At 46.2% G+C, this 125,355-nt stretch overlaps 7 protein-coding genes and 2 long non-coding RNA genes across 16 annotated transcripts; 6 read left to right on the forward strand and 3 right to left on the reverse strand.

Annotated features, from left to right (window-relative positions):
• Window positions 1-18,857: 18,857 nt before the first annotated feature.
• Window positions 18,858-21,541, reverse strand: LOC149913354 (uncharacterized). Its single transcript, XR_016461296.1, has 2 exons — window positions 21,071-21,541; window positions 18,858-19,440 (listed from the first exon to the last, which is right to left on the reverse strand). It is a non-coding gene; the product is annotated as an uncharacterized LOC149913354 (long non-coding RNA).
• Window positions 21,542-41,269: 19,728 nt separating this feature from the next.
• LOC149913355 (zinc finger CCCH domain-containing protein 11A-like) lies at window positions 41,270-46,957 on the forward strand. 3 transcript variants are annotated; one of them, XM_090129888.1, is made up of 8 exons: window positions 41,272-42,560; window positions 42,902-43,109; window positions 43,751-43,874; window positions 44,352-44,414; window positions 44,666-44,752; window positions 45,042-45,380; window positions 45,687-45,763; window positions 45,885-46,957. In XM_090129888.1, the coding sequence occupies exons 2-8, from the start codon at window positions 43,056-43,058 to the stop codon at window positions 45,939-45,941; spliced, it is 801 nt and encodes a 266-aa protein (XP_089986014.1). In that variant the 5' UTR covers window positions 41,272-42,560; window positions 42,902-43,055; the 3' UTR covers window positions 45,942-46,957. The 3 variants fall into 3 exon arrangements, with proteins under 3 accessions (XP_089986012.1, XP_089986013.1, XP_089986014.1); XM_090129886.1 differs by having other exon boundaries at window positions 41,270-42,560; window positions 42,902-43,874; XM_090129887.1 differs by having other exon boundaries at window positions 41,270-42,560; window positions 42,938-43,874.
• Window positions 46,958-49,204: 2,247 nt separating this feature from the next.
• On the forward strand, window positions 49,205-52,234 carry LOC149913356 (uncharacterized). The gene is made up of 3 exons (XM_090129864.1): window positions 49,205-49,259; window positions 49,400-49,826; window positions 51,861-52,234. Exons 1-3 carry the CDS (start codon window positions 49,205-49,207, stop codon window positions 52,129-52,131), a joined length of 753 nt encoding a protein of 250 aa, XP_089985990.1. The 3' UTR covers window positions 52,132-52,234.
• Window positions 52,235-52,653: 419 nt separating this feature from the next.
• Window positions 52,654-58,138, forward strand: LOC149913357 (uncharacterized). The gene is made up of 4 exons (XM_090129865.1): window positions 52,654-52,674; window positions 53,328-54,143; window positions 54,901-56,409; window positions 56,706-58,138. Exons 1-3 carry the CDS (start codon window positions 52,654-52,656, stop codon window positions 55,012-55,014), a joined length of 951 nt encoding a protein of 316 aa, XP_089985991.1. The 3' UTR covers window positions 55,015-56,409; window positions 56,706-58,138.
• Window positions 58,139-66,933: 8,795 nt separating this feature from the next.
• LOC149913358 (zinc finger CCCH domain-containing protein 11A-like) lies at window positions 66,934-72,733 on the reverse strand. 2 transcript variants are annotated; one of them, XM_090129996.1, is made up of 8 exons: window positions 71,452-72,733; window positions 70,903-71,074; window positions 70,138-70,261; window positions 69,598-69,660; window positions 69,260-69,346; window positions 68,632-68,970; window positions 68,249-68,325; window positions 66,934-68,127 (listed from the first exon to the last, which is right to left on the reverse strand). In XM_090129996.1, the coding sequence occupies exons 2-8, from the start codon at window positions 70,954-70,956 to the stop codon at window positions 68,071-68,073; spliced, it is 801 nt and encodes a 266-aa protein (XP_089986122.1). In that variant the 5' UTR covers window positions 70,957-71,074; window positions 71,452-72,733; the 3' UTR covers window positions 66,934-68,070. The 2 variants fall into 2 exon arrangements, with proteins under 2 accessions (XP_089986122.1, XP_089986121.1); XM_090129995.1 differs by having other exon boundaries at window positions 70,903-71,110.
• A 2,975-nt stretch (window positions 72,734-75,708) lies between these two features.
• Window positions 75,709-83,423, forward strand: LOC149913359 (annexin A4-like). Of its 4 annotated transcripts, none has more exons than XM_090129940.1 (4): window positions 75,709-77,693; window positions 77,860-77,973; window positions 78,119-78,209; window positions 78,896-83,423. In XM_090129940.1, the coding sequence occupies exons 1-4, from the start codon at window positions 77,628-77,630 to the stop codon at window positions 78,907-78,909; spliced, it is 285 nt and encodes a 94-aa protein (XP_089986066.1). In that variant the 5' UTR covers window positions 75,709-77,627; the 3' UTR covers window positions 78,910-83,423. The 4 variants fall into 4 exon arrangements, 2 of the variants coding, with proteins under 2 accessions (XP_089986066.1, XP_089986065.1); XR_016461295.1 differs by having other exon boundaries at window positions 75,714-76,423; window positions 77,229-77,693; window positions 78,119-83,423; XM_090129939.1 differs by having other exon boundaries at window positions 78,119-83,423.
• A 13,580-nt stretch (window positions 83,424-97,003) lies between these two features.
• Window positions 97,004-100,026, reverse strand: LOC149913360 (uncharacterized). Its single transcript, XR_016461287.1, has 3 exons — window positions 99,567-100,026; window positions 97,187-97,865; window positions 97,004-97,083 (listed from the first exon to the last, which is right to left on the reverse strand). It is a non-coding gene; the product is annotated as an uncharacterized LOC149913360 (long non-coding RNA).
• A 5,008-nt stretch (window positions 100,027-105,034) lies between these two features.
• LOC149913361 (uncharacterized) lies at window positions 105,035-106,627 on the forward strand. Of its 2 annotated transcripts, XM_090129917.1 has the most exons (4): window positions 105,035-105,780; window positions 105,864-105,973; window positions 106,194-106,343; window positions 106,492-106,627. In XM_090129917.1, the coding sequence occupies exons 1-4, from the start codon at window positions 105,483-105,485 to the stop codon at window positions 106,609-106,611; spliced, it is 678 nt and encodes a 225-aa protein (XP_089986043.1). In that variant the 5' UTR covers window positions 105,035-105,482; the 3' UTR covers window positions 106,612-106,627. The 2 variants fall into 2 exon arrangements, with proteins under 2 accessions (XP_089986043.1, XP_089986044.1); XM_090129918.1 differs by having other exon boundaries at window positions 105,035-105,973.
• Window positions 106,628-106,761: 134 nt separating this feature from the next.
• Window positions 106,762-110,750, forward strand: LOC149913362 (maestro heat-like repeat-containing protein family member 6). The gene is given in 12 exon segments (XM_090129866.1): window positions 106,762-106,824; window positions 107,050-107,285; window positions 107,369-107,506; window positions 107,669-107,783; window positions 107,938-108,075; window positions 108,304-108,480; window positions 109,102-109,257; window positions 109,439-109,540; window positions 109,620-109,692; window positions 109,695-109,727; window positions 109,820-109,879; window positions 110,015-110,750. Coding segments are annotated over 12 exon segments (1,464 nt in total). The 3' UTR covers window positions 110,188-110,750.
• Window positions 110,751-125,355: the final 14,605 nt, after the last annotated feature.

A 125,355-nucleotide genomic window follows, 5' to 3' on the forward strand; every position in this document is an offset into this window, starting at 1 on the left:
CCGAGAAAGACAGACATCAGCCGAATGCTTTTCTCGGACGAGCGGCTTCTTCTGCGCACATCGCAAAGGAGCGGTTATGACTTCTTGTGTCCATGCATTCTGCACTACGCTTCTCTCTCATTCTTAATCCTTGATTTCTAGCGACATTTCGTTTTCGTGTGTTTATCCGATGGTACACTTCAGCATTCTGTGACGAACAGAGTAGAAGGGAAAAGCCCGTCGAATAAGGCAGCTAGAAGTTCCAGGAGACACACGTTGTGCTTTCAGAGAGGACGTTGCAGAAAGTGGAGAGATGTGGATTCTTTCCTCCGGAGAAAAAAACCCTTGTTTTCAGGAAATGCAGTATTTTGAATTCGCAAGTTCTCTGCATAGCAATTTCGATATTTCGCTCTCGTGGGTTGAAAGCAGCACTGTCGCTAAACCTCTACGGAGAGTTTGCAGTTGCTGGCCGGGAAATCGCGGTTCTCCCCGAATGCCGCTTTCTGCCTTCAGCAGCGGTCTCGTCTCTCGCATGCCGAGAAAGGGCGACTTCAGCCGGATGCTTTTCATCAAGAAGCGGCTTCATCTGCGCACATCGCATAGGAGCGGTTCTGTCTTTGCCTTGTGTCCATGCATTCTGCACTACGCTTCTCTCATCATGTCTTTCCCTTGATTCCCAGCGTCATTTCGTTTTTCTCTGTTAATCCGATGCTACACTTCAGCATTCCTTGACGAAACGAGTAGAATTAGTGAAACTGCGATGCCGAGAACGTGCGAATTCAGCATACTGCATTTCCTGATAACGGGTTTTTTTCTCAGGAGGAAAAAATCCACATTTCTCCACTTTCTGCAACGTGCTCCCTGAAAGCACAACGTGTGTCTCCTGCAACTTCTAGCTGCCTTATTCGACGGGCTTTTCCCTTCTACTCTGTTCGTCACAGAATGCTGAAGTGTACCATCGGATAAACACACGAAAACGAAATGTAGCTAGAAATCAAGGATTAAGAATGAGAGAGAAGCGTAGTGCAGAATGCATGGACACAAGAAGTCATAACCGCTCCTTTGCGATGTGCGCAGAAGAAGCCGCTTCTTGATGAAAAGCATCCGGCTGAAGTCGCCCTTTCTCGGCATGCGATAGAGACGAGACCGCTGCTGAAGGCAGAAAGCGGCATTCGGGGAGAACCGCAATTTCCCGGCCAGCAACTGCAAACTCTCCGTAGTGGTTAACAGAGAGTGGCGTTGTCGACCCACGAGAGCGAAATAGCGAAATTGCTATGCCGAGAACGTGCGAATTCAGCATACTGCTTTGCCTGAAAACCGGGGTTTTTTTCTCCGGAGGAAAGAATCCACATCTCTCCACTTTCTGTAACGTCCTCTCTGAAAGCACAACGTGTGTGGCTCCTGGAACTTTTAGCTGCCTTATTCGACGGGCTTTTCCCTTCTACTCTGTTCGTCACAGAATGCTGAAGTGTATCATCGGATAAACACACAAAAACGAAATGTCGCTAGGAAACAAGGGTTAAGAATGAGAGAGAAGCGTAGTGCAGAATGCATGGACACAAGGAGAAGTCAGAACCGCTCCTTTGCGATGTGCGCAGAAGAAGCCGCTCGTCCGAGAAAAGCATTCGGCTGATGTCTGTCTTTCTCGGCATGCGAGAGAGACGAGACCGCTGCTGAAGGCTGAAAGCTGTATTCGGGGAGAAAAGCGATTTCTCGGCCAGCAACTGCAAACTCTCCGTAGAGATAATGTCATTGGATTGGAGAAATGTGGTATTTCGGGGAGATAACGTCCTAATTTGGGGAGAAGATGCCGTTCTGTGAGGGGGAAGCATGCATTTCTGAGCGAAAATCTCCTATTTAGGGTGAAAGTGTCATCTTGCTAACCAACTTCATGGAGAAATTATGAGGTATTTTTATGAAACCTGGTATTCCCTGGAAAGAGTATATCTGTGATCAAATGCCATATTTCTGGGAGAGAACATCTGCTGTGGGGGGGAGAAGGTCACGTATGTGTGAGAAAGCTGGTGTTTCTTGGAGAAAATGCCAGGTATTGGTGAGGAAACAGATGCTAGAGAGGGAAAAGGCCATACCTTTGGGAGAGAAGTGGTATTTCTGGGAGAAAATGCCCCAAATCGGGGAGTAAGTGTCATCCTGAGGCGTGTGATGGAGTAGATTTGGGAGGAAATGGAGGTGTTTCTAAGAGTAGCGGTACTTCTGGGAGAAAATGTCCTCAGTGGGAAAGACAGTGTCCTCTTGAGGGAAGAAAACAGGTCTTTCTTACAGCAAATGTCATCCAATTGGGAGAAAATCTCCTCTCTTGGGGAGAAAAGTGGTCTTTCTGAGAGAAGGTGTCCTCTTCTTGGCTGCAAGTGTCCCATTTGGCATTGTCATGGAGGCTTTTTGGGGAGAAAGCGTGTGGCAGTTGTAAGAGAAGGGGTATTTCTGGGAGCAAATCTCCTCTTTTTGGAAGAGAAGGTGAAATTTCCAAGGGAAAAGTGGCATTTCTGGGAGGAAATGACATCGTTGAGGGAGAAAAGTGGGAATCGGTGGGAAAGAATATCTTGTACTGGAGAGCAACGGCGGTCTTTTTGGTGTGCCAAGTGGTCTCTTGGGGAGAAAACGTGGTAAATAGGGGAGACAATGTCCTCTGGAGGAGTGTCAAGTAGTATTTGGGAGAGCAAACGTCAGGTATTTCTCGGAAACCGGCTGTTTCTGGGAGATAGTAGCAGACTTGGTTGGAAAATGACATGTGTTTGTCAGAAAGCTGTTTTTTTTTTGGGAAAAAGTCCGTATTTTGAAGCATACGCAGGAATTTCTGGGTGAATGTATGCCATCTTTGGGAGAAACCTGGTCTATGTAGGAGTAAATGTGGTGTATTTTGGAGAAACCTGGTGTATGTGGGAGAAAAGGCCATTGTGATGGGAGTAAGTGTGATCTTGAGGAGTGTCAAGTAGTATTCCTGGGATGAAATGGGAGGTGTTTCTAAGAGAAGTGGTATATTCTTTTTGGTTTTGGGGAGAAAATGTCCTATTTTGGGGGGCAGAAGCTGGTATTTCTGTGACACTGCCATCTTGATGGGGTAAGTGTGATCTTGAGGAGAGTAAAGCAGCATTTTTGGTAGAGAATGGGAGCTATTTCTTGGAGTAGTGGTATTTGTGGGGGAAAATGAGTTCTATTGGGGATAAAAATGGTCTAGGTGTGATAAAATGCCACATTTCTGGAAGAAACTGTCCTCTTGAGGAGTGTAATGTTGTATATTCGGGAGGAAATTGAAATATTCATACGAGTCCTGGTATTTCTGAGAGAAAATGTCCTCTGTTTGGAGAAAATGTCGTCTTGAGGATTGTATAAGAAGAAAGCTTCATATATTTAAGAGACAACTGGTATTTCTGGCAGAAACACATTTGGGAGATGAAACGGCCGTAGGATTGTTAGGAGTGTGAAGTAGTGTAAATGGGAGGAAATGTGAAGTATTTGTAAGAAAGCTGGTATTTCTGGGAGAAAAGATGGTATGATGGTATTTCCGGGGGAAAATGTCCTCTGTTTCGGGGAATGCTGGTATGTCTGGAAGGAAATCTAATTTGGGAGGAAACTGTGATATGAAGTCTAGAAAAGTATGATGGTAAGTCTCATCCTGTGGAGTGTGAAGTAGTACTTGTGGTAGAAAATGTCATCTGTTTGGGAGAATGGTGATATTTGTGGGAGAAAAGATCGTATTTTTGTTGGAAAAAGTCACCTTTGGCATTGTCATATAGTATTTTGTGGATGAAGCGTGAAGCATATCTAAGAAAAGCTGTTTTTCTGGTAGAAAACTTCATCTGTTTGGGGAGAAGGCTGTTTTTTCAGGGAGCAAGTCTCCTTCTTTGGGGAGGAAATGTCCTCTTTTGGATGGCCGAGTAGTACTTGTGGGAGGAAATGCCACGTATTTGGGAGAAGGGTGGTATTTGTGGGGGGAAATGGCATAGGTCTGGTAGAGAATGTATTCTTGAGGATTAAAACATGATAGTTGTGGTGGAATAGATCATGTGTTTGGGCAAAAAGCAGTATTTCTGGGAGCTAATCTCATTGGATTGGAGAAAGCTGGTATTTCTGGGAGCTAAGGTGTTCTTTTTGGAAGAAGATGCCATCCTCTGGGTGAAAAACGGGAATTTCTGGGAGAAAATGTCATCGAAGGAGGAGAAAGCTGGAACTTCAGGGAGCAAATGAGATAAATGAGGGAGAAAAGTGGGAAACGGTGGGAAAGACTGTCTTGTAGAGGAGAGCAACTGCGGTATTTTTGGTGTGCCAAGTGGTCTCGGGGAGAAAATATGGTAAACACGGGAGAAAATGTCCACTGGAGGAGTGTCAAGTAGTATTTTGCAGAGAAAATGTCAGGTATTTCTCAGAAAAGTGCTTTTTCGGGGAGACTTGATCTCTGTGCTCAAATGACATATTTCTGGGAGAAAATGTCTGATGTGGAGGGGAGAAGGTCATGTATCCGTGAGAAAGCTGGTATTTCTGGGAGAAAATGCCAGGTATTGGTGAGAAAACAGATGCTTGAGAGGGAAAAGGCCATATTTTTATTTTTTCTATACATATATAAATGTAAGAAAAGGCCATCTCTTTGGGATCTGGTAAGAAGTGTATATATAAAAAAAATAAAAATAGGTATGTTGCTTCCAGACCGTGTTCTTCTACTTTTGAATTAGTTTTGGCTCAAAAACTTCCTGAGTCATGTGGTTCTACTGCATATTTATTGAACTTTAAATGGCTCTTACATATTATTTCCCAGTTTACATTCTTAACCCCACAAAAGCCTTCAGTATTGATAGCATTTTAGTAATAAGCTTAACAGATTGTCATCCCTTTTCCATGCATAATCTCTGTTTTTCTTTGAATCTATCATAATTTGAAGCATAATATATCTTTGCTGAGACTGTGAAAAGTTGATCTCTCCATACTCCATGTCACATGCTGCCAAGAGGTCACCCCGTAGCCTTCTTTTAACCAGGCTGAACAAGTCCATGTCCCTTAGCCTGTCTTTGTAGGGGAGGTGCTCCATCCCTCTATCATCTCTGTGGCTCTCCTCTGGACCTTAACAACTCCCTTTCCTTCTTGTATTGGGGGCCCCAGACCTGAACATAATACTCCAGATAACGCTTAATGCTTGAATCTTTCTACAAATCTGCTCATTTATGATTAGCTGCTATGATTAGCTGTGTCAATGCACACAATGGTAAAATATTCTTACATTCTAAGAAAACATGTCTATTTAAAATTCAGAGTTTAGATAGAAATATAGTGTCTAACTTGTAGATGTCTGAACTGATGAACATTCCTCTGATTATTAATGCAGTAATGCAGCATCTCATTTGAGCCTAAAGAGTTCTGGTCACTCACTCAAATATTTCAAGCACTCGGATGTTTGATGTAGCTGTCAATAGGAATTGCAAAGTCAGAGCTCCACACAACAGATGTCCAGGGTAGCCCTATGGATTTAATTCTGCTTTCTGCAATATAGCTTCACAAGGCTGTGATTAGAATCAACCACTTACATATTCTTATCATTTACTGCATTAGTGCATTAGCAAATATGCAAGTCAGCCTTCAGCTTTTCAGTTTACAGATGATGCGCAATGAAAGCAGAGCGGATTTACTGATTAACTTGTTGGAATAAAAGATACTACAACGTTGCTTCCTTTTACAAGCACTTCTCAGATGTGATCAACCAGCTCCTAAACACATGCAGTGACTTAAGACATCTTAAGATGATTTAAGACATGTGAGACACAAAAGGATTTTTTTTTTTTTTTTTTTTTTTGAAGTAGAGCCAAAGAAAATGAGCTACAGTTGCAAAATAGGCTTTCAAGTTGTAAAATAAATATTCAAACAATTTATTTAATACTGGCTACTTTATAAATATCTTACACTGAAACCTGACTTGGGTATATTTTGATTTAGAAATCAAATTTAATGTATGAAAAGTTAGTATAAAAGCATTTTATTTAAAGCATAGGTTTTGCTAGCAACGATTAAATGAGGGACAATAAGAATATAATATGTGGTTGTTCTGGATTCCCTGAACACAGTACTCCAGTAGCAGTCATAACCATTTTTTCTTTAACAATCTTTCTTTATTATTTGCTTTCATTTTTTTTTCATGTTTTTTTTTTTCTTCTATTTTTCTGTTTATTGTTCATATATCCAGATTAAGTCTTTAAAATAAAGTCCTTTGTGCTAGATTTTGAAATTATTAGTGGAGTACTAAGTGTTTTGAGTTGTGTTATTTGACTTTGGTGATTGTTTGCTATTCTAGACCAAATGGGTGTAGTTTTTGGTATGTTTGTTCCCAAGAACTAGTATTCTGTCATCAAAATTACTAATTGTTATAAATTATGAAGTGGATATGAATTTGTATATGCACCATCTACTCTTTATGACCCTATGGTCCATTATACCTGAATTCAAATATAAAAATAACCATTATCAGAACATTTGATTAGACTTTTATACAAACTTGTCTAATCTAAGTACATATTGCTAGAAGATAAATGGATAGCGTTAGGACAGTATACATCTCATACTGAAGTGTTTTAGGAACCTAGGACAAATTATGTTTCTGATTTTAGGTATCTTTCACCAGCTGAGGCACACTCAGGCATTTTGTCTGTCCAGCAGTTGTTGTCTCATCTCATACCTCCTTCACATCTACAGAGCTATAGGGATGTCTTTGTTACTTAAGCATCTCTGGCACTAAGTACCCTAATTCAGCTTTTCTAACTAAACATAGTTTTTACCTCAGCTCAGAAATGCATCTCATTTCTGAAATGAAATGCATGCCATTTGCATTTCAGTTATATCTAACTAAAATGTGTATTATGTTGAATATGTGTTCAGAAACATATGTAATGAATTCAGACTTCTGTGTCTCCTTTTCTCTCTATCTACTGTGTTTAGGATTGAACCTCTAATGGTAGATGCAGTATGTCAATGGTTTACAGGCCAGTTCAGCCTTGTTCCATGACTAATGGGTCAGGGGGACCCACAGACCCACACCTTGGGAAAGGGGGAAGGGGAAAAGAGGTAGAGAGGGTAAAGGGTAGAGAGATGGGCCTAAAAATGAAACAACAATGATCTGAGGAGAAAAGTTGATTTACTAAATGAGATATTGAAATGCAAGATAACACAATATAATATAATATAATTGAAATGGAAGCTAAGAAATCAAATAAAATGAGAGTGTCCAAAAAACAAAGGCCTTACTCTAACGCTGAAGGTGAGATGGCTAGGGAGCACACACGCTGTAGAGATGAGCGGAAAGGAAAAAGGAGATGTCTCATGATTTGCAAACAGTTTTGTTTTCCCATCCAAACAGAAAATAAAAACGTAAAGTCCTCTGGGCTATATAGTTGTCTTCTGAGACAGCTATACCTAGAAATATCAACAATCCACAGAACTGGAGCATTAACTCTTTAACTCCCAGTGCACTACTTGATGTTAAGATGTGAAATACCAATTACAAAAATCCTGAAACTGTGATACAGTTGAAATGCCCCATCCCCTGCAGTGGTTGTATGATGTGACAACCTGTATCGGAATGTTTAATTTTGCAAGCTACAGCATCTGACTTACAGGGAGAGATTTCTTCTGCTTCTGATTGCTCAGAACAAACCCATCAGGGAGAGATACATTAATCTTCTGTGATGCAGACCCAAACACGAAAAGTTAGCTAGCCTATTTGCTGTCATTAAGGAAATAAATAAGATTGACTGTCCCACTGCATCCACAGGAGGGGACTTCAGCTCTTCTGTGAGATGCTCAGTAGTGCTCCTTCTCAATGTTTAACACCATCTGCCTCTCCAGTGTGGCATTAAACACAAATCACACCAGGACTACAGCAAGCTATTGGGAGAAAGACTCTACTGGGATTCCTGTTCTTCCTATAGCCCTCCTGGATGCCACAGGAGTGGCTGTTGTCTTATGTGTTGCCTCAAGTGTTCTAATTTCAGTAACAACAGTAACACTTGAGATAGACAAAGTAAACCTCTTAAAAAGCCCAGAGAAGTCATCTGCTGCTTGAGATAGCTTGCAAAAGAAAATTCAGTTGTCTATAAACATGTTCTTTGTCACTCTCTACATTTCTTGGACATGGAGGTTGCTAATGATTTTGCATACATCAGTGCAAGTGCAATTCACCGTAGTTCTGACATACAGTCTAATTGGCTTTAATATATAATTTTATTTTTTGAATGCTAACGTTTATGTAATGACTTTCTAATTGATTTTTTCTTTATAAAGGACCATTGATTCATTCCCTTCAGTGAAACTCAGTTAACTTTCTAAGAGAATTTATGAAAAGAAGGATGTGCTACTGCTACTTTCTTTCTACCTTTCTTTCTCTCTTCTATAAAATGTGTTATTTCTATTCATAAGCAAGCTTCTGCAAAGATAAACAAAGCTAAACAACTGTGCTTTATGTATGAGTATGAAATAGGTTCCTTATAAAAAATGTGTCTCTTCAAAGATGGATAGAGCTCTTGTGGCACTCTTCCTAAAAACTACATATTCATCATGTCTTATGATGTATTAGCATGACAGCTATTTAACATTTGTAACAAGTTATTCTAAGCAATCAGACTGAATTGTACACAAATTATACGAACTGATGTTATTTTACAAAAACAGAAATGATAAATTTTAAATGGAAGCATAAGCTATGGTGTTATCACATTGTTTATGTCATTGTGAATTAAGTTACAGCTGATTTTATATGAAGTACAAAGACTGTGAGGAAGTTTTCTGTTATTGTACAATATACAATCCCAGCTAGATAATAATAAGTAATGAGACTGATAATTGGAAACAAAAACAATAGAAACCCACACTGTTATTTAAGTCTGATTTTTTACACCAGTGACAGAGGAAGAAGATCTAATTAAAAAACTTCAAGTTTGGACAAGTCTGAAAAGAAAGAAGTATTCCAAATTCCAAAAAATATTGCAATATTATTCCTGAAGGATGCTTTCCCAGGATTTACTGGGATCTTTACTGGACAAAGTATTTCCCCTTCAGCTCAAACTAGCTGTGTGCTCTGGTGGCCAGGCAGGGTCCTGTCCACCTCTCCCCAGATGGCCACCTCTGTCTTGGCACCAAACTATCCATCCCATAAGTTTACCACTAGCTGGCGGAGTCCCAACTCCAGTACCACCTTGCAGGCTCACATGGCCATTCCTGGTAATTCTTTTGACAACAAAAGCTCCTGTGAGACCATCCTTCGCATCTCCATCCTTTTCCCTTGCCAAAATCTGTCATTTCTTCTTCCCCAAGTCCTCAGGAATAGGGGAAGGCAGAGACCAGCATTCTCTGAGCTGCTGTGCCAGGACAACAGAAGGAATCCAGCAGAAGGACCTGAGCTGACTGGGGCCCTGAGAATGTGTCAAACAAGTTACAGAAGTGGCTACTCATGTGGAGAAGATGACTTTGGTTCTGACATGAAGCAGCCTGAAGTTCAGCATGAAGGTCATCTTTTCAAGATGAGGCATATTGAACAATTGATTCAATAAATAAAAAATGAGTAATACTTAAGAAAACGAACTCACAAAAACAACAAAAACAACACATATTTCTCTCTCTATTTTTTCCCCCCTTTTGGACCTTGAGAATCTGCATGTGGATTCTTAAGTCCCTACCTGGTGTCCCTGGTATGAAAAAGACATTGCCACATGGAGCAAGAGCTCAGCCAGGGCTGGTGAGAGTCCAGGGCACCCAGCAGTCGCAGCAAAGGCTGAGGGAACTGCCTACAATCAGTATTAAAAAAAGTGAGTGTTACCTACAGATGCTTACTGGGATTGTGGAAGATCATGAAGCCTGGCTTTTCTCACAGGTGCTCAGTGACAGGAGCACAAGCGGCACCAGACACATGCTGCAGCATGGACATCTTCCAGCTGGGAGAAAAAGACTGTCCCCATGAGGATGCGCTCCCAGAAAGCATGGGGGTCTCTGTCTTCCCCATGATATCTAACCTTGACTCAATCTAGCTGAATGTAACTCCCCTCCTCTGAAGCAAAGCTCTGGGCAACATGTTCCAGTACTCTGTAACCCTCATTGTGAAGAAGTTCTTTTGCTTATTGGTTTGGAACTTCCTATGCTCAACTTTATGGCCATTTCCCCTTGTTCTGTCCCCATGGACTGCTGAAAAGAGGTTGGCCATGTCCCTTTGACTCCCACACTTAAGATATTTATAGACATTAATAAGATCCCCTCTCAGTCTTCTTTTCTCAAGGCTGAAAAGATTCAGGTTACCTATCCTTTCCTCATAGGGGAGACTCTCCAGGTCACTTGTGGTCCTCTGCTGGACTATCTCCAGGAGATCCCTGCATTTTTTTGTACTGGGAAGCCCAGACCTGGATAGAGTACTCCAGGTGAGGCCTGACCAGAGCAGAGCAGAGGGGGAAGATCACCTCCCTGGACCTTCTGGCCATGCTCTTTTCAATGAACTCATTGGCCTTCTTGGTCATCAGAGCAGTATGTTGATAATATATTGTTTATGTGCTTAAATTTTCATAATGATATTTTGGTGCCCGTGATTAATAACAACAACAAAATACTCTACATGTGTGGAATATGGTAGCCCAGCGAGAGGCTCTTTGATACATTTTACGTGTTTGAAAGATAGATGCTTTTAAAGGATAGATTCATGGTTAATGCTTTTTAGTCATACAGAATTAGTATATGCATTAGTGCCCATACAGCAGCATAAGGCTCACATAATATGTTAAGAAAAGAATGCTGAAAGTGAAGATCCTCACTCTAAAAATGTTTTAATCTAAAAAGTATGTCAGATGAAATAGAGTTAATGGAAGTGGAAAAAGTGAGAAAAATTTCACCTAAGATTGCCAGCAATCATTAGTACAGAACCTTTATATTTTTAATCCCAGTGAAATGTTTTGTAAGAAGTGTGCAGAGTTGATCGTGTAGAAGCCATTGGCAATTTTGAAATATGTGTGAATGGTAAATTTCCTATGAATATTGTTGGCTTGATTTCAGATATATTCACAAGCATTTCTCTGGAAAGTACACTGCTATTCTGTCCAATGTAAATTCACTGACACCTGCTCTTAGCAGGAATTTTTTAGTAATTCAAGGCAGTAACGTTTATCAAAGTAGCTAAATTAGCTGTTATGAAATCACTGTTGAGTTTTTGTGAATGAGCACCTCTATGCACTATTCTACTTCTATTCTAGCACTTTTCAGACACTAACATAGGTAATAGACTAATGAGGCAGGGGAACCTGCGAATCCAAGCCCTGGGAAAAGGAAAAGGGGAAAAGGTAGGGAGATGGGTCTAAAAACAGCACAGTGGCAATGATCTGAGGAGAAACAAACTAATTTACTAAATAAGATATCAGAATGCAAGATAACATACTATAATGCAATATAATATAACGTAATTAGAATTGAAGCTAATAACTAAAGTGAGAGTGTCTGAAAAATAGAAGCCTTACTCTAATTAAGCTGAGGTGATATGGCTGGGAGCAGAGATGAGCCAGAAAATCAAAAAAGGGAAGTCAAGAGATCTACGAATGGTTTTTATCTTTCCCACTGAGCAGAAATGGTAACAGAACAGTGAGCAGTCCTCTGGGGGATATAGTTCTTCTTCTCTTCTAAAACAGGTACCCCGAAGTATCTACTATGCATGGAACAGGAGCATTAATGCTTTAACATGTACTACATGATGTTATGATGTGGAATACTGAGAACAAAAATCTAAAACCATGACATATAGTTACACTTCCGTCACCAGAAAAAAGAGGAAATAGGGAAGTTCTGGAGTCTGAGTCTAATTCAAAATTGTTCGTAATTAATTAAATGAATTATTTTGGAATTCAAAAAGGAATCTCTTTTACAGATTTTGTTCACTGACCAAAATTTACAAAATTCTTCAAGTAGACACAAGTATAGGGCAAAAAATATCTGAACAAGCCTACCCAAGTCTAATAAGGTAATAAGACTGTGGGTGGTGACTTATTTTCCTTTGAGATTTGGAATTGGGGTCACTTTTGTCACCAGATTTTTTTAACACCTTCTTCGAGATATTCTGATTTATTGTTCTTCAGAGGAAAACTGCTTAAATGTGGCATCACAGAAATATATTGGATTAAGGGCTAATACATTTTCCTAGCCAGATGAAAGTGGTGTTGTATTTTTAACATGTCAATAGTGCTTATCCATATCTCAGGAAATCCAACAGTGGAGAATTCAGGTTTAAAGTAATTAGATTTATATTTCTTATTTAAATGCATATATTTATTTTCAATATTGTCAGTTACTTTTTTCCCATCTTACCACATTTTTGTCTCTCTTCCTCTTTTCCTGTCTCTCTCGTGCACTAAGTAAATATATAAACAAATATATAAACATATATGTATACACTTATATACTGTCTCTTTCCTATTAATGGTAGTTAGTTTAGTGACTAAGGATGAAAAATATTATATATTTACGCTTCAATTATAGGAACAATATGTTTTACTGTCTAAGTACCATTTCTTGTCATGGTTATTATCGTGATATTAAATAGCTGAGAGTCATTGTAGAAGGAACATAAGTCATTATCATCTTTCTATACATAATGACTCTTAAACATAATTGCTATGTAATCTTTAGGTGAATTATTATATTGAATTATTATATAGGCCAGTGCACATGCTGGTAGCTTAGCTAGGAATAAAAGAAAGCTACTCAATCAAAGATTAGTCCTGTTTCTTTTTTAATTGAATGATTTCAAAGCATAATATTCAGGGCCGTGTTTTAGAAATATGTGATACTTTTACTTGACTCTGTTAAAGTGTGTGATATTAATTTAAGTAAATTGATAATGAAAAGAACATAACTGCATGACTGAAAGACTGATCCAGGTATGAAAAGGATACTTGTATTTCATGAGCTACATATTGAGAACCCACAAACCCACAAAAATCTAGTCAAAGTCTTGATTAGATGTGAGTCACATGCTTGACAGTCAAGGTAACTTATGCTGATGTTACAAAGAGATACCAGCTGATCTTAGGGGAAAGGTGATATGTTCTACATAGGGGACTTTACAAACAGCAGAAAATTAAATTCTTTCCTTTGACCTCCTTCATAGGATGCGAAGTCAATGCTGTGGAAGTCATGATAGGTTGAGGTGATCCATGAAAATATCTACATATTAATATATATCTGTACATATATATATAGGCAATTGGAAAGAGCCTGAAAACCTTCCAGTGATGTGACATGTCTATTTTGGTGATACTAAGCTGCTATTACATCAATTGTGTTCAAAAATAACATGAAATAAAAATGCTCTGTAGGTGCCTTTTACTCCAGTAGAATGTAGAGTAACAATGTCATAGAGAGACATGAGGAAACTTGCACTACAGAATCTATCCCCTCAGTCTTCTTAATCTCTTTTACTTCCACAGGAAGAATTTTGTGGAGCCTATGACTGTTTCAAGTAGAGAAAGAAAGTATTACCTTTTTCTGATCTAACTTGCCACTCCCAGGGCAGTCCATCCCAGTGCTTGACCAATCTTTTGGAAAAAAAGCTTTTCCTAAAATCCAACCTGAACTCCTCTGTCACAGCTTGTAGCCATTCCCTCTAGTCCTATTGCTAGTTACAAAGGAGAAGAGGCTGACGCTCACCTTGCCACAACTTTCTTTCAGGTAGTTGTAGAGAGCAATAAGGTCATGCCTGAGCCTCCTCTTTTGCAGACTAAACAATCCCAGTTCCGTCAGCTGCTCCTCATAAGACTTGTGCTCCAGACCCCTCACCAGTTTAATTGCCCTTCTCTGGACAAACTCCAGGCTTTCAATGTCTTTCTTCTAGTCAGGGGCTAAAAACTGAACACAGTACTTGTGATGCAGCCTCTCTATAACTTAGTACAGAGGGATGATCATTTCCCTGCTCCTGCTGGCAGCACTATTTCTGGTACAAGCTAGTATGCCATTGGCCTTCTTGGCTACCTGGGCATACTGCTGGTTCATGTCTAGATAAACCTCTATTATAGTTTGCATGTAACTAAATAGCAAGCATTACTTTCAGAGTGACCTATGAATTAGTGATTGGTGCATGGGTTTCCATACTTTTGGTTTGCCTGGTATGTTCTGAGAAAAGAGGAATTTTTGTGGGCTACATGTACGTAGGTTACTGCAAGTAATGTCTCCATGGAAACTACAACAGATACAAAGAGCATAATAACACTATTTGATAGAGCAAATTCTCAGCCTCATAATACTATTTTTTCAAGAAAATCACCACCACTAGCTGTGTATTTTCACCAGGGATGAACAAGAAACCACAGGCCATTCTTGTAAAAACCTGCACCAGAGGAGGAGACTAGCTGTCACAATTGCTGAAATCTACCACCTACCAACTCGTATTCACATCCACTGTTGGTGTTCGTCAGTGTTGAGTCATCACCAGTGAATGTCAATGAGAGCCAATTTTCCACCTGGAGGAATTGAATTATCCACCTTTGCTTCTTATGCACTTCTGTGTCAGAGGTTATTTTGTCAGACCACCATCCTGCTTCCATCTGTCACACACAAAATGTGATGGAATATGGTCAGGAAGTTTCAGCCTCTACTACCACACTTTCAACATCTGTCTCTGTCACCATGGGCCAACACAATAAAGCAGGAGGCATTATTTTTGGAGCATCTCTTGTAAAATATATAATATAGTTTATGTATGTAAGTAACAAAACATTTCAATTTTTAATTTTTAAAAAGGGGGCGGGGGGGTGGGGAACCATAAAACTAGTAAGATATTTGATTTCATTTCTGTGAAATCAATGCACAAGTCTGTTTTTATAGTAGTGGTTGCAATTCCTAGTGAGTTCTCAAGGTGTTAGTGAGAGACTTTTGATGAAATTTCATTCATTCTGTGCTTCATCCTTGATAACTGTTGTTCACAAATTTATGTACAATCAGAGAGCAATGACATGAATAAGATGGGGTGGTGAAGCAAGAAATGTTTGTCTCTGCTAAGAGAGGTCTCACAGAAGTCTGATGAAGAGACAGGATCAATGTTTGAGTTAAATATGTGATTGTAACTCTACACATTACATTTAAAAATTTGCAGGTAATTTATTTATGGGAACTGAAAATAGGGTCATGAGTACACAAAAGAAAAAAAAGAAGAGAAAAGAAGAGAAAAGAAGAGAAAAGAAGAGAAGAGAAGAGAAAAGAAGAGAAGAGAAGAGAAGAGAAGAGAAGAGAAGAGAAGAGAAGAGAAGAGAAGAGAAGAGAAGAGAAGAGAAGAGAAGAAAAGAAAAGAAAAGAAAAGAAAAGAAAAGAAAAGAAAAGAAAAGAAAAGAAAAGAAAAGAAAAGAAAAGAAAAGAAAAGAAAAGAAAAGAAAAGAAAAGAAAAGAAAAGAAAAGAAAAGAAAAGAAAAGAAAAAAAGATTCTTTTCATCAGTCTTGAAATATAGTCTCAAATTCCTTTATCAAAACAGAAAGCATGGCTGCATGTTTTTCACTGTTTGCAGTACTGCTTTTGGCTAAAGTATCAAATAGTATAAAATTATTTGCCATAACCTGACTTACCTGTACACTGAGCTCCTGGTTTCAGTCACCATGATGTTAGTGGCAGATCTATGTGTGGTTGTTTCTAGGTGAGCACCTAGGGCCAGACCAGGCAGGTAGGTTAAGAAGACTAATCACCATGGTGGTGAGGGGCAGAGGCTGGGCCTCTTGACAGGCTGCGCCAGATTGCATGTTGCCCACAGTCCATGGGTTGGACATGCCTGGTCTAGCTGGAAAAATCCTGAAGGACAGAAACATAATGTGTTGGTGCGTATATCAGAAAACTCACTTTGCTTAATGGTGAAAGGATGTATGGAGAGGCACTTAATAAACATAACTGCGAGCCTTGATCTCAACTGACTGTTGTTTAGTTACTGAATAGAAGATGTGTTGTGGATTTTGTGACTGGACAATGAAATAGAATGAAACATTGGTTCTGTTTGTACATACTTTCAGTAAAGAATAAACATCATGAAGCTTGCTTTTCTCTGACACTCAGATAACTTTTCTATCACTGCAAAAATGTTCCTGGAAATTATAGAATGTGAAAAGAAGCCTACATTGATGCTGTACATAAGCAGCCTCTTGATAGCAGTTGAGGACTCAGAACTCGTAAAAATTGACTCAGCAGATCATTTTGGTATCCCCTAAATTCCCAGACATTTAGGCATGGTTGTAGACATTTCTTTAGGCGCTTCACTGAATCTGGATGAAAAATAATATTTCAAGAATTACTTCAAAGTAAGCATTTTTTAAAATGCATGTCTGACATATGTTGCCAAAAACAAAGGCAACTTTTTTAACATAATAGCGGATAATGTTGACTACCTAAATTTGAACTGAAATATATATAATTTATTAATCATTTATATGTAATATTAATCATGTACAAAATGCTATAATGGAATTTTTTAAGATTCTGCTGCACTAACTGCACAATGGAATGTTTTTGTTTGTGTGTTTTTGAGAAGGTCTGAAAGATTTAAGTTACTTTCCACCATGATAACAAAAACTAGTTAGGATTTTTAGAAAGTTACAAGCAGTCACACAAGAAAATAGGCACACAATAGAAGCAGGCAAAAATAAGGAAGATGTAATTGAAGAATTTATGATAAATTTTATTTTTTATTTAATTCAGAACATGAAATGAATTATACTAACATGTTGTGCCAATAACAGTGGACGCTTCCGTAGAATATAAGTGGGGAAGACTCTTTTCTTTAAAAAGATCAACATTTTAAAGAATTATTTTTAAAGAATTTAAATTATTAGTTGTGAATAGAGAGGAGGAAATACTCATAGAAATAATAGCTAGGGCACTAGTTACTGGTCACAGGTTAAGTGGCTTTTAAAGGGTTTTATTAAACAAATCTATAAAATTTTAAAGATCTATATGTTTGCAGTCTTTTACTGAACTGTTTTTAAAAGAGAAGATTCAAAACTCACTAGAAGTATGCCTGTTCATTGAAATGAAATTCTGTAGCTATTACTTCTGGACCGTGCATCCAAAAAAAGTTGTGAAAAATTCTGTCTCATTCTTAAAAAAATGAAAATAAGAATATATCAAATTTTGTAGTATATTATGCAACTTTTACATGAATATTGGATTAACTTTAAAAGATAATCATTGCATCCCTCAGTTTTCCTCCCTGATTTTGAATAAAACCAAACCTAGATAAAAGCTTGGTCCAAATGATAGAATTTTTTCTTCTCAAGACCAGTTGAAGCTAAATTTTATCAAACATTTCTATATATACAACTGAACAAGGCAAGGAAAAATATTTTAAAACTCCTACACAATTTTTTTAGTTTCATGTCTTAGTGATTACAGTCTTCACAGATGCATATATTTGATTTTAGGAGGCATAATATGAGTAATTAATGATAACTCAGAAGTTGTCAACTAGTTAAGAAAATGCATAGGAAAGCAAATACATTTAAGAAAAGTCAGAATAAAATTAGTACTGTGGCAGTATTTGTTTTCCTGATGCTGCTTTTTTACATCCTATGAATTAAACTTATGCCCTTCCTCGTTCCTACTTTTTATAGGAATAATCCTTGGTCAATAGAAAATATATTTGCAATGCATACTGCACTTGCACAGGTTTTTATTCTGTTCAGATACAATCTACATACAACGTATCTGTTTTTTCCAATAGCTACTGGAATATATAATCGCTCATAAACAATGTTATGTTTTTTTTTTTTTCTTTTTCTTCATTAGGGGCTGATGTTATCAATTTTGATGGCCACGTAGTGCTACCATACAGATTCAGGAACAAGAAAATGAAAACATTGAAAGATGTCATCTCTCTGAAATTTAAGACCTCTGAAAGTGAAGGTGTAATTTTCCATGGAGAAGGACAACAAGGAGACTATATCACCTTGGAACTCAAGAAAGCCAAACTTTTTCTAAATTTAAATTTAGGTAATTTTTTTTTTTTTTTTTTTTTTGGTATGCTTTTGTGTCCTTTTTAACACTTGTTCTGGTTTCAGCTGAAATAAAGATGTCCTGGCTTTTGCTTAGTCATGGGAGCATGTCCATGGCCAAGCCAGGACAGGCCACTTAGTGGGAAAAAGAAGTCACCACTATACACATGACTGCAAGGGGAGGGAGGAGCCAGGACAGGTGGCCAGAATTAGGCCAAGGGTTATTCTATAAAATATGACATGCAGAAGGTCATGACTACTACCCTCTGCTGATCTTCCACAGATGGGGAGGAATCTGCATCCCATAGTCTGAGGGGAATGAAGAAAGTCTTCAAGGCCTTGGGACAGTTGGTGAAAGGGTCTGGGGCACAAGTTATTTTCTCTTCCCTCCCTTCGTTTTCAGGTGATGACATGGGATGGAATAGAAGGATCCAGTCCATAAATGCCTGGCTACAAGACTGATGCTATAGGCAGGGCTTTGAGTTCTTTGATCATGGCTGGTTTTATAAGACACCAGACCTGACAGTAATACATGGAAAAGGTTTGTTTCACAGTAGCAAAAGGGTTCTGGAACAGGAATTAGCAGGGCTCATCCAAAGACCTGTAAACTAAGTTTGAAGGGGGATGGGGATGTAGATTGACTTGGACTGGTGGAGAAGTGCTCTAGTATTGATGAAGGCCAGGACATGGGACAGACACCCCTTGAGGGTTGCTGGGCATTGGTTGGTATGGGGTAAGAACTTGCATTGCTGGCAGGCCACAGGTCAGCAGGGAGTTGTATTTATTGCTGTGGATTGGTCAGTAGGTAGAGAGTAATTGCACTGTGGCTGTATAAAGTATGCATTTATATATTTATAGTTGCATTTCTTCCCATTTTCCTCTTCTTTCTTAGTGTATAGTTTTTATCTCAACCTGCAATTCCTGGTTTTGTTTTTTTTTTTTTTTCCCAATTCTCTCCCTCATTCCATCTGGGATGGAAAGGGGGAGTCTGGAGAGAGTGAATGGCTGTGTGATGTTTAGCTACGTGACAAGTTAAACCGCAATTCTCAAAAGAACTTATATCCTTCTTTTTCTTCAGATATGGCAGGCCACATAATTTAATTTTGTGAAAATATTCATCATTCCTTTTATGTTGTTCTTTTTTACTTCCTGTCCTATGTCCCCCCACTTTGTGTGAGATAACATGAAAGTAAAATCAAAATGAAGATCAACAATATATTATTATTAGAAACTTGTTGGAAAGGATTGGTAGGGGATTGGGAGAACTGTATTTGCCTCAGCTATAATTTCATCTTCAGAAACTTGCAAAATTGTTGAGATTGGAAGGACTTCTAGAGGTCATCTCGTCCATCCCCCAGCTCAAGCAGAATCAGCTAGAGCAGGTTGCCCATAAGTACATCCAGAGCTTCAAGTATCCAGAGCTTCAAATATCTTCAAGAGTGGAAATTGTCATTATCTCATTTTAAGAACACAATCAAGTGGCTGTGTGAAAGAAAGATGCTGTTTTTAATGCTAGGGGAATAAGGATCACTCTTAAAAATCTGCAGCAAAAAAAGATTACTGTATGGGAAGCTACAGGCCACATGAGGTTCAGTAACCTTCCTACAAAGAAACAGAGCTTGAAGATAGGCAGGGAGAAGGTCCTGTTTGTTTTTTTTTAAGCTATACTATGAAGCACTGGACCCACTGAAGCTGGTGAAAATTCTCGGAAGGATCAATAACCTTCAGCAAAAAAGCAGTAAAGATCATTTGTAGGAAAATACTGTATTAAGCCATGGCAGTGTGATTTGCTAGAATGTGTTGTCAACTTGCACATCTTTACTGATTTTCAGGCATGCTCCAGGAATGCATTGTCTTCTCATGTATTTAAAACATAGAAGAATACACTGAGTTATTGGGCAGTGCAGCGATTTTTTAAACTTCTTGGTGAATTTGTCATTTGCTGCTTCACTTGAGATATATACTACCTACCTTTCTGGCTTACTTATGTCAGCCAGACTGCAGTGAAATATGACCTCTGATGAGCACAGCTACCCAGGCAAAAGTTTCCAGAAAGCACAGCAGTAAGCTGCAAAACTGTATTTACGTTAACTTTAATTGCCTCCCAGAAAAATTGCAGAATCACAGATGGCCAGGGTTGGAAGGGACCTCAAGGATCATGAATCTCCAACCCCCCTGCCATGTGCACAGCCACCAACCTCCACATTTAATGCTAGACCAGGCTGCCCAGGGCCCCATCCAATCTGGCCTTGAACACCTCCAGGGATGGGGCATCCACAACCTCTCTTGGCAGCTGTTCCAGCACCTCACCACTCTCTCTGTAAAGAACTTCCCCCTGACATCCAACCTAAATCTTCCCTCTCTCAACTTAAACCCATTTTCCCTTGTCCTGCTGTTGTCTACTCTTTCAAAGAAATGACTCCCCTCCAGTTTGTAGGCTCCCTTTAGGTACTGAAAGGCTGCAGTGAGGTCACCCTGCAGCCTTCTTTTCTCCAGACTGAAGAAGCCCAGCTCCCTCAGACTATCTTGGTAGGGAAGGTGCTCCAGTCCCATGATCATCTCTGTGGTCGTCCTCTGGACCCTCTCCATCAGTTCTGTCTTTCTTGTACTGGAGGCTCCAGATCTGGACACAGTACTCCAGATGGGTCCCCACAAGAGCAGAGTGGAGAGGGACAATCACCTCCCTGTCCCTGCTGACCACCCCTTTTCTGATGGAGCCCTGTATACCATTTGCTTTCTGAGCTGCAAGAGCACTGCTGGCTCATGTTAAGTTTGTCATCCATCAGGACGCCCAGGTCCTTCTCTGCAGGACTGCTCTCAAGGACTGCTCCTTTTACCTCATCTAGTGAAATGTATCCCTACCCAGGGTGACACTTAGTAGAATGAAAAGGCTCTCACTGTGAGGGTACTCAAACGTGGAACAGGTGACAGAGATACAGAGGATCTCAATCCTCCCCAGATTAACCAGATATAAGTAAGCTTCACTGAATCTAACCTACAGAACCAACAACCAATGCTTGCAAGTTGTATTCCGTTCAGAGGCTTTCCTCAGAAAACGAGTCAAAGAAGAGAAGCTATGAAGCAGCGGTGAAGGGACAGCTGTCCCACTTACCCCATTAGTCCAGTGGACAGTTCAATGGTACAATTTTCTGCACCTATACAAGGCATAGAAAAAAATATAAGAAGTACCCAAGCAAAAGGGGTGCGTTGAGATCCTCTGGTACCATGGCAACACTGGTGTCACCAAAAACAACACAACTAACTCAGTTTTCTTTAGTTCAGTAACAGTCTGTATGATTGTTTGCAATTTAGTCTTCATAGGAAACAGAATCACCGCTTTTCTCTCTACCTGAAGAGAATGTACACAGGGGTAAAGTGATGGGGGGACAGACACACTTATACATGCATCACTAAGCAAGAGCATCCGTAAATAAAAGCATGCTACATAAATGCCAGCTGTGGCTAAACAAATAGAATCATAGAATCACTCAGGTTGGAAAAGACATTCAAGATCATTGAGTCCAACGACCTAACCTTACTACCCTAACAAGCCTCTGCTAAATCATCTATCTGAGCAGCACATCCAAATGTTTTTTAAACACATCCAGGGATGCGATCTTTTAGGTAACAAAGAACTTTTTTATAGCTATAGTTTTATAAAGTTATTCTCTCAAGTTGTTCAATATACTTAGAACCAAAAGGGCAACTATGTACCATGAGAAATAAAGAAAACAAGGAGAGAGAAAACGAAGGAAGAAAGGAAGTAAGAACATGTTTATATTGAAAGAATTAAAAATCCACTACTTCAAGTTTCTGAAAAAGAAAAATAGAGATGTTACCATGCAAGGAATTAAGCAATAATTCTTTTTCCAGCAACCAATACAGAAATATGAAGTTCTGTTCGGAAAAATAAATGCTGAAAACAATTAATAATGTAAAAAAAATATTTATTTTCAGAACTTGCTAATTACATACATTCTTCTAAAAGTTTGAGGTTCCTTTATTAAAATAATTTTCTAATCTAGAAGTTACATAAGCACTTATGTGAAAAGGAAAGATTTATAGATTTCTCATGCAAAGGCTGCTCTGAAAGCAATGCCTTCTATTTTATTTTGTTGGCCCATGATATCAGAGGTAGATATCAGTAGTATAACAGTAGAGATTGAACGTTCCCACCAGTATCCCGCTAGATTTTGTTGCCATGATGGCAGCATAGTGGCAGTCTGTGAAAATTATATCTGACACAGAAGTGCACATGAAACAAAGATATAACTGAATTCCTCCATGTGGAAAAAACAGCATCCATTGACATTCTTCAATACTTGATGAACATTCACAGAGATTTAACAGTCAGTGTTAGCATAGTGTGTTAGGTGGTGTGTTTCAGCAGTGGTGACAGTAATAGTGGATCAAATCTGCTGCTCCAGGCTTTTTTTTTTTTTTTTAAACAATACGCGCAGCATACAAGCCCTTCTTCAATCACCACCAAAAATGCATAGCTAGTCATGGTGACTACATTGAAAAATAATCTTCTGTAGCTTAGAACTTATTCTATTTAAATGGAAACTATATTATATAAGATTATGATGATACAATTTGATAAATGGGAAGCATTACTTTCAGAGCAAAGAAAATATTTAAGGGAATGTATTTAAATCTTATTTAATTTATTGTGACGTTCTAAAAGATAAACAAAGTCCAAGTGTCCCATAAAAAAAAAATTAGTATTTCTAAATCAATTTTTCTGAAGGAGGGCCACAAAGATGATCAGAGGGATGGAACACGTCCCCTGTGAGGACAGGCTGAGGGAGTTGGGCTTGTTCAGCCTGGAGAAAAGAAGGCTGCAGGGTGACTTCTTAGCAGCATTCCGGTACCTAAAGAGAGTCTACAAAGAGGAGGGGAGTCAACTCTTTGAAAGGGTAGATAATGGCAGGACGAGGGGAAATGGTTTGAAGTTGAGGGAGGGAAGATTTAAGTTGGATGTCAGGGGGAAGTTCTTTACAGAGAGAGTGGTGAGGTGCTGGAACAGCTGCCTAGAGGGGTTGTGGATGCCCCATCTCTGAATGTGTTCAAGGCCAGATTTTATGAGGCCCTGGGTAGCCTGGTCTAGCATTAAATGGGGAGGTTGGTGGCCCTGCATGTGCAGGGAGGTTGGCGATCCACAATCCTTGAGGTCCCTTCCAACCCTGGCCATTCAGTGATTCTGTTATAACATCTGTACATTCATTGATTATACAGTATTCCATCAAAAAACCTTAAAAAATCTTTTTAAAATGAACTAGCAATACATACTCTTCTAAAGGAAATGCTGAATGATTTAAAAAAGTGTTCAAGTGTAATTGAAAAATGTTTGAGTATGCAACTGAACATTTTGGTGGGATATGTATGCATGTAAAATAGATCTTTTTAAAATCTGACTTTGATTATGCATCCACTGATGCATAACAAATGTACTTGTATGGGATACACATTGCTGTTGCAGATCACAAACCTGTGGTGCCTGAGAATATCCACCAGTAACTTCACTACAGCTAGACATTTAAAAATAATGGACTGCTCAATTTGCTGTGGTTTCAAGAAGTTGATACAAAAATAAAACATTTTTTGTATCAGACTAAATATATGTTAAAAGAATGAAAAATATATGTTAAATTTTAATATTTCATTTAAAAATTGTACCATTCTAAGGTGCTGAGTTGATGACAGGGCCTGCTGGGCTGCTGTGTGTGTCTGGGGTGCCCTGTGCTGGACAGCCAGAACCAAAATAGACCCATACCTATTACTGTTAACCACTAGAGATAAGAAATTAGCTGAAGTCTGTTCTCACTTACTTTCATACCAGAATAACAAACACTTGCAAAGAAACAATCACAACTATTTCTTCCTGGGGAGTAGGTAAACAACCCACACTTTAAATACTTATTAAAAAAAAAAAAAAAAGTTATTTTTGATCCTAAATCTGCAAAACTCTACTGTTTGAGGAGTACCATGGAGCAAATGAGGAAAATCACCACTTTTTATGATCTTCAAGATAAGAAGTCCCCTCTATGTGAAAACAAATAAGAAAAATAAAAGAAAAAAAAAAAAAACATGCTAGAGAGTACATTAGAAAAGAATTAAGCTTTCAAACAGAGCATGTTTTCAAAGAGATCTTCAAATGCTTTCACAGTTCATTTCCCTCACTCTCCATTGTTTTAATACAAGTACTGAGACATGCACCTGTAATATCAGAAAAAGTAAATACCAAGCTATGCTTGCAGATGTTGAACTGTGACTATGCTGGCTGAAGATCAATTACATAGAAATTGTAGAAATATCCAGAATAAAAATATCTAAAGAGAAACAGAGAAAAAGAGGGTTGGATGCTTCGGATAACTCTTAAGTGTTCTATTCACTGTCACAAACAAAGCTACTAAGTTTACAGTGACTGCTGATAATTTTCTCACATCTGTGATTCTTTTTTTCTCCAAAATGAAAAACAATTTTAATTACAATGATTTAATACAGTTGCTACAAATATGAGAACATGATTAGACAAAACATATGCTTCAAAATGTTTCTTCCTATCTATCATTTAATATTTTTATGCAGTTCCATCACTTCTATGGTCATAGAAGTCCATCTTTTCATTAAGACAGTTTAGTGAACATTATTATTATGAGTAATAAAATATTATGAGAGGTTGGCAAAGAACCATTTACATGGATTATGAGACCACATAAGTATCTTCACAATTTAGGTGGGAAAAAAAAGTGTAAAAGAATAAATATGTATTCATATGTTTACATACATATGGACATATAGTTCATTCAGCATAGGGAGTTCCAGTGGCCATCAAGACACTTCATCAGTTTTGTTTGTTTGTGAGCATAGGCTGATGAAACAAAATGTCCAGTATATCTATCTAGTGGCACTGGACAAAAGAAAATTGGTTAGGTTCCACACAAGTTAAATAGTGGCTTTCTTATCTACTTTAAATATTCCCTGTGATATTTTGATGTAATATATAGTTTTGGAGAGAATGGAGTTTCTGTGAAGTACATATGGCAACCATAGGAGAGAGTGATGGAGATATGAATAGTTGGTAGCAATAGCATGACAATGGCAAAGGAAATTACAAGTATCACAGAAATTTTTCTAATGATGAATACAGCTGATGAATGTGGAATTAATAGTGAAGAGGAACAATGGTTTCACTTAAAGTCACTACAGGCAAATAGGATTAACTTGTCAAAATCTGTTCAAGCTCTAATTTTTAGCACTTCAATATTTTCAAAACAGTTATTGTAAATATTCCTTTCAAATACTTATGGCTTAAGCCTTAACAGCATCTCCAAGTCTAATTTTTTTTTCTCTTGTAAATATTCACATGACCAAGATTTTGTTCACTGTACTATCTAAGGAGTAAATAATCTCCATAAAAAAATGTTCATTTCTTCATAAAATGATAAGGTCTGACTTGTTTATTTTTCTTCTTTTCTCTCCTTCCTTAAAAAGAAATCAGTCATACATCAGAATACTCTAACAGTAACATTTGACATAGCAAGATAGAACTAGTTCATGAGCAAAGGTATCAGTGACTCCATTCCACTCATGCCATAAGATTTCAGCACCCAGAAGTCCTCAGAAGATTATCTTAAAAAGTGCTGTCGAAGACTGTTCAATAGGAATGCTACTGTTTTTTTTGTTGTTGTTTGTTTGTTTGTTTGTTTGTTTGTTTTGTATGCATTAATCTGCTGCAGTATTGTGATTGAAGGAACTATTTGTATGGCAATGATTCTGCAGGAGCTTATTATGAACTTCAAAAATCAGTGATAAAATACAATATATATTGTAGTTGTCATAGGCTCCAGATGCCTTGAATTTGCTGATTGTCTAAAAAATTCATAAATGGGAACATGACGAGAGACATCTATCTATCATGTCTCTTTACTCTCTGTCTCAAAAAGAGCTTGAATATAAATATTCCATCAGCTTTGCATTAATGAATTCAGTGGATACTTTGCCTTCTGTAACATTACTTTCTTTCCTATGACTTGCTTTTTGATAAATTTTTCCTATGGCTTGCTTTCTGATAAATTATGTCACTGAAAATGTAAAGATCCTTTCTCCTCTTTTGAGTGTATTAAATATATTATATGTACCTGAAACTCTACAAAGGGGATGGGGGGCAAAATGCCTCCTATACTGTCAGAAAAGAGCAAGTCTGACACTGCCTTATGACACTAAATATGGACAAGTCTCTGGAGCTGGACAACATGTATCTCAGAGTCCTGAACTAACTGACTGATGTGGTTGCCAAGCTACTCTAAATCATTTCTGAATATTCATGGCTGTCAGGTGAAGGTCCTGGCAAGTGGAAAAAGGAATCATCACTCCCATTTTTAATAAAGGGAGAAAGGAAAATCTGGGAGACTATCGACCAGTGAGCCTTACCTGTGCCAGGGAAGATCACAGAGCAGAACCTCCATGAATCTACTCTAAGGCATGTGCAAGAAAGGGGAGGGGGGTGATTCAAGAATGCCAACACAGCTTCATCAAGGATAGACTATGCCTGACCATAGAAGTGCTCAGGTTGGAAAAGACCTCAGAGACCATCAAGTCCAACCACAACCTAACCAAACTTACCCTAATTCTAACAACCCTCTGCTAAATAATGTCTCTGAGCACAGTAAACAAATGGTTTTTAAACACATTCAGGAAAGGTGACTCAACCCTGCCTCTGGGGAGCCTATTCCAGTGCTTAACAACCCTTTCTGTAAAGAAGCTTTTCCTGATATCCAGCTTAAACTTACTCTGGCACAACTTGAGATCATTTTCCGTCATCCTGTCACCAGTGAGAAGAAACCAACCCTGCACTTGCTGTAAGCACCTGTCAGGTACTGGAAGAGAGTAATAAGGTCTCTCTTCAGACTCCTTTTCCCCAGACTAAACAGCCCAATTCCTTCAGTCGCTCCTCATACGGCATATTTTCCAAGCCCTTCACAAGCCTTGCAGCCCTTCTTTGGACCTGCTCGCACCCCATGTCCTTTCTGTATTGAGGTGCCCAAAACTGAACACAGTACTCGAGGTGAGGCCTCACCAGTGCTGAGTACAGGGGCCAAATTACTTCCCTAGTCCTGCTCACCACACCATTCCTGATCCAAGCCAGGATGCCACTGGCCTTCTTGGCCACCTGGGCACACTGCTGGCTCGTATTCAGCTGACTGTCCATCAATATACCAGGGTCCCTTTCTGACAGGCAACTTTTCAGCCACTCCTTCCCAAGCCTATAGGGTTGCCTGGGGTTGTTGTGACCAAAATGCAGGACCTGACACTTGACGCTATTGAATCTCACACGGTTCACCTTGGCCCATCAATCCAGTCTATCCAGGACCTTCTGTAGCACCTTTCTCCCCTCTGGCAGATCAACACTCCCTCTCAATTTGGTGTCGACTGCAAACTTACTGAGGGTGCACTCAATCCCCTCATCAAGATTGTTAATAAAGATGTTAAATAGAAGCGGCCCCTGTACTGAACCCTGGGGGACACTGCTCATGACCAGCCGCCAACTGCATTCAACTCCATTGATCACAATTCTTTGGGCTTGGCCATCCAGCCAGTGTTTCACCCAGCAGAGCATACATCTATTCAAGCTATGGGCAGCCACCTTCTCCATGAGAATGTTGTGAGGGACAGTGTCAAAGTCTTTACTGAAGTCCGGGTAGATCACATCGACAGCCTTACCTTCATCCACTAAATGGCTCACCTTGTCATAGAATGAAATCAGGTTTGCCAAACATGATCTACCATTTGTAAACCCATACTTACTAGGCCTGATCCCTTGGTTGACTTTTAATTGGTCCATTATGTCTCCTGAGATTATCTGTTCCATAATCTTCCCTGGTACTGAGGCGAGACTGATAGACCTGGAGCTACCAGGATCATCTTTCCGTCCTTTTTGAAGATGGGTGTCACATTTGCCAGTCTCCAGTCCACTGAGACATCCCCGGTTAGCCAGGACTGCTGAAGGATGATGAAGAGTGGCTTGGAAACCACATCCACTAACTCCTTCAGCACTCTAGATGCAATCCATCTGACTCCATGGACTTTTGAGCATTCAGCTTCTGGAGCAAGTCCAAAACCATCTCATCATGGATTATGCAGGGCCTATTCTGTTCCCCATCCCTATCTACCAGTGCAGGAGGCTGTGTTCCCACGGAGTAACAAGTCTTACTATTAAAGACTGAGGCAAAGAAAGCACTTAATACCTCAGCTTTATCCTGATCCTTGGTCACCATGTTGCCCTCGGTGTCCAACAAGTCATGGAGGTTCTCTCTAGCCCTCCTCTTGCTGTTGATATATTTATAGAAATATTTATTGTTGTCTTTTATCTTAATGACCAAGCTCAGTTCTAACTGGGCTTTGGTTTTTCTAATTTTCTCTCTGCACAGCTTCACTACATATCTGTAATCGCCTGGAACAGCTTGAAAAGCGGGCTCATGTAAAATCAAATGAAATTCATCAAACCAAAATGTAAGGTGTTGCCACTTGGGTTGGAGCAATCTCAGATATGTGAACAGACTGGGAGAAGTACTCAATGAGAGCAGCTCTGTCAAGTAGAACTTGGGGGTCCTAGTGGATAAAGAGCTGGATGTGAGCCAGCATTGTGCACTTGCAATTTGGAAGGCCAACAGTATACTGGACTGCCTCAAAAGAAGGGCAGCCAACTGGGTAACAGGAAGAAGTTGTCCCCCTCAGTTCTGTTTTTGTGAAGTCACACCTGAAATACTGTGCCCAGGTCTTAGGCCCTGAAGACAATAAAGATGTGGAGCTGTTGGAATCAGTCCAGAGGGCAGCCACAAAGATGATCAGAGGGCTGGAGCACCTCTCCCGTGAGGTTCAGGAAGTTGGGCTTGTTTATACTGGAGAGGAGGATTGTTTTTCTGGGGAGACCTCATTGTGACCTTCCAATACTTCAGAGGAGTTTATGAACTGGCAGAAAACCAACTTTTTTCATGGTCTATTAGTGAGAACGGGCAAGAAAGGTTTTAAATTAAAAGAAAGGAGATTTAGGTTAGATGATAGGAGGAAATTTTTTATTCACTGTGGTAAAGGACTGGAAAAGGTTGCCCAGAGAAGATGCAGATGCTTTTTCCCTAGAGGCATTCAGTGCCAATCTGGATCAGGCCCTGGGCAACCTGATCTAGTGGTTGATAACTATGTTCATGTGAGGGCATTGGAACCACATGATATTTAAAATCCCTTCCAACATAAGTCATTCTATGATTTTAAAATGAAAGCTACAACTCCCGTTGACTACAGTATATTTTTTTTTAATGTTAAATATTTTGTTTGCTTCTCTTCCCACACAGTTAAAATCTTTTCTAAATTTGACATCAGCACTTATTCACAGAGAGAAATGTAAAGAACATTTTCAATCTTACTGTAGAGGGAGCCTTTAATTTATTTATTTATTTATTTATTTATTTTTGTGACTTCCAAGAGATCTATTAGAAAGTAACGTCACAGATCTCATCTGCAGTTTCAAACATAGAAAAATCTCAAAGCAAGAAGGCAAGCAAATAATTAAATGAATAAGAGCACCTTGAAAGGAAATATTTTGTAATTTTACAAACTTCTCTAGGGAATAGATGTCATCTCTAATTCTCTTTTAAAGTTGAACCTTTTTTTTAATTCACATTGCTGTGCAAGGAAGAATGTGGTTTCCATTTCTGACACACAAAAAATAATGTGTATTTTATCAGCATACTCAAGAAAAATAAGAACAAATCAATATGGCAATTAATGACCACGTATTTCAATATGTGGTTTAATGAGAGTTCTTAATACTCTGAGACTAATAACCAGATTGCTGTATTGTGCAATGAAATATTTTTTTAAGCACTAAGTTTATGACTTTCCAATTAAACCTTTACTATGAGAAAATGTGCAAGTTCTACATCTGAAATATGTTCTCAAATATTCTCTAAATAAAAGACTGCATTCAATATAAACCTACAAACTTGAAGAAAAATATATGATTGTAAGGTATTAAGCAACCTTTTGCTTTAGGTACTGTTTCAAAAATTTTCACAAATTGGATTAGATGCCCATGTTTTAATCAGGCTTAAAAAATTGCTACTTATCTATACAGTCAGTTTCTTCACTGACAGCAGGATTAATCTGCAAATCTCACTGGTTAATGACAATGCTTCAACATACAATACTAATTATAGGGCTAAAAACTTTGCTCCTGCTGAATTCTGTATCTATGGAACAATGTAACTTTACATAAGTTGCTCCAAATAATGCATCTGAAAACAAGTTTGGAACTCTCAAACATTATTCCGTTTTTCCAAGAAGTCATAAGACAGTGAACTTTTCTTCTCAACTGCGCTGCTGCTGTCTACTGGTTTCAGCATACTGACTCAAGGACAGCCTGATTCCTGCTTCTAAAATCTACACAGTATTTTAGGAGAGGGTTTTTTTGTTTCTTTGTTTTGTTTGTTTGGGAGGAGAAAAAAAAAAAGTTCCTATAGACATATAAATGTAAAACATTATTATTAATGTCATTAACAAAATACTGAAATAACTTATAATACTAGCAGTTCAATGCTTCTCTTCGAGGAAAACAAAAGGTTAGGTTTCTTACTTCAGTTGTCTGTGAAGACAAATTTTATCAGTATTTTTTTAGTTGATTCATTATTTCCTTGATAGATGTGTTTTATTTTTCTCCAGAAATATGCAGTCTTTCAAGCAGACAACTTTTCATCCAGTGACAGAAATAATTTTGTTAGCCAACTATGCTTTTCCTCACATTTAGTTTCAGACTCCAAATTCATCTTGTAACGTGCTTACAGTGCATAAGATATCAATTTAATTAAAAAAAAAAAAAAAAGGAAACAAAACAAAAACCTAAAACCTTTTGCTTGTAAATATTTTTGGCTAAAAAAAAAAAACAAAAAAACAAACAAAAAAACCTACAACTTAAAAATATTTTCTTTTTTTTGTTGTTGTTTAAAAAAGTGTTGGATTAAAAAAAAAAAAAGTTGGTTTCTGTCTCCATATACTTGTATTTGTATTCAAAGTAGATATACTTAAATGTAAAAAAATGTAATCATGATGTGAAATCAACCATGTTATAGTGTTGGCTACACTTAAAACAGCATATAAAATATTTTAGTAGAGTGAAAGCACATAGCCAAGTCAAAGCAACAGAAATCACAAGATATTTTTGCTAGTTAATTAACATAATTGCTAGTTACCATGACAAAGTGTTTCAATAGGTCTTAAATCACTTGATGTCAATGGAAGAGTCTTCAAGATAGGTGCTTCTTAACTTGTTCTAACATTTTTTTTTTTTTTTTTAAGATAAATCTCAAGTATTTATTTCCCCTAAAACACCTACAAGAATACTGTACTAAATTTGCATAGAAATAGGACATCAGACATTTACAGTTTGCAGGCATGTGGACTTCACGTAAGCACCCACAGGATCAAATTCAAGGAATGGTATTTAGAAACTACACTTGCTTTTCTTAAAACTTGATCTGTTGTGCTCTTAACCACTTGCACCATTGCTCATCTCGTTTTTTTTTTTTAGAAGAGATTCTAAAGTTATACTCAAATATTAAAGGAAAAATCTCCAAAAAACATGTCATATTTAGACAAGGTGAGCTTCTTCAATTGAATTTTTACTTGTTTTATTTTTATCTTTGTCATCAGGCAATGAATTATGTCTTGTTTCCCTCTCAAGACCCAGCATGAAATGTATCTGAATGCTATCTTTTCCTCAACTGGTCTATTCAAGTCTTCTGCAAAAACAATTTTGAAGATCAAAAGTAGTGATTTCAAAGCACTCTTACTAATTCTAATGCTGTATTTCCTATAGAAGAGCTAACTAGAAACTCAGAATAAAGGATACAGTAAATATTAAATTAAGCTCCAGTTATTACAATTAGTAATCCTGGAATATCTTCATGCATTTTAGCAAAAAGCACTTGAGATTCAGATTTAATCTGAAATTCAAAGACAGTTTCTATTTTGATTTTTTTTTTTTTTTTAAAGGAATATAATGGAAAAACTTACAGTAGGAGCAGCCGTAGACCTCAATTCTTAACCCAATTTGGCCTTCTCCATTCCAATCTAAAGGAACTATACGTACATAGCGAGCAATGACTGGGTGTTGCAAATCATGTCGGACCACACTATCAGAGTTTGTGTTTCCAGGAAATGCCCAAGGGAAAGAATAAGAAAATTATTTTATTATTTCTATCTCATACACTGTAAAGATTCTGTTATGAAGGAAAATTTTAGGTAGTGAAGACCTCCGAGTGACTAGTTAGCACTTAAGTTTGGTTAAAATGTTTTCTTTGATACTGAGCAAATGAACAGTGGTTTTAAAAAGTTTTGTAGTGCTCACAACACAAACACTGTAGCACTGGAACCTCGTGCTTTCTCCACAATAGATACAGTAAATTCAGATAAGAGCTGCTGCTAGATAAGAAAGTATTTTGCATCACTGATCCATTGCTCAGTTACTAAAACATTTATAAAGATGTCCAAAAGGGTTGTTCTGTGACAAGATACCCATCCTCTAACAGATTACAAACAGCAGTCACTGTCTTGTAAACAGAAACACTGATATATCCTATTTCCTACAGCAGACCCTCCAATTTCTCAAATTTCCAGGAATACAAAGATCTTTCTTTATTTTTTATGTACTACCTTCTGGAAAATGAGCACACAGTTTCTCTCCTAACCGTAGTTACCTCCCACAGCAAAATCAGCTCTTTTTTGACTTTGGAAGTCAAAAAAGTACAAAACACAGTACTCTGTCATGGTTTTATAATTTTGTTATCGGTATTCCACACCAAACATCATGTAAAGCACGGGTAATTAAAGAGTTAATACTCCAGTTCCGTGGACTGACAACTTTCTGGATGCCTGGTTCTCAGAAGAAAGGAAGAACTACACATCCCAGGGGACTTCATGTTCAGAGAGGAAGATAAGCCATGGGAGGGAGTCATGGGATCTTGCTCTCTGGCTCTCTTGCTCACTGCCTAGCAGTGTGTGGGTCTGCTCCCCAACCGTGTGCCTTCAGTTCAAAGTAGGCCTTTTAGTTTCGGACACTCTCTCTCTCTTATTTGATTTATTAGCCTCAATTTCAATTATATTATATTGTGTTATCTTGCATTCCGATATCATGTTTAGTAAAATTAAGTTTTCCTCCTTAGATTGTTGCTGCTGTTCTGGTTTCTGGGCCCAGCTCCCATCTCCCTTCCCTTCCCCCTTTTCCGTCCTGTTTTTGGGCCAGGGGGCCTATGGGCTTGCTGCCCCCTGTCGAGGGCACACGTTGATCTAGATAACTCCGTGACAGACTCTCAAGTAAAATTTAAAAATGACTGAAGTAAATTCAGTGCTTCTTTTGTAATTTTGTACCTCTTGGTAAAAGATTTCATAGTACTCTGCTTAAAAGTAAATGATACCTATCTGTTAACATAACAGATTTTATTGTCTTTTCATCTCATGCACAAACCATTTGTTTTCTAATGGTAAATGTTAAAGATTGCCATTTAGTTATTTTCAGCATTTTCAGAGAAACATCATAAGTCTTCATGAGTAATTTTCAATAAAACGAGTATCTTGGAGCAGTAAACAAAGAAAGGTGATCTTTGCCACACAAATAAACCCACATAGAATCCTATAATACATTCAAGTACTGGAAATAAAAAGAAATGAAGAAACAACTAGGCTGTAAATATATCTACTGCAAAATATAGTCATCAAAATTTTGTAAAGCCAAAAATTTAGGTTGACACTTTGCATATAGATACAGCACTAGATATTTCAGATGAGTATCCATCTTGTATACTGCACAGTAGATCTAGGTGTAGGTAAAGATTCACAGAACCCTTTCCTTGATGAGCTAAAAAAAAATAATGCATGTAATATTTTTTATAAGGTTGGTTGTTTGTACTGCTGCAATTATTGTGCTAAATAATGATGAAGACACTCGTGGCTTCATAGTAAAACTTGTTAGGTACAAAAATTAATGCCTGTGAAGCACTTCCATATTTGAGTGCTAAGCATTTATGAGAAATACAATAGTTCTGTATTCTGAGCTGAATAGCAGACAGACAACAACAAAAAGCACAGGCCGAACAAGAACTAAACAATCTATTGAATAACTGCCTACCATCTCAGATTTAATGCTGTTATGTCCTTGTTAGCAATGCCTCTGTACCATCAAAAACTATGGCAGAAAGTCACAGAGATTCAAAGGACCGCTTTGCAACAAGCTCCTCGTATACTGCATGAACATTCTTTCATCCCTGCAGCACTCTCAGCTAAATCAGGATCGCCCCACAGAAATAATTCATTTTCACTGCTAACAGTCTTGCGAATTGGCCTACCACAGCTAGTACCATTTTCAAGACCTGCTGCTTTGTGCTGCCAATCAAGTTTCTTAGCTTCTCTCCCCCCTGCCCCAATGGCAGTCACACTTCATGATCTCTGCTTTCCATGCTGGAGCTGCAGCCAGTTGGACTTAGGTTTCTCAAGTCCCTTTCAGTCTCAGGAGGGAATAAAACAGCCAGAATGGAATGGATGCAATGCGGCTCTCTCTAGGACACCTGCTGCCTCAGAAGAGTTCACATCTACTGGACAGCTACAGAGCTCCTACAAAAGCATCACACACAAACAAGGAAGGAAAGAAAAACCCAGGACACTGTGCAGGGGTCCTACCTCTCACTAGGTGATACCTGTTCCGTGTACAGAGGATGGACATAAACTGCACCTCATCTGTTCCCCACTTCTTCTCCCCCGCTTCGTACAGGCACTTCAAGACATTAGGGGTGACAAAGTAAGGCTCATGGAGAAGACTGGGCGTACAGGAGATCTTAAATCCCTTGCAGCTAGAGCACTGCTGGCGCGTACTTGTCTAGATCACGGATATTTTCCAACAAGCACCTACCAGGCACGGCAACCCACAGCCAAAATCTCATTGCCCCTGCCAAGTAGCCAGCCTGTCGAGAGACCTCTCATTAGAGACTTGCAAACAAGGCTAAAAGCATTATTTCCATTTCACAGGCTGGCTTCTCTTCACCACGCATCACCTGCACAAGAATAGATTGGGAAGCACATTACTACGCACCTGAGCATCTTGCTGAGCATGGGCATCATCCACATACATTCCTTCATCTCTGTTTCCCTGCAAAGACACAAGGATAGAAGACTCAGTTCACCAGAGCATCTACTGGAAGCAACTCCTGAGAATTCCCCGTTCATGAAAAGCTGCTGGGGATGGATAATGGAGTCCTTCAAAGGGAACACTAGCTTACAAATGAAACGCAGCTCAGATGTACTTTGGGCTTCCTTCTGAAACGAGCAGCAACCCACTTTACTGGGACATTTAAAGAAGAGCCCACAGCACTCATGCACACCCAGAGTCAGAGTTCCCTCCCCGGAGAGGCTGGGTTTGAGGAGCAGGTCATGGGACACACAGGGTGAGAAAAAGCCAGCCTGGAGCTCCTCACCACTGAGTGCAGAGCTGTGCCCACAGCTCTGAACATTCACCCCCTTCTCCCCTCAGCTTGGCTCACCGTTGCGAGGGACACGAGGACCCTTCGAAACATGGGAGATGTGTCAGATACGATGCCATCCTCAAGGGAGCAGCCATATTCCAGCAAGAACACACACACAGCACCTGTTAGGAGCAGGGCCACCACCTGGGTGCTGCCCACAACATTTGCCAGCTGTAACCTAGCTAAGTACAGAACTGTGCCCAGGCCTCCCAGCAGCACTGCAGCACTCCAGCCATCATCATTAGTGCTACAGCCTCCAATTAAGAAGCGCAGACAGGAAGAAACTGACAAGAGAGCCTTTTGCACTCCTTACGAAGCTTGTAGTTCTCATTAATGCGACAAATCTCTCCATTGGTGCGAGAAGCCAGAATTTCCATTGGGCAACCTTCATCTGCTCCTGCTCCCTAGGGAATCACCAAGGCAAGACTTAAGATACCAGCACCTGCTTGTGACGTGCAACTAGGTTTCTTTAAGAGAGAGAAGACATGCATAACAAAGCAGTAAGTCCTTGGCCAGAACTTAAGCAATACAAAAGGAAGATTTCCAAACCTTCACAGCCCTCCTTAGTTCGTGCACGTCATACATGGTGGTGGGAGTCATCACCCCAATGATCACCCTCTCAAAATTCCCACTCAGCTCCGACTTCAAGTCATCAATCAAATCCTAGAAGGCAAAGAGGAGAAAGGAGTTGGCAGAAGGGACGGCCTTTGAGGACAGAGGAACTGAGCTGTTCAGCACTCCTCTTCAGGCTCCAACCCTCCTTGCATCAACAACTGCTCTGAACTGAACAAGAACAAAACAACCTTGGTCAGGTGAAGTCTCTGCCGACCTTTCTCTTGTAGAGATTGGGTCGTTTTTCACTTTGCGCCCAAGTGACACAACCACGTTCGTGCATCTCTGCAGACCACCCACCCTGCCAGTAGTGCTCTTAGAGGTGATCAGAACTTGCTGACGCTGGGAAACATTTAGTATGGTCAAGACGTCAGTGATGGCATCTTCATCCGTGCCTGCAAGAAACAAATGGAAGCTAGTCAGGATGCTTGCACAAGGATCAGAAGTGCCCTCTGGTCTTGTGCCACCTCCAGTCCCTCACACAGCCGGCTCTCAACAGCTCCAGGACTACATCGATGCACACAAAGCTGCCAGGACCCACGCCACCAGAGCAGCTGCATTTTGGGACACGAAGGGCAGTTCTGTTTCCACTTTCCAACAATTTTTAGGGCAGTTGTGCAGCAGAGCAGTGCAAGCAGCTATGCTTCCCTCTATCAAACCACCAGAGCAGCCATTCGCAGTGCTGGGGAAAAAATAAAAGTTGACCATGGAGGGAGATCAACTTAGCAAAGCCCTTCATGGCCTTCCTGAGAGCCTGCGCTTCTTGCTCAGCGCTGAAACTTGAGACCCCCTCGATTGTTGCCTAAGGCCACAAGAAAAGGATTTAGCAAAGGCAGACCGACGCACGCAGAGTTGAACTGGAAAAAAAAAAGAAGACAAACATAAAAGATGTGAACACAGAGATAGTAAAACTCCACCCACACAACTGATGCTTCTCTCTCACTTCTGTCTCACACGGCAGCCTGTTCTAGTGGGACTTCCCAAGCATATCAGAAAGAAGCCACGGGGGCACAACTGCATGGAGAACATATCTCCATACTGCTGCCCACGGAGTACCGGGTTTCCAGTGAAACAAAAGCTGGACCACCCGGCATCTGTGTTCAGGCCCACCAGGCCTTCTTCCTAGCAGTTCTCCACGTCAATCATAAAGCAATGCGCTCCCATCATAGCCCTAGTCCTGACTTCTCTTGTAGCAGGTAAGGACCAGTATTCTGCACCATTCCTTTTGCTCTGCTCAGCACTGGGGAGGCTGCAGCTGGAGAACAGCGTCCAGCTCTGGGCTCCCAGTACAGGAGACAGCTGGACATGCTGGAAAGAGTCCAACGCAGGGCTACCAAGATGGTGAAGGGACTGGAACACCTCTGCCATGACAAGAGGCTGAGAGAGAGGGGGCTGCTCAGCCTGGAGAAGGGGAGCTCAGGGGGATCCCACCCACGGCTGTAGAAGTTCTGCACAGAAGTTTGTCCTGATATCCAACCTAAACTTACCCCATGCCTGTGTGTCCTGCGGAACCCCACAGATGTGACAGTGGGCTGCTTCTCAAAGGAAACCAGTGCTCGGCGTCGGGAGCGGTGGAGGAAGCAGCTGATCCTGCCAATAACGCTGCCATCGCGCGTCCCTCCCCGGGACTCCCACACCTTCCTCTCCCCAGCCCGGCTCGGCTCCTCGCAGGCTGCAGACACTGCTGAGGCACTCGCGCTCCAGGCCGTCATCTTCTTCCCGTGCCGCCGGACCGCTCTCTGCAGGGCTGCGCTGAGCTCCTGCTGCTGCACCAGAACCGCAGCTCCCGTACTGACGGACGGCGGAGCTTCGTGCCGGCACCCGCAGCACGCGGCCCCCGGGCTGCTGGCGGCACGGCAGGATGCTCCCGTCCCCGCCTCCCTCCCACCGCCCCTCGGCTCCGGCATCCTCCCGTTATCCGCCTGAGGAAACGAAGGCCCCGCACAGGGCTCTGGACGGGCTGACCGACGGCTGATGCCAACGGAACGACGTTCAACACCGCCACGCGCCGGTCCCGCACTTCGGTCACGACGACCCGAGGCATCTCTGCAGGCCGGGGGCAGAGCGGCTGGAAGGCCGCGCGGAGGAAAAGGATCGGGGGGCGCGGGCCCCGGGGCCCCGGAAGCGGAGCGGGCGCGCGGAGCGAGGCAGCGCCGCGGGCAGCCGGGCCGGGGCCACGCGGGACGCGCGCGATGATGACGCAATGACGGCGCGACCGCGGGCGCAAACGACCCCGCCGGGAGCGCCCGCCCCGTTCCGCGGGCCGACCAATAGGAGAGCGGGAGAGGCGGGGCCGAGCGCGGGCTCTCCGCCAATGGCGGCCGCGGGATTCCGTGCCGGGAAAGCGGCGCTCCGCCGCCCCGCGTCCCCGCCGCCGCCCGCCCCGCGCCTCGGGGCCCCGTCCGTCCCGCGTCAGAACGGAGCCGTCCTCCGGAGTCGGCGTCGCGGCGGGGCGCCGCCGGCTGAGAACCGGCGGCTGACTGCGAGCGGCGGGACGCCCGGTGTCCGGGAGCGGCTCCTGGCCGAGCCGGGCAGCCCCGAAAGAGAGGGACCGACCCCGCCGATCGAGACGCGTCGGAGCCCGGCAGAGTCGGGCGGCCGCCTTCGGTTCCGGCTCGGCTCGGCTCGAACGGTCAGCAGCGCCGTGCTGAGCCGCTGCCCCGCAGGCGGAGGACTCGACTGCCGTTTTCTGTATTCACGTCTGTCCGAGAAGAAAGCTGGCGGCGCTGGCGCTGACCAGGGAGAGGGAGGCCGGGGGCCGGAAAGCTCTCGGGCTGCGGCTCCAGGGCAGGCAGAGGAAGTCACGGCGCCGGTGACATCAGCCGGGCTGCTGGGACCTGCGTGCTGTCACGCTGCGTTTCCGTGACGACGGCGGGCTCTCCCCGAGGAGCCGAGGGCAGCTTTGCTGCTGAGTTCGTTACCCGACGAAGCCCGACGCGGGGGGGCTGGGCAGACAGTCTTGCCAAAGAGGCCCGTGCTACAGCAAGATTGACAGCACGACGCCTTTTGTTCCCCTTGAGCCCTGGCCAGGCTTCGGGGCGAAAACCAAGAGGAGAAAGAGGGCAGCGGCTGTTCCCTCGGACTGCTCCGTACATTGGTTTACTGTGTGCTAGAAAGGCTGGAGCTGCTTGCAGCGGCTCTGGACGCCTCACTCGTGGGATGGATGCATTGCTGTGCAACTTCCCCATGGCTGGGAGAGGTTCTTCAGATCCTCCCTGCAAACGGGGCTCCCCAGTGACTGCAGATCTGGCTGATGGTAAAGTGCTGGGGCAATTGGTCGTGGATCTTTCTTCACCACTGTGCTCACGTGGCAATGAGTAGGCCCACTGCCTTGCTTATTCCCTTTACTGCTAAGCTTCTCTTTTGGCTATAGACGCTGCCAATATTACTGTTGGTTTTATTTTGTCATAGGCAGTAAAATAAGCCTATCCCAAAGACGTTGGTGTCTTTGTTGCAGCTGTTGAGCCCACCGATTGGCACAACAGCATTAACACATGATGGGCACGTAACTTGGACATCAGGAACGTGACTTCAAAGGCTTCAAAGCATCGGGAATGTCTCCTTTGGAGAGAGACTGAGAGGTTTGGGCTTGTTGAGCCCGGAGAACAGAAGGCTCATGGGAGACCGTGTGGCTGCCTTTCAGTACACGGGGCCTCACAGATCACCCTTGCTGAGGGTGAGCACTATTCCCTCATTGAGGACATTGATGAAGATGTTGAACAAGACCGGACCCAGCACCGACCCCTGAGGAACACCGCTGGTTACAGGTCTCCAACCGGACTCTGCACCGCCAACGACGACCCTCTGCGCTCTGCCAGTCAGCCAGTTCTCAACCCACCTCACTGTCCACTCATCTGTCCACACTTCCTCAGCTTTGTCATAAGGATGTTGTGGGAGACGGTATCAAACGCCTTGCTGAAAGCAAGGTAGACTACATGCACTACATCCACCCAGCCAGTGACAACATCGTAGAAGGCTACCAGGTTGGTCAAGCATGCCCTCCCCCTGGTGAACCCTTGCTGATTACTCCTGATAACCTCCTTTTCTTCCAGTTGTCTGGAGATGGCATCCAGCACAAGCTGTTCCATCACCTTTCCAGGGACAGAGGTGTGCCCAGGTGGCCAAGAGGGCCAACAGCATCTTGCATTAGAAATAGCGTGGCCAGCAGGAGCAGGGAGGGAATCATCCCCCTGTACTCAGCCCTGGTGAGGCCACGCATTGAGCACTGTGTTCAGTTTTGGGCCGCTCACTACAAAAAAAAGACATTGAGGCCCTGGAACGTGTCCAGAGAAGGGCAACAAAGCTGGTATGGGGTCCGGAGCACAGGCCTTACGAGGAGCGGCTGAAGGAGTTGGGGTTGTTCAGTCTGGAGAAGAGGAGGCTCAGAGGAGACCTCATTGCAATCTACAACTTCCTGAATGGAGGCTGTGATGAGGAGGGGTTTGGCCTCGTCTCCCAGGCAACAAACAGGACCCGAGGAAATGGCCATAAGTTGTACCAGAGGAGGTTTAGGTTAGACATAAGGAAGAACTTGTTCTCTCAGAGAGCAGCCAGGCACTGGAATGGCTGCCCAGGAAGGTGGTGGAGTCGCCGTCCCTGGCAGTGTTCATGAGGCATCTGGATTAGGAGTTACAGGATATGGTTTAGTGCTTGTAGTGGCAGTGGTGATGGAAGGATGGTTTTTTCTCCTTTCCTTTTTCTTCTTTTCTTCCTTTCCTTTTTTTCCTTTTTTCATTTTGTTTTCTGTTTTCCATCTTTTCTTTCCCTCTCCCCTTTTCTTTCCCTCTCCCCTTTTCTTTCCCTCTCCCCTTTTCTTTCCCTCTCCCCTTTTCTTTCCCTCTCCCCTTTTCTTTCCCTCTCCCCTTTTCTTTCCCTCTCCCCTTTTCTTTCCCTCTCCCCTTTTCTTTCCCTCTCCCCTTTTCTTTCCCTCTCCCCTTTTCTTTCCCTCTCCCCTTTTCTTTCCCTCTCCCCTTTTCTTTCCCTCTCCCCTTTTCTTTCCCTCTCCCCTTTTCTTTCCCTCTCCCCTTTTCTTTCCCTCTCCCCTTTTCTTTCCCTCTCCCCTTTTCTTTCCCTCTCCCCTTTTCTTTCCCTCTCCCCTTTTCTTTCCCTCTCCCCTTTTCTTTCCCTCTCCCCTTTTCTTTCCGTCTCTTTTCATCTCTTCCCCTTTCTTTCCTTTTTTCATTTCTTTTGATTCATTTTGTTTAGTACTTTCTTACTTTTCATCTTTTAGATTCCTTTCTAAAAGAAAAGATAGAATGGGAGACAATAATTAAAGAAACAAAACCTGCTTTGAAAGCCATGGGGCCGGATGGATTGAACCTTGGGGTGCTGAGGGGGTTGGCAGACGTGGCTGCCAAGCCGCTCTCCATCATCCTTCAGCAGTCCTGGCTAATTGGGGATGTGTCCTGGCTGTCCCTGAACGTGTTTAAAGAGCTCTGGATGTGGTGCTCAGGGACATGATTGAGTGGTGGGTTGTTAGAGTTAGGGGAGTATGGTCAGGTTGCGGTTGGACTCGATGATCTTTCAGGTCTTTTCCAACCTGATCCATTCTATGATTCTATGGATTTAACAGCAGCGTTCTTGTGGGAGCTGCATTGAAACTTGCAGTGTCTCTGGGTCCCCAGAATTACTTTCTCCAAGCTGATTCGTAGGTGCTGGCACTTCTTTAAAGCAAGAGCAGCTGCTGATGGGAGGAAGGTAGTTCAGGCTCATGAGCTCTGCAGCATCTCCCAGGATGGTACCAGAGGAGGCAGGAATGATATTGCAGAAGATGAGAAGCTCCCCAGCAGGAAGCCAGAAACCCTGCGGGAGAGTCGGAGCACGTGTGGATGCCCAGGAGGTAATGCAGCCCCAGTATTTGAGAAGCGTGTGGCCAAGGAGCTGCGGCCCAAGAACAGAGCTATTCCGCCTTTGCAGAATAGCTGGCATCCCAAGAAGGACTCGTCTGTCCTTGTAAAAAGCAGGGGGAGGGCACGTCCAAATGCTTGCTGGTTGCTTGGGAGCTCAAATCCTCCAAGCTGGAGGCAGCCTGGGGGTAACATCTCCTTGGTCCGATTGTGCAGCACCTGAGCAAGAACTGGCTGCATGAGGGTCATCTTAATTTCTCTGTTCTTTTACTTAAATAAACCCGTTGGGAGACCGTGGTGTTGGTTTCCTAAAATTTGGATCTGGGAGGTGAGCACGCCCTTTGCTTATGATGGAAGCACAGAAGTGATGAGGGCACTCGCTGAGGTCACAGTCATCGCCGAGGTGGGAGCGTTTGTGGCACAGCCGGTGAGCAGAGCTGGTGCTCTGGTGAGTGTGCTGCACGCAGAGACTGAGCTGTGAGCTTTCCTTGAGAGATCACCCTGCGAGAGCCCGTCGGAAGCACCGCTGCGGCGTGTGCGTGAGCTGGGCACAGCTCAGGCTGAGCAGGCCGAGCAGGTGAGCTGGGTTTGGTGCTGGGTGGTTGCCGGGAGGTGTCTCAGCAGGAAAGCTGGGCTGGGGTGGGCACGCTGCATCAGCCCTCGTCCCGGCTGGCAGTGAGACAGAGGGAGTTTTCTTCAGGACAGCAACACCAGCCATGTGCTTCAAGGCGCGTAACTATTGAGGAGATGGAGAACGCTTGCTGTCAGAAATCATGGCAGCTGTACAGGAGCTGGGTGTATTTTGGGGACAGTCCTTGTAACCAGCTGGTTTCGAGACATTGCCCTGCCCGAGAGTTTAAACTGCACAGCAGAAGAATGCTGGGAAAATGCTTCTTCCTCACTGTTTTTCACTTGCAGGTTCTTTCCTTAGGGTTCCTTTTTCCTTTCCAAAAGGAGATTTTGGGGATCAAGGCACTTGAAGAGAGAGTGAAGCCAGCTCTTTCCAACAGTGCGGGCAGTCCCTGTGGAGAGGACCCCGGGAACTTGAGCTTCCCCTGAGACGTTCCCCAGCATGTCTCAGCAGGGAGACGGACGCAGTTGCCATCGCTGCTTTGCGCGTGGAAAGGTATGGCTGGGTTTCTTTCGCTTGGGTTTCTCCTTTCTCTGGTTTTGGAGGGGAAGGGGTGGAGCAGGGGGAGCCCTGCTGGTCCTTTGTTAGCTCAGTAAGCGGCTGGGTTGTGCACTTGCAGCAACAGGACAGCATTGCCAGGCTCCTTAACCTGCTGGGGCAGGGTGGGAGCAGAGAGTGGGCACTGCCCTCCTGCCAGCTGCACCTGGTTATGGTTTGCCAGCTGCCCTGGGTTTCTGCTGAGAAGTTAGTTCTAGCTGCCTGCAGTAGTAAAGGGTGGGGAAGAAATAGTGGTGAAGAGCTAAGGCTGTGTACGGTAATTTTGCATGGGTTGAACTGTGGCACCTGAAGTCACTGTTTCCCTCGGAATAATGCTGGTGTTTGCAGGTGTGTTGGTTTAACCCCCCGAAGTGATGTCTGAGAGCGCCCGTCTTCTCCACCTGAACGATGAGAAAGCTGGATATGCCCAGAAATTGCAGCGCGTGCAGATGTTGTGAATGCGCTCCCAAATGTTTCCGTTAGTGATAACTAACGTCTCAGCACTCTGATACCCACCTCTGGCACCATCTGGAATGCTGCATCTCTTTGCAAACGTTGGGTGGCCGTTTCCATGGCCCTTCCTTTATTTCTCTCCTCAGAAGCAGCGCGGCGCGGTTCCCTGTGCTAGGGAGCAGCACCCAGCAGGCTGCCAGAGATCCAACAGCGCCTTGCAGCGCACAGAGGGACGCGATGGGGACGGACCATCCTTAGCACCACGCAAAAGTGAGTCTCTGCAGTCCTCTGTCATGAAGTATGGAAGAATGCATTTTAAGTATTACTTCTGAGCGGTGCAGCACTGCAGGGGTGTCCGGTAACCATGGTGGAAGCATTAGAGAGGCCGACAGCAACAGATGGCAGCAGTGAGACAGAAGTGTGTGTGTAAGTGGTGGTGCTCAGAGCTGAGTGCATTCCCTGTAGGGACAAAAAATCCGTGCCTCGACTTTTGCAGCTGATAGCGTTTTGTGTGCTGACGCAGCTTTGCTCTGCAGCATGCAGAGCTGTCAGGCAGACTGGGGTTCCTCTGCTGCCACCTGAGCGGGAATGAGAGCAGTAGTGCTTTGTGCAAGCGCACTGCAGTTTAAAGATCAGTTTCTGTTCTGGCTGTAGAAGAGTGTCTTTTGGTTTTTGTGGTGGACGTGGGCTAACAGGACAGTGCTGCTCCTGGTGTCTGTGAAATCAACACACAATCTGTTGTTGTAGGGACGGAGCCTGCGCGTCCATGGAATGGTGCTGGGCTTGGGGGGAAACGGAAAGCCTCCCCAGGTAAGAAGCTCTTGTGAGCTGTGGTGTGGGTACCTGCCTCTAAATAGGGCTGCATGAAGGGCTGTGTGGGATGGAGGAGAAAAGAAGGGGCACTGCAGATCTGTGCTGACTGCAGAAATGGCACAGCGTTGTAGCAGCAGAAAGGCCAATTGAAGAAACTACGCTTGAGGAGCAGAAGTTTGTGGTTGGCTGTGCTAAAATGCTCCTCCAAAGAGATGCTCTTCATGTCTTTCTTGTTTCCTTTCTGACAGAAGCTGATGCAAGCAGGCTTGCAGTGAAGCGCAGCCTTGCAGGAAGCCAGGGGAGGAGCATGGAGTGTGGCACAGCCCCCAAGAGAGGTACAGACACACAGCAGCATCTGGGTTTGGTGCACTGTCTTTCTAGTTAGGCTTTCTGTCTGTCCTTTCCTGGGACTGCTGTCGTTGCGTGTTGCTTGAGATCTTAATCCCTGGGGATTACAGTTGCCTTTCCTGTCCCAATTGGAAATGGCCCACAGTTCAGCCAAGATCCCAAGGTCCATTGCTGTGAACACTCGAGAGTTCCTAGCATTGTGGCCCATTTTGCAGACCGAAGGCAGTGTGTGACTCTCTTTTAATCTTGCTGCTTCCCCTTGCTTGATTTGAACAGGGAGAGGTGCTGAGCCAAACGGCAAGATGTACGCGAAAGCTCCTCTCCAGGCTCCAGGAGGGCTTCCTGGAACAGCAGGTCCCAGCAGAGGGGAAAGACCTTCCCCTGCAGTTGACAACCACTCCCTCTCCAAGACCATGGCTGCAAGAAAGCGCAAGGGAGTGGAGGAAGAGGAGCAAAAAGCAGAGCTGTGGCCTGCCAAGAAACAAGTGAAGGTGGAGCGCGATGGGGAGAAGGCTCAGAGCCCACATCAGAGCAGAGGCGGTGTGCCAGCTCCAGCAACACACCCTGGGCCTGCCCCAGCGCCGACTGAGCGGTTCCGGACCTCAAAGCGAAGAGGTAGGAAGGTGCTGCAGCTGCCCTGGTGAGGTGCTTCCCTTATCAGGTGCATGGAGTTTGCTTAGGATTTGCTTTGCTTTCTCCTTCTCTCTGCGGAGAGGGGAAAAGAGTAGAAGGCTGCCGAGTCCAATGGCAAGGAAGTGCCAGAAAGTGTAACCCTCTCTTTTCCCATGAAATCCATGACGGCCTTCTGCTTGTCCCACTGGAAATACCCTTCCCTGAGAGGCTTCCTAGCCTGTTTTCATGTACCCATGTTTCCGCGGTTTTGCTGTTGACAAACTGAATTTCTCTCCTCTTTCTCTATAGCAAGACGACAACGACAAAAAGAGAGGAGAGCAGAAATGAAGAAGGCTGCTCTGAGAGCTGCCGCTGCACGTGCAGAGGTGAGTCCTCGGTGAGCACAGACACGGCTCTTGTTGTTCTCTGTCTGTCAGACGTGAAGGGGATTGTAGAATGCTGGGGGAAGCGGTGTCCTACTTTGACGCTCGCTTTCTTTCTTTCCAGTCCTCCACAATGAACAGCCTTGTGGAGATGATGGAGAAGCTGCAGCTGAAGGACTGAGTGGAGGAGCATCAGAAGGCAGCGGCTTCGTGGCAGCAGCCCAACTTGGCACTCTGGTTGCAGTCCATCAATAAACAATTGGAGCTTTGTATTCACAAAGAGCGCACGGCCTGATTTGTCCAGTGGCACTCAGTGAGCTGCTGCACCACCTCCTCGTTATTCCACTCGCGGCGCTGGGTCAGAACTCCCACATCTCCATCAGGGGATGCTGCAGGTTATAGAAGCAATGGATGCACCAGTCCTTGGCCCTGCCCATAAACGCACTGCCTGCAAAGCACGTGCACAGAACTGCAAGTAGCACGGCCTGAGCACAGGCGCGCTGAGTTAGAGAACAGCTGTCCCGAGCTGTCTGAGTTTCTCGGGGCAGCACTGAGCAGAAGTGAGCGTGTGCCCCTCACCCTGCAGGCGTCTCTGTTGGGGGAAGAGAGGCTCCGCCGGCTGCCTGATCCCAGAAGGCAGAGGTGTTCTCCTGACTTCTCTGCAGTGCTACCTTGCCTCATTGTCCCCCCTCTCTTCAGCCGTTTTGATGCTACTTTTCATCCTTTGGGCAGAGCTTGAGTCACTCTCATCATCGCACAGCTTTGTACTGAGCGGTGTGGAATTTTCTGGCTTTGCTCTTAAAAGCCTAGGCTGAAAACTGCAGCGTGCATGCTTAGTTTACATGGGGACATGGGGGGGGACATCCCCTAACCCCCATTATCGAGAAATAAACCTTAATTGCAAAAGTGAGGGGTGTCAACCGCCGACCCATGGGAACAAAGTGGTCCATGGGGGTGACACTGTGGGGGTGTCCCCATCTCCAGTACGTGACACCACCAGGGTGCCATGAAGGTGTCCCCAACTTTGGTGGTGTGACAGCACGATGCTGTGTCCCCACTTCTCCAGGAAGTCCTCCAGCTGGTTACAGTGTCCCCAGCTTCGGCTCAACGTCCCCAGGGGGTCCTTTTGTCCCCTCTGCATGACGGTGACACCCGATGCTGGCTGCCGAACGCGACACCCGATGACGATGACACCGCGTCACGGCTGTGCCACGCTGGTGTCACACAGTCCCCTCTGGTGGTGGCACAGAGTTCACCACCGTGCGTGTCCACATCCTCATGTCAGACGATGGTGACAGCGCCAGAGGACTCCAGTGTCACCAGGTCCAGCTCTAGGTGGGCCTGGAGGGGTGACAAAGAACAGTGAGAGGCTCAGTGACAGCATGGTGACAACGCAGAGCTGCCTGTGCCTGGCCCCATGCGGTGGTCAGAGTACAGGGAATGGTGTCACCCGATAGATGGTGGCACACAAGTGATGGTGACACCAGATGACGGTAACAACAGTGACAGCCAGGGATGGGGACACTGCGTCACGGCTGTTCCACATCGAGGTCACCCTGTGTCACGGTGTCACCTGAAGGCAGTGACACTCAACGACTCCCAGTGGCATCCAGTGAAGGGAAGAACCAACAATGGTGACACCACCGACCCCATGTCACACCCACAGCAGACCCCACATGTCCCCCGACTGTCCCCAGCTCCCCTCCCTGTACACTCCTCGTCACCTCTTCAATGAGGATGGCACCGCTCTGCAGTTGTGCCAGTCCTCTTCTTGGTTGCAAGTGTCCCATTTGGTTTTGTCATCCAGTATTTTTGGGAGAAAACGTGTGGTAGTTCTAAGAGAAGGGGTATTTCTGGGAGAAAATATCCTCTTTTTGGAAGAGAAGGTGAAATTTACCACTGAAATGTGGTATTTCTGGGAGAAAATGACATACTTGAGGGAGAGAACTCGGAAATGGTGGGAGAGAATGTCTTCTATTCGAGAGCAACTGTGGTATTTTTGGTGTGACGACTGGTCCTTTGGGGAGAAAATACGGTAAATATGGGAGAAAATGTCCTCTTGAGGAGTGTCAAGTAGTACTTTTGAGAGAAAATGTCAGGTATTTCTCAGAAAACTGCTGTTTCTGGGAGATAGTAGCATCCTTGGTTGGAAAATGACAGGTGTTTGTGAGAAAGCTGGTATTTTGGGAAAAAAGGCCGTATTTTTAAGACGAAGCTGGTATTTCTGGGGGAATATGTCCCGTCTTTGGGAGAAAAGTGGTCTATCTTGGAGAAAATGTCATGTATTTGGGAGAAAACTGGTCTATCTGGAAGAAACTGCCATTTTTCTGGGAGTAAGTGTGATCCTGAGGAGCGTCAAGTAGTATTCTTGGGATGAAACGTGAGGTATTTCTAAGCGTAGTGGTATTTCTGGGAGAAAATGTCTTGTTTTGGGGGGAAAAGATCACATGTATGTGAGAAAGCTGGTATTTCTGGGAGTAAACGCCATATTTTTAGGAAAAAATGGGTATTTCCCGGATAATCGGTCACATAGTTAGGAGAAAAGTGGTCTATCTGGGAGAAAATGTCCTTGTTTTTTGATGGAAGAGATCATGTGTAGGGGACTAAAATAGTGTTCCCGGATGAAAATGTCACGTATCTGTGAGAAAAGTGGTATCTGTGGGTCACAGTGCTGTTCCCCAGGGGTCGGTGCTGGGGCCTGTCCTCCTCAAGATCTTTCTTGATGAGCTGAGGGCACTGAGTGCACCCTCGGGAAGTTTGCGGATGACACCAGGCTGGCTGGAAGTGTGGATCTGCCTGGGGGTAGCGAGGCCCCACAGAGGGATCTGGACAGGCTGGAGAGCTGGGCTGAAGCCAATGGGATGAGTTCCAACAAGGCCAAAGGCCAGGTCCACGTTCTGTGGGAACGTTTGTGGAAAAGTGACTTTAGGTAGCTTAAATCTCTGCCTTCTGACACAAGAGCAAAATGGAGCCAGGAATGTATTCTTACTTCCATAACAAGAGTGTCAGAAGGAAACACCCTGAGACTTCTTGTAGGGGTGTCCATTTGCTGTCTCCCAAAAACCAGTCAGGGGAAGGGCACAAGAGCGGTGTGCCCTGCCAGCTCCAGGTCTTAAGACCTTAGAAACCCGGTCTCTTTCAAAAGTTGAGGGAGTTTCCATTCTTAGAGCTCAGCCCTGAAGCCTTGCTGGTTCAATTCCTCTCAATGATACATCTAAAAGATGCAGTGCAGGTGGGCAAAGGCTCCACAGCTGTACAGCATCTACGGGACAGCTCTTATTGAGCCGGCAGGTGTAACTGCTTCCCGAGGAGCTGTGCAGCCATAAAGGCATTCCAAAGCACCTCTTGCTCTTACATGAACGCATCATTGGCTTCATCTCACTGCCGTGCTTAATTCCCAGTGCTGACAGGTCTGTCCGGCAGCTCTGCCTAGAGAACCAGCATATGTTTCAGGCACGTGTCCTGAACGAGTCACTTCGTTTCAGCGAGTTTAGCGTCAGTGAGAGCTCCCTGCCCCAGCAAGTCTACCGAGCACCTGTGTTCTCTTACATCCCCGCACCACGCCGTGCTGCTCAGCGAGTCCAGCGCAGCTCTGCAGGAGCCGGGGGACTACAGAACACGTGCCAGCGGTGAGCTGAGCTCGTTCTTCAGGTCCTGCTCCGGGCTGTGCCCTTCTCACATCCCACGCACCGAGCCCGGCCGGGCCACCGCTCGGTTCTTCCTTGGAGGAGAAAGTGGCCAGAGATGCCGCCGCAGGAGCCGTGAGAAAACCGGGCAGAGATGCGCGCTCGGCTTTCAAGAAGCGCCAGCAGCTCGGAATCGGCCTGGAGAAAGCGATTCTGGGGAAGCCGGAGACGCCGCACGTCTCAGCGCGGCTCCCGCAGGAGCGGTACCGTTCGACGGCGTCGCCACGGCGACGGCGCCTCAGCGCCTCAGCGCCGGTCCGTCGCTACGGCGCCGCGCCGTCCCCGCCGAGTGACGTCATCACGCCGCGACCCGAGGAGGCGGCCGTGCGGAAGCGGTGCGGGGCGCCTCGGGGCTCCGGGCGCCGCCTCGGCTCCTACAGGTGGGTGTTCGGGGGGCGCCGGGGCGGGGGCCGGGGTGAAGGCGGCGGGGGGGCCGCGTGCCGCTCTGCCTCGGCCCCGCGGGGTCTCCGTGGTGCTCGGGGCTTCCCTCGGCGGGGGCGGCTGCCCTGCGTCTCGCCGCCTCCCCCACCCCGTGTCTTTCGCTGCCCTCCCCCCCTCTCCCCCTGCCGCTGATCGCCCGCACCCCCCAGTCCCTCTGTGTGCCCCCCGGGGTTACACCCTCCCCCCGGTCTCCCTCCCCTCCAGTCCCCCCGTTCTGATCGCCGTAGTCCTCTTCCACCCCTCCCCTCTGTGCCTCCCCCATTCTGATCCCCAGGGTCCCCCCCCGATCCCTCATCCCTCCCCAGTCCCCCGTTCTGATCCCTGGTGTCCCCCCACCCCCCCACCGCTCTCCCCATTCTGTCCCCTAGAGTCCCCCCCTTTCCCAGTCTCCTCTATCTGACCCCCGAACCCCCTCTCCTCCCCCCGAGTGCCCCCACTCCAATTCCCCCATTCTGATCCCCAGAGTCTCCTACCACCCCCCATTCCCCTCTATTTGACCCCCAGGGTCCCGTGTCCTCCCTTCTCCTCCCACCTCCTGGCCCCTTTTTTCTGACCCCTAGAGGTCCCTGTAACCCCCTGTGCGCTCCTCCCTGACCCCTGGAGTCAGTTCCTCATTTTGACCTCCAATTTCCCTCAGCCAGACCCCATAGAAGCCTCGCACAACCCCTGGCTCTTCCCTCCCACCCCTCCCTCCACCCCCAGATGCTCTTCCTGCCTTGTAGAAGCTCTGTTCACCCCTTTCCCCCACACAAGCCACTAAGTTTCCCCCCAGACTCTTTTTCCACCCCATAGACATCCCACTCTCCTCTTCTCCCCCCCAATACTTCCCTAAGGTGTCCCCCAGACTCCCCTTCCACCCCATAGAAGCCCCCCACAACCCTCCAGATTTCCTCTGCCACCCCTTCTCCATTCCTAGACCCCTTTTCCTCCCAGCAGAGACCCAACTCACCCCTTTTTTCCCCCACACAACCCCCCGTCCACTCCCAGACCCCCCTTTCTGCCCTACAGAAGCCCCCTTTCCACCCCTCAAGTTCCCCTCCACAATGTACCCCTCCATCCCCAGGCCCCCTTTTCACTCACAGAAGCCTCGTTCTGCTCTTTTCCCCCTCACAACCCCCTCTCTCCATCCTCAGAGCCCCTTTCCACGCCACAGAAGCCCTCCACAATCCCTCAGTTTCCCCTTCCAACCTTTCTCCACCTCCAGACCCTCTTTCCACCTCACAGAAGCCCCACTCACACCTTTCCGCCCATAGATTCCCCACGAGCCCCCCCCCCTATATACCCCTGGAGGCATGCAGAAGAATCTGGAGATGTTGTAGAGGGGTTTGGGGCATCCAGTTGGTCCCCAGGTGGATCCAAGGTGTCCTTGGATTCATACAGAAGGATCTGGAGATGTCCCAGAGGGATCCTGGGGTGTCCAGGGGGTCCCAAGAATGGTCCTGGGGGTCCCTGGAAGGATCTGGAAGCTCCCAGGATGGGTCCAGGAGCTCCGAGGAGCCACTGGGATGATTTGGAGATGTCCCAGTAGAGTCTGGTAGGGTCCAGAGAGTTCTCATGTGGGTCTGAGTGGTCCTGGAGTCATCCCGTCATCAGAGACATCTCTGGGGATGTCCCAGAGAGGACTTGGAGGGTGCAGGGGGTTTTCAAATTGATCCAGGGGGTCCTTGGATTCATCCAGAAGGGTCTGCAGACGTCCCAGAATGATCCTGTGGAATGTGGGGTGGTCCTCAGGTGGCTTCAGAGGGTCCTATTGTCTTCTGGAAGGGTCTGGAGATGTCCCATGGGTGTCTTGGGGTCCCCAGGCGTTCCTGGAGTCCTCCAGAGGTCTCTAATGGGGATTTTGAGAACAACCTCACATAGTGACACATTCTCGCTCTTCTTTGTCCCCGTGGGATCGCCCCCAATAATGTCTGTTTCCATTAAAATCAATACTATGTCACTTTTCTTGTATATTTTTTGCCACTTCCTTTCAGAAATGGATGGTTCCCACCAATCCCTGTGCAAAGCCCCACGGAAACAATCCCCCCAGGGCCACCGGGTGACACCGGACAACCACTTGTCCCCAAAGTTCTCACTGTCACCGTAACCGTGGAACCTGGGGCCGTACCAACGTACCTTGAGAGCCCCATCCGCGTCCTACAGCTCCTGGACGCTGTCACCCTGGCTGTCCATGACTGTCCCATGCTGTCCCCCCTGCCATGGTGGCACAACTTCAGCACGGTGCCATCCTCATTGAAGAGGTGACGAGGAGGGGTACAGGGAGGGGGGCAGGGGACAGTCGGGGGACACGTGGGGTCTGCTGTGGGTGTGACATGGGGTCGGTGGTGTCACCATTGTTGGGTGTCACCTTCACTGGATGCCACTGGGTGTCACTGAATGTCACTGTCTTCAGGTGGCGCCGTGACACAGGGTGACCTCGATGTGGAACAGCCGTGACGCAGCGTCCCCATCCCTGGCTGTCACTGTTGTTACCGTCATCTGGTGTCACCATCACTTGTGTGCCACCATCTATCGGGTGACACCATTCCCTGTACTCTGACCACCGCATGGGGCCAGGCACAGGCAGCTCTGCGTTGTCACCATGCTGTTACTGAGCCTCTCACTGTTGTTTGTCACCCCTCCAGACCTGCCTACCGCAGGACCCGGTGACACCGGAAACCTCTGGTGCTGTCACCATCGTCTGTCATGAGGACGGGGACATGCACGGTGGTGAACTCTGTGCCACCACCAGAGGGGACTGTGTGACACCAGCGTGGCACAGCCGTGATGCGGTGTCATCACCGTTGGGCGTCACTCCTGGCAGCTGGCGCCGGGTGTCACCGTCATGCAGAGGGGACAAAAAAAACCCTGGGGACATTGAGCCGAAGCTGGGGACACCGTGACCACCTGGAGGACTTCCCAGGGAAGTGGGAACACCACATGACAATGTCACACCACCAAAATTGGGGACATCCCTGTGTCACACCCCAAAGCTTGGGACACCTTCATGGCACCCTGGTGGTGTCATATCCTAGAGTTGTGAACACCCCCCAGAGTTTGGGAGAGCCCTCTGGAGACGCCATCTGTGCCCTCCCCCACAGAAAACATTGTTCCCATGGGGCGGGGTTGACACCCCTCACTTTTCTAATTAAGGTTTATTTTTGATAATGGAGGTTGGGGGATGTCCTCCCCATGTAAGTGATAAAGGGCAGAGGAGCGGCTGTGGGGCTCCATGTGTCACACTGGGGATGAACTCTGGGGACAGAGGTGACTGCAGCATCCTGGCCCCATCGCCCCTATGGCCCTATAACCAGTACAGCTCCATCTCGTAGCCATCCCTCGTCCGTATCCCACAACGTTATCCCATCCCATATCCATCATATCCACCCCACAGCCATCTCAAACCCATCCCATATCCATACCCCCACATCCTATCCCCATCCCTAACCCTATATCCATAGCCATTCCGAATCCTTATCCCCACATGCATCCCATGTCCATTCCATCTACTTATCCCAAGCCACTATCATCCCAATCCCATCCCGTGTCCATATTTCATCCCCAATCCATCCCACATTCTTCAGTGTTGGTCCCATGTCCATCCCAAGCCCATCCCATATATATTCCATTTTCCTATCTCCCATTCCATATCCACCCCATATCCATATCCCCACACCCCAACCCTACATTTCACATCCCAATGCACATCCAACATCCCAAGCCCAGTTCCAAACCTCATATCCCAACCCCACATCCAAGCCCCACCTCCCACCTGTCAATCCCATTCCCATCTCGCACCCCCTATAGCAGTAGGGCGCACCCCGAGGCCCCACCCACGGCCCGCCCCCTGCCGCGCTCCTCCCACCAATAGCGCAGCGCAACGCCGCACCGCCCCCGGGCTCTCATTGGGCAGGTGCCGGACCGTCCCAGCCCCGGGCTCTCATTGGTCAGGTGCCGGTCCGTCCCGCCCCCGGGCTCTCGTTGGGCACGTGCCGATCCGTTCCGCCCCCGGGCTCTCGTTGGTCAGCGGCAGCGGCGCCGGCTCCGATTGGCTGAGGCGCGGCGCGCGGGAACGGCCGTTGGCAGCCGGCCTAGAGCTCTTCTCCCCTCAGGCGGCGGCGCTCCCGCAGCCCTGGCCGCCCCGCACCGCCGCTGCGCGCCGGAGCTGTCCGGGCAGCACCGAGACGGAACCGCGGCACGACGGGAGCGGTGCTGAGCACAGCAGAGCCGGAGCCGGGAGGGACGGAGAGCGGCGCCGGGACAGGGGAGGAAGCCTGGTGGGGTGAGGGGCTGGGAAGGCGGGGGGGGGATAGGGAGGCAGGCGGGGCTGCAGCGGCTGTGGTATCGGGGTACATGGGGCGATAGGGGTGGGTACAAAGGGATTTAGGGCAGCAGAGGGCTGTGAGGGGGAAACGGGGGGACACGGTGCTATAGGGAGCGTTGGGGGCCGGGAGGGGCTGGCGAGAGCTACGGGGAGGGATATAGGGGGCTGGGGGAGGACCTAAGAAACTGTGGCTCTATGAGTGGCTGTAGGGGGAATGGAGGTGGGATAGAAGGGGATGTGGGGCTACAGGGAGCAGTGGGAGGGCTGTAGGCGTGGTATAGAGAAACAGGCATGACAGGGGTCTGTGGGTGGGATTGGGGGGGAAGTAGAGAGGTGTAAGGTTATAAAAGGCTGCAGAGAGACAATAGGGGGTTTGCGTGGGCACAGGGAAATAGAGGGTAATGTGGGGTGACACCGGGCACAAGACGGGAATGTGAGAGAGAAGACCCAGTTGGAGGCACAGATAGAGGCAAGCTGAGGGGGATAAAGAGGGAGAATCTCAACGGGGCAGGGAAAAAAAAAAAACAAAAGGAAAAATGAGAATGAAAAGTAAGAAAAAAAAAGATGGAAAAAGAAAAAAAAATGGAAGTGCTGAAAACAGAAAAAAAGAGGCACAGAGGATGAAAAAAAGTAAAAAGCAATCCATGTATATCAAGAGAAAGCAAGTAGGAAAGCTAACTGCAGCAGAGCAAAGGAAAGCAACCTTGCAGGAATGGAGGAGTGTGGGAAGAGCTGAGCCCCGGCCTGGCACAGGAGCTGCGTGGCAGGAGAAGAAGCTGAGCCCAAAGGTAAGAGGAGCTCCTTGGGGCTTTTTGTGGGCTTGAAGCAAAGCTGAGAAGCTGTGCCCGGGAGGAGGTGTGGGTAGCTCCAGGCCACCTTGCTGTCTCCCCAAGAGAAAGGCAAAGGGCGGAGGAGGTTGAAGGGGAGCTACCGGGCATGGGCTTGCTCAGCAAGGGGAGCAGAAGCCTGAAGGGCACGAGAAGGGAATAGAGAAGGGCATGCAGAAGGGGAGAAGCAGCGAGCAGAGTTAAGAGGCACTTGTCAGAGCAGCAAGCAGAGCAGGCAAGTGTTGAGATTGGGAGTGAGTAGCAGGAAAAGGCAAGAGCACCAAGAAAAAGGAGGCGAGGGGCAAGCAGCTCAGGTAGGGAAGGGAGGGGACAGCAGCTCAGGTAGGGAAAGGAAGGGCATGCAGCTCAGGTAGGGAAAAGGAAGGGCATGCAGCTCAGGTAGGGAAGGGAGGGGACAGCACCTAAGCTAGGAAAGTGAGTGGATAGCAGGTGAGGTAGGTAAGTGAGGGGACAACCAGTAAGGAAGCCAAGTGAGCAAACATCTGCTCAAGTACGTAGCGAGGGGCAAGGAGCTCAGCTCGGTAAGTTAGGGGGAAGCAGCTCAGGTAGGGAATGAGAGGGGCCAGCAGCTCAGCTAGGAAAGCGAGGGGCAAGCAGGTCAGCTAGGTAATTTTTGGAACAAGCAGCTCAGGTAGGTAAAGGAAGGGACAGCAGCTCAGGTAAGAAGAGCAGGCAAGGGAATGGTAGGATAGGGCAAGGGGGGAGGTGAGGGTGAAAAGAAAGAATGGGGAGGGTAGGGAGGGCTTAAAGGGGGTTTCAGGAGTACCTATGATTATAAAAAAAAAAAAGAAAAATGAAAAACAAGAAAAAAAGGTGAAAGAAAAAAGAGAAAGGGAAAAAAAAAGAGTAATAAAGGAAAAAAATAAAAAAGGAAAAAAGAAAAAAAAATGGAAAACAAAAAGAGAAAACCAAGATGAAAAAGAAAAAGATGAAAATAGAAAAAAATGAGAAAAGAGAGAGAAAAATGAAATAAAAAAGAAAAGTGCAATGAAAAAAAAAGAAAAAAGAATAAAAAAAAAGAAAAAAAGAGTGAAAATGAAAAAAGAAAACCAAGATGAAAATGAGAAAAAATAGATGAAAACAAAAAAAAAAAGGAAGAGAGAAAAAAAAAAAAAAGAACAAGTGCAATGAAATGAAAAAAGAAACGAAAGCATAAAAAAAGAAGAAAAAGAAAAAAGCCCAAAAAGGTCAGAAAAAAAAGAAATGAGAAAAGAAGAAAAAAGCCAAGTAAACAGTCAAGAATAACAGCTGAGAAAAGACTGGATGGCCAAAATGTAGAGAAAGCAAAGCAGAGCACAGCAAGGGAAAGCAAGGCGAGAGTAGCAGCAAAAGGCAGGAGAATGAAGAAGGAGGGAGTGAAGAGCAGGAAAGGTGAGTTTGCCATAAGGCAAGGGGGAAGGGGAGGGGAAAGGGAGAAAAGGGGGGGTACGGGAGGGGAGGGGAAGGGAAGGAGGGGGGGAGAGGAGAGAGGGGAGGGGAGGAAGGGAAAAATGGGAGGGAGGGGGGAGGGGAGGGTTGAAGGGAAAATAGAGAAAGAAGAGGCAAAGAAGAGACTCAAAAGTACAAAGCGGTGCACGTAAATGTAGAGGAAGCAAGTAGGGAAGCTAAGGGTAGCAGGGCAAAGGAAAGCAAAGGAAGGCAGTGAATGAGAGAAAGCAATCTTGCAGGAATGGTGGAGTGTGGGAAGAGCTGAGCCCCGGCCTGGCACAGGAGCTGCGCGGCAGGAGAAGAAGCTGAGCCCAAAGGTAAGAGGAGCTCCTTGGGGCTTTTTGTGGGCTTGAAGCAAAGCTGAGAAGCCGTGCCCGGGAGGAGGTGTGGGTAGCTCCAGGCCACCTTGCTGTCTCCCCAAGAGATGCGGGCTGTGGGCTAGGCAGCGGGCAGGAGTGCTGGCCAGAAGCAAGCATCTGTGTGGAGAAAGGCAAAGGGCGGAGGAGGTTGAAGGGGAGCTACCGGGCATGGGCTTGCTCAGCAAGGGGAGCAGAAGCCTGAAGGGCACGAGAAGGGAATAGAGAAGGGCATGCAGAAGGAGAGAAGCTGCGAGCAGAGTTAAGAGGCACTTGTCAGAGCAGCAAGCAGAGCAGGCAAGTGTTGAGATTGGGAGTGAGTAGCAGGAAAAGGCAAGAGCACCAAGAAAAAGGAGGCGAGGGGCAAGCAGCTCAGGTAGGGAAAAGGAAGGGCATGCAGCTCAGGTACGGAAGGGAGGGCCCTGCAGCTCAGGTAGGAAAGTGAGTAGATAGCAGGTGAGGTAGGTAAGTGAGGGGACAACCAGTAAGGAAGCCAAGTGAGCAAACATCTGCTCAAGTACGTAGCGAGGGGCAAGGAGCTCAGCTCGGTAAGTTAGGGGGAAGCAGCTCAGGTAGGGAATGAGAGGGGCCAGCAGCTCAGCTGGGAAAGCGAGGGGCAAGCAGGTCAGCTAGGTAATTTTTGGAACAAGCAGCTCAGGTAGGTAAAGGAAGGGACAGCAGCTCAGGTAAGAAGAGCAGGCAAGGGAATGGTAGGATAGGGCAAGGGGGGAGGTGAGGGTGAAAAGAAAGAATGGGGAGGGTAGGGAGGGCTTAAAGGGGGTTTCAGGAGTACCTATGATTATTAAAAAAAAAAAAAAGAAAAATGAAAAACAAGAAAAAAAGGTGAAAGAAAAAAGAGAAAGGGGAAAAAAAGAGTAATAAAGGAAAAAAATAAAAAAGGAAAAAAGAAAAACAAATGGAAAACAAAAAGAGAAAACCAAGATGAAAAAGAAAAAGATGATAATAGAAAAAAATGAGAAAAGATAGAGAAAAATGAAATAAAAAAGAAAAGTGCAATGAAAAAATAAGAAAAAAAAAATAAAAAAAAGAAAAAAAAGAGTGAAAATGAAAAAAGAAAGCCAAGATGAAAATGAGAAAAAATAGATGAAAACAAAAAAAAAAAAGGAAAAGAGAAAAAAAAAAAGAACAAGTGCAATGAAATGAAAAAAGAAACGAAAGCATAAAAAAAGAAGAAAAAGAAAAAAGCCCAAAAAGGTCAGAAAAAAAAGAAATGAGAAAAGAAGAAAAAAGCCAAGTAAACAGTCAAGAATAACAGCTGAGAAAAGACTGGATGGCCAAAATGTAGAGAAAGCAAAGCAGAGCACAGCAAGGGAAAGCAAGGCGAGAGTAGCAGCAAAAGGCAGGAGAATGAAGAAGGAGGGAGTGAAGAGCAGGAAAGGTGAGTTTGCCATAAGGCAAGGGGGAAGGGGAGGGGAAAGGGAGAAAAGGGGGGGTACGGGAGGGGAGGGGAAGGGAAGGAGGGGGGGAGAGGAGAGAGGGGAGGGGAGGAAGGGAAAAATGGGAGGGAGGGGGGAGGGGAGGGTTGAAGGGAAAATAGAGAAAGAAGAGGCAAAGAAGAGACTCAAAAGTACAAAGCGGTGCACGTAAATGTAGAGGAAGCAAGTAGGGAAGCTAAGGGTAGCAGGGCAAAGGAAAGCAAAGGAAGGCAGTGAATGAGAGAAAGCAATCTTGCAGGAATGGTGGAGTGTGGGAAGAGCTGAGCCCCGGCCTGGCACAGGAGCTGCGCGGCAGGAGAAGAAGCTGAGCCCAAAGGTAAGAGGAGCTCCTTGGGGCTTTTTGTGGGCTTGAAGCAAAGCTGAGAAGCCGTGCCCGGGAGGAGGTGTGGGTAGCTCCAGGCCACCTTGCTGTCTCCCCAAGAGATGCGGGCTGTGGGCTAGGCAGCGGGCAGGAGTGCTGGCCAGAAGCAAGCATCTGTGTGGAGAAAGGCAAAGGGCGGAGGAGGTTGAAGGGGAGCTACCGGGCATGGGCTTGCTCAGCAAGGGGAGCAGAAGCCTGAAGGGCACGAGAAGGGAATAGAGAAGGGCATGCAGAAGGAGAGAAGCTGCGAGCAGAGTTAAGAGGCACTTGTCAGAGCAGCAAGCAGAGCAGGCAAGTGTTGAGATTGGGAGTGAGTAGCAGGAAAAGGCAAGAGCACCAAGAAAAAGGAGGCGAGGGGACAGCAGCTCAGGTAGGGAAAAGGAAGGGCATGCAGCTCAGGTAGGGAAGGGAGGGGACAGCACCTAAGCTAGGAAAGTGAGTGGATAGCAGGTGAGGTAGGTAAGTGAGGGGACAACCAGTAAGGAAGCCAAGTGAGCAAACATCTGCTCAAGTACGTAGCGAGGGGCAAGGAGCTCAGCTCGGTAAGTTAGGGGGAAGCAGCTCAGGTAGGGAATGAGAGGGGCCAGCAGCTCAGCTGGGAAAGCGAGGGGCAAGCAGGTCAGCTAGGTAATTTTTGGAACAAGCAGCTCAGGTAGGTAAAGGAAGGGACAGCAGCTCAGGTAAGAAGAGCAGGCAAGGGAATGGTAGGATAGGGCAAGGGGGGAGGTGAGGGTGAAAAGAAAGAATGGGGAGGGTAGGGAGGGCTTAAAGGGGGTTTCAGGAGTACCTATGATTATAAAAAAAAAAAAAGAAAAAAAGAAAAACAAGAAAAAACGGTGAAAGAAAAAAGAGGGAAAAAAAAGAGTAATAAAGGAAAAAAATAAAAAAGGAAAAAAGAAAAAAAAATGGAAAACAAAGAGAGAAAACCAAGATGAAAAAGAAAAGATGAAAATAGAAAAAAATGAGAAAAGAGAGAGAAAAATGAAATAAAAAAGAAAAGTGCAATGAAAAAAAAAGAAAAAAGAATAAAAAAAAAAGAAAAAAAGAGTGAAAATGAAAAAAGAAAACCAAGATGAAAATGAGAAAAAATAGATGAAAACAAAAAAAAAAAAGGAAAAGAGAAAAAAAAAATAGAACAAGTGCAATGAAATGAAAAAAGAAACGAAAGCATAAAAAAAGAAGAAAAAGAAAAAAGCCCAAAAAGGTCAGAAAGAAAAGAAATGAGAAAAGAAGAAAAAAGCCAAGTAAACAGTCAAGAATAACAGCTGAGAAAAGACTGGATGGCCAAAATGTAGAGAAAGCAAAAGCAGAGCACAGCAAGGGAAAGCAAGGCGAGAGTAGCAGCAAAAGGCAGGAGAATGAAGAAGGAGGGAGTGAAGAGCAGGAAAGGTGAGTTTGCCATAAGGCAAGGGGGAAGGGGAGGGGAAAGGGAGAAAAGGGGGGGTACGGGAGGGGAGGGGAAGGGAAGGAGGGGGGGAGAGGAGAGAGGGGAGGGGAGGAAGGGAAAAATGGGAGGGAGGGGGGAGGGGAGGGTTGAAGGGAAAATAGAGAAAGAAGAGGCAAAGAAGAGACTCAAAAGTACAAAGCGGTGCACGTAAATGTAGAGGAAGCAAGTAGGGAAGCTAAGGGTAGCAGGGCAAAGGAAAGCAAAGGAAGGCAGTGAATGAGAGAAAGCAATCTTGCAGGAATGGTGGAGTGTGGGAAGAGCTGAGCCCCGGCCTGGCACAGGAGCTGCGCGGCAGGAGAAGAAGCTGAGCCCAAAGGTAAGAGGAGCTCCTTGGGGCTTTTTGTGGGCTTGAAGCAAAGCTGAGAAGCCGTGCCCGGGAGGAGGTGTGGGTAGCTCCAGGCCACCTTGCTGTCTCCCCAAGAGATGCGGGCTGTGGGCTAGGCAGCGGGCAGGAGTGCTGGCCAGAAGCAAGCATCTGTGTGGAGAAAGGCAAAGGGCGGAGGAGGTTGAAGGGGAGCTACCGGGCATGGGCTTGCTCAGCAAGGGGAGCAGAAGCCTGAAGGGCACGAGAAGGGAATAGAGAAGGGCATGCAGAAGGAGAGAAGCTGCGAGCAGAGTTAAGAGGCACTTGTCAGAGCAGCAAGCAGAGCAGGCAAGTGTTGAGATTGGGAGTGAGTAGCAGGAAAAGGCAAGAGCACCAAGAAAAAGGAGGCGAGGGGCAAGCAGCTCAGGTAGGGAAAAGGAAGGGCATGCAGCTCAGATAGGGAAAAGGAAGGGCATGCAGCTCAGCTAGGGAAGGGAGGGGACAGCAGCTCAGGTAGGGAAAAGGAAGGGCATGCAGCTCAGTTAGGGAAAAAGGAGGGCACAGCAGCTAAGCTGTGTGTTATGGGAAGTAATGTCAGTGATCTGAATGGCAGTAACCTGCTGTTCTGCATGGGGCTGTTGTGGAAGTTTACTGTTCAGACTTTCTTAGTGAGCTCTCCCTAGATTGTTTCTGTCCTATTTCTACACTTGCTTTGTTTTTTTCCAGTCCTCTCCAATGAACAGCCCTGTGGCAATGATGCGGAATCTGCACCTGAAGGACTGAGAGGAAGAACATCAGAAGGCAGCAGCTGCAGTGTGTGGTGTTACAGGACAGCGCTGCGTGTGCCGCCCAACTTGGCACTCCATGTCTTATCTGGTTGTACTCAATCAATAAACGATCACAATTACGGACTCAAAAAGAATAAGGCTGTCTTTTTCACCTTAGAGGAAAAAGGGGGCGATGGCAAGGAATGAGAGGCAGGTGAGGTCAGCTGTACAAAATCCCAACACAGATGGATAAGCTGCTTCATTAACAAGTCCAGCTTTTTCTGCGGCGGTGACCAGCATCTGTGCTGTTGTTTATCTGCAGTCAGGAATGTCATATTGCCTCTTTTTTCAACCCCCATTTACTCTTTCACAAAAGAGTATCAACTTTTGATACTGGTTCTGCAAACTGGGGAAGAGTAGCTTACAGAATGCCAACTGCTGCAGTGGACAGGTTGGAAGACAGCTGCTCCACCCGCCCATCTGCCACGGCAGCTCCTTGCTGGATGTGCCTGTGATAACTGCTTAGCTCCTGCCAGCAATCCCCTCACAATGGGGAGGAGAGCAGCACTTGCACAGTTGGTTTTACAAGCACTAAACAAGCACAACTAAAACGCTCAAGGGAGACTGTCTTAAAGCACAGTCACAGAATGTCTGTTATACTGAAGACTAAAGGATATCACTTCCAATTGGCATCAGAGAGAAGACACAGAATAGGAGAATCACAGAATTGCCGGGGTTGGAAGGGACCTCAAGGATCATGAATCTCCAACCCCCCTGCTACATGCAGGGCCACCAACCTCCACATTTCACACTAGACCAGGCTGCCCAGGTTCCCATCCAATCTGGCCTTGAACACCTCCAGGGATGGATGGGGCATCCACAATCTCTCTGGGCAGCTGTTCCAGCACCTGACCACTCTCTGTAAAGAACTTCCCCCTGACATCCACCCTAAATCTTCCCTCCCTCAACTTCAAACCATTTCCCCTCGTCCTGCAGTTTTCTACCCTTTCCAAGAGTTGACTTCCCTCCTGCTTGTAGGCTCCCTTTAGGTGCTGAAATGCTGCAATGAGGTCACCCTGCAGCCTTCTTTTCTCCAGGCTGAACAAGCCCAGCTCCCTCAGCCTGTCCTCATAAGGGAGGTGCTCCAGTCCCCTGATCATCTTTGTGGCCCTCCTCTGGATCCTCTCCAACAGCTCCCTGTCTTTCTTGTACTGGGGGCTCCAGACGTGGTCGCAGTACTGCAGATGGGGCCTCACAAGAGCGGAGTAGAGGGGGACAATCACCTCCCTGTCCCTGCTGGCCACCCCTCTTCTGATGGAGCCCAGGATTCCATTTGCTTTCCCACCTGCAAGGGCACACTGCTGGCTCATGCTAAGCTTTTCATCTATCAGGACCCCCAGGTCCTTCTCCACGGGGCTGCTCTCAAGGACCGCTCCTTCCAGTCTGTATGGATGCCTGGGATTCCTCCGGCCCAAGTGCAAAACCTTGCACTGTGCTGTGTAGGACCTGATCAGGTTCACCCGGGTCCGCCTTTCCAACCTGTCGAGGTCCCTCCAAATGGCATCCCTTCCTTCAGCCGTGTCAACCGCACCGCTCAGCTTGGTGTTGTCAGCAAACTTGCTGAGGGTGCACTCGATTCCACCATCCATGTCATTGATAAAGGTGCTAAAGAGCACCGGTCCCAAGACAGAGCCCTGTGGGATGCTGCTCGTTACTGGCCTCACCTGGACATAGGGCCATTAATAACCACTCTTTGTCTGAGGCCTTACAACAAATTCCTTATCCATCGAGTGGTCCACCCATCAAATCCACATCCCTCCGGTTTGGAGATAAGGATGTGGTGGGGGACCGTGTCAAAGGCCGTGCTCAAGTCCGGGGAAATGACATCGGTCACCCTCCCCTTGTCCACCGATGCCGTCACTCCATCACAGAAGGCCACCAGATTGGTTAAGCATGACTTCCCCTGCTGAAGCCGTGCTGGCTGTCTCAGATCACACGCTCACTCCTCATGTGATCAAGCATGTCATCCAGGAGGATCTGTCCCATCATCTTCCCAGGCACAGAGGTGAGACTCACCGGCCTGTAGTTCCCGTGTCCTCCTTGCTCCCTTTCTTGCCAACGGCAGTGACGTGACCCTTCCTCCAGGCATCCGGGACCTCACCTGACAGCCACGACTTCTCAAATATGATGGAGAGCGGCTCGGCAGCCAGCTTCTTCAGAGCCCTGAGATGCACGCCATCCTGCCCATAGACTTGTACACGTTCAGTCTCACATCTCACCATCTATCTGCTCCATAGACTTGCACACGTTCAATCTCATCAGGCAGTCTCTCTGCTCTGCCCTCACAGCAGGGGGTATTTACCACCCCAGTCCCCACCTGGAGGTTTATGGATGCAGGGCTCGGGGACGTGACAAACTCTGGAATCCTGGCTGCCAGTGAAGACCGAGGCACAGAACTCATTCTGTACCTCAGCCTTCTCTCCATCTGTTGCAGGCAGTTCTCCTTTTACATTTACAAAGGAGGCACACTTGCTTTGACCTGTCTCTTCTGGCCAATGCACGTGTAGAAAGTCTTCCTGTTGTTTTTCACGTCCCTCTCCAAGTTCAGTTCTGCGCCTTGTGTTTCCTGATCCCACGTCTGCAGGTCCAGACATCCCTGTATTCTTCCCAGGTGACACGGCCTGTTAGCCCTGTATTGCTCCAGGTGACACGGCCTGTTTGTTAGCCCTGTATTGCTCCAGGTGACACGGCCTGTTAGCAGAGCTCGTTGCTCCTTGCTTTGCCCCCAGCTGCCCAGCAGGTCTGCGCCGAGCCGATGGGCTTCCTGCGTCCTCTGCTTTCTATTCAGAGGGACGGAGAGCTCTTGTGCTCTCAGAAGGGAAGGCAGCCTTGAAGAGCAGCCAGCTTTGCTCACCATCTTTGTTTTTACAGACAGATCCCCAGAGATCTGGGCCATCAGCCCGTGAAAGCTTAAAGCTCGCCGTCCCAAAGCTCAGGTCCTGCCCCACTCCTTGCCATGCCCACATCCCTCGGATCACCAACCCCACAAGCCGTGCTCACTGCAGCCAGGCTGCCCCAACCTGAACACCTTTCACTCATCATCTCCTCCGCACTGCTGAGCAGCAGATCCAGCCACGCTTCACCTCTGGTCGGTCTGCCCAACGCCCGGAGCACAAAGTGACCATGGCTGCATTCCAGGAGCCTCCTGGAGCTCCTGGAGCTGGCCGTCTGTCCTTCCAGCAGATCTCCAATGGCTGCAGTCCTATTTTTGTAAAGATAACTGGTATTTCTGGGAGGAAATGTCCTATTTTTGGGAGAAAATGTCATACTGAGGACTGTAATGTCATATTGTTTGGAGAAAACATGAGGTATTTCTAAGAAAACTGTGACTCCCTGGAGAAAGTATCACATTATGGGGAAGGAGGGGTATTGTAATGTTGTATTTTTTGGAGGAAACGTGAAGTATTTCTAAGGAAACTGATATTTCTGGGAGGAAATATCATAATTTTGGAAGAAAATTTCATATATCTCTGATAAAGCTGGCATTCTGGGAGAAAATATCATGGATTTTGGAGAATGCTTGTATTTCCGGGAGAAAATATCGCATTTTTGGAACAAATTGTCATATTTAGGATTGAAAAGTGATCTTTCCGGAAGAAAACATCGTGATTTGGGAGAACACTGATATTTGTGGGTTATAACGTTGTTTTTCGGCACTAGTGACACGAGAGAAGAGGCTGAAGCCCAGCTCACTACAAGCTCCCTTCAGGTAGTTCTAGAGAGCAGTAAGGTCTTCCTGAGCCTCCTCTTCTCCAACTGAACAACCCCAGCTCCTTCAGCCGCTCCTCGTGAGCTCTGTGCTCCAGACCCCTCGCCAGCCTTGGCGCCCTTCTTTGAACCCGCTCCAGGGCCTCGATGTCTTTCTGGCAGTGAGGGGCCCAAAAGTGGACACAGCACTCGAGGTGCGGCCTCACCAGAGCTGAGGACAGGGGGACAATCACTGCCCTGTTCCTGCTGGCCACACCGTTCCCGATGCAGGCCAGGATGCCATTGGCCTTCTTGGCCACCCGGGCACACTGCTGGCTCATTTCAGCCCAGCATCCATCAACACCCCCAGGTCCACTTCCTCTACGCATCTTCCAGCCGCTCCGCCCCCAGCCTGTAGCGTCGCCTGGGGTTGTTGCAGCCAAAGCGCAGGACCTGGCCTTTGGCCTTGTTGGAACTCATCCCATTGGCTTCAGCCCAGCTCTCCAGCCTGTCCAGATCCCTCTGTGGGGCCTCGCTACCCCCAGGCAGATCCACACTTCCAGCCAGCCTGGTGTCATCTGCAAACTTCCCGAGGGTGCACTCAGTGCCCTCAGCTCATCAAGAAAGATCTTGAGGAGGACAGGCCCCAGCACCGACCCCTGGGGAACAGCACTGTGACCCACAGATACCACTTTTCTCACAGATACGTGACATTTTCATCCGGGAACACTATTTTAGTCCCCTACACATGATCTCTTCCATCAAAAAACAAGGACATTTTCTCCCAGATAGACCACTTTTCTCCTAACTATGTGACCGATTATCCGGGAAATACCCATTTTTTCCTAAAAATATGGCGTTTACTCCCAGAAATACCAGCTTTCTCACATACATGTGATCTTTTCCCCCCAAAACAAGACATTTTCTCCCAGAAATACCACTACGCTTAGAAATACCTCACGTTTCATCCCAAGAATACTACTTGACGCTCCTCAGGATCACACTTACTCCCAGAAAAATGGCAGTTTCTTCCAGATAGACCAGTTTTCTCCCAAATACATGACATTTTCTCCAAGATAGACCACTTTTCTCCCAAAGACGGGACATATTCCCCCAGAAATACCAGCTTCGTCTTAAAAATACGGCCTTTTTTCCCAAAATACCAGCTTTCTCACAAACACCTGTCATTTTCCAACCAAGGATGCTACTATCTCCCAGAAACAGCAGTTTTCTGAGAAATACCTGACATTTTCTCTCAAAAGTACTACTTGACACTCCTCAAGAGGACATTTTCTCCCATATTTACCGTATTTTCTCCCCAAAGGACCAGTCGTCACACCAAAAATACCACAGTTGCTCTCGAATAGAAGACATTCTCTCCCACCATTTCCGAGTTCTCTCCCTCAAGTATGTCATTTTCTCCCAGAAATACCACATTTCAGTGGTAAATTTCAACTTCTCTTCCAAAAAGAGGATATTTTCTCCCAGAAATACCCCTTCTCTTAGAACTACCACACGTTTTCTCCCAAAAATACTGGATGACAAAACCAAATGGGACACTTGCAACCAAGAAGAGGACTGGCACAACTGCAGAGCGGTGCCATCCTCATTGAAGAGGTGACAAGGAGTGTACAGGGAGGGGAGCTGGGGACAGTCGGGGGACATGTGGGGTCTGCTGTGGGTGTGACATGGGGTCGGTGGTGTCACCATTGTTGGTTCTTCCCTTCACTGGATGCCACTGGGAGTCGTTGAGTGTCACTGTCTTCAGGTGACACCGTGACACAGGGTGACCTTGATGTGGAACAGCCGTGACGCAGTGTCCCCATCCCTGGCTGTCACTGTTGTTACCGTCATCTGGTGTCACCATCACTTGTGTGCCACCATCTATCGGGTGACACCATTCCCTGTACTCCGACCACCGCATGGGGCCAGGCACAGGCAGCTCTGCGTTGTCACCATGCTGTCACTGAGCCTCTCACTGTTCTTTGTCACCCCTCCAGGCCCACCTAGAGCTGGACCTGATGACACTGGAGTCCTCTGGCGCTGTCACCATCGTCTGACATGAGGATGTGGACACGCACGGTGGTGAACTCTGTGCCACCACCAGAGGGGACTGTGTGACACCAGCGTGGCACAGCCGTGACGCGGTGTCATCATCATCGGGTGTCGCGTTCGGCAGCCAGCATCGGGTGTCACCGTCATGCAGAGGGGACAAAAGGACCCCCTGGGGACGTTGAGCCGAAGCTGGGGACACTGTAACCAGCTGGAGGACTTCCTGGAGAAGTGGGGACACAGCATCGTGCTGTCACACCACCAAAGTTGGGGACACCTTCATGGCACCCTGGTGGTGTCACGTACTGGAGATGGGGACACCCCCACAGTGTCACCCCCACGGACCACTTTGTTCCCATGGGTCGGCGGTTGACACCCCTCACTTTTGCAATTATTTTGCAAATTAATTTTCGATAATGGGGGTTAGGGGATGTCCCCCCCCATGTCCCCATGTAAACTAAGCATGCACGCTGCAGTTTTCAGCCTAGGCTTTTAAGAGCAAAGCCAGAAAATTCCACACCGCTCAGTACAAAGCTGTGCGATGATGAGAGTGACTCAAGCTCTGCCCAAAGGATGAAAAGTAGCATCAAAACGGCTGAAGAGAGGGGGGACAATGAGGCAAGGTAGCACTGCAGAGAAGTCAGGAGAACACCTCTGCCTTCTGGGATCAGGCAGCCGGCGGAGCCTCTCTTCCCCCAACAGAGACGCCTGCAGGGTGAGGGGCACACGCTCACTTCTGCTCAGTGCTGCCCCGAGAAACTCAGACAGCTCGAGACAGCTGTTCTCTAACTCAGCGCGCCTGTGCTCAGGCCGTGCTACTTGCAGTTCTGTGCACGTGCTTTGCAGGCAGTGCGTTTATGGGCAGGGCCAAGGACTGGTGCATCCATTGCTTCTATAACCTGCAGCATCCCCTGATGGAGATGTGGGAGTTCTGACCCAGCGCCGCGAGTGGAATAACGAGGAGGTGGTGCAGCAGCTCACTGAGTGCCACTGGACAAATCAGGCCGTGCGCTCTTTGTGAATACAAAGCTCCAATTGTTTATTGATGGACTGCAACCAGAGTGCCAAGTTGGGCTGCTGCCACGAAGCCGCTGCCTTCTGATGCTCCTCCACTCAGTCCTTCAGCTGCAGCTTCTCCATCATCTCCACAAGGCTGTTCATTGTGGAGGACTGGAAAGAAAGAAAGCGAGCGTCAAAGTAGGACACCGCTTCCCCCAGCATTCTACAATCCCCTTCACGTCTGACAGACAGAGAACAACAAGAGCCGTGTCTGTGCTCACCGAGGACTCACCTCTGCACGTGCAGTGGCAGCTCTCAGAGCAGCCTTCTTCATTTCTGCTCTCCTCTCTTTTTGTCGTTGTCGTCTTGCTATAGAGAAAGAGGAGAGAAATTCAGTTTGTCAACAGCAAAACCGCGGAAACATGGGTACATGAAAACAGGCTAGGAAGCCTCTCAGGGAAGGGTATTTCCAGTGGGACAAGCAGAAGGCCGTCATGGATTTCATGGGAAAAGAGAGGGTTACACTTTCTGGCACTTCCTTGCCATTGGACTCGGCAGCCTTCTACTCTTTTCCCCTCTCCGCAGAGAGAAGGAGAAAGCAAAGCAAATCCTAAGCAAACTCCATGCACCTGATAAGGGAAGCACCTCACCAGGGCAGCTGCAGCACCTTCCTACCTCTTCGCTTTGAGGTCAGGAACCGCTCAGTCGGCGCTGGGGCAGGCCCAGGGTGTGTTGCTGGAGCTGGCACACCGCCTCTTCTCTGATGTGGGCTCTGAGCCTTCTCCCCATCGCGCTCCACCTTCACTTGTTTCTTGGCAGGCCACAGCTCTGCTTTTTGCTCCTCTTCCTCCACTCCCTTGCGCTTTCTTGCAGCCATGGTCTTGGAGAGGGAGTGGTTGTCAACTGCAGGGGAAGGTCTTTCCCCTCTGCTGGGACCTGCTGTTCCAGGAAGCCCTCCTCGAGCCCGGAGAGGAGCTTTCGCGTACATCTTGCCGTTTGGCTCAGCACCTCTCCCTGTTCAAATCAAGCAAGGGGAAGCAGCAAGATTAAAAGAGAGTCACACACTGCCTTCGGTCTGCAAAATGGGCCACAATGCTAGGAACTCTCGAGTGTTCACAGCAATGGACCTTGGGATCTTGGCTGAACTGTGGGCCATTTCCAATTGGGACAGGAAAGGCAACTGTAATCCCCAGGGATTAAGATCTCAAGCAACACGCAACGACAGCAGTCCCAGGAAAGGACAGACAGAAAGCCTAACTAGAAAGACAGTGCACCAAACCCAGATGCTGCTGTGTGTCTGTACCTCTCTTGAGGGCTGTGCCACACTCCATGCTCCTCCCCTGGCTTCCTGCAAGGCTGCGCTTCACTGCAAGCCTGCTTGCATCAGCTTCTGTCAGAAAGGAAACAAGAAAGACATGAAGAGCATCTCTTTGGAGGAGCATTTTAGCACAGCCAACCACAAACTTCTGCTCCTCAAGCGTAGTTTCTTCAATTGGCCTTTCTGCTGCTACAACGCTGTGCCATTTCTGCAGTCAGCACAGATCTGCAGTGCCCCTTCTTTTCTCCTCCATCCCACACAGCCCTTCATGCAGCCCTATTTAGAGGCAGGTACCCACACCACAGCTCACAAGAGCTTCTTACCTGGGGAGGCTTTCCGTTTCCCCCCAAGCCCAGCACCATTCCATGGACGCGCAGGCTCCGTCCCTACAACAACAGATTGTGTGTTGATTTCACAGACACCAGGAGCAGCACTGTCCTGTTAGCCCACGTCCACCACAAAAACCAAAAGACACTCTTCTACAGCCAGAACAGAAACTGATCTTTAAACTGCAGTGCGCTTGCACAAAGCACTACTGCTCTCATTCCCGCTCAGGTGGCAGCAGAGGAACCCCAGTCTGCCTGACAGCTCTGCATGCTGCAGAGCAAAGCTGCGTCAGCACACAAAACGCTATCAGCTGCAAAAGTCGAGGCACGGATTTTTTGTCCCTACAGGGAATGCACTCAGCTCTGAGCACCACCACTTACACACACACTTCTGTCTCACTGCTGCCATCTGTTGCTGTCGGCCTCTCTAATGCTTCCACCATGGTTACCGGACACCCCTGCAGTGCTGCACCGCTCAGAAGTAATACTTAAAATGCATTCTTCCATACTTCATGACAGAGGACTGCAGAGACTCACTTTTGCGTGGTGCTAAGGATGGTCCGTCCCCATCGCGTCCCTCTGTGCGCTGCAAGGCGCTGTTGGATCTCTGGCAGCCTGCTGGGTGCTGCTCCCTAGCACAGGGAACCGCGCCGCGCTGCTTCTGAGGAGAGAAATAAAGGAAGGGCCATGGAAACGGCCACCCAACGTTTGCAAAGAGATGCAGCGTTCCAGATGGTGCCAGAGGTGGGTATCAGAGTGCTGAGACGTTAGTTATCACTAACGGAAACATTTGGGAGCGCATTCACAACATCTGCACGCGCTGCAATTTCTGGGCATATCCAGCTTTCTCATCGTTCAGGTGGAGAAGACGGGCGCTCTCAGACATCACTTCGGGGGGTTAAACCAACACACCTGCAAACACCAGCATTATTCCGAGGGAAACAGTGACTTCAGGTGCCACAGTTCAACCCATGCAAAATTACCGTACACAGCCTTAGCTCTTCACCACTATTTCTTCCCCACCCTTTACTACTGCAGGCAGCTAGAACTAACTTCTCAGCAGAAACCCAGGGCAGCTGGCAAACCATAACCAGGTGCAGCTGGCAGGAGGGCAGTGCCCACTCTCTGCTCCCACCCTGCCCCAGCAGGTTAAGGAGCCTGGCAATGCTGTCCTGTTGCTGCAAGTGCACAACCCAGCCGCTTACTGAGCTAACAAAGGACCAGCAGGGCTCCCCCTGCTCCACCCCTTCCCCTCCAAAACCAGAGAAAGGAGAAACCCAAGCGAAAGAAACCCAGCCATACCTTTCCACGCGCAAAGCAGCGATGGCAACTGCGTCCGTCTCCCTGCTGAGACATGCTGGGGAACGTCTCAGGGGAAGCTCAAGTTCCCGGGGTCCTCTCCACAGGGACTGCCCGCACTGTTGGAAAGAGCTGGCTTCACTCTCTCTTCAAGTGCCTTGATCCCCAAAATCTCCTTTTGGAAAGGAAAAAGGAACCCTAAGGAAAGAACCTGCAAGTGAAAAACAGTGAGGAAGAAGCATTTTCCCAGCATTCTTCTGCTGTGCAGTTTAAACTCTCGGGCAGGGCAATGTCTCGAAACCAGCTGGTTACAAGGACTGTCCCCAAAATACACCCAGCTCCTGTACAGCTGCCATGATTTCTGACAGCAAGCGTTCTCCATCTCCTCAATAGTTACGCGCCTTGAAGCACATGGCTGGTGTTGCTGTCCTGAAGAAAACTCCCTCTGTCTCACTGCCAGCCGGGACGAGGGCTGATGCAGCGTGCCCACCCCAGCCCAGCTTTCCTGCTGAGACACCTCCCGGCAACCACCCAGCACCAAACCCAGCTCACCTGCTCGGCCTGCTCAGCCTGAGCTGTGCCCAGCTCACGCACACGCCGCAGCGGTGCTTCCGACGGGCTCTCGCAGGGTGATCTCTCAAGGAAAGCTCACAGCTCAGTCTCTGCGTGCAGCACACTCACCAGAGCACCAGCTCTGCTCACCGGCTGTGCCACAAACGCTCCCACCTCGGCGATGACTGTGACCTCAGCGAGTGCCCTCATCACTTCTGTGCTTCCATCATAAGCAAAGGGCGTGCTCACCTCCCAGATCCAAATTTTAGGAAACCAACACCACGGTCTCCCAACGGGTTTATTTAAGTAAAAGAACAGAGAAATTAAGATGACCCTCATGCAGCCAGTTCTTGCTCAGGTGCTGCACAATCGGACCAAGGAGATGTTACCCCCAGGCTGCCTCCAGCTTGGAGGATTTGAGCTCCCAAGCAACCAGCAAGCATTTGGACGTGCCCTCCCCCTGCTTTTTACAAGGACAGACGAGTCCTTCTTGGGATGCCAGCTATTCTGCAAAGGCGGAATAGCTCTGTTCTTGGGCCGCAGCTCCTTGGCCACACGCTTCTCAAATACTGGGGCTGCATTACCTCCTGGGCATCCACACGTGCTCCGACTCTCCCGCAGGGTTTCTGGCTTCCTGCTGGGGAGCTTCTCATCTTCTGCAATATCATTCCTGCCTCCTCTGGTACCATCCTGGGAGATGCTGCAGAGCTCATGAGCCTGAACTACCTTCCTCCCATCAGCAGCTGCTCTTGCTTTAAAGAAGTGCCAGCACCTACGAATCAGCTTGGAGAAAGTAATTCTGGGGACCCAGAGACACTGCAAGTTTCAATGCAGCTCCCACAAGAACGCTGCTGTTAAATCCATAGAATCATAGAATGGATCAGGTTGGAAAAGACCTGAAAGATCATCGAGTCCAACCGCAACCTGACCATACTCCCCTAACTCTAACAACCCACCACTCAATCATGTCCCTGAGCACCACATCCAGAGCTCTTTAAACACGTTCAGGGACAGCCAGGACACATCCCCAATTAGCCAGGACTGCTGAAGGATGATGGAGAGCGGCTTGGCAGCCACGTCTGCCAACCCCCTCAGCACCCCAAGGTTCAATCCATCCGGCCCCATGGCTTTCAAAGCAGGTTTTGTTTCTTTAATTATTGTCTCCCATTCTATCTTTTCTTTTAGAAAGGAATCTAAAAGATGAAAAGTAAGAAAGTACTAAACAAAATGAATCAAAAGAAATGAAAAAAGGAAAGAAAGGGGAAGAGATGAAAAGAGACGGAAAGAAAAGGGGAGAGGGAAAGAAAAGGGGAGAGGGAAAGAAAAGGGGAGAGGGAAAGAAAAGGGGAGAGGGAAAGAAAAGGGGAGAGGGAAAGAAAAGGGGAGAGGGAAAGAAAAGGGGAGAGGGAAAGAAAAGGGGAGAGGGAAAGAAAAGGGGAGAGGGAAAGAAAAGGGGAGAGGGAAAGAAAAGGGGAGAGGGAAAGAAAAGGGGAGAGGGAAAGAAAAGGGGAGAGGGAAAGAAAAGGGGAGAGGGAAAGAAAAGGGGAGAGGGAAAGAAAAGGGGAGAGGGAAAGAAAAGGGGAGAGGGAAAGAAAAGGGGAGAGGGAAAGAAAAGGGGAGAGGGAAAGAAAAGGGGAGAGGGAAAGAAAAGGGGAGAGGGAAAGAAAAGGGGAGAGGGAAAGAAAAGGGGAGAGGGAAAGAAAAGATGGAAAACAGAAAACAAAATGAAAAAAGGAAAAAAAGGAAAGGAAGAAAAGAAGAAAAAGGAAAGGAGAAAAAACCATCCTTCCATCACCACTGCCACTACAAGCACTAAACCATATCCTGTAACTCCTAATCCAGATGCCTCATGAACACTGCCAGGGACGGCGACTCCACCACCTTCCTGGGCAGCCATTCCAGTGCCTGGCTGCTCTCTGAGAGAACAAGTTCTTCCTTATGTCTAACCTAAACCTCCTCTGGTACAACTTATGGCCATTTCCTCGGGTCCTGTTTGTTGCCTGGGAGACGAGGCCAAACCCCTCCTCATCACAGCCTCCATTCAGGAAGTTGTAGATTGCAATGAGGTCTCCTCTGAGCCTCCTCTTCTCCAGACTGAACAACCCCAACTCCTTCAGCCGCTCCTCGTAAGGCCTGTGCTCCGGACCCCATACCAGCTTTGTTGCCCTTCTCTGGACACGTTCCAGGGCCTCAATGTCTTTTTTTTGTAGTGAGCGGCCCAAAACTGAACACAGTGCTCAATGCGTGGCCTCACCAGGGCTGAGTACAGGGGGATGATTCCCTCCCTGCTCCTGCTGGCCACGCTATTTCTAATGCAAGATGCTGTTGGCCCTCTTGGCCACCTGGGCACACCTCTGTCCCTGGAAAGGTGATGGAACAGCTTGTGCTGGATGCCATCTCCAGACAACTGGAAGAAAAGGAGGTTATCAGGAGTAATCAGCAAGGGTTCACCAGGGGGAGGGCATGCTTGACCAACCTGGTAGCCTTCTACGATGTTGTCACTGGCTGGGTGGATGTAGTGCATGTAGTCTACCTTGCTTTCAGCAAGGCGTTTGATACCGTCTCCCACAACATCCTTATGACAAAGCTGAGGAAGTGTGGACAGATGAGTGGACAGTGAGGTGGGTTGAGAACTGGCTGACTGGCAGAGCGCAGAGGGTCGTCGTTGGCGGTGCAGAGTCCGGTTGGAGACCTGTAACCAGCGGTGTTCCTCAGGGGTCGGTGCTGGGTCCGGTCTTGTTCAACATCTTCATCAATGTCCTCAATGAGGGAATAGTGCTCACCCTCAGCAAGGGTGATCTGTGAGGCCCCGTGTACTGAAAGGCAGCCACACGGTCTCCCATGAGCCTTCTGTTCTCCGGGCTCAACAAGCCCAAACCTCTCAGTCTCTCTCCAAAGGAGACATTCCCGATGCTTTGAAGCCTTTGAAGTCACGTTCCTGATGTCCAAGTTACGTGCCCATCATGTGTTAATGCTGTTGTGCCAATCGGTGGGCTCAACAGCTGCAACAAAGACACCAACGTCTTTGGGATAGGCTTATTTTACTGCCTATGACAAAATAAAACCAACAGTAATATTGGCAGCGTCTATAGCCAAAAGAGAAGCTTAGCAGTAAAGGGAATAAGCAAGGCAGTGGGCCTACTCATTGCCACGTGAGCACAGTGGTGAAGAAAGATCCACGACCAATTGCCCCAGCACTTTACCATCAGCCAGATCTGCAGTCACTGGGGAGCCCCGTTTGCAGGGAGGATCTGAAGAACCTCTCCCAGCCATGGGGAAGTTGCACAGCAATGCATCCATCCCACGAGTGAGGCGTCCAGAGCCGCTGCAAGCAGCTCCAGCCTTTCTAGCACACAGTAAACCAATGTACGGAGCAGTCCGAGGGAACAGCCGCTGCCCTCTTTCTCCTCTTGGTTTTCGCCCCGAAGCCTGGCCAGGGCTCAAGGGGAACAAAAGGCGTCGTGCTGTCAATCTTGCTGTAGCACGGGCCTCTTTGGCAAGACTGTCTGCCCAGCCCCCCCGCGTCGGGCTTCGTCGGGTAACGAACTCAGCAGCAAAGCTGCCCTCGGCTCCTCGGGGAGAGCCCGCCGTCGTCACGGAAACGCAGCGTGACAGCACGCAGGTCCCAGCAGCCCGGCTGATGTCACCGGCGCCGTGACTTCCTCTGCCTGCCCTGGAGCCGCAGCCCGAGAGCTTTCCGGCCCCCGGCCTCCCTCTCCCTGGTCAGCGCCAGCGCCGCCAGCTTTCTTCTCGGACAGACGTGAATACAGAAAACGGCAGTCGAGTCCTCCGCCTGCGGGGCAGCGGCTCAGCACGGCGCTGCTGACCGTTCGAGCCGAGCCGAGCCGGAACCGAAGGCGGCCGCCCGACTCTGCCGGGCTCCGACGCGTCTCGATCGGCGGGGTCGGTCCCTCTCTTTCGGGGCTGCCCGGCTCGGCCAGGAGCCGCTCCCGGACACCGGGCGTCCCGCCGCTCGCAGTCAGCCGCCGGTTCTCAGCCGGCGGCGCCCCGCCGCGACGCCGACTCCGGAGGACGGCTCCGTTCTGACGCGGGACGGACGGGGCCCCGAGGCGCGGGGCGGGCGGCGGCGGGGACGCGGGGCGGCGGAGCGCCGCTTTCCCGGCACGGAATCCCGCGGCCGCCATTGGCGGAGAGCCCGCGCTCGGCCCCGCCTCTCCCGCTCTCCTATTGGTCGGCCCGCGGAACGGGGCGGGCGCTCCCGGCGGGGTCGTTTGCGCCCGCGGTCGCGCCGTCATTGCGTCATCATCGCGCGCGTCCCGCGTGGCCCCGGCCCGGCTGCCCGCGGCGCTGCCTCGCTCCGCGCGCCCGCTCCGCTTCCGGGGCCCCGGGGCCCGCGCCCCCCGATCCTTTTCCTCCGCGCGGCCTTCCAGCCGCTCTGCCCCCGGCCTGCAGAGATGCCTCGGGTCGTCGTGACCGAAGTGCGGGACCGGCGCGTGGCGGTGTTGAACGTCGTTCCGTTGGCATCAGCCGTCGGTCAGCCCGTCCAGAGCCCTGTGCGGGGCCTTCGTTTCCTCAGGCGGATAACGGGAGGATGCCGGAGCCGAGGGGCGGTGGGAGGGAGGCGGGGACGGGAGCATCCTGCCGTGCCGCCAGCAGCCCGGGGGCCGCGTGCTGCGGGTGCCGGCACGAAGCTCCGCCGTCCGTCAGTACGGGAGCTGCGGTTCTGGTGCAGCAGCAGGAGCTCAGCGCAGCCCTGCAGAGAGCGGTCCGGCGGCACGGGAAGAAGATGACGGCCTGGAGCGCGAGTGCCTCAGCAGTGTCTGCAGCCTGCGAGGAGCCGAGCCGGGCTGGGGAGAGGAAGGTGTGGGAGTCCCGGGGAGGGACGCGCGATGGCAGCGTTATTGGCAGGATCAGCTGCTTCCTCCACCGCTCCCGACGCCGAGCACTGGTTTCCTTTGAGAAGCAGCCCACTGTCACATCTGTGGGGTTCCGCAGGACACACAGGCATGGGGTAAGTTTAGGTTGGATATCAGGACAAACTTCTGTGCAGAACTTCTACAGCCGTGGGTGGGATCCCCCTGAGCTCCCCTTCTCCAGGCTGAGCAGCCCCCTCTCTCTCAGCCTCTTGTCATGGCAGAGGTGTTCCAGTCCCTTCACCATCTTGGTAGCCCTGCGTTGGACTCTTTCCAGCATGTCCAGCTGTCTCCTGTACTGGGAGCCCAGAGCTGGACGCTGTTCTCCAGCTGCAGCCTCCCCAGTGCTGAGCAGAGCAAAAGGAATGGTGCAGAATACTGGTCCTTACCTGCTACAAGAGAAGTCAGGACTAGGGCTATGATGGGAGCGCATTGCTTTATGATTGACATGGAGAACTGCTAGGAAGAAGGCCTGGTGGGCCTGAACACAGATGCCGGGTGGTCCAGCTTTTGTTTCACTGGAAACGCGGTACTCCGTGGGCAGCAGTATGGAGATATGTTCTCCATGCAGTTGTGCCCCCGTGGCTTCTTTCTGATATGCTTGGGAAGTCCCACTAGAACAGGCTGCCGTGTGAGACAGAAGTGAGAGAGAAGCATCAGTTGTGTGGGTGGAGTTTTACTATCTCTGTGTTCACATCTTTTATGTTTGTCTTCTTTTTTTTTTCCAGTTCAACTCTGCGTGCGTCGGTCTGCCTTTGCTAAATCCTTTTCTTGTGGCCTTAGGCAACAATCGAGGGGGTCTCAAGTTTCAGCGCTGAGCAAGAAGCGCAGGCTCTCAGGAAGGCCATGAAGGGCTTTGCTAAGTTGATCTCCCTCCATGGTCAACTTTTATTTTTTCCCCAGCACTGCGAATGGCTGCTCTGGTGGTTTGATAGAGGGAAGCATAGCTGCTTGCACTGCTCTGCTGCACAACTGCCCTAAAAATTGTTGGAAAGCGGAAACAGAACTGCCCTTCGTGTCCCAAAATGCAGCTGCTCTGGTGGCGTGGGTCCTGGCAGCTTTGTGTGCATCGATGTAGTCCTGGAGCTGTTGAGAGCCGGCTGTGTGAGGGACTGGAGGTGGCACAAGACCAGAGGGCACTTCTGATCCTTGTGCAAGCATCCTGACTAGCTTCCATTTGTTTCTTGCAGGCACGGATGAAGATGCCATCACTGACGTCTTGACCAAACTAAATGTTTCCCAGCGTCAGCAAGTTCTGATCACCTCTAAGAGCACTACTGGCAGGGTGGGTGGTCTGCAGAGATGCACGAACGTGGTTGTGTCACTTGGGCGCAAAGTGAAAAACGACCCAATCTCTACAAGAGAAAGGTCGGCAGAGACTTCACCTGACCAAGGTTGTTTTGTTCTTGTTCAGTTCAGAGCAGTTGTTTATGCAAGGAGTGTTGGAGCCTGAAGAGGAGTGCTGAACAGCTCAGTTCCTCTGTCCTCAAAGGCCGTCCCTTCTGCCAACTCCTTTCTCCTCTTTGCCTTCTAGGATTTGATTGATGACTTGAAGTCGGAGCTGAGTGGGAATTTTGAGAGGGTGATCATTGGGGTGATGACTCCCACCACCATGTATGACGTGCACGAACTAAGGAGGGCTGTGAAGGTTTGGAAATCTTCCTTTTGTATTGCTTAAGTTCTGGCCAAGGACTTACTGCTTTGTTATGCATGTCTTCTCTCTCTTAAAGAAACCTAGTTGCACGTCACAAGCAGGTGCTGGTATCTTAAGTCTTGCCTTGGTGATTCCCTAGGGAGCAGGAGCAGATGAAGGTTGCCCAATGGAAATTCTGGCTTCTCGCACCAATGGAGAGATTTGTCGCATTAATGAGAACTACAAGCTTCGTAAGGAGTGCAAAAGGCTCTCTTGTCAGTTTCTTCCTGTCTGCGCTTCTTAATTGGAGGCTGTAGCACTAATGATGATGGCTGGAGTGCTGCAGTGCTGCTGGGAGGCCTGGGCACAGTTCTGTACTTAGCTAGGTTACAGCTGGCAAATGTTGTGGGCAGCACCCAGGTGGTGGCCCTGCTCCTAACGGGTGCTGTGTGTGTGTTCTTGCTGGAATATGGCTGCTCCCTTGAGGATGGCATCGTATCTGACACATCTCCCATGTTTCGAAGGGTCCTCGTGTCCCTCGCAACGGTGAGCCAAGCTGAGGGGAGAAGGGGGTGAATGTTCAGAGCTGTGGGCACAGCTCTGCACTCAGTGGTGAGGAGCTCCAGGCTGGCTTTTTCTCACCCTGTGTGTCCCATGACCTGCTCCTCAAACCCAGCCTCTCCGGGGAGGGAACTCTGACTCTGGGTGTGCATGAGTGCTGTGGGCTCTTCTTTAAATGTCCCAGTAAAGTGGGTTGCTGCTCGTTTCAGAAGGAAGCCCAAAGTACATCTGAGCTGCGTTTCATTTGTAAGCTAGTGTTCCCTTTGAAGGACTCCATTATCCATCCCCAGCAGCTTTTCATGAACGGGGAATTCTCAGGAGTTGCTTCCAGTAGATGCTCTGGTGAACTGAGTCTTCTATCCTTGTGTCTTTGCAGGGAAACAGAGATGAAGGAATGTATGTGGATGATGCCCATGCTCAGCAAGATGCTCAGGTGCGTAGTAATGTGCTTCCCAATCTATTCTTGTGCAGGTGATGCGTGGTGAAGAGAAGCCAGCCTGTGAAATGGAAATAATGCTTTTAGCCTTGTTTGCAAGTCTCTAATGAGAGGTCTCTCGACAGGCTGGCTACTTGGCAGGGGCAATGAGATTTTGGCTGTGGGTTGCCGTGCCTGGTAGGTGCTTGTTGGAAAATATCCGTGATCTAGACAAGTACGCGCCAGCAGTGCTCTAGCTGCAAGGGATTTAAGATCTCCTGTACGCCCAGTCTTCTCCATGAGCCTTACTTTGTCACCCCTAATGTCTTGAAGTGCCTGTACGAAGCGGGGGAGAAGAAGTGGGGAACAGATGAGGTGCAGTTTATGTCCATCCTCTGTACACGGAACAGGTATCACCTAGTGAGAGGTAGGACCCCTGCACAGTGTCCTGGGTTTTTCTTTCCTTCCTTGTTTGTGTGTGATGCTTTTGTAGGAGCTCTGTAGCTGTCCAGTAGATGTGAACTCTTCTGAGGCAGCAGGTGTCCTAGAGAGAGCCGCATTGCATCCATTCCATTCTGGCTGTTTTATTCCCTCCTGAGACTGAAAGGGACTTGAGAAACCTAAGTCCAACTGGCTGCAGCTCCAGCATGGAAAGCAGAGATCATGAAGTGTGACTGCCATTGGGGCAGGGGGGAGAGAAGCTAAGAAACTTGATTGGCAGCACAAAGCAGCAGGTCTTGAAAATGGTACTAGCTGTGGTAGGCCAATTCGCAAGACTGTTAGCAGTGAAAATGAATTATTTCTGTGGGGCGATCCTGATTTAGCTGAGAGTGCTGCAGGGATGAAAGAATGTTCATGCAGTATACGAGGAGCTTGTTGCAAAGCGGTCCTTTGAATCTCTGTGACTTTCTGCCATAGTTTTTGATGGTACAGAGGCATTGCTAACAAGGACATAACAGCATTAAATCTGAGATGGTAGGCAGTTATTCAATAGATTGTTTAGTTCTTGTTCGGCCTGTGCTTTTTGTTGTTGTCTGTCTGCTATTCAGCTCAGAATACAGAACTATTGTATTTCTCATAAATGCTTAGCACTCAAATATGGAAGTGCTTCACAGGCATTAATTTTTGTACCTAACAAGTTTTACTATGAAGCCACGAGTGTCTTCATCATTATTTAGCACAATAATTGCAGCAGTACAAACAACCAACCTTATAAAAAATATTACATGCATTATTTTTTTTTAGCTCATCAAGGAAAGGGTTCTGTGAATCTTTACCTACACCTAGATCTACTGTGCAGTATACAAGATGGATACTCATCTGAAATATCTAGTGCTGTATCTATATGCAAAGTGTCAACCTAAATTTTTGGCTTTACAAAATTTTGATGACTATATTTTGCAGTAGATATATTTACAGCCTAGTTGTTTCTTCATTTCTTTTTATTTCCAGTACTTGAATGTATTATAGGATTCTATGTGGGTTTATTTGTGTGGCAAAGATCACCTTTCTTTGTTTACTGCTCCAAGATACTCGTTTTATTGAAAATTACTCATGAAGACTTATGATGTTTCTCTGAAAATGCTGAAAATAACTAAATGGCAATCTTTAACATTTACCATTAGAAAACAAATGGTTTGTGCATGAGATGAAAAGACAATAAAATCTGTTATGTTAACAGATAGGTATCATTTACTTTTAAGCAGAGTACTATGAAATCTTTTACCAAGAGGTACAAAATTACAAAAGAAGCACTGAATTTACTTCAGTCATTTTTAAATTTTACTTGAGAGTCTGTCACGGAGTTATCTAGATCAACGTGTGCCCTCGACAGGGGGCAGCAAGCCCATAGGCCCCCTGGCCCAAAAACAGGACGGAAAAGGGGGAAGGGAAGGGAGATGGGAGCTGGGCCCAGAAACCAGAACAGCAGCAACAATCTAAGGAGGAAAACTTAATTTTACTAAACATGATATCGGAATGCAAGATAACACAATATAATATAATTGAAATTGAGGCTAATAAATCAAATAAGAGAGAGAGAGTGTCCGAAACTAAAAGGCCTACTTTGAACTGAAGGCACACGGTTGGGGAGCAGACCCACACACTGCTAGGCAGTGAGCAAGAGAGCCAGAGAGCAAGATCCCATGACTCCCTCCCATGGCTTATCTTCCTCTCTGAACATGAAGTCCCCTGGGATGTGTAGTTCTTCCTTTCTTCTGAGAACCAGGCATCCAGAAAGTTGTCAGTCCACGGAACTGGAGTATTAACTCTTTAATTACCCGTGCTTTACATGATGTTTGGTGTGGAATACCGATAACAAAATTATAAAACCATGACAGAGTACTGTGTTTTGTACTTTTTTGACTTCCAAAGTCAAAAAAGAGCTGATTTTGCTGTGGGAGGTAACTACGGTTAGGAGAGAAACTGTGTGCTCATTTTCCAGAAGGTAGTACATAAAAAATAAAGAAAGATCTTTGTATTCCTGGAAATTTGAGAAATTGGAGGGTCTGCTGTAGGAAATAGGATATATCAGTGTTTCTGTTTACAAGACAGTGACTGCTGTTTGTAATCTGTTAGAGGATGGGTATCTTGTCACAGAACAACCCTTTTGGACATCTTTATAAATGTTTTAGTAACTGAGCAATGGATCAGTGATGCAAAATACTTTCTTATCTAGCAGCAGCTCTTATCTGAATTTACTGTATCTATTGTGGAGAAAGCCCGAGGTTCCAGTGCTACAGTGTTTGTGTTGTGAGCACTACAAAACTTTTTAAAACCACTGTTCATTTGCTCAGTATCAAAGAAAACATTTTAACCAAACTTAAGTGCTAACTAGTCACTCGGAGGTCTTCACTACCTAAAATTTTCCTTCATAACAGAATCTTTACAGTGTATGAGATAGAAATAATAAAATAATTTTCTTATTCTTTCCCTTGGGCATTTCCTGGAAACACAAACTCTGATAGTGTGGTCCGACATGATTTGCAACACCCAGTCATTGCTCGCTATGTACGTATAGTTCCTTTAGATTGGAATGGAGAAGGCCAAATTGGGTTAAGAATTGAGGTCTACGGCTGCTCCTACTGTAAGTTTTTCCATTATATTCCTTTAAAAAAAAAAAAAAAATCAAAATAGAAACTGTCTTTGAATTTCAGATTAAATCTGAATCTCAAGTGCTTTTTGCTAAAATGCATGAAGATATTCCAGGATTACTAATTGTAATAACTGGAGCTTAATTTAATATTTACTGTATCCTTTATTCTGAGTTTCTAGTTAGCTCTTCTATAGGAAATACAGCATTAGAATTAGTAAGAGTGCTTTGAAATCACTACTTTTGATCTTCAAAATTGTTTTTGCAGAAGACTTGAATAGACCAGTTGAGGAAAAGATAGCATTCAGATACATTTCATGCTGGGTCTTGAGAGGGAAACAAGACATAATTCATTGCCTGATGACAAAGATAAAAATAAAACAAGTAAAAATTCAATTGAAGAAGCTCACCTTGTCTAAATATGACATGTTTTTTGGAGATTTTTCCTTTAATATTTGAGTATAACTTTAGAATCTCTTCTAAAAAAAAAAAACGAGATGAGCAATGGTGCAAGTGGTTAAGAGCACAACAGATCAAGTTTTAAGAAAAGCAAGTGTAGTTTCTAAATACCATTCCTTGAATTTGATCCTGTGGGTGCTTACGTGAAGTCCACATGCCTGCAAACTGTAAATGTCTGATGTCCTATTTCTATGCAAATTTAGTACAGTATTCTTGTAGGTGTTTTAGGGGAAATAAATACTTGAGATTTATCTTAAAAAATAAAAAAATAAAAAATAAAAAATGTTAGAACAAGTTAAGAAGCACCTATCTTGAAGACTCTTCCATTGACATCAAGTGATTTAAGGCCTATTGAAACACTTTGTCATGGTAACTAGCAATTATGTTAATTAACTAGCAAAAATATCTTGTGATTTCTGTTGTTTTGACTTGGCTATGTGCTTTCATTAAACACTATTGAGAATCACATTCTGGTATTATTTTTCCTATTTCCATGCAAAGAATTAAAGCCTCATTTTAAAATTTAGATTAAACTTAGATAATTTTTTAACAGCTGAAATAACTTAGCTGAAAAATCAAATCAAACTTGCTGCGGTGTTGGTAGGGCTGTGCTGGGGGAATTCATGGGTGTTGGATACGTTTGTAAGAAAACACATTGTATTTGTTATCTGAGGAACTGTAGGTTATCCTACAACAAGTTGGTTCTTGTTCAAAAAGGTAGTGATCATCTGAAGTATTAGGTAGCACTGTGTACAAGGCTCTTAATGAACCAAATTTGCCATCACTCTACTAAAATATTTTATATGCTGTTTTAAGTGTAGCCAACACTATAACATGGTTGATTTCACATCATGATTACATTTTTTTACATTTAAGTATATCTACTTTGAATACAAATACAAGTATATGGAGACAGAAACCAACTTTTTTTTTTTTTAATCCAACACTTTTTTAAACAACAACAAAAAAAATATTTTTAAGTTGTAGGGTTTTTTTTGTTTTTTTTTGTTTTTTGTTTTTTTTTTAGCCAAAAATATTTACACGCAAAAGGTTTTAGGTTTTTGTTTTGTTTCCTTTTTTTTTTTTTTTTAATTAAATTGATATCTAATGCACTGTAAGCACGTTACAAGATGAATTTGGAGTCTGAAACTAAATGTGAGGAAAAGCATAGTTGGCTAACAAAATTATTTCTGTCACTGGATGAAAAGTTGTCTGCTTGAAAGACTGCATATTTCTGGAGAAAAATAAAACACATCTATCAAGGAAATAATGAATCAACTAAAAAAATACTGATAAAATTTGTCTTCACAGACAACTGAAGTAAGAAACCTAACCTTTTGTTTTCCTCGAAGAGAAGCATTGAACTGCTAGTATTATAAGTTATTTCAGTATTTTGTTAATGACATTAATAATAATGTTTTACATTTATATGTCTATAGGAACTTTTTTTTTTTTCCTCCTCCCAAACAAACAAAACAAAGAAACAAAAAAAACCTCTCCTAAAATACTGTGTAGATTTTAGAAGCAGGAATCAGGCTGTCCTTGAGTCAGTATGCTGAAACCAGTAGACAGCAGCAGCGCAGTTGAGAAGAAAAGTTCACTGTCTTATGACTTCTTGGAAAAACGGAATAATGTTTGAGAGTTCCAAACTTGTTTTCAAATGCATTATTTGGAGCAACTTATGTAAAGTTACATTGTTCCATAGATACAGAATTCAGCAGGAGCAAAGTTTTTAGCCCTATAATTAGTATTGTATGTTGAAGCATTGTCATTAACCAGTGAGATTTGCAGATTAATCCTGCTGTCAGTGAAGAAACTGACTGTATAGATAAGTAGCAATTTTTTAAGCCTGATTAAAACATGGGCATCTAATCCAATTTGTGAAAATTTTTGAAACAGTACCTAAAGCAAAAGGTTGCTTAATACCTTACAATCATATATTTTTCTTCAAGTTTGTAGGTTTATATTGAATGCAGTCTTTTATTTAGAGAATATTTGAGAACATATTTCAGATGTAGAACTTGCACATTTTCTCATAGTAAAGGTTTAATTGGAAAGTCATAAACTTAGTGCTTAAAAAAATATTTCATTGCACAATACAGCAATCTGGTTATTAGTCTCAGAGTATTAAGAACTCTCATTAAACCACATATTGAAATACGTGGTCATTAATTGCCATATTGATTTGTTCTTATTTTTCTTGAGTATGCTGATAAAATACACATTATTTTTTGTGTGTCAGAAATGGAAACCACATTCTTCCTTGCACAGCAATGTGAATTAAAAAAAAGGTTCAACTTTAAAAGAGAATTAGAGATGACATCTATTCCCTAGAGAAGTTTGTAAAATTACAAAATATTTCCTTTCAAGGTGCTCTTATTCATTTAATTATTTGCTTGCCTTCTTGCTTTGAGATTTTTCTATGTTTGAAACTGCAGATGAGATCTGTGACGTTACTTTCTAATAGATCTCTTGGAAGTCACAAAAATAAATAAATAAATAAATAAATAAATAAATAAATAAATAAATAAATAAATTAAAGGCTCCCTCTACAGTAAGATTGAAAATGTTCTTTACATTTCTCTCTGTGAATAAGTGCTGATGTCAAATTTAGAAAAGATTTTAACTGTGTGGGAAGAGAAGCAAACAAAATATTTAACATTAAAAAAAAATATACTGTAGTCAACGGGAGTTGTAGCTTTCATTTTAAAATCATAGAATGACTTATGTTGGAAGGGATTTTAAATATCATGTAGTTCCAATGCCCTCACATGAACATAGTTATCAACCACTAGATCAGGTTGCCCAGGGCCTGATCCAGACTGGCACTGAATGCCTCTAGGGAAAAAGCATCTGCATCTTCTCTGGGCAACCTTTTCCAGTCCTTTACCACAGTGAATAAAAAATTTCCTCCTATCATCTAACCTAAATCTCCTTTCTTTTAATTTAAAACCATTCTTGCCCGTTCTCATTAGTAGACCATGAAAAAAGTTGGTTTTCTGCCAGTTCATAAACTCCTCTGAAGTATTGGAAGGTCACAATGAGGTCTCCCCAGAAAAACAATCCTCCTCTCCAGTATAAACAAGCCCAACTTCCTGAACCTCACGGGAGAGGTGCTCCAGCCCTCTGATCATCTTTGTGGCTGCCCTCTGGACTGATTCCAACAGCTCCACATCTTCATTGTCTTCAGGGCCTAAGACCTGGGCACAGTATTTCAGGTGTGACTTCACAAAAACAGAACTGAGGGGGACAACTTCTTCCTGTTACCCAGTTGGCTGCCCTTCTTTTGAGGCAGTCCAGTATACTGTTGGCCTTCCAAATTGCAAGTGCACAATGCTGGCTCACATCCAGCTCTTTATCCACTAGGACCCCCAAGTTCTACTTGACAGAGCTGCTCTCATTGAGTACTTCTCCCAGTCTGTTCACATATCTGAGATTGCTCCAACCCAAGTGGCAACACCTTACATTTTGGTTTGATGAATCTCATTTGATTTTACATAAGCCCGCTTTTCAAGCTGTTCCAGGCGATTACAGATATGTAGTGAAGCTGTGCAGAGAGAAAATTAGAAAAACCAAAGCCCAGTTAGAACTGAGCTTGGTCATTAAGATAAAAGACAACAATAAATATTTCTATAAATATATCAACAGCAAGAGGAGGGCTAGAGAGAACCTCCATGACTTGTTGGACACCGAGGGCAACATGGTGACCAAGGATCAGGATAAAGCTGAGGTATTAAGTGCTTTCTTTGCCTCAGTCTTTAATAGTAAGACTTGTTACTCCGTGGGAACACAGCCTCCTGCACTGGTAGATAGGGATGGGGAACAGAATAGGCCCTGCATAATCCATGATGAGATGGTTTTGGACTTGCTCCAGAAGCTGAATGCTCAAAAGTCCATGGAGTCAGATGGATTGCATCTAGAGTGCTGAAGGAGTTAGTGGATGTGGTTTCCAAGCCACTCTTCATCATCCTTCAGCAGTCCTGGCTAACCGGGGATGTCTCAGTGGACTGGAGACTGGCAAATGTGACACCCATCTTCAAAAAGGACGGAAAGATGATCCTGGTAGCTCCAGGTCTATCAGTCTCGCCTCAGTACCAGGGAAGATTATGGAACAGATAATCTCAGGAGACATAATGGACCAATTAAAAGTCAACCAAGGGATCAGGCCTAGTAAGTATGGGTTTACAAATGGTAGATCATGTTTGGCAAACCTGATTTCATTCTATGACAAGGTGAGCCATTTAGTGGATGAAGGTAAGGCTGTCGATGTGATCTACCCGGACTTCAGTAAAGACTTTGACACTGTCCCTCACAACATTCTCATGGAGAAGGTGGCTGCCCATAGCTTGAATAGATGTATGCTCTGCTGGGTGAAACACTGGCTGGATGGCCAAGCCCAAAGAATTGTGATCAATGGAGTTGAATGCAGTTGGCGGCTGGTCATGAGCAGTGTCCCCCAGGGTTCAGTACAGGGGCCGCTTCTATTTAACATCTTTATTAACAATCTTGATGAGGGGATTGAGTGCACCCTCAGTAAGTTTGCAGTCGACACCAAATTGAGAGGGAGTGTTGATCTGCCAGAGGGGAGAAAGGTGCTACAGAAGGTCCTGGATAGACTGGATTGATGGGCCAAGGTGAACCGTGTGAGATTCAATAGCGTCAAGTGTCAGGTCCTGCATTTTGGTCACAACAACCCCAGGCAACCCTATAGGCTTGGGAAGGAGTGGCTGAAAAGTTGCCTGTCAGAAAGGGACCCTGGTATATTGATGGACAGTCAGCTGAATACGAGCCAGCAGTGTGCCCAGGTGGCCAAGAAGGCCAGTGGCATCCTGGCTTGGATCAGGAATGGTGTGGTGAGCAGGACTAGGGAAGTAATTTGGCCCCTGTACTCAGCACTGGTGAGGCCTCACCTCGAGTACTGTGTTCAGTTTTGGGCACCTCAATACAGAAAGGACATGGGGTGCGAGCAGGTCCAAAGAAGGGCTGCAAGGCTTGTGAAGGGCTTGGAAAATATGCCGTATGAGGAGCGACTGAAGGAATTGGGCTGTTTAGTCTGGGGAAAAGGAGTCTGAAGAGAGACCTTATTACTCTCTTCCAGTACCTGACAGGTGCTTACAGCAAGTGCAGGGTTGGTTTCTTCTCACTGGTGACAGGATGACGGAAAATGATCTCAAGTTGTGCCAGAGTAAGTTTAAGCTGGATATCAGGAAAAGCTTCTTTACAGAAAGGGTTGTTAAGCACTGGAATAGGCTCCCCAGAGGCAGGGTTGAGTCACCTTTCCTGAATGTGTTTAAAAACCATTTGTTTACTGTGCTCAGAGACATTATTTAGCAGAGGGTTGTTAGAATTAGGGTAAGTTTGGTTAGGTTGTGGTTGGACTTGATGGTCTCTGAGGTCTTTTCCAACCTGAGCACTTCTATGGTCAGGCATAGTCTATCCTTGATGAAGCTGTGTTGGCATTCTTGAATCACCCCCCTCCCCTTTCTTGCACATGCCTTAGAGTAGATTCATGGAGGTTCTGCTCTGTGATCTTCCCTGGCACAGGTAAGGCTCACTGGTCGATAGTCTCCCAGATTTTCCTTTCTCCCTTTATTAAAAATGGGAGTGATGATTCCTTTTTCCACTTGCCATGACCTTCACCTGACAGCCATGAATATTCAGAAATGATTTAGAGTAGCTTGGCAACCACATCAGTCAGTTAGTTCAGGACTCTGAGATACATGTTGTCCAGCTCCAGAGACTTGTCCATATTTAGTGTCATAAGGCAGTGTCAGACTTGCTCTTTTCTGACAGTATAGGAGGCATTTTGCCCCCCATCCCCTTTGTAGAGTTTCAGGTACATATAATATATTTAATACACTCAAAAGAGGAGAAAGGATCTTTACATTTTCAGTGACATAATTTATCAGAAAGCAAGCCATAGGAAAAATTTATCAAAAAGCAAGTCATAGGAAAGAAAGTAATGTTACAGAAGGCAAAGTATCCACTGAATTCATTAATGCAAAGCTGATGGAATATTTATATTCAAGCTCTTTTTGAGACAGAGAGTAAAGAGACATGATAGATAGATGTCTCTCGTCATGTTCCCATTTATGAATTTTTTAGACAATCAGCAAATTCAAGGCATCTGGAGCCTATGACAACTACAATATATATTGTATTTTATCACTGATTTTTGAAGTTCATAATAAGCTCCTGCAGAATCATTGCCATACAAATAGTTCCTTCAATCACAATACTGCAGCAGATTAATGCATACAAAACAAACAAACAAACAAACAAACAAACAACAACAAAAAAAACAGTAGCATTCCTATTGAACAGTCTTCGACAGCACTTTTTAAGATAATCTTCTGAGGACTTCTGGGTGCTGAAATCTTATGGCATGAGTGGAATGGAGTCACTGATACCTTTGCTCATGAACTAGTTCTATCTTGCTATGTCAAATGTTACTGTTAGAGTATTCTGATGTATGACTGATTTCTTTTTAAGGAAGGAGAGAAAAGAAGAAAAATAAACAAGTCAGACCTTATCATTTTATGAAGAAATGAACATTTTTTTATGGAGATTATTTACTCCTTAGATAGTACAGTGAACAAAATCTTGGTCATGTGAATATTTACAAGAGAAAAAAAAATTAGACTTGGAGATGCTGTTAAGGCTTAAGCCATAAGTATTTGAAAGGAATATTTACAATAACTGTTTTGAAAATATTGAAGTGCTAAAAATTAGAGCTTGAACAGATTTTGACAAGTTAATCCTATTTGCCTGTAGTGACTTTAAGTGAAACCATTGTTCCTCTTCACTATTAATTCCACATTCATCAGCTGTATTCATCATTAGAAAAATTTCTGTGATACTTGTAATTTCCTTTGCCATTGTCATGCTATTGCTACCAACTATTCATATCTCCATCACTCTCTCCTATGGTTGCCATATGTACTTCACAGAAACTCCATTCTCTCCAAAACTATATATTACATCAAAATATCACAGGGAATATTTAAAGTAGATAAGAAAGCCACTATTTAACTTGTGTGGAACCTAACCAATTTTCTTTTGTCCAGTGCCACTAGATAGATATACTGGACATTTTGTTTCATCAGCCTATGCTCACAAACAGACAAACCTTCACGATCAAAAAACTGATGAAGTGTCTTGATGGCCACTGGAACTCCCTATGCTGAATGAACTATATGTCCATATGTATGTAAACATATGAATACATATTTATTCTTTTACACTTTTTTTTCCCACCTAAATTGTGAAGATACTTATGTGGTCTCATAATCCATGTAAATGGTTCTTTGCCAACCTCTCATAATATTTTATTACTCATAATAATAATGTTCACTAAACTGTCTTAATGAAAAGATGGACTTCTATGACCATAGAAGTGATGGAACTGCATAAAAATATTAAATGATAGATAGGAAGAAACATTTTGAAGCATATGTTTTGTCTAATCATGTTCTCATATTTGTAGCAACTGTATTAAATCATTGTAATTAAAATTGTTTTTCATTTTGGAGAAAAAAAGAATCACAGATTTGAGAAAATTATCAGCAGTCACTGTAAACTTAGTAGCTTTGTTTGTGACAGTGAATAGAACACTTAAGAGTTATCCGAAGCATCCAACCCTCTTTTTCTCTGTTTCTCTTTAGATATTTTTATTCTGGATATTTCTACAATTTCTATGTAATTGATCTTCAGCCAGCATAGTCACAGTTCAACATCTGCAAGCATAGCTTGGTATTTACTTTTTCTGATATTACAGGTGCATGTCTCAGTACTTGTATTAAAACAATGGAGAGTGAGGGAAATGAACTGTGAAAGCATTTGAAGATCTCTTTGAAAACATGCTCTGTTTGAAAGCTTAATTCTTTTCTAATGTACTCTCTAGCATGTTTTTTTTTTTTTCTTTTTTTTTTTCTTATTTGTTTTCACATAGAGGGGACTTCTTATCTTGAAGATCATAAAAAGTGGTGATTTTCCTCATTTGCTCCATGGTACTCCTCAAACAGTAGAGTTTTGCAGATTTAGGATCAAAAATAACTTTTTTTTTTTTTTTAATAAGTATTTAAAGTGTGGGTTGTTTACCTACTCCCCAGGAAGAAATAGTTGTGATTGTTTCTTTGCAAGTGTTTGTTATTCTGGTATGAAAGTAAGTGAGAACAGACTTCAGCTAATTTCTTATCTCTAGTGGTTAACAGTAATAGGTATGGGTCTATTTTGGTTCTGGCTGTCCAGCACAGGGCACCCCAGACACACACAGCAGCCCAGCAGGCCCTGTCATCAACTCAGCACCTTAGAATGGTACAATTTTTAAATGAAATATTAAAATTTAACATATATTTTTCATTCTTTTAAAATATATTTAGTCTGATACAAAAAATGTTTTATTTTTGTATCAACTTCTTGAAACCACAGCAAATTGAGCAGTCCATTATTTTTAAATGTCTAGCTGTAGTGAAGTTACTGGTGGATATTCTCAGGCACCACAGGTTTGTGATCTGCAACAGCAATGTGTATCCCATACAAGTACATTTGTTATGCATCAGTGGATGCATAATCAAAGTCAGATTTTAAAAAGATCTATTTTACATGCATACATATCCCACCAAAATGTTCAGTTGCATACTCAAACATTTTTCAATTACACTTGAACACTTTTTTAAATCATTCAGCATTTCCTTTAGAAGAGTATGTATTGCTAGTTCATTTTAAAAAGATTTTTTAAGGTTTTTTGATGGAATACTGTATAATCAATGAATGTACAGATGTTATAACAGAATCACTGAATGGCCAGGGTTGGAAGGGACCTCAAGGATTGTGGATCGCCAACCTCCCTGCACATGCAGGGCCACCAACCTCCCCATTTAATGCTAGACCAGGCTACCCAGGGCCTCATAAAATCTGGCCTTGAACACATTCAGAGATGGGGCATCCACAACCCCTCTAGGCAGCTGTTCCAGCACCTCACCACTCTCTCTGTAAAGAACTTCCCCCTGACATCCAACTTAAATCTTCCCTCCCTCAACTTCAAACCATTTCCCCTCGTCCTGCCATTATCTACCCTTTCAAAGAGTTGACTCCCCTCCTCTTTGTAGACTCTCTTTAGGTACCGGAATGCTGCTAAGAGGTCACCCTGCAGTCTTCTTTTCTCCAGGCTGAACAAGCCCAACTCCCTCAGCCTGTCCTCACAGGGGACGTGTTCCTTCCCTCTGATCATCTTTGTGGCCCTCCTTCAGAAAAATTGATTTAGAAATACTAAATTTTTTTCTATGGGACACTTGGACTTTGTTTATCTTTTAGAAAGTCACAATAAATTAAATAAGATTTAAATACATTCCCTTAAATATTTTCTTTGCTCTGAAAGTAATGCTTCCCATTTATCAAATTGTATCATCATAATCTTATATAATATAGTTTCCATTTAAATAGAATAAGTTCTAAGCTACAGAAGATTATTTTTCAATGTAGTCACCATGACTAGCTATGCATTTTTGGTGGTGATTGAAGAAGGGCTTGTATGCTGCGCGTATTGTTTAAAAAAAAAAAAAAAAAGCCTGGAGCAGCAGATTTGATCCACTATTACTGTCACCACTGCTGAAACACACCACCTAACACACTATGCTAACACTGACTGTTAAATCTCTGTGAATGTTCATCAAGTATTGAAGAATGTCAATGGATGCTGTTTTTTCCACATGGAGGAATTCAGTTATATCTTTGTTTCATGTGCACTTCTGTGTCAGATATAATTTTCACAGACTGCCACTATGCTGCCATCATGGCAACAAAATCTAGCGGGATACTGGTGGGAACGTTCAATCTCTACTGTTATACTACTGATATCTACCTCTGATATCATGGGCCAACAAAATAAAATAGAAGGCATTGCTTTCAGAGCAGCCTTTGCATGAGAAATCTATAAATCTTTCCTTTTCACATAAGTGCTTATGTAACTTCTAGATTAGAAAATTATTTTAATAAAGGAACCTCAAACTTTTAGAAGAATGTATGTAATTAGCAAGTTCTGAAAATAAATATTTTTTTTACATTATTAATTGTTTTCAGCATTTATTTTTCCGAACAGAACTTAATATTTCTGTATTGGTTGCTGGAAAAAGAATTATTGCTTAATTCCTTGCATGGTAACATCTCTATTTTTCTTTTTCAGAAACTTGAAGTAGTGGATTTTTAATTCTTTCAATATAAACATGTTCTTACTTCCTTTCTTCCTTCGTTTTCTCTCTCCTTGTTTTCTTTATTTCTCATGGTACATAGTTGCCCTTTTGGTTCTAAGTATATTGAACAACTTGAGAGAATAACTTTATAAAAAAAAGTTCTTTGTTACCTAAAAGATCGCATCCCTGGATGTGTTTAAAAACCATTTGGATGTGCTGCTCAGATAGATGATTTAGCAGAGGCTTGTTAGGGTAGTAAGGTTAGGTCGTTGGACTCAATGATCTTGAATGTCTTTTCCAACCTGAGTGATTCTATGATTCTATTTGTTTAGCCACAGCTGGCATTTATGTAGCATGCTTTTATTTACGGATGCTCTTGCTTAGTGATGCATGTATAAGTGTGTCTGTCCCCCCATCACTTTACCCCTGTGTACATTCTCTTCAGGTAGAGAGAAAAGCGGTGATTCTGTTTCCTATGAAGACTAAATTGCAAACAATCATACAGACTGTTACTGAACTAAAGAAAACTGAGTTAGTTGTGTTGTTTTTGGTGACATCAGTGTTGCCATGGTACCAGAGGATCTCAACGCACCCCTTTTGCTTGGGTACTTCTTATATTTTTTTCTATGCCTTGTATAGGTGCAGAAAATTGTACCATTGAACTGTCCACTGGACTAATGGGGTAAGTGGGACAGCTGTCCCTTCACCGCTGCTTCATAGCTTCTCTTCTTTGACTCGTTTTCTGAGGAAAGCCTCTGAACGGAATACAACTTGCAAGCATTGGTTGTTGGTTCTTTAGGTTAGATTCAGTGAAGCTTACTTATATCTGGTTAATCTGGGGAGGATTGAGATCCTCTGTATCTCTGTCACCTGTTCCACGTTTGAGCACCCTCACAGTGAGAGCCTTTTCATTCTACTAAGTGTCACCCTGGGTAGGGACACATTTCACTAGATGAGGTTACTCTAAAGTGCCATTTAACTGGACCTTGAGCTCTTCCACTGATGCATCCACAGCTTCTCTGGGCAGCTTGTTACACTGCCTCAACAGCCTCATAGTGACAGATTTCTACCTTAATTCTAATCTAAATATATCTTTGAATTTAAATTGTCCCCATTCTCCTGTCACTAGAGATCATCAGAAAAAGTCTTTCTCCATCTTTCTTAAGCCCACTGTATGTATCAAAAGGCTACAATAAATCATCTCCAAAGCCTTGTCCAAGCTAAAATCTCACAGCTTTTCTTCAGAGGAGGGGAGTTACATTCAGCTAGATTGAGTCAAGGTTAGATATCATGGGGAAGACAGAGACCCCCATGCTTTCTGGGAACGCATCCTCATGGGGACAGTCTTTTTCTCCCAGCTGGAAGATGTCCATGCTGCAGCATGTGTCTGGTGCCGCTTGTGCTCCTGTCACTGAGCACCTGTGAGAAAAGCCAGGCTTCATGATCTTCCACAATCCCAGTAAGCATCTGTAGGTAACACTCACTTTTTTTAATACTGATTGTAGGCAGTTCCCTCAGCCTTTGCTGCGACTGCTGGGTGCCCTGGACTCTCACCAGCCCTGGCTGAGCTCTTGCTCCATGTGGCAATGTCTTTTTCATACCAGGGACACCAGGTAGGGACTTAAGAATCCACATGCAGATTCTCAAGGTCCAAAAGGGGGGAAAAAACAGAGAGAGAAATATGTGTTGTTTTTGTTGTTTTTGTGAGTTCGTTTTCTTAAGTATTACTCATTTTTTATTTATTGAATCAATTGTTCAATATGCCTCATCTTGAAAAGATGACCTTCATGCTGAACTTCAGGCTGCTTCATGTCAGAACCAAAGTCATCTTCTCCACATGAGTAGCCACTTCTGTAACTTGTTTGACACATTCTCAGGGCCCCAGTCAGCTCAGGTCCTTCTGCTGGATTCCTTCTGTTGTCCTGGCACAGCAGCTCAGAGAATGCTGGTCTCTGCCTTCCCCTATTCCTGAGGACTTGGGGAAGAAGAAATGACAGATTTTGGCAAGGGAAAAGGATGGAGATGCGAAGGATGGTCTCACAGGAGCTTTTGTTGTCAAATGAATTACCAGGAATGGCCATGTGAGACTGCAAGGTGGTACTGGAGTTGGGACTCCGCCAGCTAGTGGTAAACTTATGGGATGGATAGTGTGGTGCCAAGACAGAGGTGGCCATCTGGGGAGAGGTGGACAGGACCCTGCCTGGCCACCAGAGCACACAGCTAGTTTGAGCTGAAGGGGAAATACTTTGTCCAGTAAAGATCCCAGTAAATCCTGGGAAAGCATCCTTCAGGAATAATATTGCAATATTTTTTGGAATTTGGAATACTTCTTTCTTTCCAGACTTTTTCTGATAATTTGAAAATTTTACACCAATCTATATAAGTCGATAATTATTAAACTTGCTTTTAGCTTTTACATTATACAGTTTTTAATTTTTTACTTTAAATTTACTTTCCCTCTTAAAAGCTCAAAACATATCCTGACTGCGTTTTATCAAAAAACAAATAAGTGAATAAAATATATAAACAGGTAATTTCTCTAAAATTAGAAATCTGTTACTCAATTTTCAGGCACATAAGACGCTGGTTTATTTACAATGTATCTTTCAATTTTAATGGATGTTTGTGAGTCAAAGAATCAGTGGGATCATATCTAAAGTATGCTTCTGCATAATCTTCACACATTAGCATTAAAAATAATCCTTATACATACCTAGGTGCAATTTTCCTTGATTTTTTTTTTTTTTTTAAGAGAACAACAGTAGTTCACAGCTTGAAGCAAGCACAATATTAAAAATCATAAAATAAAATTACAATAGTTTTTCTTAACATTGTTTCTAATAAGTTGCATAACTCATCAGAAGATATAAAAATCTTCACGTGGAAGATACATTTATTCAGTATATTCTATCATTGCTGTTTCAAAGTGTATTAGTTACTGTAAGCTTTCAGGTGAAACCGTCACTCCATTATAGAAGGCCATCAGATTGGTCAGGCAAGATCTGCCCTTTGTGATGCTGTGCTGGCTGTCTCTGATCACCTCTTTATCTTGTAGGTGCCTTCGCATGGTTCCTACTCTATGATCTTCCCAGGTACAGAGGTGAGGATCACCAGCATGTAGTTCCCTGGGAATTTTTCAATGGATTAAGAACTGGTTGGCTGGACATGATCTGTGGTTCTGCAGAACGCAAGCATTTTTGCACTTGTGTGTCTCATAAAGACCCTTCCAGTAGGAGGCAGCTTATTTGTTCCCCAGGAGGAGGACCAGCAGTGGATGAATCCTCTGGCAGCAAGAGCATAAAGTCTATGTTTATGAGAGACCGTTCCACTGCCAGCAAATAACATAAATTCAAAAGAGCCAAGAAACTTCTAACAGCGGGTCAGCAATTACAGCCTGTTTTCCTTCCCAGGTAAGACCTGTGGTGCTGCCAGTGCTGTGACCTGGACTGCTGCTGCCGTGCATCACTCTGTAATGACACAGTGCTTTCGTGGAACATGTGCAGTTGGAGATGTAATGCTACAAACAGTGTTCCTGCTGTAACAGCTAACACAGATTCCACAGGAAGAATACAGGACTAAACAAATGAAGAGAAGTATATGTATCACATACTATGCCTTCTACTTCCAATTTTTTGAAACAGAAATAAGATATGCAGCAAAACACACACAGTTGTAAAGTTTTGATCCAAAGGAAAATATTATTTAAATGCACAACCCTCAAATAAGTTGCTCTGGTTTTGGTTGTTGGTTTTTTGGTGTGGGTTTTTTTTTTAATACCCGTTAATCCATCATTCTCTGAAATGCACCTCAAAGTCCCAGTGCCACTGAAATCCTCCCACGTTTTCATGCTATATCCAAATGGTTTCTAACATTTTCAGTATTTTCAGAAACAGACAAAAAGGAGCAACTACAAAAATTCTGTCGCTGTCCCACAACATCACCACATTCACTCTGATCACCAAAATTGATCACATTCAGAAAAGTCATCGCATATCACTCACCTGGCAGTTCAAAATACAGAAGTCAGGACAAACCCCTACATCTTCCCCAGCGCGTGCTCAGGCACTGCTAACAGGAAGCATTCGAGAGACACGTCTGACAGGACAGTGCAGTTCTGATGCTCCATAAACCTTCAGTAACTGCATCTGGGCTGGCAGCACCTGCTGGTGCCACTCTCTGAACACCATCCCCTCCCAGCCTTCCCAGGCTCTGTGTCCATTTGGTGACCAGCATTCACTTGCCTTTCCCCAACATGCCCACACATCCAGTCTCACCCTCTGTCAAAATCTGCTTCAGGAAGGATTCTTTGAAGAAGCTTCAAGTCAGCTGCGCTTCTTTTCAGCTAAGGAAAAATCACTCGAAGTCACTCTCATCTGCCCAACTATCTCCCTTGCAGAAAATTACTGTTGCTGCAGACAGACAAAGGAACTGTGTCAGCTTTCTACAGAATAAATCACTCATAGTAACGAGAGAGGGAGGAAAAATTGTTTAGTAGACCAATATAACTCTCACCCTCACAGTAAAATAAATATTCCAGTGCTCTTCAAAGTGTTCCTGCAAGTCTCACAAGCCAGAACTGCCTTTCTATTCTCGATCTCTTCCTCGGAACGCCTTCTTTCTCACTGTCTTTTCATTTCCTTCTTTGCTCCATTTCCTTTTCAGAGTACATCAGAGATCTGTAGTATCTGTATCGTGCACCACCATGTTTTGTTTGAGGAAAATTGAAGTACCAGGACCATAAGATGGCTTTGAATTTTCTCCTGCCTTCTACCTGCTACCAGCTCACTCCCTTTAAGACTGTAAGCATTCCATCTCCAATGAATGGGTGGTGCAAAGCTACTGAAAGACAAGACAGCCAACGAGGCCTAGAAACAGAGAGCTCTGGGTTCATCGTGGTTTGCTGTCAAGGATTTGAATGCACCACCTGTAAATAGAATTTTATGCAACCATGTTTCCTAGCTAGCCTTACTTAATAACCTCAAAATCACTCATTTAACTCCATCACCTCCCAATAGCCTGCAAAAGTTCTCTCATTAAAGATTTCAGAATGAACTCTGTGACCCACCTTATCTTCCATCAAGTTAGGTAACCGAGCTTTCATTCCTGTAATTGGAAAGCACTTCTTGGTTGCTTCCAAGAACTTTGCAAAATAAACTGCAAAGCACATTACCAGAACACTGGTATATAAAAGCTGAAATGACAGGGAAGGAAAGAATTAAAAAATAAAATAAAATAGTAAAACAAAACCAACTTAGAAATGTAGAATCACCTGCTAGCTTTGCCAATTCAGTGAGAACTGAAGGCAGTAAGTAGTTCTTACTCCTGTCAAATTTTAATCAGGCTGAAGGCATTACTGTAACTCCCCTCCCCCCACACAGAATGCTGTTGATTTAAATTTCTTTTAATCAGCAGATCAGCACCACAGTCCTTTGCCAACTTGTTCTCACCTTCTATTCAGTACTTTTAGAAAGACTGAGTCCAACTTAAAAACAACTATTTGGTCAAAAAACAGTTGACACACTTCAAAAACACACAAAAAAGCACATACAGCATCACAACCTTATTTGCAAAACTTGCCTTTCTGTGTACAACAGAGGTGCTCTCCTGTACCTCCACTAAACTGACTGGCGTCATAATGCCAAGTCAGTAACAACTATCACCAAAATTCTTAACATTTAAATCCCACCCTTAAAGGAACATTCTCTCACCTCCCCCGTGGTATTAGCAGACTAAACGTCGAAGGCAGTAGCAAGTAACTCTTTAGAACAAGAATTTATGTTGAGAAAGAATACAGGAAACTTAGCTGAGCCAAGGAAAAAATGTAAAGGCTCCACTGCAGATAAAGGATGACTAGAACAACCGTCAGAATGCATTTTGACACTACTGAAAGGCTTTCAGCAATTACCTTCAAGAAAGAGAAAACAGAGAACGTTCCTTTTTGCCAACTTAACTACCTACAGGAACACAAAGCACTTCAGTTCCACACACGCAACCCACACAGGAATACAAGGCATTCAAAGTCAGCGTGACCACCACAGTTCTCCTGGTGCATTGACCACCGTAGACTGCAGTCTCTCTGAACATCCTCACATCTGATGATGCACAGTTCCCCCATTGCACTGACCCAGCCCCAGCCCCTTGTGTGGGACACACACGGGAATACATTTTGTTTGACACAGTCGTGATCCCTGCTGTTGCACTTCACAACCTCGTACTGACAGTGGAAAGCAGAACTGTGGAAGCCATCTGTGCCTTCCTCTGATTAACATTCATGATTACGTATTTAATGATCATTAAGGCAATAACATCTAAATTAAGTTCCTTTCTTAAACAGGAGCAAATTGAGTATTACAAATACGTTACAATAAAGTCATGCAGCACTAAGCAGTCCATAATTCTATTCATGTTTTAAAATACTCCTGAACTCTGTGAACATATACAGAGCCCATTCAGGAATCTGTTCTTTACATCATTATCATTTTTTTCAACAAGAAAAGCTTTCTCTCTCACACACACACCCCTGTGCATATAGCTTCCTTGCTAACCTTAAGTCTTACAAAGAAGTGAGCCTGGGCTAAAACCCAGAACGGCTCTCCTAGAAGCTCAACAACTGCAGAAAGGCCAAATGCCACAACAGCAGCCCGATGATAATGAGGAACCACAGACAGAACTTCTAGGAAGTGCAGCCAGATGAAGGCCAAGAAAACAGACCAAAAAAACACCAAGAAGGACTCTAAAAAGGCAATGTAACAGCAGTCAGGTTTTCTCCAGCAGAAAAAAGAACAGAAAGGAGAAAATCTGATTAAAATTTCTCATGCTGGTATACTTTCCTTATTTTTGAAGAGATCTGATGAATTCATTTCTATTGCAACTCCAAGCTTTGGTGTAATACCTGTAACTACAAGTTGCCACGTGCAGCCACAAGCTTTGATGCCAAGTGCTGTGCCGACCTTCCAGCAATGACAGCGCAGTCAGCAGAAGAAAACACGCCCGCAGCCCAGCCGTGCTGGCTGCCAGCAGCACTGCAGCGCGATGCCCCTTCCAGCAGCGGCCGCTGCCAGCAAAGCCGAGCAAGGCACGCGGTGCAGACACGCACTGCCTTCTGCTGATGCTGCTTCAGGACCTGCAGCCTCTGCCGGAGCGCGGCAGGTTTCACAGCACTGCAGCAGGGCGAATCTGACCCCCCCTCAGATCCCTGAGCTGCTTGACGTTCAACTCGCAGCACGTGCTTCACATCACTCAGGCAACACGGTTTGCATTTTAAATCGCGCTGTTCTAGGAGGAAAATTGGAAACGGAAACGTCTTCCTCAAGCGAGCCCTCGGACAAGAACGAGCAGTTAAAGAACAGCCGAGGAGCTCTCACGTCAGCCACAGCACGTTGATGGACGCAGCCCAGCTCCGCTCCGCGCCGCCGCTCAAGCGGGCCCTGCGGAGCGCCTCCCTGGCCGGGAAGACGGCCGTGGAATAGAGCAGAGTCAGCCCGGAGGAGACGGGAGGGGAAGCGCACAAGCGGTCCCTCGCTCGCCGCCTCTGCAGGCGCCCGTCGTTAACCCGTCCTGCCACGCGAGGCCGCCCGACGAGCGGAACCGAACGCGGCCACGCGAGGCGGCTCATCGCCGGCTCCCGCAGCCAGAAGGCAGAACGGCGATCGCCTCACGCCGACGACACCGAGGAGCTCCCTGGAGAGGCGGCGCAGCGTCAGGGCGTTCAGCCCGAAGGCGGCCGCCCGGAACAGCACCTGCGGAGGAAGCGGGGCGGGAAGCGCCGCCGGGGGGCCGGGCCGGCTCCCACGGGCGCCGCCGAGGAGGGCGAAAAGCGGGAGGGGACGGGGGAGCTGGGGCGGCCCGCACCTGCAGCTGGGCGCTGGAGGAGCCAGACGGGCGGCCTGGCGCGGCCGTGGGTACCGGGGGGCACCGGGCGGCACGGCGCCGTCGGGCCGCGACGCCGTCAGGCAGGGCGGGGCGGAGATGCTCACTATGCCCGCCCCACCTGCTGCGAAGGCCGTAGCTCTGCTTCGCTCGGCGCTTCTACGGCCGCTCCGCCCTTGTGTCCGACAGCGGCCGCTGGAAGCGCGTTCGGAGGAAGAGCAAACGGTGCGGCCGGCAGACGTGATTCCGGCTCCCTCGTGACGGAGCGCGAGCGGCAGTGCCGGTCGGTCTGGGGGTAGAGAACGATAAAAGCAGACTTTATTCACAGTGGCAGTGTCTCCTGCAGAGACAGTGTGACATCTTTTATGCCCTATTACCCGTTGCTGATCTTTCCCTTGCCTGGTTCCTCATTGCCTGAGTGCTTCAGGTTCACACATCTTCCCAGTGCTCAACTAAACACACAGAAACCAGTTCCACATAAATTGTTGCTAGCTAAACATGTACTGCTAATTATTTAACTTCCGACGTGCACATTCAGCACTTGGCCATTATTTCTGGACATCTCGTTCTCGGATAGGGATAAGTTTGGAAGAAGGACAGAGGCGAGTATCCTGATGCCCGCCTGCTGCATCCCAGCCTGCCCACAGAGTGATACAATCCGGCCTTGTGTGGAGGCCCTGGCTGCCTTGATGGTTGTTAAGTCAGTTTTTCTTTTGCTGAGGGTCTCTTGTCCAAACTGAACAGCCTTACAACGCGCTTTCTAGTCCACAATACTATAGCCATTCTATTCACAGCATTTAAAAACTAATTCTTGGTTGCAAAACTGCAATAATCACATAATTCAGCAACTGTGTTTCTAAAATATGCTTCTAAAATATCTGGTGTTTCTGCTTTTACATATCAGCTATTTCTCCGGACAAGTTACAAAATACAAACACATTGTGCTCTACTTCTTCAGCTCAGTTCCCCCTTTTCAATATCTAATGCAGAAACAACATTCCATTCCCACAATTCCCCCAATTTGTCCCTCTTTTTTTCTTTATGCATGGTTGATTTCTGCAATTCTTTTCTATGGTACAGTTTCATAGACATCTTCCTCTTCTTCCCTTTCTTCATTCCCCATCTCCTCTAAAACCACCATTTTATCCAAATAGGAGTGCTAGCTCCACTGGTGTTTGCTTCAATAGTGCTGTCTCGATCAATTGCTGTCCCAGTCCCTTCACACAGCAAGTGATGGCCATCAGGGCTCCTGCTACTACAACCAAAGAAGTAAATATGGACACAATCATTCCTTTCCGTTTACCAAACCAAGACTCCAGCCATCCAGAGATAGAAGTATTTATTGCTGAATTCTCTGCCAATTCATTGGCAAGGGTGGTAAGACCTTGCAGTGCCTTAGTTCTTGTGCCATGCAGAGCTGTATTATTGGCCTTGCCTTGAAAGTCTCCAGGCATGGGGCATCCACCACAACAGCAGGCAGCCTGTTCCAGTGCCTCACCACGTTCACTGTAGCAGATTTTTTTTCCTTATATCTAACCTAAATCTACCCTCCCTGAGTTTCCCCAGGGAAGTGGTTGAATCACCATCCCTGGATGTGTTCAAAAGCCATTTGGATGTGGTGCTCAGGGACATGATTTAGCGGAGGGTTGTTAGTTAGGGTAGTCTGGTTAGGTCATGGTTGGACTCGATGATCTTTAAGGTCTTTTCCAACCTGAGTAATTCTATGATTCTATGACTCTATGGCGATGAAGGAGCAACCGTGGGTACACGCTGGGCTGGAATCCATTTCCCCCTTTGAGACAGATGGGACCCATCTGCAGCCATCAGGCCAGCTGCCAAGCAAACCACCCCATGGGCAAAGAAATCAAAATTATTGTGATTGCAGCAGCCTCTCAGCCACATATTTATGAGATGGGTTTTCCTGCTCCTTTCAATATCCCTTCCAATCCCCTGCCACTGAAGGGATAGTGGAAAATACAAGCTCCCTCTACTAAACACCCTTGGCCCCTGAAGTCCTTTTTGTTAGTCCTCAGGCTTCTGTCAGCAACTCCATCGCTGCCGGCCTGAACTGTCACTAATGGATAACAATCAGAGGGGTGAACCAGACAAGGAAGTTTCCTAGAAATAACCCTGACCCGGGCGCCAGGGAGGCAGCACACCTCCCTGCTGTCCTTCTTGGCTGAGGCAGTCTCAAGCTGTGGAGTCAGCTGCCTCACCCTAAGAAACCTCATGGGTGGGCCTCCCACTGCATCCTCATGCACCTCTCCCTCAAGTCCCAGAGCCTCAAACCCATTACACAGGGGCACCGATGGAACTGAGGTAGGTCAGGATGGGGGTTGCCGTGATGCCCAGTTGAGACCTGCTTCCACTCCTCCTCTTCCCTTAGTGCATACCAAACCCATGTGTCATTTCTGTATTCCACAAGGCACCACTCAGGGAAGGCACAGGGATTGCCAGAGCAACAGTGCATCAGCAAGTCAAGGGGATGCAGGGAGCAGCACCTGGCTAAGTGGGGGATGCCAAAGCATTACCTTGGAAGCCTCGGGAACCAAGAGCAATGAGGGTTTGCAGCCATCTGTCCCCAGGGTAGGACTTGCCTTCTCACAGCACAGCAGGGCAGGCTGTGGGCACTGCTGGGCACAGATCCCAAGGAGAATGCAGCCACTTCAGGAAGCGGTGCTGGACATTCTCATGGGATCTTTTCTCCCCTGAATTCTTACTTCCATTTCTCACTCTTGCATAACAGAGCTTGCAATGAAGATGTTGCTGCCCATCCCTTGTGACGGCGTGCTCTGATGTGGGACCACATGAAAACAAAGTGCTTTGATATCCAAAACACCTTGGGATGAGTAAAGAAGCTCAGCAGCTACTTGTGCCAGATGTAAATACTCACAGATCCAAGGGGCTGTTACAGGGGTATAAAAGGCTGTGAGCATGTACGATAAAGGTCTCTGTCCTGCACAAGCAACGGAGCCCATGCATAAGTTGCCACAAGCTGTCCCGGTTCTGTGCCCTCCCAGCTCCTGGTGCCCCCTCAGCCCCTCCCCACAGGACACCATGACGAGCTGAGAAGCTGAAACGCCTGCAGCTCAGTGCAGCACTGCTCAGCAACAGCTAGAGACACTGCTGTGTTATCAGCACTCTTTGTTTTTCTCCTAAAGCCAAAAGAGAGCACCAGATGCCAAAAAGGAAAACTCAACTCTGTCCCAGTGGAAACAGTGACACAGTTTAATTTTACTGGGGGGGATGCGGGGCTGAAGGACCCTGAGAAGGACTCCCAGACCCCAGCGCTGCAGCTGGGGCAAATGCACACAGTGAAGTCGAGGGCTCCTTCCAGAACAAAACTGCCCCGATGGCTGCGGGGCTGTGGGCAAGCCCAGGGCAAGAGGAGGGGTTCTGGGTGGAGCTGGGCAGAATGGGGTGACATCACTGCCATCTTACAGTGGGACTCGTCCCCCTGAAGGCAGAGCTGGAACAGCAGGCGCATTTGCTGCTGTTCCCTCTTGTGCTTCAAGATAGAACAGAGACCTCCAAGCCAACCCCGAGAGGCATGGCCAGAGAGACCTAGGGCATCCTGCACCCCCGTGGTGCACCTATGAGGTGTGTGAGGTGCAGCCCCTGCAAGGGCCATTGGGCTCAGCTGAGGATCCTTCTGCCTCCGTCCTGTCACCGCAGGAGGAGGATCCCCTGAGCTGCATCTGCATCTGCTGCACATGCAGCCCCAAGTAGCGGGCACCCTGTGCTTCCCTGGCTGCCTCTGCCCAGCCGTGCCCTGAGGGTGCCGGGGTCCCCTGATGCCGGCACTGTAACTCCCCTCCCTGTCTCAGGCACAGGCACAGAAGCTGAGTTTTCTGACCTGCATCCGCACCGCTTGCACAGCCGCCCTCAAGGACAGCAAGGCTCATGAGCACCTGTGTGCCTGTGCGTTGGAGGTGGCGCAGTGCATTGAGTAAGGGGAGCACCAAGAGCTGGGATGGAATGCCTGGCTCTACACACCATGCAGGGCACACTGCAATGTCCCATCCCATCCTGCTGTGCCCACAGGTGCTGCTGCAGGAGGAGCCCACCGAGTGCCTGGATGTGGAGCTGTGGTAGCAGGCCATGAGCGCCATCGCCACCATGAGTTACCACCCCAGCCCAGCTTTGGCCAACGTGGTGGCACTGGTCCCAGCTGGGGGCCCTGAGCAGAGCATCACACCTCTGCCCTCTCTCCCCTTGCAGCAGAGCACGGCTGCTTCCCAAGAAGGAGAAGAACGGTCTCCTGCACACCTCCATCAGCACTGTCCTCCATCTCCCTCACCACGAGGATGACACAGACCGGGATGCTGCATCCTGCATGGAGATGAGGACGGGCTGAGCCCTGGGAATGCTTCCTGGACACCACCACCTGGGATGCCCCTCTGCTGCCAGGATGGCTGCCCTGACCCCTGTCCTTCTTGCAGACCATGGAGGCCCTGCACCGCCTGCTGCAGGGACTAGTGGGCAGTGCCAGCACCACTGTCCACGTGGAGCTGCAGAACATCTTGGAGGTCTGGCTGTAGCAAAGCTGGGATTTGTGGGGACGGTTCAAGGCTGTGAAGGGGGGATCCACGCAAGGTCCCCCCAGGGCCTGCTACAGGCAGAGGATGCTGGCCTGAGGCCGGCCCTTGTGGGGTCAGAGGGATGGGTGGGGAGCAGCAGGAGGGCGGCGGGGCTGCAGTAAGACAGGGACACAAGCACCCACCCCCACTGCAGCTGGGGAGCGAGCAGAAGGACGAGTGCCTTGTCCTGGGGGCACACCGGCAGCTTTTCTCTCCACTGCTCCTGCTGCCCTTCCCCATGGGCCAGCTGGTGGCCATGGAGGAGAGGGCCGCGATGTGCACTGGCAGGCTGCTCGCCTTCACCAACACCTGCTCCTTGCCAGAGGTAGGGCGCTCTGGTGTGCACAGCTCTGGGGACCATGTCCTTGCTCCCCAGCTGGAACCCACCTGTCTCACCTGTCTCCAAGCTTGCACAGAGCCTGGGCTGGGCCCTGCTGCCCCACTCAGCCATGCGCCTCTGCTGCCTCTCTCCCCAGCTGTGCTACTGCTTCATGGGAACCGCCGTCTTCCAGCACAGGTGCCAGGAGAACCAACGCTTCCCTGTGCTGGGGAAGCTGGCCGGGCACCTTCTCCTCTCCCGCACCTCCATGCATGAGAGGACCAGAGACGAGGCGATGAAGGCTGTCCATCAGCTTTTCACCTTCATCACCACCTCAAGTGAGAGCAGTTGCTTTGGGCTAGGTCCCTCAGACCTCCAGGTGCCCAGGCCCCTCACTCACATTGTGTGCGCTCCTCTCCAGGACTGTCGCTGGAGCACAAGGAGCCCAAGGTGCCACAGGTCTGGGAGATGCAGCTAGCTTTGCTCCACCACGAGGCTTCCCCTGAGAACAGAGCCGTTGCTATCTTTCAGGTACAAAGAGCAAACCCTGAGCCCACAGGAGAACCCAGGCCTGCAGTGTCAGAAAGAGTGCAGGCGCTTTCCCCAAGCAGCCCTGGTGCCCGTAGGGCCCTCACACTCCGTATCCTCAGTGCCACCCAGCCCGGCCCCTGCTCCCAGCTCTCCTGAGGCCCCGACACGGCTGAGCAGCCATGCAGGGGATGAGTCATTCCTCCTCTCCTTCTTCCCACAGGTCCTTCTGAAATACCTCCTGTACCCCGAAAGGGTGAATGTCTTACTCACGACCATCGAGAGTATGACAGTGCCAAGCCTCCACAGCACCGATCTGGCTGCCCACATGATAGATGTGCTCGCAGCAGAGGCTTGCTTCCCTCCACAGCAGGTGGGAACCTGCTACTGCCACAGCTCCAGCCCTCAGGGCTCTGCTCCATCCCTGGCACTGGCACCGTGCTTGGCCGACAGGCAGCAGTGGGGATGGCAGCAGGGCCCTGCTCTGGTGCCATCCCATTCTCACTTGTGTCCCCCTCCAGGAGAAAGATCATGAAGACCATCTACAACAGCCTGCCTTCCATCAAAGACAAGGCAGCTTTCAAAAGCCTGGGCAGGGTCCTGCTCGTGCTGACCAGCAAATTCCCGAAGGAGATGGTTAGCAGCCTGCTGGTCTGCTCCCCCACCTGCACCAGGTACGGGGCCCACAGCTGTCAGGGCTCCTCTCCCTTCCCTTCTCCACCCCACAGCCATCAGCCAGGCGAGGGCAGCCATGACGACAGCCCTGGGGAACCTGCAGGGTCACTGTCACCATGTGGAGGGAAATGCTCTCAGAGTCCCCAGCCATAGAGAAGGCGCTGCAGGAGTTGCTCCGAGTGCTGATAAACCACTCTCAGCAGCACTCGTCACCACTCATCAAGGACTGGCGACGTGTCCTTGCCCTGGCCATAAGTTCCTCACTCACTCAACTGAGCCTGAGTCCCCACTCCCCTCCCCTGTCCACCCCCAAGCCTTCTCCCTGCCCTGACATCCATCCATAGGCCTGCCTGGAGCTCTCGGGGTCTCCCTCCCCCTCCCTTCCTCCATCCCTACAGTTGTAGAGATGGAATAGAAACCTGGGGAATGGGGCAAGAATCGTATCCAGGTGCTTTCTGCAGGCAGCAAGGACCCTACCTGAGATACTCCAGCTGCCTCTGGTCCTGAAGGAGGCCCAGGCCATCTTCCCAGAGCTCTTCCTGGCCCTCCTCCTGCAAGCGTCCTTCACCACCAAGCTGACGCAGCAGGAGGTGGAGATCTTCTGGGAGGAGCACCAGCAGCACCAGCTCACTCCCATCAGGTGCCACATCCCCGTCCCCCCGCTGCACCCAGGGACCCGGTGCTGGGGCTCCCAATGTGACTCGCACCCTTCTCCACCTGCAGGTCCACGGTGCAGGCCTTGAAGGTGCTGCTCTGCAGCGTGGGCCTCCAGAGGCAGATGGAGGCCATCCAAGAGCAGGGTGGCTGGGACGCGCTCCTCAGCACCGTCACCCTCCTCCAGGGTGTGCAGGTGGTGGCCAGGTAAGAACTCCTTCCTCGAGGTGCCAGGGGGTCCCCAGTTCTTGGATAAAGTGCTGCCACAGTACCACAGCCTGTGGCCCCTGCGGCATTGGTAAGAGGGCTGCACAGCCACAGCTGTGTCCCCCTGGCTCGGGGCTCAGGGTGCTTTCTTATCCCTGCCAGGGCCATGAGGGAACTGCCCGGTGCTCTGCGTGACCCCATCTTCCACCAGCTGGTTGAGCTGCTCAGCAACAGCTTCTACTCCTGGGAGATGGTGGCCATAGTCTTCCTCACTGAGGTGAGCAACAGCTGCAGAAGCAGCCAACTTGAGGCTGCAAGGCCACTGCTGGCACAAGCCCTGCTGCCTCCCTCGGGTCCAGGCTTGGCTGTGCCCTGCTGTCTTTCCCCAAGCGGACTGTTGGATCCAGCACTAAGAGCCGTGAGTATTACAGATGCTGGAGTGCGTGGACGTCACCACAGAGCTGCACCACATCTTGAAACTCTTCACCACCTATCTGCAGAGCCAGAGCGTGGGCATGCAGCAGCTGGTGCTCAGGGGCATCCTGCAGCTCAGCAAGAGGCAGGACACGGTGAGCAGGGGCGGCCGGGAATGCCACAGGTGCTGCAGGTTGGTCTGGGCCTACCTGCCCCAGCGCTGTAGCAGGACCACCTACAGCTCAGCACCTCTCCAGGCAGTGAGGAGGTGGTGCTCTCTGCCTATCCCATCACTGCCTGCTATCCTCAGGGCTGGCACTGGAGCTGTTTTGACCTCACTGTGCTTGCATCTGAACCTAGAGGAAGGCGTGTTTTTCCCACAGGCAAGGCCAATGATCATCTTCCTGCTGTGCATCATGGAGCAGCTGCAGGACGCAGACAGCAACATCCGTGCCATAGCCCTACCAATACTCAGCACCTTGCTGCAGCTCCTGGATGGGGCTAAGATCAGCCTCATGGCTCTGGAGCTGTCCGGCAAGCTCCCAGTACTCTTTAGTGACGTAAGGATGGAAGGGAGCCCAGAACACGAAGGATGTGGGTTTGAGCCCAGTGTGCCCATTCCTGCTGCCCTGTGACAGCGCACCAGGGGACTTCCTGGCCTGTCTTCAGTTCCAGGCGCTGCGTGCCCCTGGGCAGACTTTCTGCAGGGCAGAGCTTGCACGCTTTACAGCAGTTCTGGGGCCATCCTCAGGATATCGACTCTTTGAAAGGGTAGATAACAGGACAAGGGAAATGGTTTTAAGTTGAGAGAAGGAAGATTTAGGTTGAATGTCAGGGGGAAGTTCTTTGCAGAGAGAGAGGTGAGGTGCTGGAACAGGCTGCCCAGAGAGGTTGTGGATACCCCGTCGCTGGAGGTGTTCAAGACCAGACTGGATGGAGCCCTGGGCAGCCTGGTCTACTATTAGATGTGGAAGTTGGTGGCCCTGCATGTGGCAAGGGGGTTGGAGATTCATGATCCTTGAGGTCCTTCCAACCTTGGCCATTCTGTCATTTTGTGATCTTCCTGCAGCCTCCCAGCTCAGAGATTCTGCCCCCACTTCATTGATGGTGATGGCCCTGCTTGCCATGGAGGTGGAGCTGCTGACACTGACATCCTTCCTTTCTTCCTTCCTCCTCTGCAGGTGTCCAGCACTGTGCGGCAGCTCTCCATCGACATCTTCTTGGAAATGTTGAGCTTTGTGGAGGGCCAAGGGAAGACGAAGATGCAGAAGGAGGTGTGCAAGAACTTGGCCCTGCTGTATCTGCAGCTGCACGATGAGAAAGACAGTGTGGCCAAGGTGGGGATTGCGTTCATTTGGGGGAGGGCAGTGCTGCTCTCGTGGTGCCCCCCAAACACCAAGAGCATTGCAGCCCATGGCAGCATCAGCCCCTGCTCCTGCATCCTCCCTGTGGAGGAGCTCCGGGGGATGCGGGCTTTGCTGCTGCTTGGGCTGCGGTGCCATCTCATCTGTTTGGCAGGCCTCCCAGAAAGCCCTCCTCAGTGCCGCATTGTTCCTGTGCTGGAGGCGGCTGGAGCACCTGGTGCAGACAGCGCAGTTCTGGCAGATCAGCGAGTGCCTGGTACGCACATTCCCACACTCCAGGACAGGGTCGGGACCACCCTGCGCTGACCCCGCACTCTTCCCTCTTCCCTCTCCAGCTGGCCAAGAGGAGGAGGAAGAATGCGGCACAGGACTACCTGGGCCAGAGCCTGCTCTACCTACGGAGCCCGCAGGACCCCTGTGCCGGGAAGCTGTGAAATTCATTGGTGAGCCACGAGACTGAGCCTCCCCTGTCCCTGGCCCTCCACGCTGCACCCAGGGAGCAGCTGGGGTCGCTGACAGGGCCGTGTGTTCATAGGGCTCTTAGGGCAGCATGTGAGGGATCAGCAGCAGGCCGAGAAAGAGTGCATCTACCAAGGTGAGCCAGGCAGTGGGATGTCGGGGCAGCCGGCAGGCGATGTGCCTGTCCCCTGCTCCCTCCTGCCGGAGGGGAGAGCTGGGCGCCCTGCGGGTACACGGCTGTCAACGAGCCTCTGTTCCTCTGTTATCTCAGGACTTCAGGAAGCGCAGCGAGACCCCAGTCCATCTGTCTCCTCGCTGGCCCTTCAGACACTGAAGATCCTGCAGGAAACGAGGCCATGTCCACCACGAGGAGACTTGCGGCAGCTCTTCTCCAGGCTCCGCAGTGCATGGAGGAGGTTGCGCTCTTCGTGGGCAGACAGCTGAGCGCCCTGGAAAGCTCCCGGCATCTCCTCCTACCCGCTGCTCAGCTCTGCAAATTTGTCTGACTTTATGAGAATCTCTGTATTTGCAGAAGCTCAGATCATCAGCAGCACAGGCATACTTGTTCCTGCAAGAGGTGAAAGGATTATTCTAAAATATCCCTTTCACATGTAAGTGGATGAAATAATTGAAAAAAGAACTGATCACACAAGTCTCCTTATTAACTCCTTTTTCACCAACCCATCTGTTACCATCCAGCCTGGTCAATTCAGTATAGCAAACTGCCTCATTCCTTTTAGCACAAATTATGAGATGTATGAAGATTTAACAGAAAACAGAAAACCAACCTTCCTTGCAGAACAGTTCCTGAGTGCTTAGCAAACCTATTAGCCACACAGGCCGTTCAGTAGCTCGTTTGCTCCATCTTTTGGTAGAAGAAAGGACTGCAACGCTGTGCTCCAATTTACTTGAGGTTCACTCATCAAAGAGCAGTTTCCACACCTAAGCACAATAGCTTTTCAGGTTAGAGTCTGCTCCTCATTTTAAGAGCTCAGCAATAAGACAAAACAAAGAAAGAAGACTGCTCAGAGAAGACACAAAAGGGAACGGGATAAAACAGCATTTGCAGACAAGGCAAACAACCAGGGGAAAAGTCACATTTCACCCCTGGAACCTCAAGGTCAAGACTCCACAATCCTGCACTCAATTCTCATTCTCCACCCTCACAAGTAGACTGAAGAGAATTCCTCTAGTTCTGCCATAGCCTCCAACACTCCGTTTGCCAGTTTGAGCCATGGAAGTGTTTTCAGCCTTCTAATATCACTGCCTTCCACTCATGAACCCTAACAGTTCAGAACATTTCTTTCCCTAGGTCTGGGAACATGTTCAGCTATTTTCATCAGGTTGCAGACCCCTCTGCCTTAAAACAAGGCAAAACACCCCAAGGCAGCAGTGTGCTTTTTCCTCCTTTACTTTTGCAGCTTGGCATCCATTCTTGCCTTCCCACTCACATTTTAGGAGATGGCTACAGAAGAGCTGTATTTCTCAGTGTCAGTGGAAACAGAAAATATGCTCTCTATAGAGCACAGCATCACCCGCTCAGACAAGCACCTGCAACTGTCCAAACCACACTGTGTGCAGGCAGCAGGGTTTCATGCACAAGAAGGTGTTTAAAACAGGATGAGCAAGAGAATCCACTACTGGAAGGAAAGAGGGATGGCAAGAGCACAGCTGGAATGAGCACAAAGCCCAGTGAGCAAACGCTGACTGATAAGTTACTTCTTCACAGCTTCCTAACCACTCTCTTTCCTGCCTTATTCCCTCTGTGTTCGTTCTCATAAAAGATGACCTGCCGTTCTGACACTACAGAACAACATCCCGATAGCTGCTTCACAGCAGTGTCAGCAACTCCTCCATTTTCATGTCAGTACAGCAGTATCATTAGAGATCCTGGATGTGGTCCAGTTTAACTGAGACATACTTCTTCATCTAAGGACCAACTGCCTGTACGCCAGTCAGAAAGTCAGAAACACATCAGCTACCTAACAGGCAGTGGAGCAAAAAGCACTTCACAAGCTCTTGTTACTAGAGGGAAAGACAGACTGCATTATATTCAAGGTCCAGAACTATGCCTTTACAAAGACAGACCTGCACTGTGGTAAGACATCTGCTGAACGTGAAAGGGCAGGCATGTAGCCAAAGAAGCAGCGTATGCACTGATGAAACAGACTTCCAGAAGAATCATGGAAATGAGACCAGGAAACAAGGCAAACTTCACAAAGATAGAAGCAACAACAGCTCACAAATGGTATTAAGCAGAAAGAGAAAGAAAAAAACAACAATCTTTTGTTACTAACAGTCTTTTCATCTCTGATGAATATCAATCTGCCTCTTCAATCAACAAATGCCATAAGAGAACTACACTTGTTGACTTCATGCAATCTACAAAGATGAATTCAGTCCCTGAAGCCACATTCAGCCCTAAGTAATTCCTCTTTGTTCACTACCATAAATATACAACAAGCAAAAGTATGAAGTCAGTTCAACCGTTCTCATGGCAGCCATAATACAGCAATAGTCCTCCCTTGGTTAATTAAGTATATCTCTATTAGAAAGCTAGGAGGAAGCTACTAGGGAAGAGAGGCAATACTGGTACCCATACCCAATTTCTCCAAGGTATATGGACCAACAGTCACTGCTTTGGAAAGAAAGAAGCTTGAGAGAAACCGAATGCTTACCTGGGAGCGATACTTTTCACACTGAACGGCCAAGCCATCAAACCAAATTTCAAATGAAATATTTCAGGTTGACAAATTGAGTACTGAATCTCACATTCTTCCCACTCTGCGTATATAAAGCACAGGGAAAAGGAAATTGTGCAAAACAAGGACAGGCTATTCAAAGCACACGGGAAATGTCGGGATCATAAACCACATATGCACAGAACCAAACCAAAGTTAGTGGCCACTAGCTGGTATTCAACTTACTTTTGTTACTCTTTTCCTTCAATTTTTCCACCTTGCCTGCTCGGTTAATAAAACCACAATTGTAAGAGTAAAGCAAAGGCACAATTTAGTGCTACATCAATTATTATGGCTTTGTTGTGACACAGTGGTGTTCAACAGATCCCAGAAAGCTGTCCAGATGCCTCAGAAGCAATTAAGGTTTGATTGATCTAACTCACTACAGCACGGCATGTAAAATGTTCAGAGACATTTGAATGATTCTATTATACAGAAGAGATTACTGCCCAGAGATAATTTAAATTAAATTCTCAAGTTCTTACAGCAACTGTTACACACAGATTCAGTCCTATTGTGGTAACAGTTAAGTCATTGCTTTACAAAGAAAACTAATTAAATAAAAGAACTGTGACTAATAGGTGGCACTGCAGCCTCGAAAAAGTGAAACCACATTACTTTATACTCCTCAATATCAAAGTTACTCCCATAAAACTGGACATTTTCTCCCAAATAAACCAGTTTTCTCCCAAATAGACGACATTTTCTCCCAGATAGACCACTTCTCTACCAAAGATGTGACATATTCCCTCAGAAATACCAGCTTATTCTTAAACATATGGCCTCTTTTTCCCAGACAGCCAGCTTTCTCACAAACAGATGTCACTGTCCAACCAAGTCTGCTATCATCCACAAATAGCAGTTTTCTCAGAAATACCTTCCACTTTCTCTCAAAAATACTACTTGACACTCCTCCAGAGGACATTTTCTCCCACGTATACCATATTTTCTGCCCAAAGGACCAGTTGTCACACCAAAAAGACCACAGTTGCTCACCAGTAGAAGACATTCCTTCCCACCATTTCCCACTTTTCTCCCTCACCTACGTCATTTCCTCCCAGAAATGCCACTTTTCCCTTGGAAATTTCACCTTCTCTTCCAAAAAGAGGAGATTTGCTCCCAGAAATACCCCTTCTCTTACAACTGCCACACACTTTCTCCCAAAAAGCCTCCGTGACAATGCCAAATGGGACACTTGCAACCAAGAAGAGGACATTTTCTCCCAGAAATACCACTTTTCTCCCAAATAGAGGAGATTTTCTCCAAAGTCTTTGACGGTTTTGGGAAGAAATACCTGTTTTCTTCCCAAAATACATTTTCTTCCCTCAAGAGGACATTTTCTCCCAGAAATACCAGTACTCTTAGAAATACCTCCATTTCCTCCCAAATCTACTACATGACACTCCTCAAGATGACACTCCCCGATTTGGGGCATTTTCTCCCAGAAATACCATTTCTATACCAAATAGATGGCATTTTCCCTCAGAAACACCTGTTTTCTCACAAATACCTGCCATGGTCTGCCAGAAATAGCATTTCTACCCCCAAAAGATGACATTTTCTCCCCGAAACTCCAGCTTTCTCACAGATAGACGACCTTTCCTCTCCCAGATAAGACATTTTCTCCCAGAAGTACCAGCACTCTTAGGAATACCTCCCATTTCCTCCCTAATATACCGCAATACATTCCTCAAGAGGACATTTTCTCCCATCAATATGCTTCACACTCCTCACAGTCATTCAGCCGTTTCATCTCCCAAATGTGTTTCTGCCAGAAATACCAGTTGTCTCATAAATATATGAAGGTTTCTTCCCGAAATACCAGCTTTTTCACAAACATACCACCTCACTCCCACTCCCCTCGAACGATGATCCTGTCTCCTGGGAATACCACTTTTCTTAGAAATACCTCATGCTTTCTCCAAACAAAACAACATTACAATCCTCAAGATGACATTTTCTCCCCAAAGAGGACATTTTCTCCCAGAAACACCAGCTTTTTCCCAAGCACTTGATATTTTCTCCCAGAAACACCACCTTTCTACCAAATAGATGACAATTTCTATCAAAAAGAGGACATTTTCTCCCAGAAATACCAGCTATTTCAAAATAGATGACATTTTCTCCCAGAAATTCCCGCTTTTTCCCAAACAGATGATATTTTTGCACAGAAATACCAGCTTTGTCCCCATTCCATGACATTTTCTCTCAGAAATGCCCGTTTATAACCCAAAGGATGGCATTTGCTTCGAAAAAGAAGACATTAGCTCCCAGAAATACCAGCTTTCTCCAATCCAATGACACTATCTCCCAGAAATGCTACTTTTCACCCAAACACATGACATTTTCCACCACAACTATCACATTTCAATCCTGAATAGGACACTTTCTTCCAGACCTATGGCATTTCCTCCCAGAAATACTACCCTTCTCCCAAATACATGGCATTTCCTCCCACAAGTACTACTTGGCCATCCAAAAGAGGACATTTCCTCCCCAAAGAAGACTTTCTCCCTGAAAAAACAGCTTTCTCCCCAAACAGATGACGTTTTCTCCCAGAAATACAGCTTTTCTTACATATACTTCATGGTTCATCCACAAAATACTATATGACAATGCCCAAGGTGACTTTTTCCAACAACAATACGATCTTTTCTCCCACAGATATCAGCCTTCTCACATATAGGTGACATTTTCTACCACAAGTACTACTTCACACTCCACAGGATGAGACTTACCATCATACTTTTCTAGACTTCATATCACAGTTTCCTCCCAAATTAGATTTCCTTCCAGACATACCAGCATTCCCCGAAACAGAGGACATTTTCCCCCGGAAATACCATCATACCATCTTTTCTCCCAGAAATACCAGCTTTCTTACAAATACTTCACATTTCCTCCCATTTACACTACTTCACACTCCTAACAATCCTACGGCCGTTTCATCTCCCAAATGTGTTTCTGCCAGAAATACCAGTTGTCTCTTAAATATATCAAGCTTTCTTCATATACAATCCATTTTCTCCAAAAAGAGGACATTTTCTCCCAGAAATACCAGCTTTTTACAAAACACATGAGATTTTCTTCCAGAAACACCACCATTCTCCAAAACAGATGACAATTTCTACCAAATAGATGACATTCTCCCCCAGAAATACCCTCTCTTTCCCAAGCATATGATATTTTTGCCCAGAAATACCAGCTTTTTCACCATTCGATGACATACTCTCTCAGAAATGCCCGTTTTACACCCAAAGGGCGGCATTTTCTTCCAAAAAGAAGACATTAGCTCCCAGAAATACCAGCTTTCTGCTATCCAATGACATTATCTCCCAGAAAGACTACTTTTTGCCGAAACACATGACATTTTCCACTACAAATGTCACAACTAATTGATACTCCTCAGGAACACACTTACTCCCATCAAAATGGCCTTTTCTCCCACATAGACCAGTTTTCACCCAAGTACAAGACATTTTCTCCCACATAAACCAGATTACTCCCAAAGATGGGATTAATTCCTGCAGAAATACCAGCTTATTCTTACAAATATGGCCCTTTTTCACAAAATACCAGCTTTCTCACAAACACATGTCATTTTCCAACCAAGTATGCTACTATCTCCCCAAAACAGCAGCTTTCTGAGAAATATCTTTATTTTTCAATTAAAAACACTCCCCTAGGAATGTGGTGATATCTCTCAGAAATAAGCATTGCTATTGGAAATATGATTTCTTTTTCAGGAATATGATATTTCGTCTCAGAATGCTGACGTGTAGTAGCAACGGAGATCCACTCAAAAAATGGGAATCAAGGGAAAGACAGAAGAAAGAGAGACAAGAGTAGTGCAATCTGTATGGACACAAGAAGAAATCAGAACCGCTAATTTGCGATGTGCGCAGAAGAGGCTGCTCGTCGGAGAAAAGCATCCGGCTGAAGTCGCTCTTTCTCGGCATGCGAGAGAGACGAGACCGCTGCTGAAGGCTGAAAGCGGCAGTCAGGGGGAACAGCGATTTACCGGCCAGCAACTGCAAACTTTCCGAAGCGGTTCAGCGCGAGTGCCGCTTCTGACGTATGAGAACGAATATGCGGTTTTCCTATGCCGAGAACGTGCGATTTCAGCATACTGCATTGCCTGAAAATAGGGTTTTTTTTTGTCCGCAGGAAAGAATCCACACCTCTCGGCTTTCTGTAACGTCCCTTCTGAAAGGACAACGTGAGTCTTTCCTCAAAAATCTAGCTGTCTTATTAGAGGGGCCTTTCCCTTCTGCTCTGTTCGTCACAGAATGCTGAAGTGTAGCATGGGATAAAAGAAAAAACTAAATGTCGCTAGGAATCAATGAAAGACATAAGAATGAGAGAGAAGCGTAGTGCAGAATGCATGGACAAAAGGAGAAGTCAGAATCACTCCTTTGCGATGTGCGCAGAAGAAGTCGCTCGTCCGAGAAAAGCATCCGGCTGAAGTCGCCCTTTCTCGGCATCCGAGAGAGACGAGACCGCTGCTGAAGGCAGAAAGCGGCATTCGGGGAGAACAGCTGTTTCTCGGCCAGCAACTGCAAACTCTCCGTAGCGGTTAACAGGGAGTGGCGCTGTCCACCCACGAGAGCTAAGGATCGGAATTACGATGCCGAGAACGTGCGAATTCAGCATACTGCATTTCCTGAAAACAGGGGGTTTTTCTCCTAAGGAAAGAATCCACAGCTCTCCACTTTCTGTAACGTCCTCTCTGAAAGCACAACGTGTGTCTCTCCTAGAACTTCTAGCTGCCTTATCAGAGGGGCTTTTCCCTTCTACTCTGTTCGTCACAGAATGCTGAAGTGTAGCATCGGATAAACACACAAAAAAGAAAAGTCGCTAGGAATCAATGAAAGACATAAGAATGAGAGAGAAGCGTAGTGCAGAATGCATGGACACAAGGAGAAGTCAGAACCGCTCCTCTGCGATGTGTGCAGAAGAAGCCGCTCGTCGGAGAAAAGCATCCGGCTGAAGTCGCCCTTTCTCGGCATGCGAGAGAGACGAGACCGCTGCTGAAGGCTGCAAGCGGCATTCGGGGAGAACCGCGATTTCTCGGTCAGCAACTGCAAACTCTCCGTAGCGGTTAACAGAGAGTGGCGCTGTCCACCAACGAGCGCTAAGTAGAGAAATTGCGATGCTGAAAACGTGTGTATAGAGCATACTGCATTGCCTGGTATTCCCTGGAAAGAGTCTCATCTTTTGATTGAGGGTGGGAGAGCTGATGTATTGGTGACAAAGCTAATATTTCAGGAAGCAAACCTCCCACATTCAAGAGAGAACTGGTATTTCTGGCAGAAAATGTACCAAACATGGAGAAAAATGGTATCTTTGTCATTATATGTCGCATATTTGGGACAAAAATGCAACTTGTGTGATAAAAAGGCATACGATTGGGCATAACTAAGTGCCATAAAGCCTAATTGGGACGAAATGGGAAGTATTTCAAAGAAAGCTGGCATTTCTGGGGGAAAAGATGGTATTTCCGGGGGAAAATGTCCTCTGTTTCGGGGAATGCTGGTATGTCTGGAAGGAAATCTAATTTGGGAGGAAACTGTGATATGAAGTCTAGAAAAGTATGATGGTAAGTCTCATCCTGTGGAGTGTGAAGTAGTACTTGTGGTAGAAAATGTCATCTGTTTGGGAGAATGGTGATATTTGTGGGAGAAAAGATCGTATTTTTGTTGGAAAAAGTCACCTTTGGCATTGTCATATAGTATTTTGTGGATGAAGCGTGAAGCATATCTCAGAAAAGCTGTATTTCTGGTAGAAAACTTCAACTGTTTGGGGAGAAAGCTGTTTTTTCAGGGAGCAAGTCTCCTTCTTTGGGGTGGAAATGTCCTCTTTTGGATGGCCAAGTAGTACCTGACGGAGGAAATGCCACGTATTTGGGAGAAGGGCGGTATCTGTGGGAGGAAATGGCATAGGTCTGGTAGAAAATGTTTTCTTTAGGATTAAAACATGATAGTTGTGGTGGAATAGATCGTGTGTTTGGGTAAAAAGCAGTATTTCTGGGAGCTACTCTCATTGGATTGGAGAAAGCTGGTATATGTGCTCTTTTTGCAAGAAAATGCTATCCTCTGGGTGAAAAACGGGCATTTCTGGGAGAAAATGCCATGACATAGGGAGAAAAGTGGGAAAGGGTGGGAAAGAATGTCTTGCAGAGGAAAGCAACCGCGCTATTTTTGGTGTGCCAAGTGGTCTCGTGGGAAGAAAACATGGTAAATACGGGAGAAAATGTCCTCTGGAGTATTTTGGAGAGCAAAAGTCAGGTATTTCTCAGCAAAGTGCTGTTTCTGGGACATAGTAGTAGAATTGGTTGGAAAATGACAGGTGTTTGTGAGAAGGCTGGGTTTTTTGGGAAAAAAGGCTGTATTTTGAAGAATAGGCAGGAATTTCTGGGTGAATATATGCCATCTTTGGGAGAAACCTGGTCTATCTGGGAGAAAAGGCCAATTTGATGGGGGTAAGTGTGATCTTTAGGAGCGTCAAGTAGAATTCTTGGGATGAAACGGGTGGTATTTCTAAGAGAAGTGGTATTTCTGGGAGAAAATATCTTGTTTTGGGGAGAAAATGTCCTATTTGGGGGACAGAAGCTGGTATTTCTGTGACACTGCCATCCTGTTGGGGGTAAGTGTGATCTTGAGGAGTGTAAAGCAGCATTTTTGGTAGAGAATGGGAGCTATTTCTTGGAGTAGTGGTATTTGTGGGAGAAAATGAGCTTTATTGGGGATAAAAATGGTCTATGTGTGTTAAAATGCCACATTTCTGGAAGAAACTGTCCTCTTGAGGAGTGTAATGTTGTATATTCGGGTGGAACTGGGAAATATTCATCAGAGTCCTGGTATTTCTGAGAGAAAATGTCCTCTCTTTTGGGAGAAGGCTGGTATTTCCGGGAAAAATAGTGTATTTCTGGAGGGAAATGTGGTCTTTCTAGTTGCAATGTGGTATTTCTGGGAGGAAATGCAATCGACATGAGAGAAAAGTGGTACTTTGTGGAGAATCTCTGCCTTGTTTGGCTGCAAATGTCACCTGGAACAGTTGAAAATAGTATGTTTTGGAGAAATGTCTGATGTGGGGGGGAGAAGGTGATGTATCCGTGAGAAAGCTGGTATTTCTGGGAGAAAATGCCAGGTATTGGTGAGAAAAGAGATGCTAGAGAGGGAAAAGGCCATCCCTTTGGGAGAGAAGTGGTATTTCTGGGAGAAAATGCCCCAAATCGGGGAATAAGTGCCATCCTGAGGCGTGTCATGTTACAGATTTGGGAGGAAATGGAGGTGTTTCTAAGAGTAGCGGTACTTCTGGGAGAAAATATCTTCTTTGGGGAAGAAAATGTCCTCTTGAGGGAAGAAAACAGGCCTTTCTTCCCGAAACTGTCATCCAATATGGAGAAAACCTGCTCTATTGGGGAGAATAGTGGTCTTTCTGGGAGAAAGTGTCCTCTTCTTGGTTGCAAGTGTCCCATTTGGTCTTGCCATGGAGGTTTTTTGGGAGAAAGCGTGTGGCAGTTGTAAGAGAAGGGGTATTTCTGGGAGCAAATCTCCTCTTTTTGGAAGAGAAGGTGAAATTTCCAAGGGAAAAGTGGTATTTCTGGGAGCAAATGACGTAGGTGAGGGAGAAAAGTGGGAAATGGTGGGAAATAATATCTTGTACTGGAGAGCAACGGTGGTCTTTTTGGTGTGCCAATTGGTCTCTTGGGGAGAAAACATGGTAAATAGGGGAGTAAATGTCCTCTGGAGGAGTGTCAAGTAGTATTTGGGAGAGCAAATGTCAGGTATTTCTCGGAAACCGGCTGTTTCTGGGAGATAGTAGCATCCTTGGTTGGAAAAGGACAGGTGTTTGTGAGAGAGCTAGTATTTTGGGGAAAAGACTGGTTTTTTTTTAAGAATAAGCTGGTATTTCTGGGAGAATATATGCCATCGTTGGGAGAAACCTGGTCTTTGTGGGAGAAAATGTCGTGTATTTGGGAGAAACCTGGTGTATGTGGGAGAAAAGGCCATTTTGATGGGAGTAAGTGTGATCCTGAGGAGCCTCAGGTAGTATTCTTGGGATGAAACGGGAGGTATTTCTAAGAGAAGTGGTATTTCTGGGAGAAAATGTCACACATTTGGGAGTAAGATGGTATTTCTGTCCTTATATGTCATATATTTGGGAGTAAAATGGTATTTGTCTGATAAAAAGCTGTATTATTGGGCATAAGGGTCATTTTGCAGAGTGCAAAGTAGTACACTTGGGTGAAAATAAAAGGGATTGCCAAGACAAGTGGTATTTCTGGGAGGCAGTGTCATAGTTTTGGAGTGAAAAGCTGGTATTTCTGGTAAAAATGCCACAGTGTAGGGAAAAAAACACGGGCATTCCTGGGAGAAAATGTCATAGATTTGAGAGAAAGCTGGTATTTCTGTGAGAAAATATCCTAGATTGAAGAGACAACTGGTATTTTTGGTGAAAATGTCCCAGATTAGGGAGTAAAATGGTATTTCTTTGATAAAAAAGCCATATTGTTAGGAGTGTGAAGTAGTATAATTGGGAGGAAATTGGAAGTATTTCTAAGAAAGCTGGTATTTCTGGGCGAAAGCATCATATTTCTGGTGGACAATGTCCTATAATTTTGAGAATGCTGGTATGTCTGGAAGGAAGTATTTTATTGGAGGAAACTGTAATATTAAGGATAGAGCAGTGGTATTTCTGGCAGAAAATGTCCTCTGTTTTGTGAGAAGGCTGGTATTTCTGGGCGAAAATATGATATTTCTGGACGGAAATGTCGTATGTTGGGTTGAAATGTAGTATTTCTGGGAGAAAATGAAACATACAGGAGAGAAAAGCGGTACTTCGGGGAGAATCTATCCTATGTTTGGCTGAAAATGTCATCTTGCACAGTTTAAAGTAGTATTTTTTTGGAGAAAATGTGAGTTATTCTTAAGAAAGCTTCTATTTCTGGGAGATTGTAACATCATTTTTGGAAAAGGTCACATATTTCAGAGAATGCTCGTATTTCTGGGATAGAATATTATATATTTTTGAAAAAACACGGAGTAGTGAGAGGAAGCATCCTAGTGTTTGGGGTGAAAACAAGATATTGAGGGGATGAGAAAGGTGTTTCTGGAAGAAAAAATCATGTATTTGTGAGAAAAGTGGTATTTCTGGGAGAAAAAGTCATCTCTTAGGCTGAAAAATGGTATTTCTGTGATACAAGGCCATGTTCTTGATGGTAAGTATTATCCTGAGGAGTGTGAAGTAGTTCTTGTGGTAGAAAATGTCATCTATTTGGGAGAATAGTGGTATTTCTGGGAGAAAAGATCCTATTTTTGTTGGAAAAAACGACATTTGGTATTGTCGCGTAGTATTTTGTGGATGAAACATGAAGTATATGTAAGAATACTGTCTGTATTTCCGTTGGAAAATGTCATCTATGAGGGGAGAAACCTGTTTTTTCAGGGAGAAAATATCCTTCTTTCGGGAGAAAATGTCCGATTTCGGAAATGGAAAAGTAGTTCTTGTGGGAGCAAATGTCATGTATTTGGGAGAACGGTGGTATTTCTGGGAGGAAATACCATATGTCTGGAAGAAAGTGTCCTATTTAGGATTGAAATGTGATAGTTGTGGTGGAAAATGTCATGAGTTTGGGCGAAAAGTAGCATTTCTGGGAGAAAATGTTATGTGATGGGAGTAAGCTCATATTTGTGGGAGATAGCATCTTATTTTTGGAAGAAAATGCCGTCCTTTTTGTGAAAAACGAGCATTTCGGAGAGAAAATGTCATCTATTTGGGAGAAAGTTGGTATTTCTGGAGAAAATATCATATGCTTGGGAAACAGCTGGTATTGTGGGAGAAAATGTCCTCTTTGTGGAGAAAATGTCATCTGGAGGATTGTAATGTCGTATTGTTTGGAGAAAGCACGAGGCATTTCTAAGAAAAGTGGTATTCCCAGGAGATAGGATCATCGTTCTGGGGGAGTGGGGGTGAGGTGGTATATTTGTGAAAAAGCTGGTATTTCTGGGGGAAAACATCCTATACTGAAGAGACAACTGGTCTTTCTGGCAGGAAATGTCACCCCTTTGGGAGATGAAACGGCCGTCTGATAGTTAGGAGTGTGAAGTAGTATAATGGGGAGGAAATGTGAAGTATTTGTAAGAGAGCTGGTATTTCTGGGAGAAAAGATGGTATTTCCGGGGGGAAATGTCCTCTCTTTGAGGGAATGCTGGTATGTCTGGAGTGGTGGTATTTTGTTGACAGAATGTCATATTTTTGGAAGAAAGCTGGTTTTTCTGTCAGAAAATGTGATAGTTTTGGCTGAAAATGACATATTTGGTTTTGGAGTGTTGTATTTTTTGGAGAAGAAGGAAACTGATATTTCTGGGAGAAAATATCATGTATTTGGAAGAAAAGTTCATGTATCTTTGATAAAGCTGGCATTTCTGGGAGAAAATGTCATCTATTTTGGAGAATGCTTGTATTTCGGGGAGAAAACATCATATTTTTGGAACAAATTGTCATATTTCGCATTGAGAAGTGATCTTTCTGAAAGAAAATATCATGCATTTGGGAGAGCACTGCTATTTCGGGGATACGACGTCATTTTTTGGGCACTAGTGACACGAGGGAAGAGGCCGAAGCCCAGCTCACTACAACCTCCCTTCAGGTAGTTAGAGAGAACAAGAAGGTGTTTCTGAGCCTCCTCTTCTCCAGACTGAACAATCCCAGCTCCTTCAGCCGCTCCTCGTCAGGTCTGTGCTCCAGAACCCTCACCAGTTTTGGCACCCTTCTTTGAACCCGCTCCAGGGTTCATACCGCTGATGTCTTTGTAAAAGGGCTCCTTGTTCCTTTTAACCTCAGCGGCCAGGCTGAGTTCAAGCTGGGCCTTTCGGATTTTCCCTCTACACAACCCAGCAATTTCTCTTTCTGAGTCACCCGTCCCTTCTTCCACTGGAGGTAGATTCTCTTCTCCCGGAGCCTCAAGAATTGCTCCCTGTTCATCCATCCCCGCCGGTCTTCTTCCCCGCCGGCTCATTTTGCTGCTCAGGGGGACAGCCAGCTCCTGCGCCTTTAAGACTTCCTTCTTGAAGAGCCACCAGCTGTCTTGGACCCCTTCACTCTCTAAGAGGGAAACCCAGGGGATTCCCCTACTAGCCTCCCGAATAACTCCAAGTCCCTTCAAGAACACTGAGGTGTCCTGCCACAAGACCCACCTCCCACACCTACTGCTACAGCCATGGGCAGTGTGGGCTGCGCTCACACTCTGACTGCCCTCCCTGTTATCGGTGGGCAGTAACACCCTTTTCTCGCCTCTTCTCACCTCTTCTCACCAGGCACCTTAGCTGGGCTGGCTGCTTTTAGCCTCGCAGAAAAGGGTCAAGGTTAATCTCACAGATAAGAGGGAGCAGTGCTGACTCCAACCTGCTGCCTCAGCAGTCCTCCCACCAGCTGCTAGCTGCTGTCACCCCCAGCACAGGCATAGAGCTTTTCCTGGCTTCAAAAAGCCCTACCAAGAGCATTTTGGTCGGCCTTTTTCCTTTAGGTCCCTTACCCAGTGCGGTCTTACATATACAAATACAGCATTTTTTCCCCAAATACCAGACACCATGCAAATAGACAACATTTTTAAACAGAATGCTATTATGACCCAGAAATACCAGTTTCCTTACAAATACCTCACAATTTCTACCAAAAATACTAACTTACACGCCTCAATATATGACGTACTCCCACTAAGATGGCATTTGATCACAGAAATACCAGGTTCTGCCCCCAAAATAGGACATTTTCTCTGCAAAATAAGATATTTTCTCCCAGAAAGACCACTTTTCCCCAAGAGAGCAGGTTTTCTCCCAATTGGATGACATTTTAGGGAAGAAAGGCCTGTGCCTATAGATCTGTAGTCACTGCTTCTCTGGCTGTGCACGTTGGTGGAGCGATCCCCGTGCACCCGGCGCTGTAATAAAGGGAAAACCTGCTTGACACAACCCATGGCGTGTCCCATTCCCGTGTTGGCTTTCTCAGCTTCACCGTGGCCTGAGAGAATAAGCTCTTTGAGGCACCATCATGCCCGAGGACATCCAGCTCACCTGGCACATCCATGGGGAGTGCACCTGAGGCCACAGCCCATCCCCCTTTTTCTTCCGATTAACATCATGTTGGTAGAGCACCAACAACTGTTATAAGAATGTTCTTGTTCAGAGCACCTTATGTTTTCTATTCGAGTTTTCTATTGAAGATTGTTATATATTGTTATATTTTACCTAATTTAATTGTGCATAGGGAGGGGGGATATGTGGTAGTGAGGGTCTGGCGCCCGGAAGATGTCGCGTTGTACGGGAAGACAGGGTCCCCCTCCCGATAGCCAATAGCGTTCAGTGCCCCGGTTATATAAGGCTGTTTTTCCCGCCAATAAACGCCATTTGCCGTCCACCACATTGGTGTCAGCGAGCCGATGGACCGAGCGACCTGGGATTGGTCGCCGTGCCGTTCCCGAACCAGGTCGCCACGCCTACGATAGGCAACACACGGTGCCGTGTGATCTCCTTCAAGGCAATCTGCTCCATAGCCTTGCCTGGCCCTGAGCTCAGGCTGACAGGCTGTAGTTCCGCGGATCCTCCTTGTGACCCTTCTTGTAGATGGCAGTCACGCTGGCAAGTCTGCAGTCTTCCAGGACCTCTGCGGTTGCCCAGGAAGGCTGACGGATGATGGAAAGCAGCTTGGCTGCCACCTGCACCAGCTCCCCCAGCACTCTGGGATGGATCTCATCCGACCCCATGGACTTGTGGCAGTCCTGGTGGAACAGTAGGACTCTGTTTCCTCCTGAATTGTGGGGGGCTTGTTCTTCCATCCAGGAGACCTCCAGGTCAGACAGCAGAGAACC

This window comes from Phasianus colchicus, chromosome 38, assembly GCF_987193195.1.
Source record: "Phasianus colchicus chromosome 38, bPhaCol1.hap1.1, whole genome shotgun sequence".
In the NCBI taxonomy this organism is placed as follows: Eukaryota; Metazoa; Chordata; class Aves; order Galliformes; family Phasianidae; genus Phasianus; species Phasianus colchicus.

Excerpts from the sequence above, each read along its gene's own strand:
- LOC149913355 (XM_090129886.1), top strand. The coding sequence starts at position 43,685 with ATGCTGCATCTCTTTGCAAACGTTGGGTGGCCGTTTCCATGGCCCTTC. Across the intron at positions 44,415-44,665 it reads GAAACGGAAAGCCTCCCCAG|AAGCTGATGCAAGCAGGCTT; the intron begins GTAAGAAGCTCT and ends CCTTTCTGACAG. Across the intron at positions 44,753-45,041 it reads TGGCACAGCCCCCAAGAGAG|GGAGAGGTGCTGAGCCAAAC; the intron begins GTACAGACACAC and ends TGATTTGAACAG.
- LOC149913356 (XM_090129864.1), top strand. The coding sequence starts at position 49,205 with ATGTTTCAGGCACGTGTCCTGAACGAGTCACTTCGTTTCAGCGAGTTT. Across the intron at positions 49,260-49,399 it reads TTTCAGCGAGTTTAGCGTCA|CTCGTTCTTCAGGTCCTGCT; the intron begins GTGAGAGCTCCC and ends CGGTGAGCTGAG. Across the intron at positions 49,827-51,860 it reads CGCCGCCTCGGCTCCTACAG|AAATGGATGGTTCCCACCAA; the intron begins GTGGGTGTTCGG and ends ACTTCCTTTCAG.
- LOC149913357 (XM_090129865.1), top strand. The coding sequence starts at position 52,654 with ATGCGGTGTCATCACCGTTGG. Across the intron at positions 52,675-53,327 it reads TGCGGTGTCATCACCGTTGG|CCATTCCGAATCCTTATCCC; the intron begins GCGTCACTCCTG and ends CTATATCCATAG. Across the intron at positions 54,144-54,900 it reads GGGACAGGGGAGGAAGCCTG|GAATGGAGGAGTGTGGGAAG; the intron begins GTGGGGTGAGGG and ends GCAACCTTGCAG.
- LOC149913358 (XM_090129996.1), bottom strand. The coding sequence starts at position 70,956 with ATGTCTCAGCAGGGAGACGGACGCAGTTGCCATCGCTGCTTTGCGCGT. Across the intron at positions 68,971-69,259 it reads TGGCACAGCCCTCAAGAGAG|GGAGAGGTGCTGAGCCAAAC; the intron begins GTACAGACACAC and ends TGATTTGAACAG. Across the intron at positions 68,326-68,631 it reads CCTGACCTCAAAGCGAAGAG|CAAGACGACAACGACAAAAA; the intron begins GTAGGAAGGTGC and ends CTTTCTCTATAG.
- LOC149913359 (XM_090129939.1), top strand. The coding sequence starts at position 77,628 with ATGCACGAACGTGGTTGTGTCACTTGGGCGCAAAGTGAAAAACGACCC. Across the intron at positions 77,694-77,859 it reads CCAATCTCTACAAGAGAAAG|GATTTGATTGATGACTTGAA; the intron begins GTCGGCAGAGAC and ends TTTGCCTTCTAG. Across the intron at positions 77,974-78,118 it reads AACTAAGGAGGGCTGTGAAG|GGAGCAGGAGCAGATGAAGG; the intron begins GTTTGGAAATCT and ends GTGATTCCCTAG.
- LOC149913361 (XM_090129917.1), top strand. The coding sequence starts at position 105,483 with ATGTCCTTGCTCCCCAGCTGGAACCCACCTGTCTCACCTGTCTCCAAG. Across the intron at positions 105,781-105,863 it reads CACCTTCATCACCACCTCAA|GACTGTCGCTGGAGCACAAG; the intron begins GTGAGAGCAGTT and ends GCTCCTCTCCAG. Across the intron at positions 105,974-106,193 it reads GAGCCGTTGCTATCTTTCAG|GTCCTTCTGAAATACCTCCT; the intron begins GTACAAAGAGCA and ends TTCTTCCCACAG.